Source organism: Convolutriloba macropyga, chromosome 10 (assembly GCF_964194025.1).
Source record: "Convolutriloba macropyga chromosome 10, txConMacr16.3, whole genome shotgun sequence".
In the NCBI taxonomy this organism is placed as follows: Eukaryota; Metazoa; Xenacoelomorpha; order Acoela; family Convolutidae; genus Convolutriloba; species Convolutriloba macropyga.
Genome location: NC_134477.1, coordinates 29,312,461 through 29,435,088, shown reverse-complemented (window position 1 = coordinate 29,435,088; position 122,628 = coordinate 29,312,461). Strand labels below are relative to the sequence as shown.

At 34.8% G+C, this 122,628-nt stretch overlaps 2 protein-coding genes across 3 annotated transcripts in view; both read left to right on the top strand.

Moving 5' to 3' along the window:
* Positions 1-14,590, top strand: part of LOC142347983 (arylsulfatase B-like) — a 16,142-nt gene extending 1,552 nt beyond the window's left edge. Inside the window, exons 2-5 of the mRNA XM_075399148.1 lie at positions 4,068-4,192; positions 7,261-7,650; positions 10,253-10,389; positions 14,181-14,590. Coding sequence (XP_075255263.1) covers positions 4,068-4,192; positions 7,261-7,650; positions 10,253-10,389; positions 14,181-14,440 — 912 coding nt within the window. The 3' untranslated portion in view covers positions 14,441-14,590. The remainder of the gene's footprint in view (positions 1-4,067; positions 4,193-7,260; positions 7,651-10,252; positions 10,390-14,180) is intronic.
* Positions 14,591-47,742: 33,152 nt separating this feature from the next.
* LOC142347854 (GTP-binding protein 1-like) lies at positions 47,743-122,138 on the top strand. 2 transcript variants are annotated; one of them, XM_075398989.1, is made up of 13 exons: positions 47,743-47,855; positions 70,788-70,956; positions 71,328-71,534; positions 71,997-72,102; positions 72,819-73,191; positions 77,459-77,559; positions 82,061-82,197; positions 82,664-82,787; positions 83,083-83,342; positions 113,871-114,053; positions 114,506-114,641; positions 115,045-115,264; positions 121,724-122,138. In XM_075398989.1, the coding sequence occupies exons 1-13, from the start codon at positions 47,833-47,835 to the stop codon at positions 122,019-122,021; spliced, it is 2,337 nt and encodes a 778-aa protein (XP_075255104.1). In that variant the 5' UTR covers positions 47,743-47,832; the 3' UTR covers positions 122,022-122,138. The 2 variants fall into 2 exon arrangements, with proteins under 2 accessions (XP_075255104.1, XP_075255103.1); XM_075398988.1 differs by lacking the exon at positions 47,743-47,855 and adding an exon at positions 55,623-55,756.
* Positions 122,139-122,628: the final 490 nt, after the last annotated feature.

The following is a 122,628-nucleotide window of genomic DNA, read 5'->3' as shown; positions in this document are numbered from 1 at the left end:
ATGCTAACAAGGCGGCTCGGTAATGTGCAATGGCACATAAGGTTCCGACCCCGCCCATCCACAATTTTGGCATAATTGTCTACCAAATGAGGAACAGATAGAAAAACCCAAAAATTATTTTTTGCGAATCCCAAAAAAGCCCAAGTCTTTTTCAAAAAATTCTGTATGAACGATAAGATAACCTCCAAAACAAATAACTCAGTGGAGTAAAAATTGATGCATTAGATTGCTGTAATATGTCAATATTAAGAAAGCGAGTCAAAACGAACAGCAAAATCAAACAACAACAACAACAAACATTAATTACATCAAAAAATTTATGTCCCTCTTAAAAACTAAATTTAATAACAAAGTCAACATACCGTCAGATAAACCTGAAACTAAACAAAAATAACTTATAAATCACCAGAAAACATATGCGACCAGTCCATAAAAACGTTTGGTAACAATTATACAAAAAAGAACAAAAACAGAAAAGTAAAAAAAATTAACTTATTTTTTTGAAACAATTAAGTTCAAAGTAATAAATACCATTAGGAATAAATTAATATTACCACAAATTTGCGATTACCACTGCTTCTATAGAAGGGCATTAGGACCTGACCTTATTCATTTTTTAGAGCGGCTAAAAAGAACAACAAAGAACAAACAAAATTTCAATTGAAACCTGCCAGAAAACGCTGTCAAAACCGTCAAGCCAAATTTTGTCACTCAAAATGTATTTGATTGCGCCTTCTTCAAACAACTATAATGTAGTACGTGGCCATTCATTAGTAAGACTAGGTAACAAGTAGACAAAAAAGCGAAGTGCTAAAGTATGTAATACTTTTAATTTTTTTTTCGAAACAAAATTACATTCAATGTCATGAAAGGCATTAATTACAAAAAGAGATATTTAAATATCGTCGTTTTTTCATGGAAAAAAAACCCTCGAGACCTGTAATTATCCAGAATATTTCTTGCATCTACAAAAAGAACGTCAAATATGACAAAAATCAAATTATTTTAATTTTTTTCTGTGAAAAAGCGGTGTCGAAGCCAGTAAGGTCATAACAAAATCTTTAAAAAAAAGATTTTGGGACACCAATCCCTTTTATTCCCTTGACACTTATAATGTCATATTTGACCTGTAATCAACTAACGAGATTAGGTAACAAAAAGAAACATAAAAAGAACAAAATTGCGAAGTTAAAAAAGTTTATTTTTAATTTTGAAAACGATGGGTTTGAAAGTCATAAAAGCCATCAGCTATCTGCTAATATCAGAATATCGGTTTTTCTATTCTTCCATGAAAAGCCAATGAAAGCTATCACTATACAGGAAATTTCATACGACCGAAACGACAAAGTATAAATGAGAGTTAAGACAAAATTAAAAAATTCAATTGATTTCTTCAAGAAAGAGGCGTCGAGGCCATTAAAACGATGATTTATATCTTTCAGGATTTTAATATGTTCAATTGTGCTTTAATTTGAATGCTAATAAGGTGACATGAGAACTGTCAATAATGTGATAATGTGACAAAATTAGAAAACGTGAAAAACTGGCAAATTTCAAAACAAACAAAAATCTAAAATCTTGTAGTATCAAAGCCAGAAAACAATAATTTCAGGCTTAAAACTGCAACCGAGAATAAATTTTAACTCAGTAGAAAGAAGAAGCAGTATTTTTTTGCTGACACTAAGCTGGAAGTTGAACAAATTAGGAAAAAAATAGAGGAAAAGTTAATTAAGCCTTTTTTTATTGAAAAGTCAATTATTTTTAAAAAAGAAACGACCATAAACTTTCAATTAAAAAACTAAATGCATTAGCCTGGAGCTGTTTAGCAAGCGAATTGGTTGGACCTATCACTCCTGAGCTTTGATTTGATATGTTCTGTTCTTTATTATTAAAAAAAAGTCTTTTTTTTTTTAAAAAAAAAAAGACCGACTGATTACAACCCGATTTTTTTGGATTGTAACAGTCCAAGAATGGCCCAAAACTACCACTGTTAATACTTATTGTCCGTTAAGAACAATTGATTTTTCGAATGTTGTAGATATAGATAATTTCTGAGTTGAAACTCAAAATAAATTTTGCATTTTTGATAATCAACGAGTAAAGTTAGCAAAAAACGGCAAAGTTTTAACTACAAGGCACTCTCTGCGGACTCTGAAGTAGAAATAGCCCCCCTCTGAGTCTACAAAGATTGTATGAGTGTTGTTTGGGGGTGTACTGTAGGCAAATTTAATCAAAGTGGACTAAAGTAGCTTATTTCGTGCTGTTGTTGATGAAAAAGGCTAAATTTTGAAATGTTTATCCAGATTTTTTGACCAAAAAATTAAATCAAAACAATCAAAAATGCTTGTTCGTCTTCAAAAATAAAATCAACGACACTATTCTTATAAATTATAACAAATTTTAACAAAATTGACGAAAATTTAGGCAAAAATTCCGGAAAATGTGGATAAAAACAACGTGAATTCACTCTTCTTTTCTCAGTTTAAGTTTAAGCCTCGATAACTCCCTGTAGAAAACGAAAATTAAAAAAATCTTTTTAATTCCATATTCTACGCTGGACGAGCTTTCTAATGATACCAGTCTCAACTCTCTACGATGAATATATCGAGCGGCGAAAATTCACGGAACAAAAAAAAACCCAGTTGAGTATATAGTTCCTCCCCCCTCAAGAGGGTCGGAACAATAAAAAGGCACTGGTATTAACAGGCAAAACAACGGAGGAGACTATTGTCAACCATTGGCGTATTATTCGACAAAAATCTAGGGCTCTACAAAGATTAAACACATAATATATCGAGACTATCGGAACTGATCATCATAAAAAAGATGAATGTTTCTCGCACACTGCGAGTGCTAACGCTGACCGGACACCCACTCCATATCAACGTTTTTGACTATAGAGCAATTCACGGCCCTATTTTTAGATGAATGAAATACTTATCTTTATGATCTACTCCAGACTCATAAGGAGATCAACAAGAGGAAATTGCAAAAAAATGCAAAAGAAACAACCGATAATGGAGAAGACTTGGTTCAACTGATTTTTAATTGGGCAAAAATTTTATAGAGTGAAAGTCCAATTTCGCCATTTAATGCTGTAGTAACTAAAACGTTTATTTCACACAACTCCAAACATCGAGATCTCTCAGTCACTAAGCTGAAACTGCAACCGAAACCAGCATCGATTAGACAGATTTATATGAAGTAACATTTTGGAAGCAATAATGAACACTTGTATTTAATTAGCTATGATAACCGTCATTGTTTTTGTCAACATTAGTTTTCTAGTGTTCAGATCTCTTTTATACGATCAACTTTTATCGTATATATTTGTGTAATGTGTTAGGTTTTTGATGTTGGCCATTAATAGCGTCATCATAGAAAAATAATCTCTGTCAAAATTAGTTTCGGATAAGCTCAATCATAATCTTGTTTTATTTCAGTACATTTGAAACAAGTTTTTGAGCAAAAGATAAATTGCCTCTGACACATTTAAAGAGAAAAGTAATTATACTTTTATTATACCATTATATGTTAGCATGCTGCAGTGTTTTCGGACATAACGTCTGTGCGGCCGACTAGAAAACCGATATCGGGCATACAAAGAGCATTTGTCAAGCACACCACTTAAGTCCACCCAAAGTCTTCTGATATATCAAAAACTGTGGGTGGACTTTAGTGGTGTGCGCTCCCATCAAATAAATGTTGGGAAATTACCCCCCCCCCCCCCCCCGCTCTCTAAATCCCCCCAACTCGACTATAAGTTTCTTCATATGTTCGACTTTGTCACCTGGAAACCTCTGACCTTCTGGTAAGTTTTACAGGATAAACAATTGTTATATATTCGCTCAACAAAAGCGCAGGAAACCACTTAAAACCTCGATTTATGAGTCCTGCAAAAAAGTTGGCGTTTTATAGAATTTAAGTTCTTGCTTGCTTTAAGTTGTGTCATTTTCCGAAGACTTTTGATTATTTCAAGAGCATTTTTTCCCGATCAAAAATCGTGATTTTAATACGAATTTTCATATGATCAACTCTCGACTATGATTCAGAATTTCTCCTTTTAGTACATCTGGAACAACCAACGGAGAAAGTACGTGGGTGCAGTTTGGGAACTGGACTCTGCTGTCAGAAATGTCTTCAAATCTTTGCAACTTCGAGGAGTGTTGCACAACACCATCATCGTATTCAGGTTATCTCATCCTTAGCGAAGCTTTCCAAGAATAGTAAACAATATACAAGCGTTTTTAGCTCAACAATTATGAAATTGATTCCAAAAAGATTGTATTGCATCAATGTAATTAACAGTGACAATAAGTTGTTTCTCAAATATTTGTAGTTATCCTTTTTGACACGTAGTCTAAAAATTCACTATATCTCTCAAATATTAAGGATAAGATTGTCACTCGAGAATAATACTCAAGATACAAAAAGATGAAATTAGATAAATGTTTTTTCGGAAGTATATAATGTGTCACTAAATAGAGCCGAACTCTTGGTATAATTTTATAGAACTATTCTACACCCGGGGCGAGACTGGATGGTTATGTTGTAAGATCTTTCAAGATTCTTGCAAAAAATGTTTAGCTTGTAAGATCTTGTAAGACGAAGGCTTACCTTGTAAGATCTTGTAAGACAAATGTTCATCTTGTAAGATTCTTTTAAGACCAATGGTCATCATAAGATCTTGTAAGGCAAATGGCTATCTTGTAAGATTCTTGAAAGATGACTGTTTATCTTGTAAGATTCTGTCAGAAAATCTTGTAAGACGATACATCCCCTTGTAAGATTCTGTCAGGACCTTGTAAGACCTTACAAGATAACCATTCAGAGTTGTCCCGGGTATTTTTGTAACAAAATTTCTCACTAAATTATTAAACGGAGCTGAAACCAATTGCAAACTGAAATTGTACCACTCGGGATACTCGGGAATACGAATAAGCAAAGAGACCAAAAGAATTTGCACAAAAATATGTTTCACTCTTGAATTAATTCAAACAATTTTATGTATCCTGGAAACATCTTACCTTCTGATAAGTTTTACAGGATAAATAACTGCTACCTATTCTCAACAAAAGCGCAGAGAAGCACTTGAAACCTCGGTGATGCTAAAGTGTCAGTCAAACAAAGTTGTAGCAAACTTACGCCCGGGTAGAGGTTTCACACTCATTCCACTCCTTAAAACGAGGGACAAGAGTGTAATTGTCTACTTCGCTCTTACCCAGGTCGAGGTGACAGACGGAAGTAACCTCTGATCAGACCCAACCCAACGCACATGGTGTCTTTCCAGACCAAAATTTCAGGGTCTGGGATTTGTTTCGAGCGCGCTTAAGTATGGTCAGAGGTCACTTCGGTCTGGGGATGGTCTGGTCAGAGAACACTTCCGGATGGTAATATTCTGAACAGAGGTCATTTCCGTCTGGGTTGGTCTGATCCGAGGCGGATTTAAGCGCAAATTAGTCTGATCAGAGAAAAATTTGAGCGCAACTGGGTCTGATCAGTGACCATTTCGAGCGCATTTTTTTTCAATTTTTTAATGAGAGATGTTGGCTCTGCAAGGAGGCAAGAAAAAAAACAGCAATCTGATCAGAGATTTATCTAGAGTCTGCTGCCTCTGATCAGAATCAAAGGGGTCCAGCTGGTAGCAAAAGCTGGTCCCCTTAAGAGGAAATTTTGATTTACTGAACACCACGACGTTTCTTATGGAAAACTGTATAACTTCGTCCATTGAGTCAAAAATATGCACTAATGGTATCCTAAATAATTTTTTTTCTCAACAGTTGGGTTTCCTTTCCATTAGTAATACTTTTAGAATTGGCTTTTTTCAGATGAATTTAATACTGCCTACATCGATTTTTATGAAATGAATATAATAGAGCAAAATTTAAAAGAATCGTTGATAGTGAAAACTGTTTACTGCTCAGACTAATTTGAGCGCAATTGAGTCTGATCAGAGGCAATTTTGAGCGCACAATTGTCTGATCAGTAGTAATTTTGACAGCACAATCGTCTGGACAATTGTCTGATTTCGGTCTGATCATCGGTCGTTTCCGTCTGACAAATTCTGATCAGAAACAACTTCGAGCGCACACGGTGTTTCAAACGCATATCAGTCTGATCAGCACTTGGTCTGGGATGGTCTTATCAGAGTTTACTTTTGTCTGATCAGGGTAACTTCCGGATGGCACCTCAATCTGGGTAGCTAAGGTGGCAATTGAAGTGTTTAAAAGTTTTTTTTAATCCAAAATGACACAGTTATAGAAATTTTTTCTTGACTCTGCTTAAACTATATTACAAAAAAACGCTTAGATATGATCCACTTGAAAATCCACGTAGAATCCACGTTTGATTGAGACTTTTACCACGCGAGATCAGAATTCAGTTCATTGATAAATCAGTGCATTAAATTTTAGCAAAACCAATGGTTTGCGTAGTTTACTTTCAGCGTCATTCAGAAACTATCCATCAAGTCTGTATGAATATTGCTGTAGTTTGAAAGAAATTGCTTCGTTGATATAATATCTTCCCGTGCTGCATGATGAGGAAGTCATAATATCAGTAGGCTGTTTATGTTCAATTTGTCATCATATATTTCTTTAATTGCGCTTTTCCATTGTCAGCATTAAATAAAATCCAAAAAGCCTCTTGAAAACTCTCATGTGAAAGGTAATTGTCCCCGTTTTTGGATGATTCACTTTAAATCTAAGGTAATAGATGCCCTAGTCAAGACCTGGAAATATTAAAAGACCGTCTTCGACAGCTTCAATGTATGAAAAGACTGTCCTCGACAGATATTGGGTATGAAAAGAATTTGTCTGGACCTAATGTGATGTCATGGACTTCGGCTGGAACTAAAACAACCGTCCTAGAATTTGTCTGGACAATAAAGATGTTCTGGAATTTGGCTAGGCAATAAAGGTGTTCTGGAATTTGGCTGGACAATAAATTATGTCCTGGAATTACGCTCACGACCGTTATAATGACTTTTTTCAATTTCAGTCAAATGTAAGGACATGTTGCGCAATTGGTTAAGCATTGGGTAAGACTGGAGAAGTCCGCGGGATCGAACCCAGGTGTTGTCGGAACTTTTTAGTTCCTCATTTTTGCGTATGAAAAGAATTTGGCTGGACTTATGGAAAGAATTAGCCTCGAATTTAACTAGGGTCCTCGACCGTGTAATTTAATTCAATATTTACCCCCTACCTGGAGTTAATAGGTCTTTTCATGAATTCCAGGTCTCGACTAGGGTGAGTTTTTCAGTACCGACAATGGAGGCGCGCCAAACAACTTCCAGAAGAATTGGGGCAGTAACTTCCCTCTACGGTCAGGCAAGTGTTACTATTTTGAAGGAGGGGTCCGAGCAGTGGGCTTTGTATGGGGAGACGTCTTCAAAAAGCGCAAAGGTGAAGTATCGACGGATCTTATGCACGTAAGTGATTGGTTTCCTACATTGTACGATGCAGCTGGAGGGGATGTTGGGAGTCTGGGAGATATTGACAGTCACAACATGATGGATATTCTGACTGGGAAGAGCAAAATATCTCCAAGGAGTGAAGTTCTCATCAACATGAATCCGCTCTTCAGTTCTAAAGCGATCAAAGTGGGACAGTACAAGTACCTGTTGAATCCATATGACCGATGGTTTGCGACGTAAGGGATTTTTGATTATCCGCAGAAAAAATTATTATTAATAGCCCCTAGGCGATAGCAGGAGGCTGTTATTGTTCCAATAGTGGCGTTTTCTTTGATGAAAGAAATTGAAATTGCATTGGGTTGTTGTCTTTTTGCGAATCAAAGACAACTTATACTTATTTCGGGTTTCTTAAATCGGTAAAGTGTCAGTGAAACAGGACAAAAAAATGTCAACGCCACTCGGTAAAACAAATGCCTAGGTTTCTAGCAGCTGCTCTTCCGCGTATGACAAAAAAGCTCTACACGCCCAGTTTGTTTTTGTGGTTCCAAATCTGTTCAGATATTACGTTCTTGTGGTTCACCTTTGAAACTGTATATACGCTATATTTTTACGGTTGCCTTAAAAACTGTGTTTAACTATTTGCTAAGCTTACGTTATAAATATCAAATTGGAGTGGAGATGCCGAGTTGCTACAAATTGCACAATAAGGGATCTTTTTGTATGCCAGTTCACCCTGATATGAATTCAAATCGAAGGCAAAGGTATTTGCTTAACTCCTCTTTAAGTAAACTGATTAACTTAAACTTAAGGTGAGTTTGAATAAACTCACGAGCATAAATAATGGGAGGAGTACACAATAAAAATTGAATAAAGGCTCACATAGTCTGCAATAACATAGTACCGTAGCCAGTAGGCTATTGGCAGACAATAGATAACAGTGCCCTGTTAATAGGTAACAGTAGCCAGTAAGTTATTGGTAGCCAATAGGTTACTGTGCCCTGCTACAGTAGCCAATAGGTAACAGGGCGCAGTAACATATTGGTTACTGTGCCCTGCTAATGTGGACTATTTGAGTTTTTCTTCAAATTTTAATGTGTAATGCTCCTAGCATTTACGCTTGTGAGTTTATTAGTGAAAACTCAAATTAAATTTAAGTTAATGAATGCTTCCAAGCAAATAAATGGATCAAGAAAAAGTAAAGCGCAATTTACTGCTCAATTTTTTTAAATACAATCTGCACTAACATTTTATTTACTGCTCAAGAATATTTAGTCAACGAGACACAGTAACAAGTTACTGGCTGTTCATAATCAGTTTATTATAGCGTTTAAATGCTGAGTTAAATAAAAAGAAAATTTTTTCTGCAATAGTTGTGTTGTGCTGTTGTTGTTATTCCCTTTATTTTCTTTTGTTCTGTTGAATGTTCTGTAGCTAGAAGGTGTCTATGACGCGACAAAATGAATAATTAAACTAGATTCAATTTTTCTCCTTCTATTTAAAATAAAGACATTTCATTCACACTAAAAAAAGTCTTGAAATAAGACCTGAAATATTTAGGGAATAGATACGAAAATTATTTAGAAACAGCCGATAAACAATTTCCAAAAAATTTTTAAAAAACACTCTTGGTGATGCCGGAAATTAATAGAAAATCGCTACTGAGCAACTGAATTTCTCTTCAAGTACCCTTTTTCTCAAAATATATGATAACCAGAGTGAAAAAAATTAAGCTGCAAAATATCAATTGTAGTTTGTCTGGTCCGACGTGACCAAAATCACCACGCTAAACTGAGTGCAGAAATTTTGAAAAAGTGTCAACAGATCCGTGAGTAACCCATATAATTGGAAGTTACCGTATTGCTTGATTTTCAACAGTCAACGGGAAAAAAACATTCAGATACCCTTTTATAAAGCCATTTCCATTGAACTTTTGAATACACACATGAAATCCGAAAACGCTGAAAATAAAATGAAGTAAAGTCGAATTGAAAATCTTTTTTTTTAAAAATGCAAAATATTTTTCTCTGTTTTTAATTAAAACCATTGATTTTTCATTAATTTACCTCTAAAAGTTAAACATGCATAGAAAAAATACCCTGATTAGAATAGTTTTTTTCAATTTTAAAAAACTGTCACATTTATAGTTTTCTTAAAATTTTTTTGCTCACATTTATACTATTGTGAGTAAGTATAAATATAATGAAATACTTTAAGTGTGCTGTAAAGCCACGGGTACCAATAATTTATAATAAGTTTTCTGGGACAAGCAAGGTTAAAAGCAGAGCCTGGAATTGTCCACTTTACCGGTTTATTGACATAACAAACTGCCCTGTAACGCAAATAGTTATTTTAAAAAATTGTTTTTGTTTTGCTCGTTTTGATTCCAAAAATCCAGCAAAATTTTTGTGAGAGCAGCACCAGCATGCAGCGGAGAAACTTTTCCTCGAAAAACAAGTCAATTTTTGTAATTATTTTTCCGATTCTGTCGTTGATCCTTTCACAGTTGGATCCTTTGATACTTTTTCACAATCCAACTATGGTCTGTCTTTCCGTTGAGATTTACTAAGAGAAACTATAAATAAATAGTTATAGAAAGTTTCTGTGTTATCGTTTTAAGAAAACATTTGTTTTCTTTTTTTCATCGGATTCTGTTTTCCGCCCTATCCTTTTCGAAAAATCAAAAACTTACAGGCAAGCTGAAAAAACAGATGCGTATGAGCTAAAGTTTTCAGTGGAGGCGGAGGTAATAAATGCACTCTCTTTTGTTTTTTTTGGAAAAGGAGAAGAACCAATAGTTATAGTATTAAAACTTCAGGTCACTTTTCGACATCATTTTAGTTATGATGGCTGGTTCAATGCACCTGGCTCCGACCCGGACAGCTCCGAAGAAATGCTTCCAGGCACCACATCGTCCCAGATATGGTGTGGAGATGTGCCAACTCACATTAACCTCAAATGCCATTCTAACATAACAGGTGATAGAGGGCTTGCATTGATGCAAATGAAGTTATTAACATCGACAGAAATCTATAATTTCTTTAAATTTACTGCGAACGAAAACTGAATTTCAACGGGTTTGCTTAAAAGTCTTAACGCTATCAGTAGAATGCGGTGAAAGAAACTCTTAAGTGATAAAAATGCAATTCTTAAAAAAATTCAAAGCTAGCCCGTACCTTGGTCTTATATTTACCAAATTCTGAAACATTGAAAATGAATTCAAACAGTACTGAGCCATCATAAATGAAGAGAAAAATCCAGTACATATAAAAAATAATTGGGGTAACAGTCTGTGAATGTTCTGAACATGAATTTTCACAGACCTACACTTGTCTGAAATTTCTTGATATTGCTTCAAATGATAAAATCTTGAGCTAAGAAATGCTTTTGTTCAAGGCTAATCGTAAAAAAATCACCGCTATCACCTCATTCACCGCTAAAAGATAAAACGGGTGCTTTGCGATGAAAAAAATTATTCACCGCTATTTAAAGACAATTTTGTTTTACAAAACCTCGGCCCGCGTGGAAGCCCGGAATTTCATGCATTGCTAAAATTGCGACAAACAACGATTTTTTAACTTGAATTGTTTGGAAAAACTGATGTTACCTTGATCGGAAAACTTGATTTTGATATATTCCAAAGTATTTAACGAATCTTAACTTTAGTGCAAGATTAGGCAATTTAATAATTTTTCTAGAATCAAATTTTTGTGCCAAACAAGTATAGCTGATCACGCAAATTTGCAGAGTAGTTTGATTATAGCTGAAAAATTGTGAAAAGTTTGCAAGCTTCCAGATAATGAGATAACAAATAATTTCTCTCTTTAATTCTGAAAAATTTCGTGGATATTGAAAACTTCTTTTTGCAGCCTATTCAAATACAGAATAACAGTTATAGGTTTTTAGGTGAAATGCATCTGTTCAGGTTTTGAACTTTGACTTCTTTCTCTTCAAAGATTGACTTCTGTCATCGAAGGTTGGGCATAAATATTGAAACCACGCAGTGTATTTCCAATGTTTGTTTTGTTTTTCTTCATACAATTTTGTTTGTTTTTTCTTTATTCTCTTATTTTGACTTTTTTATTCATAACTAAAGTTTTGACTCGGTTTTGATTTCTTAAGATCTGTTCACACCACAACTTTGAATTCCATTTGTTCGGTGACTTCTTCTACACAAAAAAAGCATGAAAAGCGTGATCTTGCTGCATAGACATGTTCTTTAAGAGTTTAAATGCGAGAGAAAAAAAGTGGTTGAACAGTTTTGAGTTTTCGGGAGCTCGGTTGTTTCTTCTTATTCAGCTACTTAACTTCCGTCTTTACTTCACTTTCTGTTTTTTTTCACGAAAGCTATTCAATGGGTTGACACATGTTCTACAATTGCAGAACTGCATTTTTTAAATGTAGTAAGCTAATGTTTCGTAGAATCTAGACACAATTGTTTTTTCATGCAACTAGCTTAGTTTCCTAACTTTAGTAGTTCTGCTCGTTTTGCGGTCCTGTGATCTTCCAATGTTCAGTCCATTACTGTCGTTAATGGAAGCTCTCATTGGCTCTATGGACACATAATTGAGGCTTTCTAATGGCCCCATCTAAGTTTCACGAGTCTGACACCATAGTTTTAAAAGTATCTCCTTGAGTTTTTGAGCGTTTGTAGTTTTTTGTCGTTCTTTCCAATACTTTAATTAAAGATAGCTTCTTTGTTGCTTAATGAGGCATTATTGAATCTTTTTGAAGGCTTTATTTCATATCTAATGTTTTTGACGACTATAGCACATAACTTCTTATTTTCAAAAAGAATGATTTCTTTATTTTTGACAGTTTTCTTATTTTTTTGCTCTTTCAATTACGGTTTTTGATTAACATTTCTCATTTGAAATCTTAAGATTATTTTTTCGCAAGTGTGGAACAATGTGGTCTAAAATTCAACGTTGGTAACTAATTTTAGAGAATTTTTTAAAATGGAGTTATATTTTAGTGCTTCTCATTCTTGTTAAATTTTTAATTGTTCAGTTCATTATTCTTATTTTTAAAAGTTTAATAATGATACGCAGTTGAAAGTATCAACCGATTTTTTTATAATTGATGTTCGAAGCGAAATGGAAACTCTGTAAGCTCAAAAAGATTGCTAATTTTTGTCAGTTTTGGATAATATATTTGTTTTTGTTCTGTCAACTGTTTTTCCTTGTTATACACAATTTTCCTTTAAAGAAAGCACGGGGGTATGTTTTTTAGTCTTGTTTTCAATTATTTTTATTTCAATTTTTGAAAATTAAGGAGATTATTATTTGAACATTCTCATTGGTTTTTAACTTTTCAGTTCTGATTGCCTCTTTTTTGTCTTTTCATTCTTTTCACTTAATTACCGCAACCTTAGGACTCGTCAAATTTATAATGAGTCGAAAACATATCTATGATAAAAAATGATTTATTTTTGTAGCAGTGAAAATTTATGGTTTAGTTATCTTGAGAACTGTTGTTCATCTTTGAAAAACTTTAGTGGCCTTTTGTTGTAGCGATTGTTTGTTGTTATTTTTTGTTATGTGTTCCCTGGTACGTACTTATAACAGTCGTCCTATGAACAAATAATATCATGCCATTAGGAATAATTTTTTTAATCATTGAGTTCGTCACTGGTTTTCACACCACTTATTTTCAAAGACATCAATGAATTCCCGAGTTTTGCCAAAATTGCTAATTGTTGCTATTTTTACACCTCTTGTTTCCTATTTGTTGTAGGTGAACCAAGGTACCATAGTTGAACTGTTTATTCAAAATATTGATATTGGAATCAACCTTTTAAAATTATTTTCTTTGATCTTGTTCGTATTTTTACATGCTTTCTTGACTACTGCAGTCTACGCCATCAATAATATTAATAGTCAGATCGTTATTTTTTTATTTCACTCCTAGGACTTTTCCTGTAATGTTTTTCTGCTTTATTGTCATTCAACGCTTTTACTGTTTTGCTTTTCCTACTCCGCACACCTCAAGAGAGCATCACTGTTAATCTTATGCCGCTCTTTCAATGTTCTGTTACTGCTTCTTTGTGTGGAGTCATTTCTGAAACTATTTTGTAGTCACATTTACCCTAAATTGTCATAAAGAACTTACACAACTCTCAAACTGACTTTGAAACACTAACATTCAGGTCAATTACTGTAACTCAAAACCTTTCAAGGCAAATTAAGGAGTCCTGTGTACTAAAAAAACTGCTGATAATAAAGCATATGGCGACCAGAACAAAGTTGTCATTTTTAAATGGTTATTTTTTTTTACCAGAGTCTTGTGAGCAAGAATTATTTCTGCAAACAGTAAAACTGAAGATGCACTACATGCTGCAATCTTATTCAACTGATCAACTGATAGTTTAAATAACTAGTTTAAACAACTAAGAAAGAATTGTACGTTCAATGCAAGACCAAAAAATTGGCTTTTTTAGCAGACAGGGGGCATTCTGCTCCAAAGACCTGATGATAGTGGCTCTTTAGGAGATTTTTCACAAATTTTGAACTTGAATAAAAACTTTGGCCTTGGGTTAAAACACGATACATTGACTCATTTTTGAATCAATTGTTGCGTGAATCTAGTGAACACATATGGGTTTAACGAGAGAAACGCGTAATTAAATAATGCAATCGGCCCTGTTCTCGCGTGTCATTTCTTCCAAGAAAAAATGCGTGATAAACACCCGATATTTCGTTTAATTTATAAGTAAATGCAAACTATTCGCATTAAATCTGTGTGATGAGGATGGGTTTTTGTACTATAGGGCTGGACGAATGCATTTTTGACATTGACAATGACCCGTGCGAGTATTACAACTTAGTGGATGATCCCAACTACCAGGCAATAAAAGAGATGTTATTGGAGAGAATCAAATACTGGGAGACTCTTCAGGTAGAGCCACTTGTTCCACCAATTCTTGAGAAAGCAGGCAACCCTAAGAATTTGGGCTATGTTTGGAAACCCTGGACTTCTGATCCTACTATACCTCCCAACTGGCTTGGGCCATCAAAACATGAACTTTAACTCAATAAAGACCGCATAGATGTTCGCGCTCATGTCTTATTATAATAAACAGGCGCAATAATTGGATTGTATTTGGATGTTCGTATACATTAATAAATGCACCACTACATAAATACACCCACCAAGACTAATTTAATTGATTGGAAGAAATTTGTGAAAATGAGTTGAAAACACTTACAAAACGAAAAATGAAAACACCGAAAGCATGAGTTGATCGCGTTTTGTAAATATACTCCCCCTCAATTATAAATATACTCCCCCTCAATTTACACTCTGTTTAAAATGGCCACTTTTAAGGTAACTTGGCTTTTGCTTTTTTATTAATGTTTTATTACCCTAGCTAAAAAAGCACTATAGCTCAATAGAGAGAAAAAGGGTCATTCAACCAATCTCCTAATGACCATATTGTACTGAAATACAACTTAAATTAGATGTTAGATATTAGAACAATTATGTGAACTAGCTAAGTATTGAATTATCATTCAAATAATAGAATGACGCAATGATTTAAACCCCTAACATTGTGTAAAATATCCATTTGATAATTTACTGTTGTACTTTTTACTATTTAAATGGCAGCAATTAATATCGCATCACCAACTTAAAATGAATGGGAATTACCCCTTCACAAAACTATATATACCAGAACAAAAAGTAAAATGATTGAGAAAGTAAGAAGAAAAGAAATTGAGAACTAACTTTAGAGATTTTGAGAGCATTAATAAATTGGAATCAAGCCATGCGGAACTATTATGATTATCGTTAAATAAAAACTTCCAACAAGTTAATGTTGATATTAACTACCAAAATCACAAATCCAAGCTTGATTTAACGATTTGCAAACATAATAAAAACATTTTAAATTAAGATTATATGATTAGCTTTCATGAAATTTATGAAAACCATCTAACTAGATCTCTTAGTCAAATCTACTTTTTAGAATCATTAATTAATTTATTAAGACTGATAACATTAAAAAAGTTAGCTTATACTAAACTTTCGGCAATCGAGGTGGAAGTTGACGATAAAATTTGCCCCCCCCATGCCCTGAGTATAAAAAAGTGCGATTATTGAGCGACGCACAATATGTTCTAATTGTCTATAAGCAAAAACTTATAACTATAATTGGAAAGTAATGTCCTCAGGAGGAGGAACAGCAAGTAGCGCAGTCACTTCAGCTGCCTTCGGAACTAGAAGTACAGTCACTGTAAGCCATGAATTAAGTACAGTTACAATAGCGAGAGCACGTACTGTGAACCCCTCTACCATCCAAACATGTAAATTGCTACATTGTCGTGATATGATGCAAGACAAAATGCCAGTAAGTTTCGGAGCTATGTTGAAAAAAAGAGAAATTTCTTTATGTACGACATTATCTACAGACGCTGCTGATCAAACAAATAACCAAAATAGAAGCCAAGCACTATATGCAGAACTAATAACTGAAATCGCTTTAGAGTGAATCAATACTCCAGACCATTCAAAAACTCTCAATCAAATTGAGGGGATTTCTTAAACTGATTTACTGATAGCCATGAGTTATTTAAACATCGACTAGAAGGTGCCACTAGACCAACAAGGGAATTAATTAAAACGTTTTTCAATCTATCAAACACGCTGTCGTCAGGGGATTGCCTGAATGAAATACCTGCACGATTAACAGACCCAGTCAAGTTGCCACTGAAAGAACATCACAACAGAGACAAAGATATCAAAAACATATTGTCTGTGCTATAAAAGGACTACAGCCATCTTTTTAAATCATATAGCCAATGAATACAGGATAAGGAATGGGGATAAAACATGGGATGGAGTACAAAATCATCCAATCACCAAAAATTTAGCATCTATTGTTAGTACTGATGGCACTGAAAAATACACAACTGACAGAATTAGTAGCTTTGAAGCACGAACTAAGGAGTTTACTAACCTAATGATAAAGAACAAAGTTAGCGCTGTTTATAAGAGGCCTATGAAGGACCCCAATTTAAACGGTCGACCAAATATCAAACGCTTTTGCAACTATTGCCGTTATTATGGTTACTCCATTTGTAATTGCACAATCCACAGGACTCATGAAGGCTTCAAACAGATGAAAAAAAGACTCACTTAGCGCAGCAACAAAACAATTTACTACAAAAAACAAAATTTTAGGAAACATTATCTTAATTACTGAAACCGCCAAACTAATTGTTATGGATATTATAAATAGAGATTCGTTGATAAAATTTACAACAATAGCAACAACAAATCATATGAGCAACAATTTCCCCAAAAGAATCCTTTTCGTCCACATTAAACTGATGCTGGTCAACATTCTGCAGGTGAAAACCAAATCTTCAAAAATCCTAACTATCCAATAAGACGCTATTCAATTTGGGGCGTCAATCAATGGTTATTTCGATCCATAACTTGGCTTTTCTCACTCTGTCTGTTGGATAGTGTGCCAAATCCCAAAACATAATATTACAGCCAAAAAAAAAACGCCGATGCTGTCACAGGGTTCTTTTTTTATACTTTTGAAGTCTCCAAATTTAATACAAATAGTAGTCCGAAGTCAAGGATAATTTTTTCTATTTATTATTATTCAAGAATATTTGTATTATTTCACCACCAGAGACATAAATAAAAGTTGTGGATAGTGATTGAGTACCTAATCCACACAGGCTCAACATCTGCATATCAGATTTTCCCATATTTATCGAAAGGCAAAGACTAAATCCTAGCATGAGGAATTTTTCTGCAATAGATATCATAAAGCTCTACAACGCGTTAAAAAAATGATGTTTGGCCACAATAAAGAACCTTCAAACTGAGGGAAAGCATGATGCAAACTTTGAAGTATGGGCTACACAAGAAGGAACGTCTATCTTGATTGGCATTGAAATCCGCCACATTTTCTCAAACTCTCTACTTTCTTATCCCTGCTTTAGAATTAAACGAACACACAGGATAAACCAAAAATCAATTGTAGAACACTCAAAAATGAAAAGCGCTAGCCACAAGTATCGGAAAGGTAAGCAATAGTTTTGTCTCAACCAGATTACATGCAAGCAAGATTTATCTACTTGTATAAATGTCACGAGGTTGACATAGGTACATGGTCTTTCAACAAAACATAATTTACAGTTTTGTAGTGGCCTTCTGGTTGACTGTTCTCTCACGGCAGTCAAATTAGCTTAGATTGTTAGAAACGTGCCTCCGTAATGACAGCATATAACAAAAAAATACAGCGTTGTTTATTTTGCCAATATTCGTATAGTGTAGCAGAAACTGTAATAAGCCAAATCTTGAAGAATTTTTTCAATTTTTTCACGAGTACAAGGGTTACGACAGAAAACTTTAAGCTTTTCGGTAAAAACTGAGCAATCGTTATTTACAGAGCTAAAAACTTGCTGCAAAAAAACGGTTAGTAATTTTGAATGCAAAATATACAACCGTCCTGTGAACTGTTACTTTAGAATGGTGGAGCTAAAAACATGAACACTAAAGGAACTATCCCGGGCCACCGATCATAAAGATTTCTTTGATTTCTTTTTCTCTTTTCTGTTGTAGCTCCCCACGCTGGTTTGCACCCCCACTTATACTATAAAAGCAACATTTTTGGATTTCACACACTCACATAGTCAATTAAACACGAACGGCGTTTAAACAATAATAACGCAGCGAACTTTTGAAATTAACGGTTATGTAAAAAGTTATAATAAGCATTTAATGTAGGCCTAAGTTGAATAACATGTGCTTTTATCAGTTCGATATTTATCTTGTCCAAGAACAGTTTTATCAATCTATTTTTTAAAGTAATGGAGTGCAAATATCTCTTCAATTTAGTTCTGATGACGACATACTACTGTTATGAAAACAAGTATCGTCAAGTAAGAAAAACTGAATATCTTTTGGTGCAAACAGATTGGCTATATATCGTTGGAGGGCTGTAACAAAAAAGAGAGATTTCATACTAGGTGTCTCAAATATGAGTCATAGTCAAAATAATAATAATAATTTTGGTTCCTGCGTAATCGCAGCGGAACAGCATTAGGTAGCCTGTTCTCAGCTGCCCTTTTTTATTATTCCCCACATTTCAGACAAATCTTTCTATGAGCAGCATTGCTCTTTTTGTGATGACTATGGCCACTTTTTTTGCCTCTGAAACTTTCACGTGGTACCATCATTGCAGCCAACATTGGTCAGGCTATGGTCAACCTGAAATAATCATACTAGGTCATATATCATTTGTATGACTTGTTAGAGGTCATACAAAGATCATTTATAATTTCTTGGAAAACATACAAGCTTCATACAAAAATAATTGAAATCCAAATAATACCTTTATTTTCATTTTCGGTAGAAACCGAATAAAAAACTTGGAACTCATACAAGGTCGTATATGGTACATAAAACATTGATTGAAGCCAAAATTTCCGTATGATGTAGTGAGAGGTCATTTAATTTTAAAAAATCATTCACGCAGTCCGCATTTGATTTTTTGGTTTTATAGTAATGTTTATTCGGTGTTCAACCATGCCATTTGTCATACTGATCAGGGCTCACAGTTTTCTTCAAGAACGCTCGAACATCTTGTTACAAAACTGGAATTTACTACCAAACATGCCTCAGTTAGACAATATTGTATAATATGCGCAGTGTAAAGATCACTTGGAGCGCTTCAACGTTCAGCTCGCATTTACAATAAACAATTACAACAAAACATTAATACAAAAAATGATGAAGCAGTCTTTCAACACACTACGAAAGTCATATTTCTATTGCGTACCGAACTCCAATAGCACTCCCGATTTAACCATCAACTATATGCCAATATGAAAACTCTACCGATATTTAGTTCCAAAGGACTGCCATTGTAAGTCAGGCTAGAGAGTTCCCAGGTTACCCATACTTGGAAAACTTGGTACGGACGTAGTACGGCGCTGTATAAGTCTTAGATAAAAACCGTACTAAGTTCTTGTCAAGTTCACTACGGCACCGTACTACGGCCGTACTAAGATTTACAGGTGCCGTGCTAATCCCATATCAAGACTAATAAGACGCCGTAGTAAGGACGTACCAAGATTAATAAGGTTTTTTAAGGTAAAATAATAGCTGGAAAATTGTCGGAAAAGGCTCCAGTCAAGTTGAAAAACCGACTTTTGAGACTTTTTCATCATGTTTTGTGTGTGTTTCCCTCCTCCTTTCTCATCCGGCTACGGCTGAGTTACAAACTAAAGCTATAGGAGAATTGAGCAGAGCACTAGATAAAAACTAGGCTCGAAAAGCTCTCTCCAACACAGACAAACTAAACACATAAACGGACAAGGTAAAATAATACCTGGAACAATACATCATTTCTGCACTAGATACTACACAAAATGTGGGACTCCTGCGTTGATCTTCGTCACTGATTTTTCAAATGAGCCGAAATTTGAATTAATTTTTTTTCTGAAACCAGAACAGATTTAATTGAACCGAACGCAAATCAAACATATTAATTTTTCTTTCCTTTCCTATAAACTGTGTACCTGTTATAAGGGATTTAATCACCAGCTATTTAAGTGGTACTGACAGTTTCCTTTTAAAAAGAGTGATGATTTTAGTTGATTCACTTAAACCCCAAAATATTTATTTTTTTCGAACTTCATTCAACAGCTAACCTCTTTTCGAGACATAACACGCAAGCTTTGGTTTTGTTTAGAAACTAAATTTTCAGCTAAGATGTTCTTGATGGATATCCGAAGTTGCACGTTTTTCTGGTTGATTTTTGACATTAACTACAAAAAATTTTAGTGAGAGATTCAATTGACGAAAAAGTTGTGAAATTTAAATGTAATACCCTCTCTACTTTAGGAACCAATTGAAACTGAGCTCAATAGTCTCCAAATTCTGATACGAAATAGATAAAGACACAGACAAGAGGAAATGGCACTAAAATCCTTGATGGATTCTTAAATGCGCCAAAAATTTTTTTTTACAGAAACTAGAGGACAATTAACTGAATCGACCGCAACCAATTGAAAAAAAATTTCTTTAGTTTACTATAAACTGTGGGCCTGCCGCTTGGGATCTAATCGCCAGCTGTGTGTAGGTGCGACTGACAGTTGTTTAATGTGTAAAACAGCGCAAATTTTATTTGATCCACTTAAACCGCAATCCTTTTGTTTTTCCGAATTTCAGTTCACAGCTAATGTTTTTTTGAGACATAATACGTAAGCATTGGTCTTCTTTGGAACACAATCTCAATTTTGACGCTTTTGATGGATTTCTGGAGTTAAACATTTTTCTGGTTGATTAAAGACGTGATCTGCAGAAGATATCATTAGACTTCCATAGCTCGGTACGGCCTTACAAGGGGCGCATCACGTTTTTGCTACTTCGAACTGTTTCAAGGTAAAGTTTTTGACCGGAGTACCTGAAAAGCAAATTAATGTTTGAAAACCACACCTTGGAAAAATTACAAAACTTGGTACTGCCTTATATGGCGCCGTACTGTTTTGTAATATTTCATAGACGTGAAAAGTGCCAGAAAGTAATGAAAAATTGACTTGTATGAGACAAGCGTTGTTTTTAAAACCGATTTTAGAAAGGCAGACCTTAGAACTTGGTAATTACATCAATTGGATACGGTGCCGTATGAAACGTATTATGGCCTTAAACGGTGCCGTACAAAGTTTTGTAAGTTTTCTACGGCAGCTTAGAAAGTCTTAGTAAGTATTCAAAGTTTCGTCTAAGGTGGGCAACCTTGGTTTGGTTAATTTTTTTCAAAATTTTTTGACAGTTTTACGATAGAAAGCAGAGGCAGTGCCGTTGAAGTTAGACAATTATCCAATTATCTCATGTTACCGTAGTCAATTTTTTAAAAAAAAAAACTCGTCTCGAATGGAAATTAGAGAAATAAACAGAAACAGTTCACAGCGTCTCCCCAGAAAAGAAGTCAATTTAAGCACAAGCTTTTTAAATATTTTAGCCATATTACAACAATAGTTCAATAAAAAGTTCTCACTCAAACTCAACAGAGATATCAATAAATTAAACCTGAGAACCTCGTATACGCTGAGAAACTATACATTGATGTAATTTTTTTATTCTAAGATTACAAAGATGAAAGAGGATTACGATAATTATATACATGTTCGACTATCTTTCCAAAAATTCATTGCTTTACGGCCTTAAATGTTGAAATAGACAGGCCTTTGCAAGCTCTCAATATCAGCTAAGCCTGTAAAGTACAGTACAATTTGTTTGCATAATTTTGTACAACCCAAAAATTTGCGCCAATTTTTGAATACAAGTTTCTTCAACGGCACTAAATACAAAATGATAATTGTTACTATAATTTATACTTCAGTCTTATTTACCTATGATTGTTTTTTCATTAATCCGTTGACCCCTAGGGTAATCCTAAACTGCTGGGAAGCGGACAAAATTTTGAAGAGTAGTTTCCAATTTTAACTAAGAAAAAAAATCTGGTCAACGGATTTATGAAAAAAGAATCATAGGTAAATAAGACTGAGGTATAAATTATAGTAACAATTATCATTTTGTATTTAGTGCCGTTGAAGAAACTTGTATTCAAAAATTGGCGCAAATTTTTGGGCTGTACAAAATTATGCAAACAAATTGTACTGTACTTTACAGGCTTAGCTGATATTGAGAGCTTGCAAAGGCCTGTCTATTTCAACATTTAAGGCCGTAAAGCAATGAATTTTTGGAAAGATAGTCGAACATGTAGATAATTATCGTAATCCTCTTTCATCTTTGTAATTTTAGAATAAAAAAATTACATCAATGTATACTTTCTCAGCGTATACGAGGTCCTCAGGTTTAATTTATTGATATCTCTGTTGAGTTTGAGTGAGAAATTTTTATTGAACTATTGTTGTAATATAGCTAAAATATTTAAAAAGCTTGTGATTAAATTGACTTCTTTCTGGGGAGACGCTGTGAACTGTTTCTGTTTATTTCTCTAATTTCCATTTGAGACGAGTTTTTTTTTAAAAAAATTGACTACAGTAACATGAGATAATTGGATAATTGTCTAACTTCAACGGCACTGCCTCTGCTTTCTATCGTAAAACTGTCAAAAAATTTTGAAAAAATAAACCAAACCAAGGTTGCCCACCTTGGACGAAACTTTGAAAACTTACTAAGACTTTCTACGCTGCCGTAGAAAACTTACAAAACTTTGTACGGCACCGTATAAGGCCGTAATACGTTTTCTACGGCACCGTATCCAATTGATGTAACTACCAATTTCTAAGGTCTACCTTCCTAAAATCGGTTTTAAAAACAACGCTTGTCTCATGCAAGTCAATTTTTCATTACTTTCTGGCACTTTTCACGTCTATGAAAAATTACAAAACATTGCTCACATTGTTTTGTTGCCCAATTTCAGAAAAACAAATGCTAGTATTTCATCAATACACAGAATGTTTTATATCCCCAGTATTAATCATCTCATGCAACTCGGTTTTTGTTTGTATGTAGAGCACCACCTAGTCCATTATAACTGGACACTGTTATATATCTGCAGTGTTTATTACCAGATTCCTACTTGAACAGTGTTCGATAAACTGTAGCAGTATAAATAGTGGATGCACACCTCCATCCAATCAGAGACTGAGAAGACACTATTCTCTTTTATATAGAGAGAACTCCACTAACTAAAGTCAGTCTATTAGAGTAGTTGCACAATGTGTACACCTCTGACTCCGATGTTAACTCTTTTATACATCGTTATAATTGAAGTATATTTTCAGTTTTTTACCGAGTCGGTTCGTCTGAGATTCATAGGTAAGCCTACTTCGCACGCAGAACTAAGTAGCCCTAGCTCTTTATACTTAAGCGGTAAAAAGAGCACATCTTGGGTCTGCCTTAACTGGTCGACCAGTGATTTAAGAAACTCTAACCGTAAAAAGAACTCACACAAAACACGATATTCTCTCTTGAGTAGGAAAATTAGAAATAGTTTATACAATCTTTTAATTTTTCTCCATTTAAAACATTAAAAAAAGTGGAACACAACCCCAACAAAAACAAAATTCATACTGCGAAAATGAACAATTATACTGGACAGACCTCCTCTAATACAGAGACACACTCTGACAAACTACAATTAGCTGTTCTTACACAACAGAACAAACGTCTTCAACATGACATTTTACCCTTTGAAGCTACACACTATCAATACCAAGATAAATTAAATCTACATCCGAACGTATCAACACAGCTTAAATATCACTATTTTGCAGCAGAGCAACGGCCTGTCTTTTCTTTACCAGATAAAGCATCACAATTTTCACGTACTGCTTTTCTCTCATGTCTAATTGAAATCTATGGATTTCAACTCCAAGAGGAAGAGATTCTCGATTCTCTTACACTTCTATCGTGGTAAATACACAGATTTTGGAAAAATCTTGTAAGACACATTTTTCCAGCCACAAAACTAAAAGCTGAAGCATACACACAGTTAATATCTAAACTACCAGAAACATTACACAGCATTTATGATCCAAACTGTTTCCTATAAAATTTTGTAAACAACACAGAAGTACCGTCAAAAAATATACAAATATTATCCATTAATCAAAGTAATATTGAAATTAAAAACCATAAAGCAAAAAATCGAACATTTACATGTACAAACCTTCCAGAGAACCCAAATATTTCTCTGGAAGCATCTCCGATAGAAAATATGGATACTATTATCCACTCACAACCTACAGGCACTTGTATTAACGAAACTGCAGAAACAGATTTTAATTCTACATTGTTAGATGATGGAACAATTTTTTCATCACATAAAGTGAACACATTTATTGACCCTGAAGATAATGGCCAAAATAATCACCACAGCAATAATAACAATAATGCCGCTAATGACACCACTAATAACACAAATATTTATCAGAATCATCAGCATATACAACCTGTGAATTCGATTGAGTTGACACAAAATTTCGAACCCTTAAATACAACTCTATCCACGTTACTAAACATAAACACACCTTAAACACGTCTAAAAAGACAAAAATCTGTACATTTTAAAACTGAACCTATTATATTAAACAATTCAACCCAACCAACACCAAGTCACTCCACAACAATTAAATTACCAAAACACTCAAGTCACTCCACAACAATTAGTGAATTTAGTTAGACAACTTAACTCACAGAATAATCAACCATCAACAAACGCCCCAACACCTTATTATCTACAAGCGGCGTCTACACAAACACCATCACCGGTTGTTTGCCGAAATACACACGGTATCCTTTGTTATGAAGCCCAGTGCCTATGCAACAGCATCTAAGACCATTTGATGGTACTGATCCTACCTACACAACAGATGATTTTTAAAAGCTATCACAGCAAATATGGTAATGAGTGCAGGGCCAGATACTGAAACGAATTGCCAGTATACAAACGGCCCTCATAGGCCCGGCGCAACAATTGTGTTCATATTTACCACTGGAAATAAAAAAACAATCATCAAGCGTTTTTTACGAGAATTTCAAAGGACATTCGATAATCAACAATAGCAAACACAAGCGAACCTATTATTAGAAAGCATAAAACGTGCTTCTGGTGAGCAAAAAAACACTAGCACTTAGAATTGAATAAAAATGGCTTGAAAATCATATGTTTATGTTACTAACGCTCCAGATAAGCGTAATGCACAAATGAATGACGCAATTGTCAAATGACTTGATCCATACTTAGCCAGAGTAGCTCTAAAAAAGATTGCAAACCACAAATCATCTGCATTGGAACCACAACTTCCATTCGCACAATTAGGAGACACAATACATCAAGAAGACATCACAAGAACACAGATAGATAGACACAAACAAATTCCACTCTTTCCTCATCAATTAATAACCTTTCGCTAGATATTGATAATCTCACAGTAGAAGATATACATATGATAAAACAAGATATTGCCCAAAGGATCAACGTAGTACGTCACAAGTGCTCAATTGATCCAATTTTCAAAGGAAAACCACTCTTCTTAAAATTTTGTAAAAAATGCTCACGATTAGGACACACTATTTCCATTTGTCCTGAAAAAGCAATACAAAACCAATTAATAAACCAAATTTTCAGAAAAAAACCTTTAACCATGAAATGAAAGGTAACCAAAACGTTCTAAACAAACAAGTCACATCAAACAACATGACCAGTAAACCACTACCATTTTCTTATTGCTGTAGGAGCGTAGAGAGGAGCGTGATTTTTCAGGACACATAAGTTCAAATAGATTCTCAGGTTCAATCTCAAAAACCTTTTTACGGTAATAGTTATTTTAAACAACCGAAAAGGAACGTTTCACCATACCCAAAGACTTCCAATTATCGGAACAAACCTAATTATAATACTAATAACACATATTCAAATAACTCTACTAACTAATAACTAATTGAGATGGAAATCGTTCACGAAGGTCATTCTCACGTAATTGACTTTGCAATGTAAGAAACTATACTAACTCACTCCTAGACTAAGAACAAATAGGCGACAGAATGTCCAACACAGAAAATACTGAAACACAAAATGTCTAAAAAGAAATCTTTTTCGAAGAACAGATCAATGATTTACTCTTAGAACTAAACCAGAATACCCAAGACAAATGTTTTAACTGCCAAGAGGAATGTAACACTCTCACAGAAGAATACATTCTCTACATTAAGCAACAGTAATATTTGGTTATTACCACTGACAATGTAAACACATCAAACACTTGACTATACAAAAACAGTTTCTTCACCACACCTAGAAATTAATTTTCTTTTAGATCAGGCGCAGCGCTGAATGTAATAAAAAATGATACTAGGAGTGAAATTGAAGAATACCACAAATTAGAACTCAAAAAATCAACATTTGTTCTGTCAGCAGCAAATAACTCTAAACTACAATCGAATGGCACAATAAAGCCTTCTCTCTATCCAGATGTAACAGAAAACAGAACTCATCGGAATACTTCATTCATTATTACTTTTCACGTATAAAACACAAAATTCAAAATATTAGGAACACCTTTTCTAGAAAAAATTTGTTGATTCGGTTAATTGTTCATCTCATAGAGTAGAGATTGAACAAAATCACGACTCGAAATAACTAAAATTTTATGACTCCTCAGCAAAATCACCTCCATACTATTCACGGTTATTTCCTGTTATTAGTGATTAATCACTCTATTTTCAACGTCTTGAACACAGAATTCTAACTTATTCTTTAACCGCATATGAGTGCAAAAACAAATAAGCGAACGGCACTACTCTTTTTGCATCTGACTTTTCATGTAGACCACTCCTTAAAAATTTATTGTTCTCTATAATGGTCATCAACGATCTTGAATATTTCTACCAATCATTTATACAAAAATTAATTCAAAACCCCTTAAATCATCTACTAACAACTATAAAAGGACTAATTGGATATGCACAGCAAGATGTTTCACTCAATGATTTACAAACAACAAATTATTGCATAAATGAACTCACAGAATTCATGGATACTTATACATCATTTTAACACACGGCACATCAGAAACACTTAAACAGTTTATTGCCTAAACCTCACTGAATGATCGAGACTTTCTCACAATGTTCAATTTCAAAAAAAAAGTAACACAACCACAGTTTGAAAAATTAGCACAATTTCTCACACAATTTAAACAATGTTATGCTACGTCTGAATCCGATGTAGGAAAATTAAAGTAGAACTAAATGTACCTTTAAAAGCAACAGCGGTATTTAAGAAACAAAGAGCAACCCGCATCCCTCTCCAATTACAGGACTGAGTGCAACACTTACTCGATATTCTAACACATTTTGGTATCATAGCACCTGTAAACACAGATTCACTCACTACGGGATACACTTTTATTAATCCCGTAATATTCCTTAAAAAAAGGAGAATCACTAAAAATCGCTTTAGATGCCCGCAAACAAAATACAATGATTGATAAAACAAAATGCAGCCATATAACCGATCCAAGTAATACTCACACGAATTAAAGCACCGATTGTTTTCTAGAGCTGATATGAACAGCGCATACAACCAGATGCCGCTAGAAAAACCCTTACAAAGACTCACAAACATTGTCATAGCGGGCCAACAATACTGCTTAAACGCTGATTTTATGGCATTTCAATTCACCCAGCAGTTTTTTCCTCTTTTATGAGTAGTGTTTGCAAACCACTGGTTCGTAAAAATAAAATTATCACATATCTTGACGATGTTTTCATACAGGACACTACAACAGACACAATGTTACAAACGCTTGGTCACTATCACAAAATTCTTAAAAATTAACACCTGAAAACCGCTCCGGATAAATTTTTCTTTTTCTCAAATTCAGTTAAATTTTTAGGTTACCAAATCCAAAACAATCAAATATGCCCACTGAAATCTAAAATTGAGGGATTTTTAAGATTACAACCAACAAAAAACAAAAAAGAAATACAAAATTATGTTGGATTTCTCACCTTCATCACCTTCTCACCTTTTCAATTTGCTAGTTATTTTGAGATCTTCTATCTTCAACTCCGGAATAAAACAAATTTTAAATGGACTCCTGAACTACAACAAACATTTGACTGAGTAACAAAGGAACTTACAGATGGAACACTCCGTCTCGCAATTCCTAACTCAGAAAAACATTTTTATATCCTCTGTGATGCCTCTAACTTCTCCAAAAGAATCAATCTGGAAAAATTGAATTAGTCTCAGCGAACCGTTTGTTTTCCACTGCTGAACTCCGACTCTCAACCAATCTTCGCGAACGTTCTGCAATAATGTTTGCATTTTCGGAACACGAATTTCTCATTCAAGGGTCACAAAACCCTATTATTTTGTATATTGAGCACAAACGAAATCTCAATTTTTTCACACAAAAAAAACAAACCAAACCACAGGGTATATAAATTTCAATTAATCCTAATGAAGTTCCCAAACTTCCCACATAATTTGGACGGAAGGAAAAAACCTTTCACTTCCAGATTTATTGAATCGTTCACTAACGACAACAACACAAGACGAAAACCGTCTTAGAACCGTTGAAATCCCGGATTCTATTAAATTTTTTACGACACATAAGCAAAATACTCAATACTCAACCTATACAAAGTCACTACGCTGTATCAAAAGAATATATTAACACAATAAAAACAAACACTACTTTAGAATCACCACATTTTCCATTCACTTACAGTCAAAGATAAATATTTTAAAGTACAACTCGAAAATGATCTTTATCTTCCTGTCTCTTATCACGAATTTAATATCAAGGCTCAACCTTTAGAAAATTTACAACAAAACAAAATACAGCAGTTTAAACAAAGTCATTCATTATTAGATACCTATCCTATTGTACAACACACGGATGTCACTCTAAATACAAAAAAAACAGAACCATTTACACAATCTACTCAAAATGCAAGTTATGCAGAGTTAAGAAACACTATAAGATTTCCACTTCCAGCACTGGTTGACCTCATACTTAAATCTCCAGAAATATACAAGTATTTTACACCGAACAAACACAAAAAAATGATCCGTTTCTATACGAAGCACAACAACAGGACCTAGTTATAAGACAATTGCTCCTTTGGAAAAAATATAAAAACCACCCCCGTCACTTCACTAACTATCCGAGCAAAAATGGATGGCTACACTATTATAGACGTTTCCAAGATCTAATTGTAAATGAAACAAATCATCTCTTATATTATATACAAGAGACTATTTCCACAAAAATTTGTTTACCACTTGCTCTCCTTTTAACAATAATTTATTTTGCACATTCTCACGATCTTTCAGGTCATCCCGGTCGTGAAAAAACCTATGCCACAAGAAAACCTATAAGACAAAACTAATATTTTACCAATATTAAAACATGGATAGCAATACTTACCTAAGATTGCTTGAATTGCCAACCGAGAAAATCTATGCCAAACCTCCTCATGGCTCCACAACAGCCATTTCCAGAAGTTTCACGGTATATCAATGGACACAATCTCTCCGTCTTCGGATGGAAATTCATATATCTATGTTATCGAAGACACCTTCACACACTATGTTGTCCTTCACCCTTCTCCAAAAAATGATGCAACAAATGCACTCACTGTGTTATTTGATCACTGGATTGTTAAATTTGGAACACCCGGAATATTGATGGAAATTAATATTTTAACGGAGAATTCATACACTTTTGCCGTACATTAAATGTACAATTTAAACCACGAACGCCATACGAACCATGTTCTAATGGACTAGTTGAGAACAGTAATCGCCAACTAAACACATTTCTTTGCAAAGTTTTAGACTCACAATACGACACATGGTCACAAAAAGTATAATCGTTTCTTTTTGCACTCAATTCACAAGTTAGAACCAATATCACTTTATCATCATATGAAATTGTATTTGGTCAAAAACCCAAACAACCAATAATGATCAACCTATCTTCCACTAAAGATAGCTTTGGAAACTGAACATCTCTGTCATCGTTCTCAAACTAAATAATTACAGAAAGGAAACTTTGCACATTGGTTTCTCAATCGTGAAAAGATATACTCCGAAGTTTATAGTGGAGCTCACAAATATTTAAATCAGAGTAAGCATTTACACACGTTTAAAAATCGCCGTTTCGGAACGGCGCAACCACTTAAAATCAAAACTTAAGTTTTAATTGTAAATATAGCCACACAAACCGGAAAATCAAAAAAGATCCAACCACAAAAAATTGAACATTATAAAATAATTGATACCTCCAACTTACCTGTGAACTAGAAATGTTTTCTGGTAAACAAACAACTTTTCATAGAAGTAATATTTTACCATATTACCCGAAAGAACTCTTGGTTCAAAAACAAATGGAGAAACATTTTTCGGACAATACCTTGCTACGACTTCATCCCAAAAAACCCACCATCACTCAACCGAAATCTGTCTCGTTTAGCCAGACATACCATCCAATAATGAACCTTCCCCCCTAACACCCTGTAATTTGTCTGAAATACCCGAAAGTAACTCGGAAAACTACAATAAAAGAGATACTCGTCTTCGACGACAACCGATGAAAGAATATAAAGTATTCATAACACAATAACAAAATACGGCTTCACGAGCGACGCATTCTTAACACATACATACACCACTTTTCTTTCAAACAAAAATCACTCTTCTCGCATTATTTAGCCAAACGCAACTTAGCATAAAACGTTAAATACCTATTAAATACAAATCAAATAGAAGTACAATTACCTCGTTCTCTTATTCGGGAGGTATAATTCTAATAGTTCTTTCGCCACTCTCCCCCTAATACAATGTCTTTACTGGGGAAAATAATCAAACTCTTGAGTATAGTAGACAAAGAACGCGGACTATCTTTCCACCTGCTACCCTAGCAGAACCCCAAAATCCCCTCTATCAAGAAATGAAAGAAAGGAGATTGCAAGCCATTCCCCACAAAAATAATAAAGAGGAAATTAACTAAAAATTTAACAACAATAGTTAACAACCGACCCACGGCTCGGTCCCTAATCTCATTCCCTAATCTTCCTAATCTCATTTATTTACCAAGATATGAGTCGGTAACTTTTTCTTTCGCGAAGAAAAATTCGTGCTCAGGCTATCTTGTATCTTCTAATATCACTTTTTAGACCACTTCTCTCTCAACCTAGTTGCTTCTTTCTCTCTTTTCTTCTCTCTTGAGTCTAAACTTCATCTACACTCTCTTTCTCTCTCACTCTCTTATTAAATTTTTCTTTCTTCACTCTCCTAAATTTCTTTTCACTTTCACTTAGAAAAAATTTGCTTTTTTCTAATTCCCTAATTCAACTTCACTCTCTCTTCTCATTAATTTCATTAATTATAACAATTGTCTCACATTACATTTTTTAGCCCTTAGAAACTACAGCTATCACAGCAAAAGAATCAGCTCTAAAAAGCTTCATCCAAACTACTCACACAAGCAACCACCTCAATACGTCTTTATACTTTCACTGTCGCAGTAGTGAAAGTTCAGCTCGATCTCTATCGAAATCAGGTATGCAATTACTTCACAACACAGACTTGAAGTACTATTTAAAAGAACACCATACGCTAACACTTTTCGATATATTCAAGCTTTTGAATCTAACCAAATTCGTTTTCAAGACATTTTCTATAACTTAGATCATATATTATTTCGCACACTTGTTGTGAATGGGTTTTCCAAATTAGAGATTTTATTAACGAACAAATTGCTCTTTTTTCTCTATCGATATTTTCACCTCAAGCAACACCTAAACTATCAAAACTCCTTTATACAGACATTGTCTACACTATTTATTTTGACTCTATCTTAGCCTCATACGATATCAAACATATTAAAGAACTCATTATGTTGGATGAACAATACCAAGAGCTTGCATAGCAACAGCTCACAAAATGAACTTGAACTCCCACATGTTAATTTCTCGTTCGATAGAAAGGATTATACAATTGCAGAATTGTTAACAATTGTCTCGAATGATTTTCTAGATCTCATCTATCATTACAATGTCATCCCACCAGAATCACCCTTTACAGCAATCCGAGTTAGAAATTTAATAATAATTGTTGTTCCATCCTTCACTCATTATAATATCTATTACTATGATAATTAACATCACATTTGCGTACTTTAGTCAACAATCAAACACTAACCCAAGTGCACAACCCGTCTCCGATTCACCTAGTTGATCAAACAGTGAAACGAATAACCAACCCACACCCAAAAAGTCATCATTCAAGCTCTTTGAAACAATCACAAGCACAAGAAACCAATGAACACCCCTACTCAGTCATTACTACTGCCAAATCTACAGAAACTTGACCAAACCTCTCTGGCAGCAAAGCATCTTTCAATTAAAGTTCAAAGAAACCTGAAACATTCACAAAATACTGAAAAGAAGGAAACACCAAAATACATTCAAAGTGAGCGGAGCCTACTGCTAATGAGTAAAACCCTGGAAAACCTGAACCCCCAATAAGAAAAACCTAACAAAGCGGAAACAGATGATAAGTTTGACTAAACTAGTTTTCTTCTTCCTTTCGCAGATCGTACCGCTTTCTGGTCTTCTTGGGCGTTGAGGTTACAGTCTCGGACGTTTTCCGTTTGGTAGCAAAACGGACCGTGCCTTTCACTGGAACATCAGACCGGGTAACAAAAAATCCTTGGTATGTAGTACATATTCATGTTTGCAAGATTTCGGAGCAAATTTACAAACCGTCCAAACCATTAAAGTGGATTTCGAATGCAGAACAACACTGGGATATTCAAATACATTGCACAGAAGGAAGTACTAAAAACCTACCCAAAGAGAGAGGAGCCTGTTGCTAAAGGGCAATACCCTGGACAACCTGAACAGCCAAAAAGACAGATCTAAAAACGCGGAAACAGATGATAAAACTGACAAAGAGTGCAACACACTGACAAAAATTGGTTTTCCCCAATCCAAAACTGACACAGAACCCAGTTTCAAAAAAAATTCACGGTATGAAACGTCAAAAACAGAAAAGGCACGACTACCTAGGGTTCCGCTACATTAGAAAGGATTTCCAAAACAGTGTGTATACAGGAACTTTTTCCTTATCGATGGAGACCAAGACTTTCATGTGAACTTCCGGTTCCGTTCACTTTTTCATCTCCCTTTTTAGCATGGAGGGTCCACCTATAAATTTACCCGCGAGGATCGGCGACTTCCGGATTTACCTGAGCAGCGGCGTAAAACGTCTAAGTAGTTGTAGTCGTAGTAGTAGTAGTAGTAGTAGTAGTAGTAGTAGTAGTAGTAGTAGTAGTAGTAGTAGTAGTAGTAGTAGTAGTAGTAGTAGTAGTAGTAGTAGTAGTAGTAGTAGTAGTAGTAGTAGTAGTAGTAGTGGGGGACAAAATCCAACCTCACCTCCACGTGGTGTCCCCTGGGGGTAGGTCATGTGCTGCGGCTCTACGCTCACATGGTCGAGCTAACGAGGCACTGGTCTTCTAGTTTGTGGCGCAACTAGTCGTATCTCAGCCTTCAAACACCAAAGCAATGAGTACAATCAACCATGGCCCCGATTCCCGGGTAAGGGGTGCTAAGAATCTCCCGAGGAACCAACTCAGAATTGCAACTTTAAACGTCAGAACACTGACCCAAGCCGGATCTCTAGAGGCTTTGAAAATGGATCTGGCGCGATACAAGTTGGATATTCTGGGAGTGCAGGAGACGAGATTGCAGGAGCAAGAAATTGATCTCGGAGGCCACAAGCTCTACCTGTCTGACTCGTGGTTGTCTGGTGTAAAGTCGAGACAAGGAGGAGTGGGCGTTGCTGTAAAGAAGTCATTGATAAACAGCATCGTAGAACAAGTGGCTCTAAGTGAACGTATTTGCTACGTCAAGTTCGCGGCTCAGAGGAGAGCCAATCTAGCTGTTGTTGTCTGCTACGCACCTACGAATGAAGCTAGTCTCCAAGAGAAGGATTTGTTTTGGAGTCAACTTTCAGACCTAGTTTCCAGTTTCAAACATAGGGAGCGTATTTGTGTCATCGGTGACCTCAATGCAGAGCCTGGACACCAGTTGAATGACACCATGAGCTGCAGAGGCCCGTTTGGAATGGGTGAAGAAAATGAAAACTCTGAAAAGTTGTTATCATTTTGCACTTCACACAAACTGCTCGTAGGTGGTACATGGTTCCAGCATCGACAAGTGCATCGGTACACCTTCAACCCTCCCGATCCGAGTTGTCGAAAAAAGATGCTGGATCACATTCTGTTTGCAGAGAGATACAGAGGATGTCTGACGAATGTGAGGTCCAGAAGAGGGAAAACCACAATTACCGATCACGAACTGGTCATTGCGGAAGTATCTATGAAACTTTTGTCTAAAAAGTCATGCTTCACGCCCAGAATCAGTTCTGCAAAGCTGCAATATGAATCAACGCGTGACTTATTCACGCAGGAGGTCAAGTTACATCTTGATAAGAGCGGCGATTTCGAGAATACAGAGCAGTCTTGGGACAATTTTCGAAAAGCCCTGAACCAAGCAGCAGTGAAATGCCTCCTTCCGGACAAGCGAGTGAACAAACCTTGGATTTCTCCAGATTCTCTGGAACTTATCCGGAAACGAGCCGATCTACAGTTAAAGAAACACAGCAGCGCGGAGGCGCTGTTAGAGTTCACAAACTGCTGTAAGGAAGTCAGAAAAGCTCTACGTGCAGACAAACGGGCATGGCTTGAACGCAAAGGCCAAGAAGTGCAGAGCTTCGCGGACAGAGGCAACTTAAAGGAGGTTTTTGGGGCATCACAGCAGATTTGCCGAAACTGGAGGCCCCAGTTGACCAATTTGGTTTCAAGCACTGGCGTCAACTTACGGACGAAAGAGGAACGACTTGAACGCTGGACGGAACATTTTAGTCAACTCCTGAATCCCTCAACATTCAGTTGCAGTACGAGATTGGATCCCGAAGAAGCAGCTGAAAGCTTGCCGATTGACCTGAGCCCAATTCGATTTGAAGAAGTGCTTGAAGCTGTCCGCAGGTTGAAGAATGGCAAGGCAAGTGGACCCGATAACATTTCCTGTGAGATGTTGAAAGCACACAAGGGTATTGTCGAGTGGCTCTGGGACATCATAGATAAATGTTGGTTGACGGAAGTTCTGCCCGATGACTGGAAGGTAGCAGAAATTGTCCCATTATACAAGAGTAAAGGAAAGAGGTCAGAGTGTTCGAACCACCGAGGGATCTCTCTATTGTCAGTACCAGGCAAAGTGTTTGCCTCCGTTACTCTCAATCGATGCAAAGATTCAGTGGATCGCGTCTTAAGGGAAGAGCAGTGCGGCTTCAGAAAAAGCAGAGGATGCGCCGATCAACTCTTTGCCCTGCGTCAAATAATAGAGAAATCAATGGCGTTTCAATTGGATATTAGCTTTTGTTTCATAGACTTTCGAGCGGCATTCGATTCTGTCGATCGTGAGCAGATGTACCAGATAATGAAACACTATGGTCTGCCGCAAAAAGTGATAAACATCATAAGAAACAGCTATGATGGATTCAAATGTCGAGTCAAAGCCGAAGGTGAGAAGGGACGCTTATTTGATGTCAGAACAGGCGTTAGGCAGGGTGATGTGTGGTCCCCAATCCTATTCGGCCTTGTCATCAACTACATTTTAGCTAACTCGGTGCATGGAGGATTAGACATTGGGAGATTGGTGGCTGACTTAGATTTTGCTGATGATGTTGCTCTCGTGGGGGTCTCAGACAGTGAGGTGCAAGAAAACCTACATCGAATCGAGGCCCTAGCGGAAGCCGCTGGTCTGAAGATTAATGTGGCCAAAACAAAGAATATGGGCGTAAAATGCGACAGCCCAAATGTTGTTGCAGTGCCTAGTATCCAACAGAACGTAGAGATACTCACTGGAACACATAAAGGCAAACTAGGACTCCTGGCAGAGACATCTAGCCAGTCACGACTAACCATCGGCACGGAGGTGCTGCTGGGAACGAAAAAGAAAGCGGGCTGGTTCGAAACACAAGATGGCCGGAAGCTCAGATTGAAAATCTTAGCGGAGGCTAAGCCAGCGTTGGTAGCTTCACAACAACAATCTGCAGTAGCGGATTTAGAGTCGCTAGAAAATGAGAGTGGGTCAGCGGTGGCTGATCAAGAGCCTTTAAGATGTCGGAACTGTCAGCGGCAATTCAGTACAGTTACCGGACGCAAAGTGCACCAAACAAGATTCTGCAAAGCCGGTTTGTCAAAGAATGTCGTCGACAAGTCAAAGTTCGAGCAACTAGAGGCGAGCTTCACCTGTGACAAGTGTGAAAGGAAGTTCAAAACAGTCAATGGCCGAAAAGTTCACCAATCGAGATACTGTGGCAAACCTAAAGCAGCTGCCACACGCGTGTTTTCCTGCAAAGTACAAGATGTTATCGGAAACGAGTTTGAAAACATAGAAGCGTTCAAGTATCTCGGATCATATGTCAGCCTCAAGCATGGAGACCTCCAGGAAGTCAATTGCAAACTTGCAGAAGGTAGACAACGGTTTGCTAACTTCCAAAATCTCTGGAAGAGCAAGCAGCTCAGCGTGCACCTTAAGTGCAATTTGTACAAAGCACTCGTTTTATCAGCCGTGCTGTACAGCTCAGAGACCTGGACTCTTTGGAAATTAATGGAGAGAAAACTTGAGAGTTTCCACTGTGGTTGTCTTCGGAGAATTCTACGTGTGTCATATCTGGAGAAAGCAACGAACGATGAAATTATGTCAAGATCGCGAATGCCCCATCTATCCACGATGATCATGCTCAAACGGATAAAATGGTACGGTCACATCCAGAGAATGGAACCAGGAAGATTAGCCCGCAGTGCCTTCGATTGGGACCCGCCCGATCAATACGCCCATGCCAGACGCGCTCCTGGGGGGCAACGGAAAACGTGGATGAGTCAAATCGAAGGAGACTGTGTACGAAACAAAGTATCGTTCACCAGATTGCAGGAGAAAGCAGCAACCGGGTCAAAGAATGCCTTCAACAATTTCGTCGTACAGCACTTCACAGAATAACCAAACAAATAACTCTTCTTGTTTTGTTTGTATTTGTATTTGTATTTGTATTTGTTGCCAACCGTGCCTTTATTTCATATTTGGAATTAAAGTGTTGAAACAGTAGTAGTAGTAGTAGTAGTAGTAGTAGTAGTAGTGGTACTAGTAGTAGTAGTAGTAGTAGTAGTATTAGTAGTAGTAGTAGTAGTAGTAGTAGTAGTAGTAGTAGTAGTAGTAGTAGTAGTAGTAGTAGTAGTAGTAGTAGTAGTAGTAGTAGTAGTAGTAGTAGTAGTAGTAGTAGTAGTAGTAGCAGTAGTAGTAGTAGTAGTAGTAGTAGTAGTAGTAGTAGTAGTAGTAGTAGTAGTAGTAGTAGTAGTAGTAGTAGTAGTAGTAGTAGTAGTAGCAGTAGTAGTAGTAGTAGTAGTAGTAGTAGTAGTAGTAGTAGTAGTAGTAGTAGTAGTAGTAGTAGTAGTAGTAGTAATAGTATCAGAGCGTGACCTTCGTGCTATATGGAGCAGCGAGGGTCCGTATCAGTGGGTGTCCGGGACGCCGCTCATCGGTATGATCAACAACGTCTTATGTGCAGAGCCTAGACTAGGGCCCTTAGACAGCGAGTACCGGGCTGGGAGGGTACCTCGACATCCCTTCTATTAGATAAGACCTTAACTTTTTTAACTTTTCGGACGGAACAATGCCCACTACGGGCCTAGTAGTGGACCCAAATATCGTGGTTGAGTAGACCTGGGTGCTACACCACTTTTTCTCAGAGACCTTGCTGCTAACCCATTTTTTGAGTGCTTATTTCTGCACATTCAGAAGGCTTTTGGAGGTGATCCAAAGTGTTTCTGACAGCTCACTAGCCGAACTTCATCATCTGTTTTCGCCTTTTTCAATTTTCAGGTTAAAAGGTTGTGCTATTTTTGCAGTAGTGGATGGGTGAGTAGACCACGCTGCTAGTAATTTTACGTGTAGCGATCTTTCATTTTTCACTTTCGTCGCCTGTTTTATGCACCTTTTCAAACGTTGCGACCTGGAAAGGCATTCTAATATAGTAACTAGGTCTCTATAATCATTTTTTGTAACGTAGCCAGATTTGAAATTTCAGCAAAAAGCCACGGACCCGACTGCTAGAACAAAAAAATCAGCCGAAATCGCATTTCATTCTAAATTGCTGAGGATGGCAAAAACAACTGATTGTGTTTTCTTTTCAACAGTGAGTAGTCATAGTTTTTCAATCCAGTTGCTAGATTAGTTACTCGGTCACTGATTTGACGTTTGGCTTGTTCAAAAAACAAGATAGTCTAGCAGCGGGGTCTGAGCTAAATTTTTTTCAACAAGTAGTTTGTGAGCTTTCTTCTCCCACAGAAAGGACATCTGTGAGAGTGGTAACTGTAACTAGGGTATTTTAACTCCATGGTCCTATTTAAGCACATTAGAAACAATTGGAAAAGGCTGTGAACGCAAGAATAGCTGAAGCACTGTTACAGAATCAAACCTGCAATGACACGAGACTTTAAAACCCGTTTTCCTGGAGGTAACTGCTATGGCATAATCAACGTAAGTGCTAGTGAAGGATCTACCGCGCTAATGAAATTTCAGATTAAGTTTAATTTATGCACTTTGGGATGGCCTGAGTTATTAGTCAAAAAAATAATGGCCAGTGAACTCTAATTCGCTCACCATTACCTATCAAAGGGTTCCTGTATCATGCAATTTATCCAAAATGACTCATATGTGACTACTGGATGAGATTAAGTTGAAAAAACAACCCTAGCAACACTATCTGAGAAAAAGTACTGATCTGGGAATCGTTTTGGTCACAACCTTTGGTACTAAAATGGTTTTAGCTTCTCTCAGGGGACCACCACCAACCTTTTCGTGACATGGAAGAGGTCAGAAAATTGAAAAAAGTAATTTTTGTCAACATTTCAGTACACATTTTTAGAATAAGATGATGTACAAAATTCTTAAGAAATTAGCGTTTTCTGTATTTTTCACTTCTAAAATGCACTAGAATGGCCAAGTTCAATGTAGAGGGACACTCTTCAATGCTTTATTTGCAGCTCTATTCCTCTCTCGCCGTTGTGGTGATGATGCTTTGTGAAATTAGCAGCGGCGTCTTTCCTCTCTTTTTTACTGTTTCTTCTCCCTCTAACCACTTGCGGCACAACGAGCTTCGTAGATATCATCGACTCCAACTTTCTTACGCAGTTCAGGATGGACAACTGGGTGTTAAAAATACAAGCCAAAAGGGCTTGCGCGAAGCAAACACAAGCGTCCACGATAACTTCGCTGTTGGCTAAAAATGAGATCATAGAAGCTCTGATTGTGGTAGTAGAGGTTTCCTTTCAGCCCTATTGGAGAGCAATACATCATTCAATTAACGTTCAAGGGAATTTGAAACATTTGCAAAATACTGAAAAGAAGGAAACACCAAAATACACCCAAAGAGAGAGGAGCCTACTGCTAATGGTTAAAATCCTGGAATATCTGAACCCCCAATAAAATAAATTTAACAAAGCAGAAACGGATAATAAATTTGACTACACTAGTTTTCGTTGTCCTCGCACAGATCGTACCGCGTTCTGGTCTTCTCGAGCCTTGGGGTAGCAGTCTAGGATTTGGTAACGAAACGAACCGAGCCTCCCACCGGGTAACACACGACCGGGTAACAAAAAATCATGGGTACGTAACACATTTTCTTGTCGGCAAGATTCCGGAGTGAATAAACAAACCGTCGAAACCATTGAAGTGATTTTTAAATTCAGAACAACACTGGGATGCATTGCACAGAAGGAAGTTCTAAAAATCCACCTAAAGAGAGAGGAGCCTGCTGCTAAAAGGCAAAACCCTTCAAAACCTGAAATCACAATAGGATTGATCTAAAAACGCGGAAACAGATGATAAAATAGACAAAGAGTACAACACACAAACAAAGAATGGTTTTCGCATACCCAAAACTGATTCAGAACCTATTTCTCAAAAAAAATTTCATGCTTTGAAACAACGAAAAGAGAAAATGCCCGACTACTTAGGGTTCTGCTTCAGTAGAAGGGATTTCCGAAACAGTGTGTATTCAGAAAATTTTTTCTGATCGATAGAGACCAAGACTGTCATGCGAACTTCAGGTTCCGTTCACTTATTCATCTCCGTTTTTTTAGCATGTAGGCTCCACCCTTAAGTTTTACCCGCGAGGACCGGCGACTACTGGAGTTACTCTAGCAGTGGCGTAAAACTTCTAAGTAGTAGTAGTAGTAGTAGTAGTAGTAGTAGTAGTAGTAGTAGTAGTAGTAGTAGTAGTAGTAGTAGTAGTAGAAGTAGTAGTAGTAGTAGTAGTAGTAGTAGTAGTAGTAGTAGTAGTAGTAGTAGTAGTAGTAGTAGTAGTAGTAGTAGTAGTAGTGGTAGTAGTAGTAATCTTTCATGGCAATAAAAGACTCAATTCGAAAACAGGAGTAACGAAATCAATTGGTTAAGGCATCAAGAGAAAAAAAAGAACGACAATTTTTACAAGAACGTTTTACAAAGTAAGAATAAGAGAAATTGATGTTAATATGACTAAGTTTTGCAAATAGATAAATTTGAATTTTAGTGCGAAATTTGGCCCTTGGGATATCAAACTTAAAATTGTTCAACTTCAGCAGTTCTTCTGCATATCTGGTGGCGCAGACAGAAAGTTATCTTAGAATAAAAATTTTTGCGTTTTAGGCTCTCTAAACAGTCCAAGAGTTGATGAACTTGTTTTGAAAAAATATTAGTACTTCACTCTCGACTTTCACTTTTGTATGTATCATTTACAAAGCAGCACGTTTTGCGATTCTATCATACTGGTAAAAAAGAAAATTTTTGAACTGCAGAAAAACACTTGCGATTATAAAAATCCATCTGAAAGGTTTTGAACAAAACCTCTCCAGCTTGTGCATATACGTTAATGTAGGCTGCCAGACAGAACAACTGTACTGCCGGAAGGAGAGGATTAAGCTTTGATACAATAAAACTTTCGTCTTTGCTGAGGACATGAAAGGCACATTTCGCTTTATGAAATGGATATTCTTTTCGAATTTTGCTAAATTGGTTTCAATATGAAGCTGCCAATTCAAATTACTCATTTTGGTGAATCCAAGGTTTTCACTAAAATCAAAGTAATCAAGAACTGTCTTACCAATAATTGGTCTTACCAATAATTTTTGGTATTACCAATAATTTTTAATAACTGCGAACAGTTAAAATTAAATGTAAAAATTTACATTTAGACGGATGAAATCTAAAGCAATTTAAAACTTACCACTGATGTAAGGCGTTAAGAATATGTTGTATAAGTTGAAACGCAGCACGTGAAAAATTTAAAATCATGAGCGTAAAAAAAGTAAGATTCCTATAAGATTAGATATGTTATATCGATCGTTGATAATAGAAAAAGAAGTGGCTCGAGGACACAGCCTTACGGTACACCAGATGTCACAATCCAGAACAGAGAGAAAGTGTTGTTCATTTTCACGCACTCTATGCGATTGGAAAGATAAGACTCAAAAAACAACCTTAAAAACAAAAAAAGCATCAGCGAACTTGAAGTTTATACAATAATAGGTGATGGGGAACAGTTTCAAAGGCCTTCGTGATGTCAAAATAAATTTAAAATGCAGGAGACATTTTGCCTTGAGATTTATAAACTTTATTTAAAAAGTCCATCATTGAGTGCGAATTGAATAAAAACAAGATTCGATCACTTGATTTAGCTAGGGAAAAAAGAGCATCGAGCTGGTTGAACGCTATGACATATCTGCGATGTCAATGTCACCTAACAAAGAGCGAGTTTCGTGTCGGCATTGCCTTTGCTGTTGTTTAAAACCAGCAAAAATGCCACTTTTATGAGCATGCAATGAAAACTCCACTGTGGCAGATGCCCTTCTCTGTCTGAATGGAGGGTACATCCATACGAGACGTAATGGACTTCGCAATTTTTTTCCCTAATTCGTTAATTGATGTCTTATTGGAACGTCTTAAGTGGTTGCAAGGGAAAAATTTGATCTTAAATCAACAACAGCTGTAGATGCAGGATTATAAATATTGTCAACAATCTTTGGAATCCAGTGTTAACAAAACAAAAATTGATGTAAAATTTATAACCCTCTGGTAAAAAGTTGCCCTGAAAGCAGCAGCGCACCCTAAAAATATCACGAGTCTTTTAAAAAGAACAAATATGAACAAAGAGTAATTGACGCTCAGAGAGCAATATTTTGTCCAGTTGCCTTAGCGTGCTCTGGTGAAGCTGGACCATTAGCTTCAAAAGCTCTGAAACAAATGGCATCAAAGCACCCTATGTGTAAAAAGAACATATACGATGACATTATATCTAAGGTCAAAAATCAGCACCTCTCAGCTAAAAATGTCGCCGACAAATTGATCAAATAGCAAACGATGAATCTACCACAAAAAAACGATAAGAATATTTGGGTGAGATTCAGCAAATTACGAAGTATTATCAGGAAATGCTCAAATATTGAGCGCGATGATAAACAGTTCTTTAGAAAGTATCCTGGAACTACTTCGACAACTGCAACTCAGAGGTCAATTCCTAACCCTCAATGACAAGTGGAGACCCTTGTGTGAACGAGATAAGCCTAAATTCTCCAATCCGAGGCTCACGGGCATTTACGTGGCGCAAAATTGTTAATGCTTCAACGGGAAATTTTGGTCAAGGAAGGGAGGCTTGACTCATTTCCTTTTTCTCCATAAGTTTTTTGTGTTGCAGATCTATTTGTTTGTTGTTTTACCTTTTTCGAAATAATGTCTGCGTGTAAAGCTATCCTTTTATTGCATAGAAGAAGTAATTGTCAATTAAAATTTAAAATTGATTAAAAACGAACCTTTTTGATCATTGCGTTCGTCGTCAGGTTTAAAAAGTAAATGAAATCAATTACCAAGTATATAAACTTGTTTTTGACTCTCTTTCTAAGAAATGAGTTAAAATAAAATCGAATTCTTGAATTCATTTACAGTTAAAGTCACATTTACAACAATTTATATACACTTATTACACTAAATCCAATTCATTTTTTATTCCGGAGTTTCTGTAAATCCTGGGTATAATGCTTTCTATTCATGAAAAGGGATTTTTATCTTCATTTCTATCTGTTGTTGTTTTTTACTTATTGGGTTTGACAAAATTTCAATTTAACATGTACCAGATCAATTTTTGAATTTCAAAAGTCAAATTTTTGTATTTGAACTAATACTTCAATGTCAAATCCTGCCCGCGGTACTCATCCTGCGTCTTTATTTGAGGTTTCAGCTTTTTGATGTAGATCGCTTCTATCGTCATTAGTTTTTCTACCCGGTGACGAGCATAAAGAATCTCTCATTCAAAATTATAAGCTGTACAACAAAACTCAACAACGGTGTTGTCCCACATGGGAATCCTTCTTTTGATGCTCTGAATTTCTAGTAGTAACATGTTGGCTGGTTTGGCCAATATAGACGAAACTGAATCCATTTGATTTAACTTTATTTACCACATGCGATTTCTGATTCCTATCAAAAGATAATCACAGGGTTGGCAAGCAAATTTTTAGTTTTCTTGTTGCGAAAATGATTTGAATATCACACAATTTTCTCAGTCTACTTGCAAAATTCAGAAAACTATTTTCTCTGTATTGAACAGAAAACCTCGATTTGATTCCTTATTGTTATAACTTCTAATTTTTTTAAGAAACTGTTCATTTTGGGGAGTTATGCTGTGACCTTTCCATTTGTGGCTATTTTATCCAACGTCTCATTAACAAAACTGGAGGACCATTCAATTGGATGATGATTTTCAGTCCAGATCTCTTGATTTTTCTTAAGAGCTACATCAAAGTATTGCAAGTCACTGATCGCATTAAAAATCGTATGCACAGTCTCTTGAATCACATTTTTCTTATGTTGTAACGGTGCACAGCTACGGAAAATTAGGAATAAGTCAATATCGGTTGATTTTTGGTACCAATGACATTTAATTTTCCTATCTTTGTTTACGTTTATGTTTAGATCTAGGCATGTGAAGAGAATTTGCATACTCAAGGTAATCTAGAGGGTTCCCTTTTACGGTGCCCACTATGTCATTCACGTACCTCTTGAAAAATTTCGTTTCCTGTGTGTCTTTTTTGTACCTTTTCCGCACAATAAGAAAAGATCCAAACAACTTTTGAATACGCAACCAGTTTGTGCAAGAGTCTTACTGGACCCCTTTCCATCGGAAAGTGACGCGTCGGTAACACTCAATGCTTATCACCCTTGTGTCAGGAGTTTTTTTCTCCCTTCCCTCGTTTGGTTTTTGCATGGATTTTTCAGAGATTTCAACATTAAATTTGCCAAAATTGCAGCCAGTGGAGCACCCATAGCTAAATTGTCTGATTGAGTGTATCACATTTTAATACACTTAAAGTGAACATTAGTTACGGCTAGTCTCAAAATGCTCTTCTTAGCTGACCTCGGAATCTCAGGTACCTGGTCACTGGAATAAAATTCTTTAAGCGCAATTTCAATTGCCTCCTCAACCGCTACATTTTTGTATAAACTTTTAAAATCGAGAGATACAGCTAGCTCAACTTCATCCAATTTGGTTGCCTCTAGAGCGTCTTTCGAGTTAGTCTCAATGTTTGCACCTGGTAACCTCCCGAAAAAGAGAGAGAGATTTTTAATGAAGTGCTAGTAACTGCTACCGGTATTGACAGAGCATGCCGAAGCGGCGTACCGCTTTCATGTACATTAGCAAGTCCATAAAGCCTGGCCGATTGCGATCCAGTTGTCCTGAGCCTGTGATAAATCTTTTCACTTATCATTCCCTGTTTCTTTAATTGATGCAAACTGCTATTTATCTGTTGCTCCGTTTTTATTGTTAGATCATCACTTTCTCGATTAAAAGGCTCAAACTGACTGGAACTGAGGATTTCATTTAGTTTATCCGAGTATGTTGTCTATTTCATAACACAAAAACCGCAACCTTTATCAAATGGTACAGCTAGTAGGTTTTGATCTTTCAAAAACTTATTATCTTCTTTGACCACTCTATCCATTGGTGTCTCAAGTACATTCGTTGCGTACCATTTAGCAGACAATTCTATTTCACATAATTTTTCACCATCAGTGTTGTGCCCTCTAAACCCACGAACTAATCTGTCTATATCCGCAAGGAAGTGCACTGCATTAAATTCGTTCTGACTGGATGCTTTGGACCTACTGTTAAGACGTCCAGGACAAATTTTGGCAGTTAGACGCCTTCCAGTGTAACAACTTTATTATGAGATCCATTACACTAAGGCCAGCCCTGTCTCTTAGGCAGCTTCGCTAACTTGTCATTGAGTCTCCTACTAATCATTTTGGAATGGTTTCTCAATTTCTTTCTAATGCTGTACACAAATGAAGGTAAAAGTTCTTTTTTAACTTTTGTCCTGAGAATGGCCCTATCCTCCCCAAAACTTTCATCGAACAAACTACGGCCGAACTGAAGCAAAAACAGGTCAAACAAGCAAAAAAAGGAGAAAGAGCTTCCTATCAAATCGAAAAAGACCGAAGTTAGGAGCGATTTAAACAAAAACGAGATTCCTTCATTTGACTTAGCTAGTAAAAAGGAAGCATCAAGCTGGTTAATCGCTATGCCATTGAAGCGATGTCGCTTTCACCTAACAGAAAGCGAGTTTCGTGCTTGACTTGCCCTTCGCTAGGGCTCGGACTCAGTGAAGATGCCATCACTATGCGCATGCAGTGATAACTTCACTGGTGCTCTTGCCCTCAACTGCCCGAAAGGAGGATACACGCACATGAGACATACCGAATTCCGCGATTCCCTTGCGAACTTGTTCAGTGATGTCTGTCATGATGTCGAGATCGAACCTCATCTTCAGCCGTTGCAAGGGGAAACCTTTGCTATTAAATCAACGACAACTGATTATGATGCAAGATTATATATCAAGGCCAACGGACTTTGGGAATCGAGGTTCAATAAAACCTATTTTGATGTTAAAACTTTCAACCCGCTGGCGAAAAGTTACCCTGAAAGCAGTAGCGAAGCCTACAAGTATCATGAATCTTTGAAAAAGAACAAGTATGAACAAAGAATAACAGGTTGAGAAAGCAACTTTATGTCCGCTTGTATTCGCATGCACTGGAGGAGCTGGCCCATCAGCTTCAAAAGCGCTGAAACTACCGGCATCAAAGCTCTCTGTGCGATAAGAAGACAGCTACGCTGATATCATATATCTAATGAAAAAATTCAGCTTTGTTCCTGAGGAGTTCCATCCTCTGCATCCGCTGGTCAAGGACGCTTAGGCGGTGCGAAATTGCTGATACTTGGATGGGAGCTGTGGTCGAAGAAGGGAGGATGCTAGTTTGACTCATCCACTTGCGTCATTAGCTGTTTATTTTTTAATGCTGTCTTTCTTTTGTTTTTCTTCCATAGCTTTCTTTCCTTAAGAGCTTATTGGTAGATTTCAACAATGCAAAATGCTTAATGAAGACGTAGTGCTGAGAGGGCACTGTACCAGCAAATATTCACCCAGTTTTTGGAAGGGCATCTCTTAATCTAGTTTGTTTTTTTTTAATCAGAATTAACAAAATATCACGATCGACATGTTATCTTCGCATTAACATTTGTTCGTTCTCAATTCCGATTGGTTAATGTCTCCTTTTCGGCTAAGATTCCTTTCGGCGAATATTTCGACCACCGCTCCCGTTGTATGTGATCTGCGTTAACAGGGTATAATGTTGCATCAGATTTTGTTTGTTGGACGGAGGTGTGTTCTAAAACTGTGTTTCTTCTGAAAAGGTTTAAAGGAAACTGTTTTTGAGGTGAGTATTCAATATTTTTCACACTCAAGAGCAAGTTTTTTAAATTTCCAACTTCGCTTCTTTTCTTTTTGGTTTGCTTAAAGTCCGTGTAAATAGGTCTGGGCAAGGTAGAACGGTTGTCGCAGGCTGGTGGGATTAGTATAGAAGAATATGCTCTTTACGGGGGGAGTGGCCAGAAAAAAAATGTTGAAGTGTAGAATGAGCATTTGTCACAGGAGTAAGAAACCGGCTCTCGTTACTATAAAGACTGCTTCATAATTTTTTCTTGATGTAATTGAGTTTGTGCCACTGTTTACAGAAGAAACAGTGGTGCTGAAACAGTGGAATAATCAACATAACCATGGCGAAAATTTTGCCACTGTTGTGATAGCCGGGAGAGTTAATTAAAAGTATCCATCACGGCGTTTACCATTACCCTTGTTATTTAATAACTCGGTTCTGCCTACAGTGACATCTGAATGACGATATCAAGTCATCATATTATTAACCATTGGGTATTATCCATTCGGAGTCAAACTGTTTTGATGAGTTCTGTTTGATCAAGTGTATATATACGGATAACTCACACAGTGAATAAATGGACAATTTATCTGGCACATAAAGGTTTTGACAGAACTCGAACTTTTCACGTTGACCCCAACATAGAGCAATAACTATTAATCTATGCCTCAACGGCGTATGGGACTTGATATGAATCTATCAGAATCAAGCAAAATGTCACGACCGACGGGTTATTTTCGCAATAACATTTTTCGTTCTCAAATTCGATTGTTTACTGTCTCATTTTCGGCTAATATTCTTTTCGGCCAATATTTACGCCTGTGTTCCCATTGTATGTGATCTGCCTCAACAGGGTATAACGTTGCGTCAGATTTTGTGCGTAAGGCGTAGTGAATGACGTTTGTTCTAAAAATAGTAATGATGTTGTTCGTTTGTGTACTGCGCGCCTCAGTTATTTGTTCCAATCGCTTTAGTTTCTTCAAGTAAAAATTATCAGCGAGTAACCATCACCTTATACCGAATTTGTTACAGTCGGTATCATGGTTTCACAGCCCAAGAACAAGTAAGTTCTAATTTAATCAAAGAACGGAATCTTTTGACATTGAATTGTATGTTCCAACTGTCGCGGGATTAACAGGTTGTAAGAATTGTAATATAAATTTTTTACTATTTGTAATACGAATTAGCTTTATGCTTTGCCAGAGTGGCTTAGGTCACTGGCCCTAGAGCACACGTGGTGGGCACAGAGCCTAGGCGGCTGAGGTTTGAAACTCATAATAGAGCTAAGCGTAAAAGTATACTCAGCTTCAACATCAGACTCAGGGATCCAGAAGAACAGCTGGTGAGCTGAGCGACGAAAAAAAATTTACGTGAACATCTTATGCTAAGATAAGCTCCGGCCTATTGTGAAACTCATATTTATTATTATGGCTTTCTGGCAATTCCACGGGGAGTATGTGTCCGGGAGTTATAACATAGAATTGGAACCATAATTTTGAACAGGCAAAAAATACCCAACTATAGAGGTTATTATGGCAAAAAATACCCAGGCAAAATATACCCAACTATAGAGGACATTTTCTCTTTCTTGGAACGCCATTGTATTGGAGATCTTATTCTAACAGGAGATTTCAACATGCCCGAAACTGATTGGGGAGCCTATCAATCATCCAATGACTATGAAAATAAAGTTATCAACCTGGTCGTTGAAAGCAGCCTGAAACAATGCGTAGACTTTAAAACCACCGCATCATCATGCTTGGATTTAGTATTCACATCGACGGACTCCTTGATCAACAGTGTTGCACCTGCACACCTTGACATGTTTTCTGACCACCACCCAGTTGAGGTGAACCTGGCGATAAGGGAGAGGATAAGCAGGAGACTACATCGCGAGTACTATAGCTACTGCAAATGCAGTTTTGATTCCGTTATTACCGAGATGAAAGCAAACCCTTTCCAGCCTTATTGCTATAGCAATATCGACGTCAATACGAGTCTTTGGTACAAATGGTTATTCGAGCTGATTGACAGGCACACCCCAAAAAGAACGAAGAAACGCCAAAGCTATCCACCGTGGATCACCCAGGAAACTTCTCATCATCTTAACCAACTGGCGACAGAGCGAAGGAAAATTGCCAACAAAGGTTCTCAGCAATCAAGGAAGTTATTACTACTGTCGCAAATTTTTGAAAGAATGCAAGACGGAAATCGAGCTGAGTATGAGAAATCTCTCTTCGCCACGAGAAACAAGCAGAAAATATTCAAGTACTTGAAAAGTTTGAAGAGAGACAACTTGCCACCCATGATTCAATCAGAAGCCACTAACTGTGAAGCAAGATCGGATGAAGAAAAAGCGAAACTCTTCAATTCATATTTCGCATCTGTTGTAACAGATGATGATTACGAGTACTTCGAACCTCCAAGTGGACATCGCTTTGGCAGCATCCAGCTGGAATCCAGTGAAGCGGAGATCAGGGCTGAACTGGAGCGATTAGACCCAAACAAAAGCCGCGGAAACGATGAAATCCCACCAGTATTCCTGAAGAAAACTTTCAACATTGTAGTCTCATCGTTGAAAAATCTGTTTGCGAACATCAAGCGACTAAGGAAGTTTCCGTCGGAATGGAAAATTGGCATCGTATCACCCATATTCAAAGACAATGATAGAAAAGAAGTATCCAACTACCGTCCTGTGACACTGCTGAACATAGTCTCAAAACTATTCGAGAAGTTCATGTTTCGAGCACTGATGAAAACCTTCGGAGCAGAGATAAGTAATGACCAATACGGATTCTGAACGAAACGTTCTGTTGTTGTTCAATTACTCTACAGCTTGACCCAAATCTACAAAATGATTGGATCTGCACATTCCGTGAACTTTCTTGTCCTATTTCACTTTTCGAAAGCCTTCGATAAGATCAAACACAGCCAGCTCCTACGGAAATAACTACAACTTGATTTGTCTGAGGGAGTATTTGAATTAGTACGTGACTACTTAAGCGGTAGAACCCAAAAAGTTAAAATCAACAATGTTAAAAGCGAACCCCTCGTGATCACAGCAGGCGTCCCCCAAGGATCTGTCCTTGGCCCGCTGCTATTTTTGATATACATAAATGACCTTCCCAATGTTGTTTTTTCTTCACTTGCCCTGCTCTTTGCAGATGATCTCAAGGTGTTATTCAACGGAGATGACACCTCAGTACAGAAGCTACAGGAGGACATAAATCACTTCTCACTTAAGCTCTCTTAAGTGCTCAAAATCATCTGTTGTTCAATAGTTAGAAATGCTCTGTAACCGAATTCAAAGTTGGAAATCAACCAAAGACTCTGAACCAGATGCAGTTCATGCTTGGTAATAACCCGATTGAAGGTAAGGACCTCGTTAAAGATGTTGGTCTGAATGTAAATCGGCATCTAAACTGGGGAGACCATGCTAAACACCGAGTCGACAAAGCAGTGAAGTCACTGTTCCTTCTGCGACGAAACACTTCTAGGGCTTTACCACAGGAATCAAAAGTACACTTGTATAGAGCCATTCTTTCACCAATCCTGCTCTTCTCATCGGAATGCTGGGAACTTACAAAATCTGAATACCAGATCATGGAATCCTTCCACAAGAAAGCAATGAGATGGATCTGCGGGAGTATTGACTACAAGGACGCTATTTTAAAATCGAATCTACTACCACCACTTTATTTTAAAGTATTGAAAGATCTGTTGATGTTTAGTAGCCTTTTGAGCGGCAAGTATGATGTAGAATTCTCAGAAATCCGAGTTGTTGGAGTGGACAGAAGGAAAAGAGTGGCACTCCCAGAGGCCAAATATGAGGTTCAGAGATTGAACTTTGGTACAGAACGGGGTTCCGAGTGAACGTCATCCAGAAAAAGATGGACTTCTTCTGTGAGCAGCAGCTGAAGAGGAAACTCATTGAATACATGTGGAGCTATTTGGAAAGGAATTGGAATGAGCAGAATCCTTGCACATGGACATTCATTTGTATCTGTGAAAACTTTCGTGCACATCCTAGAACCTAACAGCGGGAATAACATCCCAGTGGCATATCCACGAAGTCATAATAATAATTATAATAATTTACCTTCAAAAATTTGCACATTGAGTCTAGAAGCCTTGCTTTTAATTAAAAAAGGTAAAAGCCAATTAGTCTAATTCTAAATTTAAAAGAGAAGTTTTTGCTATGACTAGCATCGCCAAGTTATCATCAATTTTACTCTACGAGTGTGTTCAACCAAAATAAAAATATATCTACAATTATTATAAAGATTAAAATTTTTGACTTCTTGTAATTGGTCAACTGGTCTAACTCGAATTTTTAGAACTTTAGAAAATCTTTGATTTTCAACTTTCCAAACATGTCGCTATCTTTCACTTTGATTTTTTCAGGGACTGCTTTACGACATTAGCGTGATATTTTGTTTTTTTTTGCATATAGTGTTCCTTAAACTATTTTTGAACGAGGCGACTCACATGTCAGACTAATACATGAGTGTCAGCTCTCGCACCCGATATTTGTCGCGCTTGTTTATTTTTGGTTTTCATTGCTTTATGTGCAGTGACTCTACGCTGATCAATTTTTCAGTGTCGCTGCACTGGTGAATGATACGCCAATTAAAAGCCTTTGACAAACCACAACAGTGGCTAACGTGTTGACCGACCAGTGAATCAAGTATCTGGTGCTCTGTCACTCTCGTGGTAGTATGACAAAACGTTTAACCGACATAGGTAGATTCACATCCACTAAGAAATTTCGGATCTTCTCCGTTTCTACCCCCAGCTTAGTTGCCGCATATTATTTGCACCCCCAGACGCACTTGTCATATTTTTACATGGTGATTTTTTATGTGATAGCACGTGCTCTGTAACTGGGGGCGCATAACGTACTGGGGGGCACAATTGGAAAAGATCCGAAATTTCAAAAACCGTGTAAGTTTTCAGGTTTTATCGAAACTCGACTTAGCGAAGGTAATCATGTTTTCAATTTCCTAGTCGTAAAAATAATATTAAACCGAGATATCTGTTTTAGTTTTTGTTTCAATCGTACGCTCAAATAGCCTGTGGTGCATTGTGGGGAATCGCTCTCGACTATTTTTTCTCTAATTTCTTTCATGTCATTGTGGTCTAAAAAGTTTGTTATTTTGGAGGATGTTCCCCCAAAATCCAGTTCCGTACCAAAAATTGAGACTGCGTGCCTCGCATCGTATCTCTGGCAGTTTAACCCTAGATCGCCGTCCGCTTCATTGAATAAGGTAACAAGTGCGCAAGTCGACGTCGTACTTTCCTGTCACGATGCTGTTGAAAATTATAAGGATTTTCAGGACTTTGAAGTAGAATGGTGTTATTAGGTTCCTTCGGAAAATAGCTTCTTTGTAACCAAGGAAGCTGTTTTGTATCCTTGAGGCAAACATTAGTAACGGGTTGATAACATCTCTGCATATAAGAACTTTAGTTTTATATGAAATTTGGCAGCTAGTGTTTCTTCGAGTGAAAAAGTTTCAATTGCTTTCGCTCTTCGGGTTCTCAAATTTACAGTCCAGTTTAAGTAGTCGACTGTTAGATCTTTGACAACTCTTCTTCTTTTCAATTGAATTAGTTTCTAAAGAGAGTACAATCGCATTTATTTGAAAAGAAGACAGTTTTGGACACTCCACTGTGCAGGTTGTTTAGGTCAACTTGATGAAATTCTAAATTGTCATTCCTGAACAACGGATAAGTTTTAAGTCATCTGCAAACAGAGTAGCGAAAAGACTAAATTTAGCAGGGAGTATGAAAAGGACATGTCTCATAACAGAGCCTTGGGGAACTCCGCAAGAGTCCAAAAGGTTCTCGAATTGATAGCCATCAACCTTCAAGCTTTCTCTTTTGGGTAATCATTGATAAGTAAAAAGTGACAATTTAGAATTTCATCAAATCAACTTGAAGAAATTCTAAATTGTCATTCCTGAACAAAGGATAAGTTTTAAGTCATCTGCAAACAGAGGCGCGAAAAGACTAAATTTAGCAGGGAGTATGAAAAGGACATGTCTCATAACAGAGCCTTGGGGAACTCCGCAAGAGTCCAAAAGGTTCTCGAATTGATAGCCATCAACCTTCACGCTTTCTCTTTTGGGTAATCATTGATAAGTAAAAAGTCTCGCTGGTATATTCATGCTGGCCAACTTTTTAAATTAATATGGGTTGCTAAATTTTGTCAAAAGCCAAGAAGAAATTGAACAGCAATAGGAAGCAGAATTCGTCCGATGACTTTAAAAGTTTTCTCTTTCTATGTTACTTTTTATTGTAACCTCTTTCTATGTTACTTTTTATTTTCTATGCAATTTTTGTAGTAACTTGTCATATTCAAAAAACTGTACAAGTATTTGAAGCGTTTGAAGAATACTAGAGCAGTTTCTATGTGAGATGACTTCTTGTAATGTCAGTTGCTTTCTGCCAAGTTATTACATTAATCTTCTAGTTATACTAGTGTGGTGGCCAATTAAGGTGACAAGTTATTGCAACCTTCCGATTTACGCCCTAATTTCCTCAGTTTGTGTTATTTGAGATATTGATGATATAATGGTGGGAGTTCTTGTCTTCGTTAAGTCTTAGTTTTTCAATTAAGAGGCGTAGTTTTTCAATTAGACGATGAAAGATCCATTCCTATCAAAATTTGGTATTTTCATCTAAGCTGCTTTAATAGTGCGGCTCAAAGCCATTGTCCATTATGAGCTCGTTAATGTAATTAAAGTCATAATTGAAGTAGCTGCAGTAAACGTTTTGTTTTTTAGCATCTGTCAATGCACCAGTTATGACGATAAGAAAATGGTAAGGGTAGTCTTCCAAGTCGTTTAAACTGTTGAATGAAGTTATCAAATTGTCATGGTTGGCTAGAATTAAGTCTAAACATGATGACTTAGTGGTGTTAAATTCAACATCTTGATTTTAGTTTTCGTAAATGAGTGTATTCGCCAAGGAGTATTCATAAGCATCATTTTATTGCTATACCTCCCAATCTACCCCGGTCAAGTTAAAGTCACCCGCAAAGAGAATTTTTTCATTAGCTAAAACTGATAGAGTAAGGAATATTAGTATCGGATTTGAGATCTATAGGGGCCTTCCTTGTAGCGAGATATAAAAAAGCTTTTACTACTGGGTCGGGTTGGTTTATTTTAACAAGGGAGGCCTGAGCTGCTTCTGGAAGGCGACGAATATCTACGTCAGTAAAGCTGACGTTAGTTGATACTGATATCAAACGTCCTTCGTGTTTGGATTTTTCGTTTTTGGTTTGACCTTTTGTCAGCCGTACTAAAATCAATTTGAGATAAAAAGCAGTTTTGGGTTTCCGGCGTCGCTTGTGAGCCGTGTTTCTGTTAACAGCAAGTGAAATGAATGTTTCAAGACAAAGTCAACTAATTTATTGCGCTTATGGGGATTAATTAAGCTTTTTACGTTGAGTAGGAGGAACTTGCGCGATCATTTTACTCAGAAGCCAACTTGCGCGATCCTTTTACTCAGAAGCCATCATTGTTCAGGCTGAAGTATGTTTTTTTGTCTACTCTGGACTTCAAGTCTTTAGGCAGGTCAACTAATGAAATGCATGAGACGTTCAGCATTATGGCCGTCTCTTACGCGAGCTAACTTTAATTCTGTGAGTTCTCTGGTTTCTTTTGAATAGTCATGCGAGAGGCCTAATCCTCTGCAGAAAGGAGTGACAGTTTTCAATTTTTGCAGAGATTTTTGTTGTCCGGACTTTCAAAATTCACTGAAACTATTTAATAAGTTAAGTGGGATGCATTTGCGAATCCTGCTAACTGTGGCGACGCGCGACTGTCGATAGCAATGCTCGCTGAAGGGATACTACTAATGCTTGCTAACGGTTCTGTCTTGGTGCTTAAGATTTTCCTTTTGGCTGTCTATTTAGTGATTGCCTCTGTAGATTTATTTTTTCGATTCTGTTGCTGACTACTTTTTTAAAATTTATTTAGTTAACAGGAGTTGATTTTTCGCGTCAGAGTTGACCCACATCTCTTTTATGAAGGGGCATTATTTTTACCTCTTTTTGAATAACAATTGATAACAGCGAACGGCAAGACATCTATAAAAGTGGGACTTTATAAATTGTTGATTCTACCAATACCGCTCTACGGATTCTGCCGTGTCAGTGCAACAAGATCAGAGTTACAGCAGCTATGCGTTTACAGAGGAAATGATGTTAAATAAATTACAGGACAAAAAAGTGGCCGCGCGACGTCAGTTAAACTTCTGAACATTTTACCATTACCCTTTTCTGCAAATGAAAGACCCAATCTTCTTAGTCAGTTAAATGAGACTGGCAAATCGGATCGAAAATTACATTGATATCGCAAAATACAAATGGGCTAAAATTAGACTAGATTTCGCGCAGAGTTTTGTTAACGGCAATTTTTCAGATACAATATCTATACGTGGCGTATCTTCTGTGAATGCATATAGAAATAAGTGGAACATAGTTAAAAATAGCGACTAGTGCGTTTAGCCCGACAGCTAAGGGCTGCGAATGTGCAACAACAGCAATAATAATAAAGTACCGAAAGAAATCACAGATTGGAAAAAATTGTATAAGAACATTTTTTTAAATATTGAAAATATTGTAACAAGTGCTGGGCAAAAAGGAAAGATGAATGGTGCAACATCCCGATCTAAACTGCAATATCAATTTAAAACTGACAAATCTGGACATTTAAATGGAATTATTAACCTTGAAAAATGAACTTCGAATCGTAATCTGGTACTGAAATAGCAGCGAAGCATTGCCATTACTCGTGGAACGAACAACTTACTAGCAAAGCTCAATATTTCTTTTGGGAAAATGATCTCATTAGAAGCCATCGTGTTTTGTGCAGAATTCACTGAGACCCGACCTGATGAAAAATGGTTACGTCACATCTGCTCTACTTATCCAGAGACGTCGACTCTGTTAATCATCAGGTTTTTGACTTCGAAAGCTTCAATAGTTGTTAACTAAACTCTTATTGGCAACTTTCTTTCGACGACTCTGATCAGGTAATATTGGATCAGATTCAGAAAACATTCGATTAGAAATTTACAAAGTACTAGCAAAAAAACTGCCAGAATACGTTTAGCATAATCAATACGAAAATTTTTTTTAACGTACCATCAACGTTTAGAACGAACACGCATCTTCAGTCCTTGATTTTTTGTTTTACAAGGGTGATACTCAGAGACGGTTGAAAAAATTTCTTTACGCACGGATTAGAGGAATGCTAGACACAGTGTTGGTTTGTAGTTGTTCCGACCCACTTTAGTGGGGGAGGAACTATATACTCAGACAATTTTCGCCGATCGAACAGACAGTTTTTTTTTGTTCAGACAATTTTCGCCGATCGATATATTTGTCGTAGAGGGTTGTGAGTGATATCATTAGCAAGCCTGTCCAGCGTAGAATGTGCAATTGAAAAGAATGGTTTAAAGTTTTGTGAATAGTCGACAGAAATCCGTTGTTTTGTTCACATTTTCCCTATTTTTGACAAAATTTTGCCTCAATTTGGCTAAAATTTGTAATTGAATTTGTAATTTGCAATTTTGCTAAAATTTACTTAAATTGATAATAAAAATATCACTGAATTTAGTAAAATTGTATCTAAAGAGTTTCCTGATTTTCATTTTTTCCACACAGTTATCGAGGATTAAAGTTTTGTGAACATTTGACTGATTTTCGTTGTGTCTGTTCGCATTTTCCGTATTCTTATGCAATCTTATTGCCAATTTTGCTAAAAATATGTTAAAATTGGTAAGGATAACGTTGTTCGTCTTACCTCTAAACACAATAGTGTTCTCAACTGTTTGGTTCAATTTTTTGGCCAAAGTTTTCGCTAAATTTGTTAAATTTCAGTCTTTCCATTAAAAATGTCTCGAAAAAGGCTTTTGTGGTCAAATTTGTATAAAATCACAGTATTTTTACACCTAATAATTGATGACACAAATTTTGGTGACTTAGAGACAGGCTAGTTTTAATTGTGGATCCTTTCAGATTGTACTTGAATTAAACAATTGCCGGTTATTCGTAATTTAACTCTTTAATTAAGCAAAATGCATGACTTCTGTTTGATAGAGACTTTTTGTCAAATAATCAATATCCATAAGGTTTGGAACAATTACGTTTTTTCCATAGACAAACGGCAACAGCCAAATTAGATTTGATCTAATCGTTTCTTAGTTCAAAAAATCTAAGTTCAAAAAAAACTGATCTAAGTTCAAAAAAAAACTGATTGTAATCCGTCGATGTTTTTTTTAAATGTTCGCGTTTCCTCCTTTTTTACGTTGATAACTGAAGAAACTAATTATATTAATAACAGGTCCAACTGATTTCTTTCCGAGAGAGTTTCAAGGAAACATTTTTTGCTTTTAGTCGAAAGCCTATGCTCGTTTTGACTTTTAAAAATACATTTTTTAAAAATGAACAATGATTTATTGAGCTTTCGGCTTTCATTTTTTTCTTAGTCATTTTCTAGCTGAATGTCAGCAAACACAGGTCACATCGGGTTTCTAATCGATAAAAATTTATCACTTATGGTGACCTTACTTTTTAAGTAATCGTTTTTCTGCTTTGATACTTAAAGTTTTCGTACAAAATTTATAATTTTTGGACATTTTGCCGTCATTCAGTTTCTTTTTACGCTCTTGTCACTTTTGGACAGTTTAAAGGACACTTTTTTAAAGGAAAGCACATTTGAACACATTGGTTTGTCGGCGAATAGATTATTATTTTAACTGCTAAGACTCTGTGTACTAGAAGAGTTTAATGAATTTTTTTGTTTTTGGTCGTTATTTGTCGTTCTTTTTGTAGTCATTTGACAAATTGTTGATAATTACAGATCATAGCGTCTTCCTATGGATGAAAAAAAGAACCTATGCACGGATTATGGTTGATTGCTAATTTTTCCACGACTTGGAAATCAAATTTTTTAAAAAGAATAGATTTTTTTTTCAAATTCACATTTCGCTCTTTATTTTACCTATATGTTACCTATTCACAATAAATATAGGCTTTTTTGAACTTATTTTTGACGAAGATAAACACAATTGAACATACGGCTTTTTTGGTGGATCGCTTATTGTTTTAACGGCTTCGATACCGGTTTTTTGCAAAAGATTAAATTGTTGTTTGATTTTGGTCTTTGTTTGTCATTCTTTGTGAAGTCAATACAGGTCATAGCGGCTGGCTTTGGAAGAAGATTTTGCTGATTGCATTTGATAGCTTAAGTTCTTCTTGACTTTGGAATCAAATGTTTTAAAAGATATATAAAGATATTTTTTAAATTTGAACTTGGCCTTTTTTGTCTACATGTTATCTTGTCTCCTTACCCACAAATTGAATATTGACTTATTCGTGTTAACGAAAGACACAATTGAACAAATCTGAGGTTTTTAGTGTAATGCTTATTGTTTTACGCCATCAATATCAGTTTCTTTGCAAAATAGAAGTTTAGTTTTTGACTTTTGTCTATTTATCGTTATTTTTGAAGATCTATGACACTAGTTAGTGGCAAATCCCAATGCCTTTTTGGGAAACAGGAACCCTACTCAGTGGTTTCAGTTGCTATCTAATACTTCGATGCCTTTGAAATCAATAGTTTTCGAAAATTTTTAAGATAAATGTATTTTTAAACTTCTCCCTTTTTGTTCTTTTTTCAAAGCGTGTTACCCAGTCTGTCTTATTATTCAGCTGTCAGATATCTCCCTATTGAGTTTTGAAGAAGACGCAATTGACGATATCTGAATTTTTACTGATTGGATTATGGTTTCAACGGCTTTGACGCCATTTTATTGCAAAATTTAACGAAATTTGTTTTTCGTCTCAATTTGACGTTTATATTTGTGGTTTTACGACACATTCCGGAAACTGACAGGTCTCAGTCTTCATTTTATACTACAAATCAAAAATAAATCTATTTAAAGTTTCAGTTGATATCTAATGGATTTCAACGAACTAGCTTGTTTTTCGCTAGATAAAACATGGGACCAGTCTTTGATGAGAGGTAACAAGCAGAGAAAAAAGCCCAAAAAGGACAAAGTTACAAAAAAACGTTTGTCTTCTCGAAAACATAATTCAATGAAATCCATTAGATTTCATTGAATCATATAATTTCGAAAAGACAAACGTTTTTTTAATAGCCGCACAGCGATAGCTTCCCTTGGTTTTTTTTTTTCGTCGTCGCGATTTTTGAATATTTAGGGTGGAGGTTTTACCCTATTCACAATTCCACAATGGTTCCTAGAATCTATCTTAGAGAAAACTACTGGACTGGATCGTAACTTCACAAAACCTACTACTCTTAACGAGACTGAAGGGTTATACCAGGCCCTCTGTTCAAGTCCTAAAGAAAGTATTTTCAGGCGCTATAGAACTGTAGTCAATTGCTAATAATAATGTTATTAAAATATGTTGGTAATGCCTTTCTATGTTATATGATATTTTAGCTTCTAAGAAATGCTTTACAAAATGAAATAAATTGGTGACTCTAAGATTGAGAATTTTACCAGGTCCTCAATTCACTTTCTAATTAATCGATCAACCAATATACTTAAAACAAATAGTAGATGACGTGAAGAGCTTGTCGGTGAACTCCACAACCCAACCAGACGAATATTAACCAACTTGATAGAACGTTAAGACATTGCCCATCAGGTACTTCAGGTTACTGCAGACCTTTTTAATTGTCTACTTGGTTCACCATTCCATACTATATGGGTTAACTTAACTTGCCAAGTCCTCTACGAGCAGGCAGGCCTACCCTCAGAGTGGCTTCACTATGCGGTCTCCTGGAAGGAGCTTGGCCGATTAATACTCTGAGAAATCAATCGTCTTGATGTTGTCCTGGACTCGGTGCTGTCCTCCAGTCCGTTAACCTAACTTAACCTAATTATTGATTGGTTGATCACTACTTTACTAGTCACCAAACTAATTTAAATCCAATAAATTGAAGCTAGATTGAGTATGATTTCAGATCCTTAGAGATGTATTGTGAAGTTACTAAACTTGTACAAGTACGCTTTCGATTAACAGAAAACCGAAAGAAACGATTAAGTTTTACCCAGTCCTAATTATTACAAGACTATGGTTCCTTCAAAACAACTAGTTACAAATGCCTATGAGTGCCACGTATCAAAGTGTTTAACAAATATCTACTAGATACCAGTTTAAACTCTACTAATTTATAAGAAAAGGTCCAAAAAGAGAAAGTAGTTGAAAATTTGCTAAGTTAAATTAACGAAAAGTATAATTACCAGGGTATACTAGTTTCAACAATTATTACAAGTTCAGTACCACGACAGAGATCTGTTAACTCACTCCGAAATATCGATTATCACGACAATATAACTATTTTCAGACTGATTTTGGTTACACATCACGCAACACAACAATTATTCGCACAAATTGTTCTCTCTCCAAATTGGCTAAAATTGAGCCGTATATATACTGCTAATCTATGTTTGGTTATGATAGTTTAGTCCTATTTTTACCAAATGTTCCGAATCTTTGTGAGAAAAATACCCTTTTTGGGAAAAGTTTTCAGAAGGTCATTCATGACTTTGATAACTTAGGCCCCTAATTTGGGTTTCTAATCCAATATTACGTGGGTGAGAATTTTGGTGTTCAATCCATGATATAATCTTTATCAGAGTCAATATTTACTTATTCAACCATTCTCATCAGTTTAAATTTCTTTACCATTAATATCTTTGTACAGTTTCAACTTTAGAATTCGCTTTTGTGTTGGGAATAATTCAAGGTCAGTATTAATTTGGTTCTTCTCCGAAAAATACTTAAGTTTAACTTTCCAATCCTACATCCCACCCATCCGGACTAAACTATTCTCCTGAATAGTACAGTACAGTGAAATTGGAGTATAAAGTAAATGTATATAAAAGCACCATCACCATATTTTGCGGTACAAAATTTTTATTGGACTTGAGTCTTTTGGTTTGCATTCTCTCTAAAATGTCTAGCCTTTCTTCCGTATGAGTTGTCTTCCCAGCATCTCTGATTCGATCAGTGGGCGGATTCTCCATCGGACCTCGCTTTTTTGTTCAAAGTATAAGGTTTCTCCATAGTCAAATGGGTTGGATGCAGGAATGCACGCATCCATGATGAGGTCTTGGAATCGCCATTTGTTATGAAGTTGGATCCACCTAGGACTTCGTTTTAGTCTGCTCTGTAATCAACCTCGTGGTATGTTGTTTTCTTTGTGTATATCATCTTGCTTGCGTCACGAACAGAAGTCTCCAGTGATCAGACGACAAGACAGGAAGTCTGGTCGGTCAGCTTTGTTTGGGCCTCCATCATAAGGTGGAGTATTACAACTGATGTAATGTAGTGGACCAATCGAATGCCTCAACCGTCACACTGAAGGTGCGAGTTAATGCAAGGTTGATATAATACTGGGTGGAGGTAAAGTTGATCCTCTGAACATGTTGTTTGTTTCCCTTAACTTTGTTCAAAGAAATCCTAAGTCAACTGTGTAAATTCGTAGCCACGGTTGTAGATGAAGAAATGATGAGAGATTTTTATTGGAGAGTGCATGTTCTTCTACAGTCGTACCGTTCACTCAAATATAATCAAATGAAATTTAAGCATCTAATCAATTAGGTTGGTTACTGCGCCAATTGATTGAGTAATATTCTCTCTATATATTTAGAAGGAATAATACAGAGTTCTGCAAGAGGTCTTTTTTTGTATATCTAGCAAAACTGCAGAAGTTTTGCTATCTTTGTTTTTTTTTGTTTTTTTTGCCAGTTGTTACCCCGTATCTCTGAGGAATTGTTTATTTCCTAAACCGTTGCATTAGCGGAGTAGTATCATCCAAATAAAAAGAACCCAATTTAATTTCGCGCTATTAAAACTAGCATTTATTAACAACGATGTTAAATTCTGGCAGATTAAAATAAAAGGTTCAGTACTGGGAGAAAAAGTACTCTGATCAGTGTGAACAATGTTCGAATGTACCGCATACTGCTGATTTTTTTCCACGGTTCAAAAAATTTTAAAATGAATTCGGAATGCCTTGTTACATACCCGAGTAATCCAGTTTCTATTTTGCGGTTTGGGATTTCTTTTTTTTGTTTTTAAGATCGAAATTCGCTTCCAATTTTTTTTGATAAGTGTCGCTTATTCGAGTTCAAAAAAATGTATACTAATCCAAAGAGTTGAACTGATTCCCTCGTTGTATTTCACTGGCCCTGCAATCGTCTCCAGAGCATAGAACCTAGGAGAAAAAAAACAACTTCTCTTATTAAATTTGGTTTGGAGAACATTTTGGAAAAAAAATAAGTGATAACTTCTTTGTTTCTTTTGCCTAACGAAACAATACCTTGATAGAAAAATTGTTCGAAAAAAAAATTGTCATTATTTTTTTTAAACAATTTACAAGTGGTTTGTAATGCTCCTGGATTTTGTTGTTGCTAAAAAGTTTTTTTTCTTTTTTTTTAAAAAAAACGTCTCGTTTTGATTGCTTACGGTCCTTTCCAGAGAAAATTTTTCGAAATTTTTTCTTTAAATTCGTTTATTTTGAATAAATGTAAGAGCAACAACTAAAACGAATTTAACAAAAAAAACAACAATTGAGTGACTAGATTTTCAACCAGCACCAAACAACAAATTATAAGCAGTCTATTTTATGTTGCATTTTAGAAAGTTTCTATGAATAACTGGACGTCCGGTTTACAATTCTTTTACTCTGGTCTCAACTTCTCTATGTAGCTTGGGCGCAATCTCTACTGTAGTGGCCGATTTGCTTGCACTTGCTGCAACGCACTATTGTTCTTGCTGCTGTTTGCTGCTGTTCAATGAGATTCTGTTGCCCTCGAAGCAACCTGTGCATGTCCTCCCGAAGCTGCTGTTGTTCTTTGAGGAGTAGCTCTAGCATTCGGAAAATATCCGTACTGCTGAAGCTCTCATCTACGAGCTGGGTCGCGCCTAAGTCATCACAGCTTCCAGCATCTTGAGGTCTGTTTGGAGTAGTATGGACGATGGCCGTAGTGCTCCACTTGCCCGAGTCGTCTTGTGCTTGCTCCATGGTCAAATCGATAGCCTTGCCTAGGGTTACAGATAATCCAATATAAGGCATCTCTCTCAAATGTCGCCTGAGTTGTTCGTCTCTAAGTCCCTCCAAAAACAACCAGCTAGCGAGGCGATCCAGTTCTGGAGTGCTGATGTTTGCGTCCGTTTTCCGGCACTTTTACTGCCCTGTCTGCCCAGCTTGTCAAGCTCTCTCCCCTCCGCTGGAAGGCTGGCGGGATTTTGGAGGTGGCATCTGTCATCTCTGTTCCTTGTTAAGGTAGCTTCCTGTCTTTTGATTTATTTTTCACCCTCGGAATCCTTCTGGATTCCGATGGTGAAGAACCAATTTCAAAAAACGTAGTCACAAAGAACCAATTTCAAAAACACAAGGTCGGACGGAAAACGTAGTTCCTCAAGAATGAAAAATCAATAAAACTATCTTCTAATCAGAAGAATCCCTCTGTGGTCGCCAATATAGAATCTGAATATTTAGGGTGGAGGTTTTACCCTATTCACAATTCCACAATGGTTCCTAGAATCTATCTTAGAGAAAACTACTGGACTGGATAGTAACTTCACAAAACCTACTACTCTTAACGAGACTGAGGGGTTATACCAGGCCCTCTGTTCAAGTCCTAAAGAAAGTATTTTCAAGCGCTATAGAACTGTAGTCAATTGCTAATAATAATGTTATTAAAATATGTTGGTAATGCCTTTCTATGTTATATGATATTTTAGCTTCTAAGAAATGCTTTACAAAATGAAATAAATTGGTGACTCTAAGATTGAGAATTATACCAGGTCCTCAATTCACTTTCTAATTAATCGATCAACCAATATACTTAAAACAAATAGTAGATGACGCGAAGAGCTCGTCGGTGTTCACTCCACAACCCAACCAGACGAATATTAACCAACTTGATAGAACGTTAAGACATTGCCCATCAGGTACTTCAGGTTACTGCAGACCTTTTTAATTGTCTACTTGGTTCACCATTCCATACTACATGGGTTAACTTAACTTGCCAAGTCTTCTACGAGCAGGCAGGCCTACCCTCAGAGTGGCTTCACTATGCGGTCTCCTGGAAGGAGCTTGGCCGATTAATACTCTGAGAAATCAATCGTCTTGATCTTGTCCTGGACTCGGTGCTGTCCTCCAGTCCGTTAACCTAACTTAACCTAATTATTGATTGGTTGATCACTACTTTACTAGTCACCAAACTAATTTAAATCCAATAAATTGAAGCTAGATTGAGTATGATTTCAGATCCTTAGAGATGTATTGTGAAGTTACTAAACTTGTACAAGTACGCTTTCGATTAACAGAAAACCGAAAGAAACGATTAAGTTTTACCCAGTCCTAATTATTACAAGACTATGGTTCCTTCAAAACAACTAGTTACAAATGCCTATGAGTGCCACGTATCAAAGTGTTTAACAAATATCTACTAGATACCAGTTTAAACTCTACTAATTTATAAGAAAAGGTCCAAAAAGAGAAAGTAGTTGAAAATTTGCTAAGTTAAATTAACGAAAAGTATAATTACCAGGGTATACTAGTTTCAACAATTATTACAAGTTCAGTACCACGACAGAGATCTGTTAACTCACTCCGAAATATCGATTATCACGACAATATAACTATTTTCAGACTGATTTTGGTTACACATCACGCAACACAACAATTATTCGCACAAATTGTTCTCTCTCCAAATTGGCTAAAATTGAGCCGTATATATACTGCTAATCTATGTTTGGTTATGATAGTTTAGTCCTATTTTTACCAAATGTTCCGAATCTTTGTGAGAAAAATACCCTTTTTGGGAAAAGTTTTCAGAAGGTCATTCATGACTTTGATAACTTAGGCCCCTAATTTGGGTTTCTAATCCAATATTACGTGGGTGAGAATTTTGGTGTTCAATCCATGATATAATCTTCATCAGAGTCAATATTTACTTATTCAACCATTCTCATCAGTTTAAATTTCTTTACCATTAATATCTTTGTACAGTTTCAAGTTTAGAATTCACTTTTGTGTTGGGAATAATTCAAGGTCAGTATTAATTTGGTTCTTCTCCGAAAAATACTTAAGTTTAACTTTCCAATCCTACACAGGGGCTATTATTGGCCTTCCCTTGGTTTTTTTATTTCGTCGTCGCGATTTTTGTTACGACCATATGACGTCACAACCACTTCAAACCTGCTTTTTGTTCATTCGTTCATGCAATTTCAACTGAAATGCGTGTGTGACGTCATTTTTCGCTCTTAGTGGAGCGAGTTTTTTTGTTCATTTGCGTGATTAAATTTTTGGTCACACTTGACTTACCTCACTCACAAAAATGACTTCCACACTTTGAAATTGACTTTCATTTACTTTAATTGAAAGAGTTAAGGTCAAGTGGGTGTGTCTCACTCTAAATGAAGGTTATTAGGGAGCTTCTAATAGAGGCAGCAAAAACTTATACAGATTTTTAATCAAAATATAACATATCAGCCTTCAATGAAAAAACGATTTTTTTTGGTCTGTCTTTTTCACTGTTTTTTGAGACTGCAGAGCTACGAAGCTATTGTGGCTATTTTCTGGCAATCTGCCAGCTATGTTTGTAACTTCTTCCTTTTTGGGCTTTTTTTTGCTTGTTACCTCTCATCAAAGTCCGCTCTGCTCGTTCGCTCAATTTAGGTTTATTTGAAACTCTTTTTTGAATTTGTATTTATTTAGCTTTTTCGAAAAAAATAGACATTGATACTTGGATTTAAATGCTTGTTGTTGTTATTTCATTTTGTTTTTTTTGTCTCGTAGGCTTTTTATTGACAAGTATCATTGCCCCACAAACGAGGCATTATTTAATTTAGTATTTGATTTGAGCTGGAGACAGTTTTTTTATTCATACACCAATTATTGTTGATCAATATGTGAGAACTATTGAAAGTTGTCTATGTTCCTCATTTGGTCAAAATTTAGCCAAACTTGTTTGATTAGAAGAACAAAAGCCCAAAATACAAATTTCTAGACGAAAATGGGTTCGCGGATCGGTTTTATTTTTGAATGTTCAGGTTTCTCTAGTTATTTTTGTTTCTATAGCTACACTTCTTTCTATGCTCCTTTTTATAGGCTTTTGTTCTTGTTTTGGATTGTCATAAGTTTTTTAAGTTTTTGCCATTGTAATTGATTTGTCGCCAGCAAAAAATTGAAAATGGATAGTTTTTTCTTTGAAAATTGAGTTTAAGAAGTTCAGCAAATTAACAGTTCACTGGTTTTTTTTTAGTTTTCCCGGGAGTTAACTTGTTTGCGTTTTTGGTTACACCAAAATGTAAATCCAAATATTTGCTTCCAATAAAACTAAAAAGATATCAAAGAAGTTTTGTTTACTAGTTATGTGAACTGTGCCAATAGAAATTTAAATCATAGCCAATAGAAATTTAAATTATAGCCAATAGAAATTAAAATTATAGCAAGTTGCCGCTCATGGACAAAGAATAAAGAGTAATGAAAATCTCAAAGAATTTAGCGTAGAAAATTTTTTTAGAAGTCTTAGCAAAGCTTTTGACATTAACTTACTCTGCAGGGAACATGGTACCAAAAAGCTACGTACGGCATGATTTCTGCTTTTAAAGCATGATTTGTGCTTCATTAGCATGATTTGCGCCAAGGCGTGAAAAAAGGTGTGGATTTCAAAGTCAAAATTCCAAAGAAAGTAATGAGATACTGAACGATGTTATAAAATATTCCAAAACCTAATTGGAGTGGATCCGCGTTAATGCTAACGCTTTCTCTTACTGTGATACAATAGCCAGAGGTACAGTTAGACAAATCCTCAAAAACATGGAGTTCTTTGGAGGAATGCTGCAAAGAAAGTTAGTTTGAAGAAAAAAGCACGTTTTTTCGTTAAAAGTGGTTTGCCATTATGCTCAAGAAACCTTTCCCTTTCTGTCAATATGTTGCTTCTACTGATGAAACAAGAGTGCGCATCTTCAGCGACGGAATTGTTTGAGTTTTTCGACGAAATGGAACAAGAATGGAACCAGAAAAATTTGAGTTCGGAAAAGTGATCATAATGCTCCTGTGCATAAATCGAAGATTATCGGCAATTTTGTCCAAGAAAACGAGTGGAATGTACTAGAATGCCCAGCATACAGTCCAGATCTGAAGCCTATTAAAAGTTTATGGGCGATTTTACGAAAACAGACAGTTTTTACGAAAACAGACAGTTTTTTTGGGAAAATTTAGAAAAAATGTATGAAATTTGGAATGAAATTGACACCGACGTCGTGAGAGACCTGTATGAGAACCATACAAACCGTCTTCTAGACGTTAACAGAGCTGAAGGTGTATGACGCGTATTTTTTTGTTCATACACCAATTATTGTTGATCAATATGTGAGAACTAATGAAAGTTGTCTATGTTCCTCATTTGGTCAAAATTTAGCCAAACTTGTTTGATTAGAAGAACAAAAGCCCAAAGTACAAATTTCTAGACGAAAATTGGTTTGCAGATCGGTTTTAATTTTGAATGTTCAGGTTTCTATAGTTATTTTTGTTTCTATAGCTACACTTGTTTCTATGCTCCTTTTTATAGATTTTTGTTCTGGTTTTGGATTGTCTTAAGTTTTCTAAGTTTTTGCCATTGTAATTGATTTGTCGACTCTTCGCTTTTTTGACGTTTCTAATCCTGCTACATTTTAAAAAAGAAATTAGAACCGTCAAATTTCTTATGGCGTTCAAATTCGAAGATACTGAAAGCCAGCAAAAAATTGAAAATGGATAGTTTTTTCTTTGAAAATTCAGATTAAGAAGTTCAGCAAATTAACAGTTCACTGGCTTTTTTTAGTTTTGCGGGGAGTTAACCTGTTTGCGTTTTTGGTTACACCAAAATGGAAATCAAAATATTTGCTTCCAATAAAACTAAAAAGATATTAAAGAAGCTTTGTTTACTAGTTATGTGAACTGTGCCAATAGAAATTTAAATCATAGCCAATAGAAATTTAAATTGTAGCCAATAGAAATTTAAATTACAGCAAGTTGCCGCTCATAGACAAAGAATGTAGAGTAATGAAAATCTCAAAGAATTTAGCGTAGAAATTTTTTTAGCAGTCTTAGCAAAGCTTTTGACATTAACTTACTCTGCAGGGAACATGGTACCAAAAAGCTACGTACGGCATGATTTCTGCTTTTAAAGCATGATTGGTGCTTCATTAGCATGATTTGCGCCAAGGCGTGAAAAAGGGTGTGGAATTCAAAGTCTAAATTCCAAAGAAAGTAATGAGATACTGAACGATGTTATAAAATATTCCAAAACCTAATTGGAGTGGATCCGCGTTAATGCTAACGCTTTCTCTTACTGTGATACAATAGCCAGAGGTACAGTTAGACAAATCCTCAAAAATATGGAGTTCTTTGGAGGAATGCTGCAAAGAAAGTTAGTTTGAAGAAAAAAGCACGTTTTTTCGTTAAGTGGTTTGCCATTATGCTCAAGAAACCTTTCCCTTTCTGTCAATATGTTGCTTTTACTGATGAAACAAGAGTGCGCATCTTCAGCGACGGTATTGTTTGAGTTTTTCGACGAAATGGAACAAGAATGGAACCAGAAAAATTTGAGTTTGGACAAGTGATCATAATGCTCCTGTGCATAAATCGAAGATTATCGGCGATTTTTTCCAAGAAAACGAGTGGAATGTACTAGAATGCCCAGCATACAGTCCAGATCTGAAGCCTATTAAAAGTTTATGGGCGATTTTACGAAAACAGACAGTTTTTACGAAAACAGACAGTTTTTTTGGGAAAATTTAGAAAAAATGTATGAAATTTGGAATGAAATTGACACCGACGTCGTGAGAGACCTGTATGAGAACCATACAAACCGTCTTCTAGACGTTAACAGAGCTGAAGGTGTATGACGCGTATTTTTTTGTTCATACACCAATTATTGTTGATCAATATGTGAGAACTAATGAAAGTTGTCTATGTTCCTCATTTGGTCAAAATTTAGCCAAACTTGTTTGATTAGAAGAACAAAAGCCCAAAGTACAAATTTCTAGACGAAAATTGGTTTGCAGATCGGTTTTAATTTTGAATGTTCAGGTTTCTATAGTTATTTTTGTTTCTATAGCTACACTTGTTTCTATGCTCCTTTTTATAGATTTTTGTTCTGGTTTTGGATTGTCTTAAGTTTTCTAAGTTTTTGCCATTGTAATTGATTTGTCGACTCTTCGCTTTTTTGACGTTTCTAATCCTGCTACATTTTAAAAAAGAAATTAGAACCGTCAAATTTCTTATGGCGTTCAAATTCGAAGATACTGAAAGCCAGCAAAAAATTGAAAATGGATAGTTTTTTCTTTGAAAATTCAGATTAAGAAGTTCAGCAAATTAACAGTTCACTGGCTTTTTTTAGTTTTGCGGGGAGTTAACCTGTTTGCGTTTTTGGTTACACCAAAATGGAAATCAAAATATTTGCTTCCAATAAAACTAAAAAGATATCAAAGAAGCTTTGTTTACTAGTTATGCGAACTGTGCCAATAGAAATTTAAATCATAGCCAATAGAAATTTAAATTATAGCCAATAGAAATTTAAATTACAGCAAGTTGCCGCTCATAGACAAAGAATGTAGAGTAATGAAAATCTCAAAGAATTTAGCGTAGAAATTTTTTTTAGCAGTCTTAGCAAAGCTTTTGACATTAACTTACTCTGCAGGGAACATGGTACCAAAAAGCTACGTACGGCATGATTTCTGCTTTTAAAGCATGATTGGTGCTTCATTAGCATGATTTGCGCCAAGGCGTGAAAAAAGGTGTGGAATTCAAATTCTAAATTTCAAAGAAAGTAATGAGATACTGAACGATGTTATAAAATATTCCAAAACCTAATTGGAGTGGATCCGCGTTAATCCTAACGCTTTCTCTTACTGTGATACGATAGCCAGAGGTACAGTTAGACAAATCCTCAAAAATATGGAGTTCTTTGGAGGAATGCTGCAAAGAAAGTTAGTTTGAAGAAAAAAGCACGTTTTTTCGTTCAAAGTGGTTTGCCATTATGCTCAAGAAACCTTTCCCTTTCGGTCAATATGTTGCTTTTACTGATGAAACAAGAGTGCGCATCTTCAGCGACGGAATTGTTTGAGTTTTTCGACGAAATGGAACAAGAATGGAACCAGAAAAATTTGAGTTTGGACAAGTGATCATAATGCTCCTGTGCATAAATCGAAGATTATCGGCGATTTTTTCCAAGAAAACGAGTGGAATGTACTAGAATGCCCAGCATACAGTCCAGATCTGAAGCCTATTAAAAGTTGATGGGCGATTTTGAGAAAACAGACAGTTTTTACGAAAACAGACAGTTTTTTTGGGAAAATTTAGAAAAAATGTATGAAATTTGGAATGAAATTGACACCGACGTCGTGAGAGACCTGTATGAGAACCATACAAACCGGCTTCTAGACGTTAACAGAGCTGAAGGTGTATGACGCGTTATTAGAGAACAAATTTCAACTCAAAATGTTATATTATTTGATGTTTGTATTGCTTTTTAAAAAAAATCTTCAGGTGTAAGTAGCCTTTTGGTACCATAGTGTAAAATAGTGGGAAGAAGGCAAGCCATTTAACTACCAGACGTTCTGAGTTGCAATGTATAAACTGATGATCACGTGTGAGTCTCAAATTTTGTCAGAATTGGTGCCCAAAATTCATTTTCCTTTCTAAAGCAACGGAATTATCTCATCTTGAATTTAACTATTATCCTCTTTGTTTTCAGCAAAATTGGCAAATGTTGCTGAACTGATCCGATTTTTAAATAGACTCAAAATTAACCGGAATTTCTTGAATTAGAAAAATTAAGCGCAAGTACTTAAAAATTAAGGGCAACGCTTCAATTGTTGGAGCATCTGCAATATTGCGAGTACCTGAAATATTGCATTTTGCAAATTGTATCAATTTTTCTGTTTCAGAGTAAAAGGTATGGCCCATCTGGTGGATATGGGTTCATCCCTACCCCGGGATGACTCGTCCCTCAACCACCTGAGCACGGCAACTGCTGCTGATTCCGGGGCTGGTAAGAAGTCAACGACTGCCTCCACTGCAGCGGCTGGATCTCTACTGAACTTGTCTTGTGAGCAGGTATAATCATTTTTCCACTTGTGTCCACTTAGCCGGAAACATGGTCGGATGTTTTTTTTTTAATTTAATTCAACTCATTTGATTTAAAACAGTAATTAATGTAATTTGCATGAGCAGCTCACTATGCCCGATGTTAAATCTATTGTAATTACTGCATGAAAATTGGAAGAGTGTTATTGACATTTAAAGAAATGCATTCCATTACTGTAATGTCCGAGAATACGTTTACTTTCATTCGTTCGTTTACGAATCATTTCCAATTAGGTGGATTTTTTAAAATAAATTCTTCGAGGTCTCCCAATTTTCCAAATCTCTAATTTATCTCCGAAATTTATTTTCTGAAAGTTGACATTTGTGTTCTGTTGTACCAGTTCCAAAAAATGATGAACTTGGAGAATGGTCAACATGCCGGATCTCCTAACCACCGTAGCTCCCCAACAGAGTCCAAAGGACAGATGTTGAAGAAATCACTGGCCAATGCTGGTAATCAGATAAAAGCCCAGACGGGTGGAGAGGGAAGCAAGTCAACAGATGAAATTGAAAAAACTAACGAGCCAATTGTTTACCTGGATCCCAAAGTAAGATTCCCCGATTCTTGAAGTTTTTTGAAAATTTTTTCACTGCTTGAACAGTGATTATTTTTTGAATCTTGAGCAGTTTTGAAGCTTGCTGCTAGAAGATTGAGAGAGAGCAACCTAATATAAATTGTACATAAGATAAGCTTGACATAGCTTGACAAGAAGCACTACTTGTTCAACGTATACTTGGCCAGAGAAATGAAGCCTTGAGGAACGAGAAAGAACGTGAGAACGGGTTATAAGAAATGCCCAAGTTCTAGAGCTTAAGACCAGTTGGTGTAAATAGACCCCATAACACTTGCATAACAGAATTTTTCTGCTTTTTGAATAGTCCTGACCTATATAAATCTACAATCTGATAAAAAAAAATCGACCTCTCGGCATGTTTTTTCTCAAGTTAGAACAGGTTAGCAGAACAAGATGCATGTTAAATTGATTTCCTATTGTGCCGCTTTGTTTCAGTCATTGGTCAACCCAAGCGATGTTGAGACAGTGCAGATTGAGAAATATTTCTTACAGAGGATACAAGAGGGACACGGGGAGTTCGTCTTTGAACTTGGAAGTGGAGGTATAATAGATGGACATTTTATTCGAAACTTAGTTGATGGCATAATATCGGACCTCGTTCTGAAACTTTTGTGAGGATTTAAGTTCTCATTTTTTGTGTTTTTTTCTGGACCGTTCGTCCAGGTTTTTGATAGAATTTCGATCGTAATTTAGCTGGCAAGTTTGTTTAAATCATCGATCAAGAACATGTTATAATAATCTTATAATACGATGCTTCATTGGATAGACTAGAGTGTTTTGGCAACTTAAACTTCATAGGCCAATCACTTGGATTTTGTTTGTAGTTCAACAGCGAATAAGAGATCGTTTTCCTCAGCAAGCTGTACATAACGCATGTATAAAGTAAAAGTATATCGTTAAAAATTGAACCATTGAATTATACTCTTAATAGCTAGCCGTTTTTACGAAAAAATATTTGTTCGCTATCAGAGTATTGAGGGTGCAAATTATAAATTTTTGTAGTGGTTTAGAGTTTTTGTTCAGTAGTGAGTTCTATGAAAAGAGTTTTGACCTCAAGAAATCTGCGTTGATGTTGTTGAAAAAAAAACTGTTAAATCTCTGTATTTAGGTTTATTTGACTCCCTGAAAGAAAATCTAAATCGTTTAATGACAAATTAGCAAAAATCAACTGTCATGTAAAAATCAATGATGGGATCATGATCATAGGCTTCAAACATAATGCTGTGTAAAAATGTTGCTTAATAGTTTCTATTTCAGAGTCGGACGATCTTGGATTGTCTCGACAGGACCTTGAAGACAGTATAATCACTTTGAATTCAGTATGTGAAAAAATCCAGTGCAGCTGTATGCAATTACGACGTAAATGTTCAAATCCCACATCTATTAATAATTCCGAGAAAACAGAGATTAGCTCAACAGACGAATCACAGCATTGTGAGCCATTTATTGACTTGACAGAGAAGTGGGTATCAGATTTCCTTATACGGAAGAATATTGACGAGTCCGATTTCATCGAAGTTCGAGTCGCGGTTGTTGGAAATGTGGACGCTGGAAAATCAACACTTCTGGGTGTATTAACGAACGGAGTGTTGGACGATGGTCGAGGAAATGCTCGGCAGTACTTATTCAGGTAATGATGATTGCGCAGCATTGTTTCGAAACTAGACGCTGGAAAATGTGACCATTGCAGTGCTCTTAAAATATATATCTATATATTAATCGCGTGAACACATAAGGCTGCATGTTTTAGAGTTCTCACTGAGCACCATGTTTTAACAGTACTACCGAAGAGCACGGTTAAGTGGTGGCTTAAACGGTCAATGGCCAAAAAAGTTGCTAAAATCTTGGCAAAAGTTCTCAGACCAAAAAATGTTGCTGAAAGGCCATCAACCAAAAAATGATCCGAAAAAATATATTGTCGGTTTTTTTCCTACTAAAAAGGGGCAATAAGGGGAAATATTTCAAAGCAAAAAGGGTCAATGTCGGAAAAAGAATAGTGTCAAAAGAAGGTCATCATAGCTGCAATGCATTAAGCTGAGGTCAGCTAAATTGCGGTTAGCTTGAATTTTGTTTGTTTCGTCGTCTGACGCTCTTTGCGTATTACATTGTTTACGCAGCAAGCTTCAAAGGAGCAATTTTGCTGACCATCTTTTATGCCACATTTCATTGCTCTTTTGCTACGTTTGTGCGTGACGTCAATTCATAAACTTAAGTGGCAGTGAGTTTTGCTTAGTCGCTGTTTTGCATGTTTTTCGGCTGTCTGCCGGCTATGCTGGAACGATATTGTTCAGGAAAAGTCTGACCCAAAAAAGCTTTTGATACTGAACAAGACAATGTTGCAAAGCATGCCAAGATAAAAAGGGTTCATGTTCAAAATACGGTTCATGTTTTTCGCTAGTCATTGTCAACCTTTTTCATATTTTTCTTTGAATGGCAATTTTTATCAGAAATGAATCTTGTCACTGTCTAAATGACTTAGTGCAATATTAGTTTGTCTTGAAGTTACTACATATTTCCAGCCATCCATAGAGCACTTTCGTAATGAGAGTTGCTGCTAATGAATTTTTGCATCTAAAATATAACAGGCTTTTTATTTTTTCATTTTTAAGTTTATTTCGAAATAATTTTGTTGATAGCATTCGCCAGTCCTACACAATTATGCCGGTGTCCGCTTAGCATCTTTATTGGAAAAATCTGTCTTTTTCATTGACTTCTACCGGAAGTCATCTGCACAGGTTTTACAGCGATTCCTTCTTTTTACGTGCACCAGCTTTGGAACTCATCGTCTTACGTTCTTTCAGTTTTTCTCCGCCTTGTTTTATTGTTTTATTATTAAGTCCATCATCTTTTTTTCTTTTCGTTTTTCTTATTGTTTTTCTCGACTATCTTCTTTATATCGCACCTCTGATTTTAGCTTTCTTTCATTGCCTCTCTTTTCTACCTCTCGGTATCTCTCCTATCGTTCTCACTCTCTCTTTCTCTGGCTCTTTTCTTTCTCATTTTTTGTCTGTTTTTCTTTAAGTTAACTTTGCCTTTTCTGCTTTTTTATCGACTATTTTTCGTACGGGCATTTTTAATGTATAATGGTTTGGTTTATTCTCCATTGTATTTTATGTCTTCTGTGCGCTCTCACTTATTTTTGCTTTTACCTTCTTTTTTCTTTCAAATTTGGCTTGACAGGTTTTTTTGATCCTTGACTTCTCAAATTCTGCTTGTTTTCGTATTTGTTCTCTTTAACCAATCTAATTCCCTGATTTCAGTCAATGCGACAATAATATGAATAATTTGAATAAGATTTGGACCAAAGACGTTTATTTTGAATTCAGCTTGTTGTAATGCTGTGATAACTTTCACAAACGTACACCAGTTATCATAAACAGGTTTTCAATGAGAATATCATTTATTACAGCTTCGAATTGAAGTACATTCAGATAGCTTTTACGGACCTGCTTGTTAAATTTAGTCAGTTGAATTAAGCTTGTGTCAATCATATTGTGATAATACTTTATCCTCGAAGAGATGGCTTGCTGTTTGAGCAAGTTCGAACCAATTATTTTAGTCGCGCTGTTCTTTTTATGCGATTTTTTGTACTAACAGCTTTTCGTTAATTTTTTGTTTCGTCTGACGCTTTTGACTTTTCATCCTTAAAATGGGATAAACATGTAAAGTCTGGACAGGATTCATTTGCTGAGCCTCTAAGAGTCTAATTGAACAATTCGTCAAAGCTGCTGAGAAGACTTAAAATCAAAGTATAAAATCAATTTTTGGTGGTCTGGACCCTCCTCATATCGCGCAACCCTGTACACCGTTCCGTCTAGCCCTTTTTCGCGCCTCCTCGACCCCCGCCCGCTTCGAGCAACTTGTGGTCATCGGTTAAACTATCTCTCAACAGTGTGAGAAATTTATGAAACAGTGTCAAACATTAATTAAATGTTGCTTTTGAAAACATTTGGCATTGTAAAATGTTTCCTTAGGTCATTACGTGATTTTGCGACAATTTCAGATCAGCACGCTTTGTCAGCAAAGTATTTTCAATTGCTCTCAAACAAAGTTCGCTACAATTATTTTAGTCGCGCTGTTCTTTTTATGCGATTTTTTGTACTAACAGCTTTTCGTTAATTTTTTGTTTCGTCTGACGCTTTTGACTTTTCATCCTTAAAATGGGATAAACATGTAAAGTCTGGACAGGATTCATTTGCTGAGCCTCTAAGAGTCTAATTGAACAATTCGTCAAAGCTGCTGAGAAGACTTAAAATCAAAGTATAAAATCAATTTTTGGTGGTCTGGACCCTCCTCATATCGCGCAACCCTGTACACCGTTCCGTCTAGCCCTTTTTCGCGCCTCCTCGACCCCCGCCCGCTTCGAGCAACTTGTGGTCATCGGTTAAACTATCTCTCAACAGTGTGAGAAATTTATGAAACAGTGTCAAACATTAATTAAATGTTGCTTTTGAAAACATTTGGCATTGTAAAATGTTTCCTTAGGTCATTACGTGATTTTGCGACAATTTCAGATCAGCACGCTTTGTCAGCAAAGTATTTTCAATTGCTCTCAAACAAAGTTCGCTACAATTAATTGACGTTTCGTCCTGGAAAACTAGTAAAGCACGGTGGCATTAAGTCCCGAGTAGCTCTTAGACCTTTAGTAGGCTCCAAGTGTACGATTTAACAAAGCTGTTTCAGATGAAAATTCTTGGTGCGGATGGTAATTATGCGTGGTTTGAAATTCCTTTCACCATCTCTTATGCCCTCTCTTGCATTTAAGCTAGCTCCCCTGAGTCGCTTCTAGCTACTACAAAGGCTAACCATTCGTACGTTGTTTGGTAAAGAATAACCATTCGTATGTTGTTTGGTAAAGGCTAACCATTGGTACATTTATCTGTCATCAGTCCATGGAGAGAAGTTTGTTTACTCGCCAATTGCACGCTTCTCAAGTTTCAAAAAGTTTTTGTTGCAGAGCAGTGGTTTCATCGAGAATTTTAATCGTCAGTATTTTGGCAAGTGAAGTCAATGTTGTCTTCTGAATTTCTTCGGTCTACATAAAGGGAGTATACTTGGAGAGTTATTGAGCAAGGTATAAGTCACTAAGAAGAATGAAGTATTGGTGCCGCTGTCAAGTTATCGCTTTAGGTGTTTTTATCGACTTTATTGTTGATACAAAATGATCAGACCTTCCACCGCAAGCGAAAACAAGCTTTTGCTGGCGGCTACTGAAATTCACGAGGAAAAAGAAGCAGTTGGTGAACATACAAAACAGTCCCAGACAAAACAGTCCCGAATAGCAAAATATTCCCAGACAAAACAGACCCAGACAAAACAGTCCCAAAAAAGCAGACAAAAGAGTCCGACAAAATAGTCCGAACTAAACATAGAGTTAAACATATGCACACCAATTAACACAGGAACCAAGTTATTCATGTAATTGCAATTAATTGAAGAAATATTGAGCTGATTACAACATAGTTTTAGCCAAAATATGCTTTTTGAAACAACTTTTTGGTGTAATCCTCGTTCATATCAATTAAAAACAAAGCATTCAGAAAATTAACTCATAGATTATGGTTGTTAATTGTTTCTAGATTACGTTTTACAATTATTTCGATATTTATTCAGGACTATTTTGTCTGGGACTGTTTTGTCTGTTCTGTTGGACTATTTTGTCTGGGACTGTTTTGTCTGGAAATATTTTGCAATTTGGGACTATTTTGTCTGGGGCTGTTTTGTCCGGACACGAAGCAGTTTTTAATTAATAGCGTGGTAGCATTTACGTAGAATTTCTTAGGCCGTGAATAATTTTTGAAATCATTACCGGAAGGGGTCGAAATCTGATTAAACGATTTCAGTTAATATTAGTTCAAATGAATTTCCGCCATAAGAGTAATTACGATCGTTTTCAGGCACAAGCATGAGATGGAGAGTGGGAGGACCAGCTCGGTGGGCAATGACATCCTAGGATTTGATCAGATGGGCAACGTTGTGAACAAATCAGACGGACACGGTATTTATTGAATTTTGTTCTTATTTGAACTGCTCTGGTACCTTTGGCGATTTCGATATTTTCCCATTCAGACATTTCGGTAAAATGGGGATAAGCAGGTTCAGCATAAGAATTACAGGCCGGAGACTATGATGAGTTAGAAAGGAAACAAGACTACTTGCGCGAGTCTGTGCGTAGCACAGAATTTTCCAACATACCTCCCCAAGGCTGCAGAAACCACTTTTAAATTCTGCCAAGTAAACCGCTAGGAGTGTCCGAAAGCAACTTATATGCATTGGAGAAAATTACTTGGAGAAACAAAGTAGTAGTGTTGGACACATTTGAAGCCGCAATTTGTGGCAAATATTAAGTAGTTTTTCTAATTTTTCGTTCTTTCTTACAGTTATGCACTCTACCTCTATTTTTGTCTAGCATTTGAATGAACTATCTCATTCTAACTATCCACTTTTCACTCTATTTCTAAGTCTCGCTGACATGTTTTTGGAAAGATTTAAAAACAGAGTTTTGGTATTTGACACATTTTAAGCCGCAATTTGTAGTATTTATTAATTTGTTTGTTTCCAATATTTTCTTTCTGGCAGTTTTTGCACTCTACCTCTTCTTGCGTCGAATATTTTAATGAACTATTTCTCTTACACAAATGATCCTTTTCTGCCTCCCTTTCAAAATCTCGCTGATAAGTTATCACTGAGGTTTAAAAACAGATTTTTACGGATTGGACACATTTGAAGGCACAATTTGTAGCAATTATTAATTAATAGCCGCCCTCATCTTTTCAGCCGGCTATTATAGTGCTCCTAATTTTTTTTATTTACTTCGTCGAACAAAAAATGTTTCGCTTTACCTCATTTTGCCGCTTTTTCAACATTTAGTGTGAAATCTTTTTAACTTCTCTAAGCTAGTTTCTCTTCTCTCATTCTGCTAATAGTGATTTTGATCATCAGTTGCTCAGGAAAGCGATTCAAAATGAATAGAGTCAGTATAAAAATTGAAGTCAAATAGAAACGGGATAAACCCATAAAGCCCAATTTTAGATGCCCGCTATTTGAGCGTCGTTCCTATAAGTCTTAGTTACCATCTCTAATGCTTATTGGTATTGATAGTAGCCCCTGTAGCCTCTCTCTAAGAAGCAGAAGTATGTTCAACTATGAAATGCCATCAAAATAAGTGGAATTTCAAAAATGTTTTTGTACAAAAATCTTTTTCAATATCAACGGCGGCTATTTTCCGGCAATCTGCCGGGTATGTTTAGTTTTTCTATCTGCGTTTAGTATTTTTTTTCTGCGTGAAAGCTTTTCACTCTGCCTCTATACATGTTTAATATTTGTATGAACTATCTTTTTTAAACTAACTATCCCTTTCTCCCTCTCTAATAAACCTAAAAACGCACACCCATAAATACACCCACACAAGCGCGCACACATCCAAACAAATTCAAACCTCACCACCACAAAAAATGTTTGCATGTAATCCTTACTCAAAATTTGTCACCGTCTAGATTTGGCTAGATTTTTTTTAGGAAAAGCAGGTGCGGACTTCTTTAGTCAATTTAATCGTAATCGTAAAAGTATTATCTGAAATGAACTTTTTGAAGGTTTTCGAAAGGTTTCATGAGCATAAGAGGGCAATTGATTTTCCAAAATCTCGCAAATGTGTTATCAGCGAGATATAAAAACACACAGCCTTGGCATTGGACTTATTAAAGTCCACAATTTGTTGCTAATTTGAAGTAATTTTTCATTATTTCTGCAAGCTTATGTTCTCAGCCTCTTTGTGTCTAATATTTGAAGGAAATGTTTCTCGCACACAAACTTTTTATCTTTTTCACGCATACCGCACATTTTGAAAATACGCGCACCTGTACATACACCCACACAGGCGCGCACGCAGACGCACAGAAACATAAATTTAGATCTTAAAATTTTGTTTTTGGCATCTGATCTTGACACGCTGTTTGTCACCGTTCATGTCTGATTGTTTTTTATCTGAAAAACTAGGCGTAGACTGCTTGACGCATTTATATGGGTAATCGTTAAACTGACGCTAAAATTGAAATTGAATTTTTTGACTTCTTTTGAAATATTTTCTAATGTTTGATGTTTCATGGGCATAATCCACTTTTTGTTAGAAAATTTACGCAGACGTGTTAAAAGCAGCATTTATAAAGCCCAAGTTTTTAGCAAAATTATGTAACATTAGTAGTTATCTGTCTCAATCCTGATATGCGTCAAGCGCGTAAACGGAAGCTTTTTTCCGGCAATCTGCTGGCTATGTTTCCGAAATTGCTGTATCTTTTTTTCCGAAATTTTTGGTCATTTAGTAATTCAAATTTTTATTACGTCTGACAGTTTTTGCACGCTGCCTGTAAAGAAACGTTAATAAGCTACAACGCTAATTTTAAAAAACACAGTCTTGGTTCTGAGTATGTCTAAAACCCCATTATTTGCGAAAAAATAAAATTAAAAAATTTTGATTAACTTAAATTTTCTAACTTTTTATTACTTCTGACAGTTTTTTGCACTCTGCCTCTTATTGTATATAACATGCATAGGAACTTTAAAAGCTTTTCGTATAATCACTTATTTAGTAGCTTTGAGGAGAATTGGCAATCAGTAAATTTAATGTTTTGTGGTTTTCCCTCTTTTAAGTAAGTTTTTTGAAAAGAAATAGAAATTTTGATAATTTTTATGAAAACTGAAAAAGATTGGAAAATTTTCAACGATGATAAGAAAATTATCAATGAAGAATTCAATTTGTTATTTTACAGAAACGCTCAAAGGCTCGAAAAGATTAGTTAGAAGTGCAACCTCACAATACAGATGAGTAAACATTAATTTTTTCTCATTTTATTTTTCATTTTCAAAAACAATTGTGAACGTGTTTTTTTCGCCCTGACAATCCATACCCACTTAAACTTTCAATTTCATCTGTATTTTATTAAACTAGAGAAGATAAGTTTGACCTATCTGCTCTAAAACCTTGGGAACTTAAAAGAACAGTATCATGAAATAAAATCAATTCAATCAAATTTCATTTTGAAAAAAAGAAAATGGTGTCTTATTTTGATTTACATTCTTTGTAAGGATACAAATAAAGATTAGACAAGATTTACTTCTTTTTTCAATATTAAATTTGGTTGATTTGATTTTATTTCTTGATACTGTTTTTTTTTTTACGTTCCCAAGGTTTTGAAAATACTCAGATGGTTAGTTCTGATTAAATGAGATAGAATTTAGAAAAGAATAAATTTTTCTTTTAGCTTTACATTTTCAAAGTTGATTTTTGGTTATTTGAGAGCCCTAAATTGCCTAAAGTCCTCAATTTCCCCAGTTTTTTTTCTGATTCACAGAAAAAATGGATCGTACAATTGTTCGTAACCAGCAATGTAGCGAATACGGTCAAAGTCAATGGTGACAAGTCAAAAGAAACAAAATAAATCGATTGAGCTGGTAATTAAGACAAATTGCTTTAGGTTATCAAAGTTCATAGAGCAAATGCTTGCTGACATTGGCATTAAATTTAATAGTTTTCAATTTAAAAGCTGAATTAAGTATAATTTTAGAAACTAAGAAACTGCAGACCAAACTAGAACAGTGTTTGACACTTTGGATCAGATTCTGTGAATTTTCATGTTTTCTCATTTTCCAGTTCAATCCTGATATGCGTCAAGCGAATCAACGAAGGCATTTTTCTGGCAATATGCCGACTATGTTCCCTTTTTGGTCATATAATAATTTAACTTTTTAATTTTTCTGACAGTTTTTACACTCTGCCTCTAGTTGGTTCTTTTTTTAAGGAACGTTGAAAGCTGTTCGTAAAATCTGTTATATAGAAGCTTCGGCTGCATTGGTTTACAGTAGTTTGGCTTTTTCCCCACTTTTAAGAAAGAGTGTTTTTTTAAAGAAAAAGGAAGTTTTGATAATTTTTTTGACAACTGAAAATAGTATTTCGTTTTATATAAAGAGTTTCGCAATCCATGAAGGATTTAGGTTTCCAATTGGCAGAAACGCGCAAAAATGGAAAAGATGAGTTCGAAGTGCAACCTCAAAATACAGAAGTGAACATCATTTTCTCATTTTCAAAAAATTTGTCAGCGTTTTAAATTTTGGTTCAATGCGACCTGTCAACCCCATCATCCCCCTCCCCACACCCGCCCCGCCCCTGTGCGATCGTTTCTTTCTCAATTTTTCTTTCTCAATTTTTCCTTCGAAACTTTCAGAGTTCCCCCTTTTTTCAAATTTCTAATAATTTTATATAAAACTGAAAACTAGATCCTGAGGTCTGCAAAATAGTGTCTTTCTTTTTTCTCTACAGTGCATAAACAAAAAGCGAAATTTTGACTGAAGAAAAAAAGCCAGACTCGTATATATATATATATATATATATATATATATATATATATCCCATTTTTGAAAAAAAATGTTGGAATAATTATAGATTTTGAAATGGTGTTGCTTGTTTTTGACAGTTAATGAGATACATCTGATTTAATTTTATTCAGGTTCTATGGATTGGACTGTAGTGTGTAAGAGGGCTTCCAAAGTGATTACATTCATTGACCTTGCTGGGCATGAGAAGTACTTGAAGACCACCATATTTGGAATGACTGGACATATGCCCGACTTCTGCATGCTCATGGTTGATTATTAGTTTCAGATGGCTCTACTTTTCAACCCGATCCATATACCCCCCCATATTATATCATCTTTTCACCCCTCGAACTTGTTGCCTCAAAACAACTTGTTGCCTGTTCATCAAACACAACTAACCTACGATTTTGAATATTGATTTCAAAACTCTTTCCCCAAACGCTACATATCTCTTATTTGAATGTTAGCTGTAACAATAATCTAAGCCGTTAAAATCTGCGTGAATTGATAGAGGAGTGAATCTATTAAAAGGCTTAAAGAGCAGGACACCTTTTCAGATATTTGACCAAATTGATTGATTAAAATTCCCATTACAAAATACAGCAACGTGAAATTGAATTTGCTCTAACCTCTACATATAACAATAAGAGAAGATGTATTGATTTGCGTCCACTCATGGATTAATATTTTAAACGTCGTAAACCTAAACTTGTTAAAAATAATGTATGCTTTAGGTTGGATCGAATGCCGGAGTTGTTGGGATGACCAAAGAGCACTTAGGACTGGCATTGGCTCTGAATGTTCCGGTGTTTGTGGTTGTCACTAAAATTGACATGTGTCCAGAGAACGTACTCAAAGGTTAGATTAATAATAAATGAGCTTAGAATAGTACTTCTCTTACCAAAGTCCACCATTTAGTTATGTTGGTTACTGTCTGTAGAATCGAAGTTGTAAACAATAAAAATGGCGCAAGTTATAAGCTAGAGTACGACTCATTTGTCCTGAAATTAACGTAAAATTCGGGATTGAAGTTACCCTAACAAAGTTTTATAATGAATTGTGTTTGCTGAGGCGTGGTTCGCATGTTATGCCTTCAGAAAGTTTTTAATTGCTCTCGAATGAGAAGCAATTATTTTGTTAATTATTTTTTCAGACACTCTCAAACTGTTGCAGCGAATTCTGAAGTCTCAGGGGTGCCGAAAGATCCCAATATTCATACAGAACACAAACGACGTGGTTGTCACAGCAACAAATTTCACCTCAGAGCGCGTCTGCCCTATATTTCAAATATCAAATGTCACTGGTGAGAACCTTCATCTGCTCAAGATGTTCTTGAACTTGTTGAGTGCCAGATCACTGCCCAAAGCTGACGAGCCAGCGGAGTTCCAGATCGATGATATTTACTCTGTACCGGTGGGTTCTTGATTTTTTTCGGTTTGGCGAATTGCTTACATTGTTTAGGCATTTTTGTTCCGACCCACTTGTGGGGGGAGGAACTATATACCCAAATGGGTTTTTTTTGTTCAGTCAATTTTGGCCGATCGATATATTCATTGTAGAGAAATGTGAGTGGTATCACTAAAAAGCTCATCCAGCGTAGAATTCGAAATTAAAAAGATTTTTTTGAATTTCGTTTTTTTCAAGGAGTTACCGAGGTTTAAAGTTTCATGTGAACACGGGATATTTGGTTCCTTTGTCCACTTTTGCCGTAATTTTTAATAGCCGCACAGCGATAGCTGAGGCTATTATTGGCCTTCTCTTGGTTTTTTTTTTTTATTTCGTCGTCATGATTTTTGTTACGACCATATGACGTCACAGCCATTTTTTGTTCATTCGTTCATGCAATTTCAACTGAAATGCATGTGTGACGTCATTTTTCGCTCTTAGTGGAGCGAGTTTTTTGTTCATGTGCGTGATTAAATTTTTGGTCACACTTGACTCACCTCACTCTCAAAAATGACTTCCTCACTTTGAAATTGACTTTTATTTACTTTAATTCAAAGAGATAAGGTCAAATGGGTGTGTATCACTCTAAATGAAGGTCATTTGAGATCAGCTAATAGAGGCAGCAATAACTTATACAGATTTTTAATCAAAATATAACAGATCAGCCTTCAATGAACAGACAAATTTTTTTGGTCTGTCTTTTTTTACTGTTTTTTTTTTGAGACTGCCGATCTACGAATCTATTGCGGCTATTTTCTGGCAATCTGCCAGCTATGTTTGTTCGAATTATCATTTTTTCTATGAAAATTTTAGTTCAAAATTGTATTTCACGCCACAAAAAAATCAATTTTGTGTTCCTAATAGACGAAAGGCGATAAAAAGACGAGTTCTGGTCTCAGGGAAGTTTACTATAAAAAAAATCGAATTCTATTTGTGAGCTCTTTTTTTTTTGGAAAGTTTTGCATATTTTTTCAAATCACCTAGGGCCTAGTCACTTCTAATATCGAGGTTCCGCTAAATACAAACCTCATTTACAATCAAATGAAGCGCAATGAACAAAAAATTCGTTTCCAAGGAATTGCTCATGTTTTTTTATTCGTATCTCAGTTTTCGTAATTTAAAATGAAATTTTGACTTTCTTTTTGAGGTTTTACATTTTTTGGAATCCTATAGCATGAACTCTTTGACTAAGAGTGCAATTGGTTTCGTAATGAGCATGAAGTGAACCTATCTAGAGCTTGAGTGGACAGCTAATGAATGTTAAGACTGAAAAAATATTTTCGAATATTTTTTTAATATTACTCATAAACCTATTTTTGTGAACTATAAGTCAGTCTCAGTAATGACAGGACCCCCTTCCTTCCTACTGCGACCAAAATTAACCTCGTTATCGGTTTTATCTTTTAACGATTGGTTATATGACTTCAATGACACAAGATTTCAATTTTTTTTGAGTTTTGGACTTTTCGTATTTTTTGTTTCTTTTGAAATCTTATCAGGCTATCCTAATATTCTAATATTGATGGCTCCCATTGTTTTAGCGAAGACGTTCAGTGGATCATAGATAAAGTTTTCAGCGAAAAAACTTATTGTTTAAATGTCTTCTACCTTTTCTTCTCACACTTTTCTACAACATTTTTGGTTTTTGCCTGTATTTGTTGTTGTTTTCATAGTCATAAGACTTATTGTGATGTCTTATTGATTACTTATGCAGACATCTTTGTTCTCGAATCGAGGCAAAACTGAGAGTATTTATTGACTTCAGTTGATAGCTACTGAATTAAATGGTTGTTAAGAATTTAAAAATATTTTTTTTTGAACTTTTTTGATTAAAAATAAATCTTAAGCTTATTTTAGTGAACTGTAATTCAGTCTCAGTAATGACAGTACAGCTTTTTTTCTACTCCAACAAAAATTTTCTAGTTGGTGGTTTTATTTTCTAAATATTGGTTATATGACTTCAGTGCCACAAGATTTCAATTTTTAGTTTTTGGACATTGCGTATTATTGGTTCCTTTTGAAATCTTATCCTGTTATCCTAATATTAATGGCTCCCATTGGCTTAGAGAAGAAGTCCAATGGATCATAGCAAAAGTTTTCAGAGAACAACTTAATGGTTTAAATGGCTTCGACACTTTCTTCTCGCACTTTTCTACAGAATCTTTGGTTTTTGCCTGTATTTATTGTTGTTTTCACAGTCATAAGACATATTGTGATGTCTTATTGTTTATGATGCATGAAAAACATCCTTTTACTCTCATCATGGTATAATTGAACGTATTTATTGACTTCCGTTGAAAGCTATTGAGTTTAATGGCTGTTAAGTCTTTAAAAACATTTTTTAAATTTTTTTGAGCATTAATCAATCTTAAACTTATTTTCCTGAGCTGTAAGTCAGTCTACGTAATGATAGAACCCTTTTCTCTTCTAATTCAACAAAAATTTATCTTGTTAGTATTTGTATTTTAATAGTAATTTTATTTGTATTTTAATAGTAATTTTGGTTGCTTTTGAAATCCTTTTGCATTATCCTAATACCAATAGTTCCCTTTGGATTAGAGAATATGTTCAATGGGTCGTAGAAAAAGTTTTCCAGAGAAAGGCTTATGGTTTAAATGTCTTCGACACTTTCTTCTCGCACTTTTCTACCGATTTATTCGATTTTGCCTGTATTTGTTGTTGTTTTCAGAGTCAATGACATCTTGTAATGTCGTATTGATAACTTTTGAATGAAAAACAACTTTTCAGTCACATCGAGGCAAAATTTTAGCGTATTTAATGCCTTCCGTTGAAAGCTTTTGAATTTTATGACGTTGAAACTACGGACTTCCTCAAAAACTTCGTGGTTTTAATGTATTCATCATTGCCATACAACTTATTGTGATGAGTTATCGATGACCTATGAATGAAAGATTTCATTGTTTTGCCATCGAGGCATAACTTAGCATGTTTAGTTTGTTCCGTTGAAAGCTATTGAATTTAATGGCGTTGATACTAGGGTTTTCTCAAAAACATCGTGGTTTTAATACATTTGTTTATATTTGTTGTTATTCAAGTCGTTTTGTAACAAAAAACAATCCAATTGCTGTTAGAAATTAATTGAAAATAGAAACGTTTTGACTCTCTAATTCTCTAATGGCTTCGACACTTTTCTCGCCCAATTTTTTTGAATTTGCTTTTATTGCTTTTTTTCTTTAGGTAGCTGTAAAATGCTGACCGGTCTCGTAAACTTGTAGTTGACCATTAAATGAATGATGTTGCCCGAAACAGTCAGTCTATAGCGAATAGTCTTATAGGTTATGATATAATACATTTTCAGAGATTTTTCAAACTTTTCAGTTTTTGTTGTTCTTTTCGTCAACTTGTAACTTATTCTCGTCGTTGACGTCCCATCCAATTCCTTGAATTTCAAAAATTAACATGCCTACTGATATTATGTCGTAACTGATGTGTTATTTGGCGTAAAATATGCGTTTTCAGAAGAGGTTTGTGAGTGGTGTATTTGTTTCATTTTCGTCTTTTACCACATTGCCGTAATAAGAGATCCAAATTATTTTCAAGTGTGGCCCAAATGATAATCTTATTTATCCGATCATTAAAACTTTAGCTGAATTACTATAATTAAAAACTGAAATGAAATAAAAATACATATTATTCAGATAATAGCTAATGATTTTAATGGATTCAATGATTTGTGTTTTTGCAAATTGTTCGTCATTTTTTGAGATTTTTCGTCATCTTTAGTCCGTTCCTATGGCTTAGTCTAACTAAAGACAGGTCCATTGGGTTCCTAACGACTTTTTAGTAAGTTTACCAACAATTATTTTGTTATAAGCTAAAGATTTTTTAGACTTTTGAAATTATTTGGTTTAAAAAATGTTGATTGATTTGTTTTTAAACTCATTTTTTCTTCTCTTTGTCGACTTCTTACCTAGTCTCATTAAGGAAAACATCCATCCCCTGTATAGTTAAGAAAAACTAAATTTTTTTAATTAAGGTTTTATCTGATTGCATTTTGACGTTGTTACTAGGTGCTTATAAATTTAGATGTTGGTTTTCTGCCGTGAAGTTTTTGTTTTTGCTTATTTTGTTTGTTGTTTTTTTCTCGTAGTCTTTTTTATGGCAAATCTCGTGAGCGCTGTCATGAGGCATGGTAGTTTGTAATTCAATTAGTAGTTAGGTTTTGTAACAATTTTTTAAACACAAACATCTATTTTGTTATCTTTTCATTTGGTTGACAATTAAGTCAAAAATGTAGATGAGCTCGGGTTGGAACATCATGTGCGAACGCACATTAACGAGCCTCCTTGTAATCCTGTATAAGCACAATTGTATGCCACATTTTGATTTAATGCACAGCTAAAACTTCTTTCGGCTGTATTAATACCTATGATAAGGGTTAAAATGTTGGAGGGTGTAAGCGACTTTTCTCTTCTAAAAAGGTGCTAATTTTTATAAAAAGGTGCTTTTTTATCAAAGGATTATATAGTTAAAAGCTATTGATTTTTAAGACTTTTGAAATTTCTGGGTTTAAAAAATGTTGATTAATTTTTGAATTTCGCCTCATTGATCGTTCTCTTTGTTGACTTGTAACATAGTCTCATCAAGAAAACTTTCCGTCCGCTGTATAGTTAGGAGAAATTAAATTTGAGTAGTTAAGGTTTTATCTGACTGCATTTTGACGTTGTTACTATGTGCTTTTAAATTTAGATATTCAGTTTTTCCGTGAAGTTTTGGTTTTTGCTATTTTTTTTTTGGTTGTTTTTTTGTCTCTTTAAGGTCAGATCTCATTGCCGCTGTAATAAGACATGGCATTATGTAGTTCAATTAGTAGATAGGCTGTGTAACGATTGTTTTAAACTCAAACATCTATTTTGTTATCTTTTCATTTGGTTGACAATTAAGTCAAAAATGTAGATGAGCTCGGGTCGGAACATCATGTGCGAACGCACATTAACGAGCCTCCTTGTAATCCTGTATAAGCACAATTGTATGCCACATTTTGATTTAATGCACAGCTAAAACTTCTTTCGGCTGTATTAATACCTATGATAAGGGTTAAAATGTTGGAGGGTGTAAGCGACTTTTCTCTTCTAAAAAGGTGCTAATTTTAACAGAATATGAAATTATTGCGAGTGTGAATTGTTCAATATTTACAAAGGATGACTTGGAATACGTAAATTAATTCTTTTTAGTGTGGTCTATAAAATTTATGGTTTAATTTGAGTAAATTAGTCGAATTCTGATTTGAAAATCCGATTACAAGGGATTCCATTGGTTCTTTTGTTCAGTCCATATATCTAGTATTTCTGTATCTCCTTCATTTTTCTCTTTGCGAATTTCAATTCGTCTCTCATTGGGTCAATTTGAAGCAAATCAATCTTGAAGAAATGTCCCCTCCTTTTAGGCAATACATATCTAAGACTGTGTAAATTTAAACGAGACTGTTTCCTTTGGGCTCCAGATTCTATAGATTAGCAGATGAACTCTAAGTGCAGAATTAGATACTTGCGACTCAATTGTTTTTTTTGGGCGTAGGGCCAAGTGAGACTGGATAAGTTTGTCAACACACATCGAAAGCCGTTGAGTAAATGAGTTCATCATTGTTACACTTGAGAGTAGTGGATAAAACAGGGTTACCAACCACCAGTAAAATTTGACTCTTTCTCCTAACGCTAATCGCGCATGTCGAATCGAGCCAAATTTTACTGCTTGTTGCTATCCCTGTTTTATCCACTACTACTTATTCACTCTAAGTCTAGCATTAAATTATGAAATGGCTTAATTCTAGAAAATAATAATAAGCTCGTTTGCAAATTCACTTATGTACATCACAAAATATTTTTTCTTGTCTATACTACACTTTTATATTAAACCTTTCAGCATATTCCTTGAATCTATCTTTGGTATGTGTATATCTATATCTGTTAAGATAGATGCACAATCTGCATCTTCCATTTCTAAACCTAAAGAAAGATGTTTGTAAACTTTACACATATTACACGCCAGATATTGACCTGGATTATCATAATGGTCTCCCACATGTTTAATATATCTTTTTACTTTAACTATATTTTTACATATATAACAACAATATTCTAATTCTTTACAATCATTACAACATTCTTTCCAAGGCTTATTTTTACACTTATCACACTTCATTTTTTCACTTTCGAAAATTTATTTTTCCCTAAATTTTCCCTTATAAAATACACCATGTCTCACTCAACAATCAGTAATGTCACAAGTGTGAAATTCTGCGACGTCTGTAAATGATCCCTTGAAACAAAGAAGGGTTTATACAGACATCAATAATACGATCCCAAACATAAAAAACTATTGGAGAAAATGTTTGATTCTGATTTGGATGAGGCTATAACTGAAGTCTCAACTAAAACTGAAGCCTCAGCTAAAACTACAGAGAAAATGCATGATTCGGATGGAGACTTTATCTATGTCAAACCTTCTACTAAAACTGAAACTAAAGATATTATTAAAACTAAACCCGACGACAATATCTACACCAGAATTAAGTTTGAATGTAAAGAATGCCATAAAGAATTTAGAAGTAAAGTAGCTCTAACTACTCATTCATATAGTCACAGTCGCATGTACCTAGAAAACACAGAAGACTTTGATATAAACTCAAGTCAGAACATGAGAGAATTTTATATTACGGATAAAGGTGGGAATTACATTGAAGATATAGACGAAGCAACTAATTACTCATTAGAGGAAATTAAAAACTGTTATCAGTTTAGAAAAGTTGAGAGCTTTAAATATAAGGTCACGGCCGAGTGTGAGTACAAGAAGAGAACCAAAGAAGAAGTTAAAATTACAAAAATATTCTTCAACACCGACTAGATTATTAATAAGGCTATATATGATTACGGTGACTTCAAATAATGGCTAGATTTTGAAAAGGAAATATATGAAGGTTATGGCTACGACTTCGAATTTCTTTGATTGAGAACTATTCAGTTTAACATTGAACCAACTAAGGCATCTATTGGTAGTTATATAGATTTACCCCCTGATCTCAAAAACTCTAAACCGATATTAAATATACGTAGTTATAAATACAACTGCTTGCAACTAACTATTGCTGCTTGGCTACATCCTGCTATGGACCACGCAATACGCGAGAGTAAATATGTAAATAATCTAATTGAAGCACGACAACGAGATGAAGATGATTTTGCTTATATAATAAGAATACAGAAATTGTACAATTTTAATATTTGGGTATACACACCTTGTGGTGGGGGCAAAGTAGAATTGTTTAAACCAGTGGATGATTCTGATAAAGATAGAAAAGATGCCATGATATTGGTTTGGGGAGATGGTACTACAGAACACTGTGCTCTAATTAAAAACGTATAAACCTTGTTAGATCGACCAAATAGAATGAATCACAAATTCTATTACTGTGATAGATGTACATATTGGTTTGATTCTCAAATAAAATACGACAAACATGAATGTAACATTTCTTTCAAACCCGAGGTTGTTTGTCCTAAGAAGAAGAAAATTACTTTTATAAATGAACATAAGCGTCAGAATATAAAATGTTATAACTGCTGATATAGAATGTTGCATTGTTGAAGTCGCAACTAATGACTGTAAATATGTAATAGCTGAACACATACCAATAAGTATGGGTTACATCTGGCAGGGTAATTTCAAATACTACTTCGGTCTTGATTGTATCAAAAGATTTGGTAGTGATCTATTAGAAATAGAAACATAATAACTTCAAGCGCAACCAACAAATGATATTCAATGAAGAAGATAAATTATATCATGAAACTAATAACACTTGTCATATCTGCAGTAAAACATGTATTAATAAAGTAAGAGATCATTGTCATGAAACTGGTAAATATAGAGAACCAGCATGTAAAATATGTAATCTGAGGTATAAACAACAAAACTGCATTCCTGTAATATTCCACAATGGCTCTGGCTATGACTTCAACCTACTATACAGTGAACTCTTTAAGCAGAATAATGATAAAAGAAAAGTAGATAACATACCACTAGCCGCTGGTAAGTATAAGATGTTTAGCATTGGTTGTCTCAAATTCTTAGATAGTTATAACTTCTTAGCTATGCCTCTAGATCATATGGCAAAGATATATGGGTGTAAAGCTAAAACATTATATCCATATGAATACTTTGGTTTAGACACCTACCAAGAATTTATAGGTAATCTAAATATAGAAAACTTCAAATCCTCTCTATCTAATAAATTACCAACACAAGAAGAAGTCGATAGCTTTAATAAAGACAACAGTCATAAAACTGGTAAAGATCTAACTATAGAGTATTTACAGAATGACGTGGAAATATTAGACTACTGCATGAATGAATATGTCAAATTAAGTATGAAAGAATTTGGACTCAACCCACTACATTACGTTAGTCTCCCGGGTTATAGTTTTGATTGTTGGTTAATTTCAAGCGGTGTTTCATTAGATACATTACAAGATAAACAAATGCTAGATGATTTTGTTGAAGCAGAGAGGTGGCATATGCGGTATAGTGGGTGATAGGATAGTCAACAATAGTAATGGAAGTAAAATGGCGAAGCATCGGCGAAGCCGTTTCACCGATGACCAGAGCTCAATCAGGGAACCTGCTTCGCAGATCTGGTACATAGACGCGAATAACCTATACGGCTATGCAATGATGCAAAATCTACTTTATAAGGACTTCAAGTTTACTACTACATCTCTAGATAATGGGGACACCATGCTTCGCCATTTTCTAAAAATTCCAGATGATAGTGATCACGGTTACTATATAGTTTGTGATATTGATTATACTTATAGTTGTAAAGATAGAACAGAGCAACTAGCACTAATGCCCAATAAGAGAAAGATAAATGATAATGAATTGGGATACCAAGAAAGAGAGAAAAGTAAAAACAGAGAAATTAATCTTAGACCAAAACAACAAAACAGAATACATGGTTCATTATAGGATGTTAAAGTTCTATGTGAAGATGGGAGTACAAGTAACAAAAATTCATAGAGTAATTAAATTTAAACAAGATTATATATGTAGAGATTATATACAGAACAATACAATTAAAAGAGCAACAGCTAAAACTGAAGCAGAGAAGGATGTAAGGAAATTAATGAACAACTCCCTATATGGAAGAATGTGCATGAATCCCCTACACTTCCCGCGAAGTAAGTTCTTACATGATGAAGAAAAGATAATGAAAAGTATAAGTAAACCAACATTTAAGAATATAACTAGATATAAGGATTATAGCCAAATTGAATATATAAAAAATTAGAATTTGATTCTCCAGTATATGTAGGTGTTACTATCTTAGAATTAAGTAAATTACATATGTATGATGTATTCTATAATATTCTTCAGCCATCTCTCAAAGATCTACAACTCCACTATATGGATACTGATAGTTTTGTATTAAGTTATACTGAAGGTAAAGTTAGTGACGAGAACATGGATCTGTCCAATCTGGAGCCACCAATCAAAACTAATAATAAGGTCCCTGGTAAATTCAAACATGAAATGGGAAGTAATATCATAGAAGAGTTTGTGGCCCTAACACCATAGACATATAGCTTCAAACACTACCCAAATAAAACTAAAGAGAAAGGAATAAAGAACTGTAACAATGCCAAACATGAGGAGTATTATAATGCACTAATGTATAACACAGAGAGAGGTGTACATGAATTTAGAATACAAAATGTTAGTGATAACATGACAACAACAAAAACAAGTAAGATTAGTCTAAACACATTTGATGATAAAAGATTTTATGTAAATAACATTAAAAGCTATCCTCATGATGAGAATCTATATCTATTCAAAAGAGATCTAATAAATAAAATTTGCGAAGCAGGTTCCCTGATAATAATACTACTTTAGAGCTATTAATAAAATTGGGGTTAGATGTAAGTAAAGAATCTTTAGAATCATTAATAAATAATATTTTAGAACTAACTATTAATGATGATAAGAATGTTAATTGAAGCCGCTATTGAACTATATAATGATCTGTGAATATGAAAATAATTAGAAGTTAGTATAATTATAGATCTAATTCATACATAGTACAATATTGTTTTTATATTATAGATCTAATTCATACATAGTATAGTAATATTTTTCAACATATAAAAATGGCTAAGCTAGATAAACTTATAGAATTAAACAGTCTACAAAAACAAAACAGAAGAAATAGATTAGAAGATAAACTAAGACAACAAGAATATTATGGTGACATAGAAGATTTATTTGATACTCTAACTAAAACTTTAAGTACAAACGCTGAAACAATGCAAGCTCTTCAAAACAAAACTTTAGCCGCGCTAGACAGTAATACTTAATGCTTTTTAGAGTCTAGGACACCATCAACAAAGCAGATTTCTTGATGAACGGGCTGCTCTCTTAACACCCACGCCCGATCCACCCGCAACATTAAAAGATGATAGAGGCGAAACATTTGCTGTAGACAATGATATGATTGATACTTTGTTACAAATGGGTAAACAAAAAAATAAACAATTCCAAGTAATATCAGTTGATCCAAATTCAAACAAAATTAAAATGAATGGTGTAGATGTATCTCTAGTCCCTGATGGTATAAAAATGAAAGGTAAAGTCTATTTTTCTAAGGGCTTTGCTCTGTTTATTACTAATGAAGATGTAACCGAAAGAGATATAAAAGGTGATGAAAACAAAATAAAACAATTTCTAAGAGATTTTGGTTATAAACAAAGAGGAGATACTAAAAGTAATAGATCAAAACTTATAAGAAGAATGGTTCCTAGTATCGGTGAACCCACTTCTCATGTTATATCAAAACCAACCTCCAGTGAAGACTAAATATATAATCGTGATACTAGTGACTATGAACAAGGGGTAGAAGAAGAAGAAACTGATTATGAGACTGATAAACAAATAGAAGCTAGTGGTCTTACTAAGACTGTCCCCAACAATCAACGAAGTTGCCATTTAAATGGTTTAGTAGAAAGATTAGAATTATTAATACTACAAACAAAAGCTGGTCATGATGGATTATATGATGAAATGCTAGATATATCTAAGCAACTATTATCTATGAATATTATCAATCAAGAGCAACTAGATAATTTTGTTTTTAACTATGGTAAAAAAAAATGATGGAGAAACAACAACTATTAGCTAAAGTATTCAGTCCTCAAATAACAAAGTTTAGAAGAGAAAGAATAATACCATTATATAACGATGACACATCGTGAGCTGATTTAATTGATAAGTAATCTCTAAGTAAATACAATAATTATAAGTTTATATTAACTGTTATAGATATATTCACAAAATATGCATTGGCTATTCCATTAAAGAATAAATCTGGTTTATCTATAAATAATGGTTTTAAAATAATCCTATCAGAAGGTCCACAGGGTGGCTCTGAAAGTCGAAAACCAGAAAAGTTATGGGTAGATAGAGGTAGTGAGTTTTACAATAAAACATTTAAATCTTTATCTAAAGAATATGAAACAAAACTATATTCTTCTTATAGTGATTCAAAGGCTGATTTAAAGAGATTTAATAGAACAATAGTACACATAATTAATAAACCAATATTCATCAATGGTGATCGTAATTGGGTAAATATACTAAATGATGCAGTCATAACATATAACAATAGCATTCATTCAACACTTAATATGACACCAGTTGATGCTTCTAATAATCCTGATAAAGTTAGATATATCAGGGAATCTGCTTCGCAGATTATATCTACTTCTACTAAGACTGAACCAAAATTTAAAGTTGGTGATTATGTTAGAAATGCAGATAAACGTAATATTTTTTCTAAAGGTTGCACTTCTAATTGGAATAGAGAACTATTTAATTTTAATGAAGTTTTGAACACACAACCACTAACATATCAGATAGAAGACATGAATAGAGAGATAATAGAAGGTAAATATTACGAACAGGAGTAATTGAAATCCGAGTTTGACTTTGAATCTAATAATAAAGTTTTAGAATCATTAAATATATTTCTTAATATAAATAATGACAAGAAACAGATTCAATCAGGCTAAACACCAATCAACATCAACAAACAACTTAACACTAAGTAAGGCTCGTGGGTTATTCATAGAAGATATTGATAATATTGATATGAAGGATACCTATAAAATTACAAATGTACATCCTCCGATAGATGAAAAAGATGTTGTTAATAAAGAGTGTTGTGACAATTACTTATTATCTTCTAATAATAAAATGGATATTTTAAATCATAACATAAATGAGCTAAGAAAAGGTGAATTTGATAAAGTCACAACTAAAACTTTGCAACTAAATGAAACACAAGTTAATGATGAACTAATTAATGAGTTTATTGAATCAGCAAATGAAGTCACAAATACTGTTAAGTTTTGTAGTAAAATTGCTGCTGATACCATCTCTAAATATAATCAATTAAAACAAGAATTTGATAATAATAAGTTTAATCAAAATATTACTAACATACATTTAGATGATATGTTTACTAACGGTCTAAGAGAAATGAAACAATACAATAAATCTCTTAGAAAAGGTATAAAACAATACATATTTGCTATACTTTTACGAAGTACGTTATTTGATAACAAAGAGCAAGCAAGACTTGAGATGCATTATGGTTTTAAACAAGAAGATATAATGAAAGAAATAGAAAGAATTTCTACTATTAAAAATAAGCAAAGCTATGACGGAGTCCATAACCAATCCAACAGCACCGAGTGAGAGATTACTATATCCAGATCTGTCTTCAGTATCAGAGCGGCTGATAGACGAAAAGATTCAAGCTAATAATAAATTTAACAAAATTTTTAACATTATAAAAGATAATAGAAATTATTATGAAACTGAAACTAATAACTATAATTATAAGTTAAGTAGATATAAAAATTATATTAACGTAGCTGAGATAACAGAAATACTATTATCATCAATTGCAACAACGGCAACAACAACAACAGTTGCATTAACAGGTATAGGATTACCTTATTCTATACCAACAGCTTTTGCTACAGCAACTGTTTGTGGTTCATTATCAAAAACAATTAATACTAAAAGAAGAAATATAATTATAAAGTATTCACAAATGTATATTTTAAGTAAACAGTTTAGCGACAAGTCTAATAAACTATATACTAAACCAATGAAACATAATAAAATAGATAATGATGAATATAATGAATTAGTCAAGGTATTTGAAGAATATAAGAACACGAAAAATAAGTTAAGTGTTTTTTAGATTAAAGCTATTAGTGCTTAGTAATAACAATGTTTTTAGTAATAATAATATTAGTATTAATATTTATCGGTAAGATTAAAGCTGTAATTGAAACTATAGTCTTAGTCTTAACCTTAGCCTTAGCCATAACTAAATTATCTTTTCTTTGTACCTAAGTATAAACCTCTTCCTATTTGTACTACCTTTATACCTTCACCAGTAGTTGCAATTTTAATTAAATCAGATGTGGCTGATAAAGCAGCTCTAGGGTTTCTAGATGCAGCTGCACTTCCTTTTTCACTTGCTATTTCTAATGCTCTTACTGGATTATTAGCGACTTTCTTTCCAAAGTTAACTGTAGCTCTACCAACACTTTTAAAGAAATCTTTCAATCCCTCTGCTTCTATTGTTGCATCACTGATAGTCATTGACTTATTTCTCTTACACTTAACACAATAACCCTTTAGCATTTTAGTAACTTTTGAAGTAATAAAACTTCTCATGTTATTAGTACCACTATAATGTCTACGACCAACACAATATGAATTAGTTTTAAATTTCTGTAAAAGACTCATTTCTATATATAAAAAATAATGGAAGTTAAAAAGTATAATCCCTTTGTTGTTAAACCTAACCCTAAGACTACGGGTTCCACCTGCGATTGAAGCTCGAAGACTAATCCTAAGATAAAGGTTGAAGCTAAGGGTCTATGGCGTAGCATGGACGGAGTCCTATCTCAAGAGAATAAAAAGAAATTAGATATTATTTATGCTAAGGGTTATGTTAAGACATGTAAGAAATAGTTTAGAGCTATGGGGCTTCGCCCATGTTTCACCATAACAATGTCTATGGTGCATCACGCATGTTTCACCATAATTATAACAATGACTATCAGGAACTGCTTCGCAGATAACAATGACCATGACTATAAATAGGCCTAAGATATAATATCAAGCATCTTATTACCATCACTATTAAAACTAATATTTTTTTCTAGTTAATACTAGTGCATGACATATAACATCTGCAACTGCAGCACTAAATTTAAAATTAAGTTCTATTGGTTGTGGACCTATATGATCACTTATATCTAGTATCGAATACATATATTCTATAACTACTTTTGAATGTGCTATGATTTTTATATGGTTTTATATTATGTGGTAGCCCATTATAATCTTTTTTGAAGCTAACAATCTCTTTAGACGCCTCGGTATAAGTATTGGTACCATAATTAATATTCAGTTTATCCTCGGGATAAAACTCACTACCAATCTTACAATAACATTCAGTAACATTCATTATATCAAAAGTACTTGCATCATGAGTTTGTTCATTAACATTATTATTTTCAAAACCAACTATTATATATTGTGGTCTTTCCATACCACTTTCCATACCTAGATCAAACAAGAAGTTAGTAGCATTGGGTACATTCTTATAAATAGGTCTTTCTTTCATAATAACTAAAGTCTACATTATTCTTTTTACTTAAACCCTTTTGCATAATAATTCTATTGTCATTACTAGGATCAATACTGGGCACACACCATGAAATATCTCTAATATATATATTACCATCATTACCAACTGCATCAGCACCAGCATTAACTCTAAATAGAGCTCTATCATTATTATTTCTTTTTAATATTAGTTTAAATCCTAAACCATATATAATCTTTTCTAAATCATTTACGAAACCAAATAGATCACTAATCCTAATCATCATATACATATGACCTCGTTCGGCAGCAATATGGTCACCTTTAAGTTGACTATCTCTATTGCCTTGTTTTCTAACAAAACCACTCTCACATTCATCATCAGTACTAGTTAATAACTTATACATCAATAGATTAGGATGACAATGATCTATATATTCAATAGTCCTACCATCACTAGTTTCAAGTTTAACTGAACCAAAAAAATGCCATCATACCATAAATAACTAATCTGATGTTAGCATTATTAACAAATACACCACCAGCATAATCCGATACAACGAACTCTATCTCTAGATACGAATCACGCAAATTTAAATGATTCTCTTCTCTATTGAGAATGATATTAATATTAGTATTAACCGTATTCATTGTTGCTAGATTACTAGGTTTATATTTTATAATCTTACTTTTTTGTATATCATTATTATAACCATAAGTTGTATCCAAATTAAAGTTCATTTTTATAATCCAAAAATTTAACTTTAACTATAATTATAACTTTAACTATGACCATATTCAAAGCTATAATTATAACTATAAATATAATCTAATATTTGAATATAAAAAATGACAAACAACTTAATTCTATATGAACTACAAAAGATACATGAAACTCTAACTAAAACTAAAGAAGAGCATACACTTAACTTTAGAATGATAAAGCCAACAGAAAAGTTTAACTTTAGTAAACCTATACTTCACTCATCCAAATTAGGTTCAATTAGATTATCTGTTTATAATTCGGTGTTTACTGTGAATAGAAGGAACAATCATTTCTTATATGATACCCAAGGTGAAACATGGTCAGATACCCGTGTTTTAGTTGTTATACCAGGTGCATATGAATTAATCGAAATAGCAGAATTAATAAAAGAAGAAACTAATGGTAATGTTATAATAGAACCTGATAAGAAAACAATGAAATGTTTAATGGAAATTAAACAAGGTGCAATTAACTTTGACATAGAAAATTCAATAACCCCATTACTGGGCTTTAGAAAAATAGTATATGAACAAGGTAAATATACATCTCAGAAAATTGTTGATATTATGGGTTCTAGTACTATTAACATTCATTGTAATGTGATATCTGGTGTTAAAGATAATGGGAATAACAGAGACATACTATATACTTTTACTCTAACAGAACCACCAGGTTACTTGATAAATATTATACCAACTAATGTCTTGTATCAAAATGTAACTGAAGATAGAATAGAATATATAGAGTTTCATATTAAAGATGAGTATCGAAGATCTATAGACTTTAATGGTGATGATTGGGTTTTACTTTACATCTAGTCTAGATATAAACTTAAACTTAAACTAAACTACAAAACTCTCCGATCCCAATTAATTCTTAGTTTACCATTAATATTTTTATTTTTAGTTATATCAATGACAATATAATTATAAGGCTCTTTCCATACCTTATTACATATATTAGCAAAATCATTATAACTAAGTTCAACATTATTAAAGAAATCTTGATGATTGTGAATAGATTTTGATTAAGATATATCATATTACAATTATTATGTCTAATCCTACAAAAGTATTCCTTAATAAGTGGTTCTTTGGCTCTAACATCATCGAATATCATTAGTTTCTTCAAGTCTTTTCGTAGTTGATCGGGAGAGGGGAAATCTTTTATATCTTTTACAAGCTCAACATCTGCTTTATCGTTTATTCTCTCTACACCTTCATATTGATCACCAGTAGGACCAATGATGTATAGCTTATCAAGGTATATTCTAGCCAGAATTTTTTTTAATAAGAATGTCTTACCACATTCACTAGGACCACATATTATACATCTAAAGTTCTCTGGGAGTGTAGCTTCAGTAATTATATTATCATCATTTAGCCATGATTGTAGATCTTCATTTATGTTTGCAGAGATATTGTGACTAAGATCGGTGAAACCGCTTGGTTTACCACAAACGGAGTCTGTTCGCGGATATTCTTTGTTGTTAGGTTTACCCCTTTGATGTTTTTCATCAAATAGATATATAAAATTATCATTAACATTATCATTATCATTAACATTATCATTAACATTATCATTAAGATTATCATTATCATTAACATTATCATTATCATTAACATTATCATTAAGATTATATTTATCATTAACTTTACAACCTAAACAAAAACACTCATTATATATTCCCGGATATTTACATTGATTAACTAGAATATTCAAAGCATTGTTAATTCTAAATCCTCTATTAATAAGATAGATCATATATAAACAATAAGCCCCACAATAAGATTCATCATATTGTTGTATTCTCTCATTAGAGCCTAGATCAACATATTCTTCTAAGAATAATTGTGGGGTTTCTACACCAAAACTATCAAAGTAATACACAGAACCACCTTCTCTTCTTATAACTGAAACCCAATGTGTACCGTCAGTTGGATGTAGATTTACAATAATGTTGACTTTAGGTTCACTTGTGTTATCTGGAGTTTGATCTCTCATCACTATTTCAATTGGTGTTAGACTTATATCTTTTCCTATATCTTTTATTCTTATATCACTCATTGCATTATTATCGTTATTAAATTTCTTATTGAATTCCTCAAAAGTTAGGATAAGCATTTTTAATAGGTATAAAAATGAAGACAGGCAGCGCAGTTATAATTTTTATTTTCTTAATTGGAATTTGTTATATAATATATTATTCAGTACCAAGTAAATATACAAAACTAGAAGAAAGCTTTGGTGGATTTATCAATATGAAAGTCACCATTACATACTATTGTTTATGGTGGAACTGGTACAGGCAAAACATATTTTATTAGGCAATACTTAAAGTCATACTTAGACCAAGATCTGAACCAAGACCAAAACCAACAGCAAGCTAAAAATATAATCTTTGTATGTAAAGATTATAGAGATATAGAGATTGGATAGATCCTGCGAGTGGTGAGTTTTATATTGGATTTAATACTTGCGATATAAATATGATCACATCAAAATATATTCGAAGATAGTGTAATAGTACTTGATATGGGTGATAAGTTAAATAAGAATATAGCTTATTATTTCACAGAAGGAAGACATTATAATATTCAAATGATTGTAATGTGTCATAAACCAGCCCGAATAATTAATACAGCAAGAATGAGTTGTGATACTATTTATTTAACAACTTATAATGAAGCTGATCTATTTAAAAATAACTTCAATAAAATAATTAGTGAGTTAAATAGTAACTAATATAATTGTACAGACGGAATGTCAGATGAACTTCGTTATGATATAATTAAATATAATAGGAAAGAGTATACTTTTATTATTATTGATAAGAATAAAACTATGATATATGACTCGAGAGTTGGTTTCCTTGATTTAAAAGCTCTTAGTTTAAAAGATAAATTAGAAAGTGAAGACGAAAATAAACTTATAGCATATAAAAAACCACTCATAATAAATGCTACAGATAGAAATACTATTAATCATGATAATTATCAGTTCTACTTTAATAAACTTCTTACATTAAAAGGTATTAAAATACAGAATGATGTTTTAACAAAAGAAATGATAAAAGCAGATGGTTTTAGGTTAGCATCAACTATTTTAGGACTTATAGGTACATGTTTTATGATATATAATTATATGAGTCCTGATACAACAGTAAAAACTGCTGGTCATGTGGCAACGAGTGCTAGTAATATATTGAATAGAGCAAGTACATTGGTTAATGGGACTTCGTCCATCAGTGGAACTGCTTCGCAGATGTTTCACCATTTTGGATATGAGGATGAACAGCAGTGAAACCAGTTTATCGAAAAGATACAAGAAGAATATATAGATGAAGAAATTGGAACTTTAAATAGAAAGCGACAAAAATATTTAAACAAACCATATGTAAAAAATGAAGAATTTAGAGAAGAAATTATAAATTTTGTTAGAGATAAAAAAGCATTAGACCTTGAAGTGATTTTAGATAGAAGATATAAAACTAATACACTCAATATGACAAGGAAGAAATATTCAGCTGAGTTTGTCGTGTCTGAAGATAATACTAAAGAGGTAATTGAAATCTTGGCTAAATATGTTGGGTATAATTGAAATTTGACCGATTATAAATGGTTATAAAATGTTTAGAGTTTAAACATAAATGTGGACTCCTTTTTAATTTAGCTTTTCATTATTCAATATATCATGAAGATAAAATTAGTAAATGTGCATGTGGTGATAAAACATTAAGTAGTATTTGTATGAAAACTGATTGTTCTTTTAAAGAATCTGGATATAACTCTAGCTCTAGTATTAACTCTAACTCTAGCATTAAATCTAACTATAACTCTAACTCTAGCATTAACTCTAACTCTAGCGTTAGCTCTAACTCTAGCATTAACTTAGCTCTAACTCTAACTTTAACACCAAAGTCTTAACTAGAAATTGTAATAAATCTAATTTTGTAAAACCACTAACTGATTTTGATGAGTAAGTATACATGAAGAAATTGTACTTCAGCTAAAGTTAATTGTCTATATTGTCCTTCTGTTGTGAGATTTGATGGGATAAGAGCTCATGTAAAGAAACAACATCCAGATGTAGAATTAACTAGAGGATTTAGTAGAAATTTAAATCCTCGAAGAGCTATTACCCAAACTGGGGAAAGTTGTTCGTATAAATATTATATTTTTGCATCATTTCTTATTAATAATGGAATAAATATAGAAAAAGTAAAAGAGAATATAAATTTATTGAAGAGTATAGATAATTTAAAATAAAAAAATATAGGTAATAAAGGTAAAAAAATAAAAATTTATTAAAAAATTTGAATAATTTTAAAAGTTATTTAAAAAAGAGGGAAATCACTCTTTAAGCGCGATAAATAGTGATTTTGTACTGGGGCATCACTCCGATAGGGGCGATTTCGCTCTTAAAGAGTGATTCGCTCTTAAAAGAGGGATTTCACTCTTATTTCGAAATTTGCTTTATTTTTTTTAATAAATGAATAAATTTTGCTCTTACTTTGGGTTTTAGCTTAATTATGACTTGACCAAGTAGTAAATAAAAACAAGGATCTTAATATTATACAAATTTTATCAAAATTTAAAATTTATAAAAGAGTTAAGCTGGTTTTTTATTCAAGTTACACTGAAAAACACTAATCACTGTGTTTCCACCGATCTCAATGTTTTTGACTGTGCTCTTTTTGTTCAAGTTATCCACGAAGTGGTTAAACCAATTTCCGCAATTTGGTTTTACGTGCTTGTTACACGGTCTCATTAGTTATACTGAAAAACACTAATCACTGTGTTTCCACCGATCTCAGTGTTTTTGACTGTATACCCATCACAGTGTGTCCCATATACAGTCTCACAGCAGGGATCATCCTTTTTAAGAACTGTGAATTTGGTTTTTTTATCTCACTTAGTTTTATAGTATTTCATCAAATCCTGAAAGGCGGCATCGCCGATCGGGGGACGTTCACTAGAGTCAGTGAGGAAGGAACCCCAAACCTTCCGTTTGCTAAAGCAACTTAACTGGACTCGATGGTTTAACCACTACGCCAAGTGAGACAGAAAGTTTTAGTTTTAAATTGATTAAATATTGATTAGGGGGGATATATGAAAACTTTTATTATTTAATATTTCAATTTTACTAGAAATCTGACCCTCAATCCTATTATTACACAAAATGAAGAAAGTTGTTCATGTAAATATTATAGTTTTGTCTCATTTCTTATTAATAATGGGATAAATATAGAAAAAGTAAAAGAAAATATAAATTTATTGAAGAGTATAGAGAATTTAAAATAAAAATTAAAAATTCATTAAAAAATTTAGATAATTTTAAAATTTATTTAAAAGAGTGGAAATCACTCTTTAAGCGCGATAAATAGTGATTTTGTACTGGGGCATCACTCCGATAGGGGCGATTTCGCTCTTAAAGAGTGATTCGCTCTTAAAAGAGGGATTTCGCTCTTATTTTGAAATTTGCTTTATTTTTTTTAAAAAAAATATTAGATTTTGCTATTACTTTGGGTTTTAGCTTAATTATGACTTGAACAAGTAATAAATAAAAACAAGGATCTTAATATTATGTAAATATTAGCAAAATTTAAAGTTTATAAAAGAGGTAAGCTGGTTTTTTTTATTCAAGTTATCCACAAAGTGGTTACACCCATTTTCGCAAGTTGGTTTTACGTGCTTTTTACACGGTCTCACTAGTTTTATACTAGTATCTGGGGACGTCCACTGGAATCAGTGGGTATCTGCGAAGCAGGTTCACTGATAGAACCCAAACTATCCGTCTGATAATGGTTAATTACCAGCTTAACTCGACACTAGTAGTTTGCACTAAGTTAGACAAGAAATGATAGATTTTAAATATAAAAGAAGTGAATATAGAGTAGTGGATAAAACAGGGATAGCAACAAGCAGTAAAATTTGGCCCGTTCGACATGCGCGATTAGCGTTAGGAGAAAGGGTCAAATTTTACTGGTGGTTGGTATCCCTGTTTTATCCACTACTCTTGAGAGCGTTTTGAACATCAAACTCATCACAACATCCGTCACGTTTCGATGGAAGATTCTTGGGGGGCAAACCCTAGACAATGAAACGTTGAATTATTGCTTAGAGACAAAAGAGAGTCCTCTCCGAGACTTTTGGTGACAGTCCAAATTAATGGCTAGTTTTGAAATTGTGCTACACTCTTATTTATAGCTGTAAGCTGAGCGGAGCTCTTGGTTTTTTTGTTTCGTCGTCTGACGCTCTTTTTCGTTTTACTTGTTCCGGGACATTCTTCGCTTGACTTTTTAGTGACTCTTTCACGCTTGATATCTTGCTTTTTAATTGCTCTTGAACGCAGTTTATAGCAATTATTGTAAACGTGTTTTTTATGCAACATTTTGACTTTTCGAGTGACTTTTACGCCCTTGACTTTTTGCGTTTCGCGTGATCTAAAATTCGCTCTCAATCACAATTTCAAGCAGCTGAACTCAGTTGGCGGCAATTTAATACTAAAAGTCAAATGAAAAGTGCGCCGAAACTGGTGCCATTTTTTACTTTAAATCTTAGTGGTGTATGTTAACTTATAATGTGGTTATTTGAAGCGCACTATTGAACTTAGTCCCATTGAGGCTCCTCCCCCCCCCCCCCCCCCGACTGCAGCAGGCTGCAATTGATTAGAGCTCCCACTAGTTGTTCGAGAGCAGTTCTTCCGACGTTTAGTCGGTTATGTTTGTTACCTAAATGGAATTGCTGGCGTTCAGAACTTACGCCTATTGCTAAGACAAAATTGATTGTAAGATAAGCGGTGACAAGGGCCTGATAGCCGAGTGGTTAATGCTTCCGACGCTTACGCCCGAGATTGGAATTCCAACTTCTGCGTTGTCAAAACTTTGTGCAACCAAAATGTTCTCAATGCCCCCCTTTGAATCTATGTTTTTAAGTTGGCAGCGATAACTTTTTTCTAACTCTTTTCTGTGTAGAAGTCAAATTTTATCTGGCCATCTTCCAACCTTTTACTCGACAAAACCTTCTAAAGTACACGGATTCCCAACAGAACCGCCTAAGTAGCGTTTTCTCTTACTTTTAAACAAACGGTCTTGTTCTCATGCTTGTTCTCATTAACATAGTTGTTCCGACCTCATTTGTGGGGGGGGGGGGGGGGAGGAACTATATACTCAAATGGGTTTTTTTTGTTCAGTCAATTTTGGCCGATCGATATATTCATCGCAAAGAAATGTGAGTGCTATCATTAAAAAGCTGGTCCTGCGTAAAATTAAAAATTGAAAAGATTTGTTTTGATTTCCTTTTTTTCGTGGATTTATCGAGCATTGAAGTCTTGTGTGAATACGGGATATTTGTTCCTTTTAGTGTGATTTTTCTTCAAATTAAGATATATTCTATAAAAAATAGTATTTCAAACTTAAATTTCTTGCCAAAAAATGAACCAATTTTGTGTTCCTAATAGACTAAAGACGTTAATAAATATAGTTCTGGTCTCATAGGGAGCTTCAATATCAAAAAAAATGGAAATCTCATTGAGAGCACTTTATTTATAAAACGTTTTTTTGCTTTTTTGCTTTTTTAAGTCACCTAGAGACAGGTCACTTTTCATATCAAGGTTTCGCTAATGGCAAACCTCCTTAACAGTCAAATGAAGCCCAATGAACAAAAAAAATCGTTTTCAAGGAATTGCTCATTTTTTAAATTTGACTCTGAGTTTTCGTAATTTTAAATGAAATTTTGAATTTCTTTGTGGTTTTACTAATTCTTTGGAGTCTTATGGCATGGACTCATTGACTAAAAGTGCAATATGTTCCGTAATGTGATTTAAGTGAGCATATCTAGTTCTTTGAGTGGACAGCTAACGGCTGTTAAGGCTTTAAAAATAATTTTCGAAAATTTTTTCGAAAATTTTTTAACTAATCATAAACTTATTATCGTGAACTATAAGTCAGTTGCTGTGATGACAGCACCCTCTTCCGTCCTTCTGTAACCAAATTTGATCTAGCTGGGGGTTTTATCTTCTAACTTTTAGTAATATGACTTCAGTGACACAAGATTTCAAAAAGTTTTAAAATTTTTTTGGATATTTCCGTATTATTGGTTACTTTTGAAATCTTATCACATTATCCTTAAATTGGCAGCTCCTATCGGCTTCAAAAAGACGTTCAGTTGATTTCAGATAAATTTTGCTGAGAAAAGCTTATGGTTTCAAATGGCTTCGACCTCTTCTGGCACTTCTCTACTGAATTTTTAGTTTTTGACTGATTTTGTTGTTGTTTTCATAGTCATAAGAATTGTTGTGATGTCTTATTGATCACCTATGCATGACAAACGTCCCCTTACTCCTTTTGAAGTATTTTTGAGCGTATTTATTGACTTGCGTTGAAATTTATTGAATTTAAGAATTTAAAAATAATTTTTCGAAAATTTTTCTGAACATTAATCAATCTTAAATTTTTCGTGAACTGTTAGTCAGTCTCAGTATTGACAGAACCCACATGCTTTTTACTGAAACAAAAATAAATTTCTTTGGCTGTTTTATTTTCCAACTATTGATTATATGACTTCAATTACACTTCAAATTCAAAATTTAAAAAAAAATGGATATTTTCTTATTATTGGTTACTTTTGAACTCTTATCACATTATCCAAATATAATACACTTTATCCAAAAGTTATTCTAATCCTATTGGCTTGGAAAAGACATTCAGTGGAGCACAGATAAAGTTTTCAGAGAAAAGCTTATGGTTTAAATGATTTCGAAATTTTCTCGCTTTTTTCTACTGAATTTTGGTTTTCGCCTGTTTTTGTTGTCGTTTTCATAGTCTTAAAACTTATTGTGATCTCTTATTGATTATCTATGCATGAAAAACGTCTTTTTACTGCCATCGTGTTATTTCTGAGCTTAGTTACTGACCTCCGTTAAAAGCTTTCGAGTTTAATGGCCGTTAAGACTTTTAAAAAAGTTTTTCTAAAATTATTTGAAGATTAACCGATCCTAAATTTTTCTTCGCGAACCCTCAGTCAGTCTTAGTACTTTTGGGATCCCTTCTTATTTCTAGTGCAGCCAAAATATTCTCGTTAGCGGCTTTATCTATTAGTTTTAAAACCTCAATGCCAGTAGTTTTCATAGTTTTTAATTTTTCGGGTACTTTTTCTTATTTTTGGATCCTTTTGAAATCTTATCACATTATCCTTACATTGATTGCCCCCATTGGTTTAGAGAAGACGTTCAGCGGATCATAGATAAACTTTTCAGAGAAGAGCTTATGTTATAAATGGCTTCGACACTTTCCTCTGGCACTCTTTTACTGAACTTTGGTTTTTGCCTGTTTTTGTTGTTGTTTTCATAGTCTTAAGACTTATTGTGATCTCTCATTGATTATCTATGCATGACAAACATCTTTCTGCTGCCAATGTTTTTTCTGAGCGTAGTTATTGACCTCCGTTGAAAGCTTTTGAGGTTAATGGCTGTTAAGACTTTAAAAATAGTTTTTCGAATTTTTTTTGGAACATTAACCAACCCTAAACTTTTTTTTTCGTGAACCGTCAGTCGGTCTTATTACTTTCGGGATCCCTTTTTTTCCAATGCAGCCAAAAATATTCTGGTTAGCGGCTTTATCTTCTTCATATCAGTTTTAAAACTTCAATGCCAGTAGTTTTCATAGTTTTTTTTAATTTTTCGGGTACTTTTTCCTATTTTTGGATCCTTTTGAAATCTTATCACATTATCCTTACATTGATAGCTCCCATTGGTTTAGAGAAGACGTTCAACGGATCATAGATAAACTTTTCAGAGAAGAGCTTATGATATAAATGGCTTCGACACTTTCCTCTGGCACTTTTACTGAACTTTGATTTTTGCCTGTTTTTGTTGTTGTTTTCATAGTCTTAAGACTTATTGTGATCTCTCATTGATTATCTATGCATGACAAACATCTTTCTGCTGCTATTGTGTTTTTTCTGAGCGTAGTTTTTGACCTCCGTTAAAAGCTTTTGAGGTTAATGGCTGTTAAGACTTTAAAAATAGTTTTTCGAAATTTTTTTGTAACATTAACCAACCGTAAACTTTTTTTCGTGAACCGTCAGTCAGTCTTAATACCTTCGGGATCCCTTTTTATTTCCAATGCAGCCAAAATAATATGGTTAGCGGTTAGTGGTTTTATCTTCTACCTATTAGTTTTAAAACTTCAATGCCAGTAGTTTTCATAGTTTTTTTAATTTTTGGGTACTTTTTTATTTTTGAATCTTATTTGAAATCTTAGCTTATTTTCCTAACACTGATAGCTCACATTGGTTTAGAGAAGACGTTCAACGGATCATAGATAAACTTTTCAGACAAGAGCTTATGATATAAATGGCTTCGACACTTTCCTCTGGCACTCTTTTACTGAACTTTGGTTTTTGCCTGTTTTTGTTGTTGTTTTCATAGTCTTAAGACTTATTGTGATCTCTCATTGATTATCTATGCATGACAAACATCTTTCTGCTGCCAATGTTTTTTTCTGAGCGTAGTTATTGACCTCCGTTGAAAGCTTTGGAGGTTAATGGCTGTTAAGACTTTAAAAATAGTTTTCATTGGTTTAGAGAAGACGTTCAACGGATCATAGATAAACTTTTCAGACAAGAGCTTATGATATAAATGGCTTCGACACTTTCCTCTGGCACTTTTACTGAACTTTGATTTTTGCCTGTTTTTGTTGTTGTTTTCATAGTCTTAAGACTTATTGTGATCTCTCATTGATTATCTATGCATGACAAACATCTTTTTGCTGCTATTGTGTTTTTTCTGAGCGTAGTTTTTGACCTCCGTTAAAAGCTTTTGAGGTTAATGGCTGTTAAGACTTTAAAAATAGTTTTTCGAAATTTTTTTGTAACATTAACCAACCGTAAACTTTTTTTCGTGAACCGTCAGTCAGTCGTAATACCTTCGGGATCCCTTTTTATTTCCAATGCAGCCAAAATAATATGGTTAGCGGTTAGTGGTTTTATCTTCTACCTATTAGTTTTAAAACTTCAATGCCAGTAGTTTTCATAGTTTTTTTTTTAATTTTTGGGTACTTTTTTCCTATTTTTGAATCTTTTTGAAATCTTAGCTTATTTTCCTAACACTGATAGCTCACATTGGTTTAGAGAAAACGTTCAAAGGATCATAGATAAACTTTTCAGAGAAGAGCTTATGATATAAATGGCTTCGACACTTTCCTCTGGCACTTTTACTGAACTTTGATTTTTGCCTGTTTTTGTTGTTGTTTTCATAGTCTTAAGACTTATTGTGATCTCTCATTGATTATCTATGCATGACAAAGATCTTTCTGCTGCTATTGTGTTTTTTCTGAGCGTAGTTTTTGACCTCCGTTAAAAGCTTTTGAGGTTAATGGCTGTTAAGACTTTAAAAATAGTTTTTCGAAATTTTTTTGTAACATTAACCAACCGTAAACTTTTTTTTTCGTGAACCGTCAGTCAGTCTTATTACTTTCGGGATCCCTTTTTTTCCAATGCAGCCAAAAATATTCTGGTTAGCGGCTTTATCTTCTTCCTATTAGTTTTAAAACTTCAATGCCAGTAGTTTTCATAGTTTTTTAATTTTTCGGGTATTTTTTCCTATTTTTGGATCCTTTTGAAATCTTATCACATTATCCTTACATTGATAGCTCCCATTGGTTTAGAGAAGACGTTCAACGGATCATAGATAAACTTTTCAGAGAAGAGCTTATGATATAAATGGCTTCGACACTTTCCTCTGGCACTTTTACTGAACTTTGATTTTTGCCTGTTTTTGTTGTTGTTTTCATAGTCTTAAGACTTATTGTGATCTCTCATTGATTATCTATGCATGAGAAACATCTTTTTGCTGCTATTGTGTTTTTTCTGAGCGTAGTTTTTGACCTCCGTTAAAAGCTTTTGAGGTTAATGGCTGTTAAGACTTTAAAAATAGTTTTTCGAAATTTTTTTGTAACATTAACCAACCGTAAACTTTTTTTCGTGAACCGTCAGTCAGTCGTAATACCTTCGGGATCCCTTTTTATTTCCAATGCAGCCAAAATAATATGGTTAGCGGTTAGTGGTTTTATCTTCTACCTATTAGTTTTAAAACTTCAATGCCAGTAGTTTTCATAGTTTTTTTTTTAATTTTTGGGTACTTTTTTCTTATTTTTGAATCTTTTTGAAATCTTAGCTTATTTTCCTAACACTGATAGCTCACATTGGTTTAGAGAAAACGTTCAACGGATCATAGATAAACTTTTCAGAGAAGAGCTTATGATATAAATGGCTTCGACACTTTCCTCTGGCACTCTTTTACTGAACTTTGGTTTTTGCCTGTTTTTGTTGTTGTTTTCATAGTCTTAAGACTTATTGTGATCTCTCATTGATTATCTATGCATGACAAAGATCTTTGTGCTGCTATTGTGTTTTTTCTGAGCGTAGTTTTTGACCTCCGTTAAAAGCTTTTGAGGTTAATGGCTGTTAAGACTTTAAAAATAGTTTTTCGAAATTTTTTTGTAACATTAACCAACCGTAAACTTTTTTTCGTGAACCGTCAGTCATTCTTATTACTTTCGGGATCCCTTTTTTCCAATGCAGCCAAAAATATTCTGGTTAGCGGCTTTATCTTCTTCCTATTAGTTTTAAAACTTCAATGCCAGTAGTTTTCATAGTTTTTTTTTTAATTTTTCGGGTATTTTTTCCTATTTTTGGATCCTTTTGAAATCTTATCACATTATCCTTACATTGATAGCTCCCATTGTTTTAGGGAAGACGTTCAACAGATCATAGATAAAGTTTTCAGAGAAGAGCTTATGATATAAATGGCTTCGACACTTTTCCTCTGGCACTCTTTTACTGAACTTTGGTTTTTGCCTGTTTTTGTTGTTGTTTTCATAGTCTTAAGACTTATTGTGATCTCTCATTGATTATCTATGCATTACAAAGATCTTTCTGCTGCTATTGTGTTTTTTCTGAGCGTAGTTTTTGACCTCCGTTAAAAGCTTTTGAGGTTAATGGCTGTTAAGACTTTAAAAATAGTTTTTCGAAATTTTTTTGTAACATTAACCAACCGTAAACTTTTTTTTCGTGAACCGTCAGTCAGTCTTAATACCTTGGGGATCCCTTTTTATTTCCAATGCAGCCAAAATAATATGGTTAGCGGTTAGTGGTTTTATCTTCTACCTATTAGTTTTAAAACTTCAATACCAGTAGTTTTCATAGTTTTTTTTTAATTTTTGGGTACTTTTTTCTTATTTTTGAATCTTTTTGAAATCTTAGCTTATTTTCCTAACACTGATAGCTCATATTGGTTTAGAGAAGACGTTCAACGGATCATATATGGGGTTTTCAGAGAAGAATTTATGATTTAAATTGCTTCGACACTTTCTTCTGGCACTTTTCTACTGAATTTTTGGTTGTTGCCTGTCTTTGTTGTTGTTTTCATCTTCAATAACTTGTTGTAGGGTCTTATTGGCCAAATACGAATGAATGGCCAACAAACTTGTTGTCACATGGAGGCATAATTCAGCGTATTTAGTGGATTCCGTTGAAAGCTAATGAAATTAATGGAGTAGATGATTATGGAGTTTTCTCAAAAATTTCGTGGTTCTAATGTATTTGTTCATATTTGATTTTTTGAAACTATATTGATAAAAAAAGGAATTCCAATGCTGTTAAGAAGTTAATTGCACATTGAAAAGATTTTTGTGAAAAGTTCATTTTTTAATTCCTTCGACACTTCTCGCTCAATTTTTTTCTTGAATTTCCCGTTTTTGCCTGTTTTTGTTCTTTAGGTAGCCGTAAATTGCTGACAAGTCTCTTAGGCTTGTAATTGAGGATTAAATTAATGATTTTACCCGAATCAGTTAGTCAGTTTATAGCCTTTAGTCTTAAAATTTATGGTATACATTTTCAAACATTTTTCAAACTTTTCAGTTTTTGTTGTTCTTTTCGTCAAATTGTATCTTATTTTCATCAATGAGAAGTCACATCCAGTTTCTTGTATTCCAAAAATTAACATATCTGATATTGTTTGTCACCGATGCTTTGTTTGTTGGACAATATGCGTTCTTATAAACGTTTTTTGAGTGGTCATTTTTTCTTTTTCTCTTCTTTCAGAACAATCGCGTAGTAACAGATCCCAATGGTTTACAAATGTGGCCCAAATAAACTTATTTAATCTCTCAGTATAATTCCTGCAGCTGGGTTAGTAGAAATGAGAATTGAATTAAAAATACATAATATTCAGATAATAGCTAATGATTTTAATGGTAGCAATAGTTATGTGGTTTTGCAAATCGTTTCTAAATTTTTAGGTTTTTCTTTAGTTCGTTTCTAAGGCTTAAACTACCCAACGACAAGGCTTTTTTGTTTTGTAGTAATTTTTTATTATTTTATCAAAGGATTATATAGTTAAAAGCTATTGATTTTTAAGACTTTTGAAATTTCTGGGTTTAAAAAATGTTGATTAATTTTTGAATTTCGCCTCATTGATCGTTCTCTTTGTTGACTTGTAACATAGTCTCATCAAGAAAACTTTCCGTCCGCTGTATAGTTAGGAGAAATTAAATTTGAGTAGTTAAGGTTTTATCTGACTGCATTTTGACGTTGTTACTATGTGCTTTTAAATTTAGATATTCAGTTTTTCCGTGAAGTTTTGGTTTTTGCTAATTTTTTTTGGTTGTTTTTTTGTCTCTTTAAGGTCAGATCCCATTGCCGCTGTAATAAGACATGGCATTATGTAGTTCAATTAGTAGATAGGCTGTGTAACGATTGTTTTAAACTCAAACATCTGTTTTTGTTATTTCTTCATTTGGTTGACAATTAAGTCAAAAATGTAGATGAGCTCGGGTCGGAACATCATGTGCGAACGCACATTAACGAGCCGCCTTGTTCTCATTAGCTATCGAATAACTTATAGGCTTGGGATAATAGCCGTGCGAAACCGTAGAAGAGCATTGAGATTGGATCCAGTTGTTTGAAATCTACTAGCTTTTTAAATCTAATCATTGCGTACAATTATGTCTTAATATTCAGGGAGTGGGAACCGTAGTGGCTGGAACGATGTTGAGGGGAACTGTAAACCTCAATGATGTGTTGCTTTTGGGACCAGACTCCCTTGGAGAGTTCGTGAATGTGCCAATCAAGTCTATACAGAGGAAGAGACTGCCTGTGAAGTTCGTCAAAGGAGGACAAACCGCCTCCTTCGCACTCAAAAAGGTCTGATTTTTAAATATCATGTCGATCCCGTTCGCAAATTCTATGGGGTCATTTTGATGCTGTATGTACTGCAGAAAATAAAGCATGTACTTGATGCATTAGTGAACAAACGTTTTGTCTGTTCTGATATTGCTTCTTGGGTGCTTTTAATTTTTTTCATGTCATCTTGATGGAAGTTAGATTTTCGGTACAAGTTTTGAATTCTGAAATTTAAATGTACTTGAGTTGAGCTTTTTCAGCTTTAAATCAATCCTTTCAGCTTTGCTTGTATTTTTCTTGAATTGAAAACTAATTTTGCGGTTCCTATCTTTTCAAAGTTTTTCAAAGTATTTGAAACGTGAATTTTTTACGGAGGAATTGAATTGGTTTCTGAATATTTGTGTTCTTAGTTGAAGACAAAAGAAAAATCTGAGATAATTGGTTTCACGAGGCAATGCCATGTCTTTTGTTAGATAAAGCGAAATCAGATCCGGAAGGGCATGGTGTTAGTGTCGCCAGCGTTGAAGCCGTTCGCCTGTTGGGAATTCGAGGGGGAGATTCTGGTATTGCATCATCCCACTACAATATCAGTCAAGTATCAAGCTATGGGTGAGTATTTGATTTGTGAAAAGTCTGTTGTAATGGAGGCCATGTTACTCATCTAACTAACTCTGTTAGCGTCTAGTGATTTTGATGAGATGTCGGATTTTAGTTAGAAGTCGATCAGTAATATAGAATTAAGGGGAAGTACAAACCCTTATTTCATTCTATCTATGCTCAAAAAATCTTAACACAGCTATTTTTGTTTCAATGCGGGTTTCATCGGCGTTTTTCAAATTGTATATATGCATACAAAAGTGTATGCTCCTTTTTCATGAGAAGTGTAAGCGAATTCAATAATGCATTGCAATCTGAAATTTGCGTCTTCTATATAATATACCGAAATTTGATGTCTTGATTCGCGTTGCAACAAATACTGCGACCACTCTAAGTTTTTTTGCTTATTTTTCAGTGCACTGTTGCAGTGTCAGACAAACAGCGGCTATAATCTGGATGAACAAGGAGGCTCTAAGGACTGGTGACAAAGCCTCCATCAGGTTCCGGTTTATCAAGCACCCAGAGTATCTCCGGGTTGGGACACGTCTGGTATTCCGCGAGGGACGCACAAAGGCGGTCGGATCTATAACCAAAGTGTATCATCCCTCGGAGACACCTCAGAAGCCAACCTACAGGTTTGAGTTTTACACTTTATAGGTTACAAGTTTTATATATATCAAAATGAAGAGTATTGAAATTGCCCGTGCAATCAAGTGGTAATTACGGTTAGTTTTCAATTCAATCTTTTCAATACCCAAAGTGCTCGATGTGTTGTTGGTTTAATAGCGTCTATTTTAAAATACGTGAACACAAAGTTGCATGTTCAGGATGAATCGTCAAGAGCATGTTTAATTAATATCCTTTTTTTGCTGAATGAGCAGCATGATTTTACAATACTACAGAGGAATAAGCCTTCAAGTGACACAAAAGAGCTCGATAATGAATAGTGTTGATATAAAATGAGTCAACTACCGACAAACGGTGGATGCAGACAGAATTCCGATAAAATATTGATGCAAAAGGAGGGGTTGTTTATTCAAAAGGGTTGAATAAAAGTCAATTGTCAAGAAAGCGCAGCAATACAAATAGGAAAATTTTGGTCTGTGTTTGTTTTCAGCTTAACCTTTTCTAAGCTGTTTCATAATTTTCTTATTAATAGCCGCAAAGTGATAGCTGGGGCTATAATTGGCTTCTCTTGGTTTGTATCGGGGCGCTATCTGTTTTAAAGATCTGTTCAAACTTTTTCATGATTTGAAGTCAAATTGGAATCGTCATTTTGGTTACGCCGAAACGGGAATTGGAGCGGACAATGGACTGATATTGCGGCGTGAAATGTTTTCAATTTAATTTTAAATTAGAATGAGAAAACAGCGTTTGAACATAAATAGCTTTCTGGCTTGTGATTTTTAATAGCCGCCTCATTTTTTCAGCCGGCTATTATAGCGGTCCTAATTTTACTTCGGGAAATGAAAATTTATTTAGCATTACCATGAGTCACAGCTTGTTTAACATTTTGCGTGAAATCGTTTTTACTAATTTACGCTAATTCTATTCTTCGCTCATTTTAAATAAAGCGCTTTTAAACAGTAGTTGCTTAACAGCAATCTAAAATGATCGGAGTCATAAAAACTTAATCATGAATAGAAACGCGATAAACCCATGAAGCCAAGTTTTAGATACTCTTTAATTGAAATGTGTTCCAAAACTTTGTTACCATCTTTAGTGCCTATTGTTGTTGATACTAGCCCCTCTGTCGCCTTATTAAGAAACGAGTATTTCTAAATAAGGAATGGTATCAAATTAAACTTATTATGTACTAAAATCAAATTTTTTGTTCTGTTTAATGGTGCGAAGCTGTAAGCTGAGCGTACCTACTTTGAAGTATTAGCGGTTTGTGCAGTTATAATAATTTTGATTGCATTGGGGATATTTCTTAAGATATTTTCACATTTTCATGAATTTTTAAACTCAAATTGAAGTGATGAATTTTGTCGCGCCGAAGCAGGAAATGAAGCCGAGACGCGTTGTTTTGAGGCGATAAATTTGTTTCTGTCTCCAAGCTTTAAATCAGAGTGAGAAAATGGTGTTTGAACAAAAATTGGCTATCTCGCTCATGGTTTTTTTTGGTAACGTGGGGTAATTTAACATCGATTTTCACGGTATCTCGATTTTTGATCGTTTTTTTTCTAAATGGTTCTTTGATTTTTTTTATTTCGTTATTCACACAGCAAAGCTGAGAAATTTTCCTAATGACTTCCTCTCATTTACGGTTTTTGCGCGCACGACGTCATTGCTCTCTCTCTCTCTCTCTCTCTGTCTCTCTCAAGCAAAACTTTTAGGTCATTTGCGTGATTAGATTTTGAGTGTACGTGACTTACCCCGCTCAACTAAATGACTTAAGTTTAGGTTGAATTAGTTTGTCAAATGAACTTATATGTGCAATAAAGGTCCCTAATAAAAAAGGTTTTGTGTGGATTGAATTTTAGTAAGCTTTATTAATATATCGCTGATTGTTTTGAGCGGCGGAGATAACCTTTTTCAACTGATATCTGTGTTATACGGCACGTAATTCACTTTCGCAGCTATTTTGCGGTCAGGGTTATGGGAATAAGTGGCGGCTATTTTTCGGCAATCTGCCGATTATGTTTCGTTCACGTGTGGCAATCTGACTTCTGTTTTTCTTTTAGTTGATAGGTTTTTTCTCTATAGGGTCTCACAAGGGTCTCGACAATATGATGTCACGATCCATTCAAATCTTCTTTTTAATCATTCGTTTCGTACCATTCCGACCTAATTGCGTGCTTGACGTAATTTTCCTTTAAGGCGTGTTGTCTTGGTAATTCGCATGATTACGTTTATAGTCGCACGTATCTTTCCTGTAATTCAAAAATCACTTTCCTCACTATTAAAAATGACTTTTCTTGACTCCAATTCCAGGAGGTAGGTCATCTGAGTGCGTGACACTCTAATTGAAGGTTATTTAAGAGCGCTAGAAAGCAGCAATAAGATATAAAATTTTTATTGACAGAATCAAAAATTATTGACACAATCAAAATTATTGACACAATACAATTTGAGAGCGGCTAGAAGCTGCAGCAATAAGTTATACAATTTTTATTGACACAATCAAAAATCTCAGCAATTAATAAAATGATGAAGTTAGTTTTTCGGTTTGTTTTAAGTCTTTCGTACTGTAGATCTACAAAGCTATCGTGGCTTTTTTTCTGACTATATGCCAGGTATTTCTTGTTGGGCCTCTCTGGCTTTCATATTTGATCTTTTTCTCTACTTGCGTCTTCTTTCATTGTCGTGTCTTTTTTTAATTGCTATCTAACGTAATTGGTAGCAATTATCTATGTCTTGCTGTTGCGCATTTTTTTGTACTGCTGATTTTTTGTCCGATCATTTTTTATCTGACCATATGACTTTTCGTACTACAAAACGTGATGAATGGTAAAGACCGGAGGGCATTAATGTCTATTTTAACCTTAAGAGTCTCTAAGTAAGCCATTCACAGTCGACCTCAAACTCGACTCCACCCCATTCCACCCATTACCCGCTTGGTATTCATCACCCTTGCCCCCCCCCCCTCCATTAATCTAAAGCTAGGATCCCTATGCCGCAGCTAGCTGCTGACAACACCTACCGCGCGCCAGTAGTTTGCGTGCAAGTCACCAGAGATTAGTCGGTTATGTTTGTCTTCCTTTCGTATCTCTACTACTAAATCGGTTTCTCCTCTGTTGTGTTTTGTAATTGGCCTCATCAGTAATGTACCTTTTTTGTTTTTTAATAGCCGCCCTCATCTTCTCAGCCGGCTATTATTGCGCTCGTATTTTTTTACAATTCAAAGATTTTGAATTGTATTGGGGCGCTGTCTTTTTTTTTTAAGATCTGTTCACACATTTTCATGATTTTTGAAGTCAAATTGGAGTGGTGATTTTGGTCACGCCGAAACAGGAAATGGAGCGAAAAAGCGAGTGGTTTTGCGGCGTGAATTTTTTTCGCTCTAATTTTATAGTAGAGTGAGAAAACGGTGTTTGAACAAAAATTCGCTTTCTCGATAGTGGTTTTTTGTTCACATGGGGCAATTTCACTCTGATTTTTACTGTTTTTTCGATTTTTTGCATCGGATTTTTTTCTAACTAGTTTTCCCAATCCATTCACAGCTCATTCTGGACCTAGTGTTTTGTTAGAATCAAAATTACATATCTCACTAGTGGTTTTTTGTTCTCCCTAGCAGCATTTTGACATTGATTTTCTGTTTTTTTGTTTTTTTTATCTGATTTTTAAAAATGGTTTTCGCAATTCACCCATTGTCCGTTCTAGGTCTAGTTGTTTGTTGAGTCAATGAAAATTCTTTGAATTGTACGTCAGGACTTGTCCTGCTATGTTTTTTTTTTACTTCGTCAAACTTTTTTTCGCTTTACCATTTTGCCGCTTTTTCGACATTTTGCGTGAAATCTTTTTGACTTCTCTAGGCTAGTTTCTCTCTTCTCTCATTCTGCTAAAAATGATTTTGAACATCAGTTGCTCAGCGAAGCAATTCAAAATGAACAGAGTCAGAATAAAAAAATGAAGTCAGAAATAGAAACGGGATAAACCCATAAAGCCCAATTTTAGATGCCCGCTATTTGAACGTCGTTCCTATAAGTCTTAGTTACCACCTCTAATGCTTATTGGTGTTGATAGTAGCCCATGTAGCCTCTATCTAAGAAACAGAAGTATGTTCAACTACGAAATGCCATCAAAATAAATCGGACTTAAAAAATATTTTTGTACAAAAATCTTTTTTTCAATATATTCTATTCGTTCAATCCCAATCATGCTTATTGGAATCAACGGAGGCTATTTTCCGGCAATCTGCTGGGTATGTTTTTTCTGGGCTTCGCCGTTGAGCTTCACCATTTTTACTTCTTAAGTGAGCTTTACACCCTGGAGTATTTGAACAGAATTTTGCATGATCAAACGTGCGCCTAACCTGGGGTCTTTGTCGCTTTAAATCTTAAAAGTGGAATCTGATAACTAAATGACGTCACTTGAAAGTGGTCTTGCAGCCCCCCCCCCCCCCCCCCCCCGAAATATATTAGAGCTCCGACTATTTATTCGAGAGCAATTCTTTTGACTTCAGTCGGTTACGTTTGGTTATCTATTCCTGTGATTTTTATCAATTAAATCAAGATGAAATTCGGATTCATAGAAGTATACGATAGTTATCAAATCGCACATTCTCAAGCGACGGGCTGTTAATTTTTTATCTTTTCGTCATTATGTCGGCGCACATTTTTTTTGCTCCCCGTATTTCTTTATTTTGTAAATAAATTACGCTCCTCGTAATTTGTTGCTCCTTGTTTATCCTTGATGTAATTTTTTGTCAAAATTTTCTCCCAAATTTTTGGAAAATTGGCATCATTGAAATATCCAAATTGTTTTTTTTTCAGAACCATTATGATTTGGGGTATGAACATAATAATATTGAATTGTTTATGGTTGCGTAATCAAACAGTACGATAGAATGTTCCCTTTTGTGGGCGAAAAAGTTTAGCTGAGCTGTTAAAGATCACTAAATTGCATTTTATTTGTGCTCAAAAGTCTCTACATTTAATAATTTCTGTTTTGGTCACGCTAGCGTTGCGGATAGCAATTTTTTACCGCATCTGGGGTGTTTCGCAAATTGCTGGGAAAATATTTTAATCTCAATAGGATGTTTGAGGTTTTGGGACCTTTTTAGCAACACCGTGCTCACCAAGAGAAGGTCATGTCTTGCCCGCAAGAACTTTCACGTACCAATCGACATCCTTGAAACTTTTTGGTTCTTGATTCATTTTCAAGTCTTCCGAACTGAAAAATTTCAATAGTTACGAAACAGACAACTCAATAATTCCTGTTTTTTTGCTCAATCTGACTAAGTTTAATTGGAAGAGTAGTGAGGTCCGATAGCTTAGTTTTTGAGAGGCCTTTTTCAATACTAGATTCTTTTTTCGATGTTTTGAGTGAATTTGTGATTTTCTCTCATTCTGCTAAAAGTGTTTTTAGACAGCAGAATTGTAAAGCAAGAAAAAATTTATTCGACGAAGTAAAAAACATAGCAGGACAAGTCTTGACGTACAATTCAAAGAATTTTCATTGACTAAACAAAAAATAGAAAAAGAAAGGAATGAGTGAATTGGGAAAATCATTTGAAAAAAAAAATAAAAAATTCACTCCAATTTGAGTTAAAAAATCATGAAAATGTGTCAACAGATCTTAAAAAAAGACAGCGCCTCAATACGATTCAAAAATTCACTTTGTGAAATTGTGAATTTTTTTAAAATGATTTTCCCAATTCACTCATATTCCTTTCTTTTTCTATTTTTTGTTTAGTCGATGAAAATTCTTTGAATTGTACGTCAGGATTTGTCCTGCTATGTTTTTTACTTATTCGAATAAAATTTTTTTGCTTTACAATTCTGCTGTCTAAAAACACTTTTAGCAGAATGAGAGAAGAGTGAAACTGTTCTAGAGAAGTCACAGCTTGTTCAACATTTTGTGTGAAATCTTTTTGACTTCTCTAGGCTGGTTTCACTCTTCTCTCATTCTGCTAAAAGTGTTTTTAGCCATCAGTTGCTCAGCAAAGCAATTCAAAATGAACAGTCAGTATCAAAAAACGAAATCAGAAATAGAAACGGGATTAACCCATAAAGCCCAATTTTAGATGCCCGTTACTCGAACTTTGTTCTTATTTACCATCTGTAATGCTTATTGGTATTTATACTAGCACCTGTGTGGTCTCATTACAAAACAGGAGTATGTTCAGCTCCAAAATGACATCAAAATAGTTTGCATTTTAAAATTATTTGTACAAAAATCATTTCACTAGTTTTCTTTCTTTCAATCCCAATCTTGGCTATGGGAATCAATTATGGAGAATTTTCCGGCAATCTGCCGGGTATGTTTATGATTTCACAAATGATTTTCATTTATCCGTTCTGATTTCATTCTGCTGTATTTTTCAGGCTCAATGTTTTGTTTTAATGCTGAGTGGTAAGCCGAAGTTTAAGCGTTGTCGAAGTAATTTCCTGGAGTTAATAACTTGACTAAATTTTCAATGATTTTAGGAATCGATACGCTCCCAAGTACCACAACAACCAGACTCACTCAGGCGAGCAAGGTTCTTCCTCATCAGGAACAGGCGTACACCACAATCAGGGACAGCAGAGATTCGGCAGGCGGCGAGGGGGAACTAGGCAGCGAAAGCCTCCTCCACAGATGGGCGCAAATTTCCAACAAACAACAGTAACAACAAATGAAACTAATAACAACAATCAGCAAGTAAATGTTAACAACGTCTCCCAAGGTTCAACAACAACTACTACAGTAAACACGAGCCAGGTCAAAAGTCCAACTTCAACGTAACAGAAAACTTAAAAATTTTTATCCAGAACTATCATTTTGAAAACATCCATCTTGAGGACTCATGACCACAATAATTTAGTTGCCCAAGAATTAACTAATGTTATTTGGTTTCTTTTAGGCGCTGTACTGTCGCTTTGCTCAGAGTTTTCATGTTCCATAAAGTTTTAGAAAGTGCTTTTAAAGCATTGCTCACAAAAGGATCGAGGAAGTAACCCCTGCCAAAAACGAGATAATTAAAGAACGAGAAATCCATGTAGTTCCTTTCCCCCTTACTATGTGGAGGTCGTAACAGCAATTTTACTGTAATCCTTTTCGCTTAGCGCTTCACTTTTTCAGCTGTTTCGCGTGAGAACAATATCTGCGGTTGCTAAATTATTTCAAGGCACTCAGATGTTCGTGGTAACGTGTCTCTAAGTGAAACCAAATCCGTGCGAAGTGAAAATCTTAGCGCTACAATTCTGCTGTACTAAATCAACTTCTTGATGGCGTAAACTCATTTTCATGTTTCTTCAGTTTAACGGAATCTGTGCACTAAAAACGACTATTGAGTTTTCTAAGGAAATCACGCATTGGAGTTTTATTTCCATGCATCATTTTGCCCGTCGCA

Excerpts from the sequence above, each read along its gene's own strand:
- LOC142347854 (XM_075398988.1), top strand. The coding sequence starts at position 55,638 with ATGATCTCATTAGAAGCCATCGTGTTTTGTGCAGAATTCACTGAGACC. Across the intron at positions 114,054-114,505 it reads CCTCCTTCGCACTCAAAAAG|ATAAAGCGAAATCAGATCCG; the intron begins GTCTGATTTTTA and ends GTCTTTTGTTAG. Across the intron at positions 114,642-115,044 it reads AGTCAAGTATCAAGCTATGG|TGCACTGTTGCAGTGTCAGA; the intron begins GTGAGTATTTGA and ends CTTATTTTTCAG.